The sequence below is a fragment of the Punica granatum genome, chromosome 2 (assembly GCF_007655135.1).
Source record: "Punica granatum isolate Tunisia-2019 chromosome 2, ASM765513v2, whole genome shotgun sequence".
Taxonomy (NCBI): domain Eukaryota; kingdom Viridiplantae; phylum Streptophyta; class Magnoliopsida; order Myrtales; family Lythraceae; genus Punica; species Punica granatum.
Genome location: NC_045128.1, coordinates 31,057,851 through 31,200,095, shown reverse-complemented (window position 1 = coordinate 31,200,095; position 142,245 = coordinate 31,057,851). Strand labels below are relative to the sequence as shown.

The 142,245-nt window shown below is 37.4% G+C and overlaps 13 protein-coding genes, 1 long non-coding RNA gene and 1 other non-coding gene across 20 annotated transcripts; 9 read left to right on the top strand and 6 right to left on the bottom strand.

Annotated features, from left to right (window-relative positions):
* The first annotated feature begins 2,974 nt into the window (after positions 1-2,974).
* LOC116194758 lies at positions 2,975-4,495 on the top strand. Its single transcript, XR_004154521.1, has 2 exons — positions 2,975-3,271; positions 3,794-4,495. It is a non-coding gene; the product is annotated as an uncharacterized LOC116194758 (long non-coding RNA).
* Positions 4,496-22,697: 18,202 nt separating this feature from the next.
* LOC116196025 (regulator of nonsense transcripts UPF2) lies at positions 22,698-31,230 on the top strand. Its single transcript, XM_031525532.1, has 18 exons — positions 22,698-22,862; positions 23,499-23,554; positions 23,744-23,831; positions 24,579-24,781; positions 24,897-25,241; positions 25,717-25,821; positions 26,000-26,127; positions 26,502-26,678; positions 26,937-27,018; positions 27,099-27,425; positions 27,519-27,716; positions 27,795-27,896; positions 28,173-28,424; positions 28,530-28,748; positions 28,861-29,031; positions 29,120-29,305; positions 29,540-30,004; positions 30,370-31,230. The coding sequence occupies exons 2-18, from the start codon at positions 23,510-23,512 to the stop codon at positions 30,877-30,879; spliced, it is 3,603 nt and encodes a 1,200-aa protein (XP_031381392.1). The 5' UTR covers positions 22,698-22,862; positions 23,499-23,509; the 3' UTR covers positions 30,880-31,230.
* Positions 31,231-52,779: 21,549 nt separating this feature from the next.
* Positions 52,780-56,136, top strand: LOC116194522 (ethylene-responsive transcription factor RAP2-7-like). The gene is made up of 9 exons (XM_031523339.1): positions 52,780-53,683; positions 53,949-53,974; positions 54,078-54,108; positions 54,212-54,299; positions 54,397-54,542; positions 54,649-54,752; positions 54,900-55,033; positions 55,115-55,201; positions 55,620-56,136. The coding sequence occupies exons 1-9, from the start codon at positions 53,094-53,096 to the stop codon at positions 55,920-55,922; spliced, it is 1,509 nt and encodes a 502-aa protein (XP_031379199.1). The 5' UTR covers positions 52,780-53,093; the 3' UTR covers positions 55,923-56,136.
* Positions 56,137-62,983: 6,847 nt separating this feature from the next.
* LOC116195259 lies at positions 62,984-65,677 on the bottom strand. Its single transcript, XM_031524312.1, has 2 exons — positions 64,332-65,677; positions 62,984-63,492 (listed from the first exon to the last, which is right to left on the bottom strand). The coding sequence occupies exons 1-2, from the start codon at positions 65,516-65,518 to the stop codon at positions 63,186-63,188; spliced, it is 1,494 nt and encodes a 497-aa protein (XP_031380172.1). The 5' UTR covers positions 65,519-65,677; the 3' UTR covers positions 62,984-63,185.
* A 4,550-nt stretch (positions 65,678-70,227) lies between these two features.
* On the top strand, positions 70,228-73,741 carry LOC116194509. 3 transcript variants are annotated; one of them, XM_031523322.1, is made up of 7 exons: positions 70,228-70,506; positions 71,574-71,919; positions 72,379-72,496; positions 72,626-72,738; positions 72,959-73,228; positions 73,371-73,382; positions 73,468-73,741. In XM_031523322.1, exons 2-5 carry the CDS (start codon positions 71,576-71,578, stop codon positions 73,083-73,085), a joined length of 702 nt encoding a protein of 233 aa, XP_031379182.1. In that variant the 5' UTR covers positions 70,228-70,506; positions 71,574-71,575; the 3' UTR covers positions 73,086-73,228; positions 73,371-73,382; positions 73,468-73,741. The 3 variants fall into 3 exon arrangements, 2 of the variants coding, with proteins under 2 accessions (XP_031379182.1, XP_031379183.1); XM_031523323.1 differs by lacking the exon at positions 73,371-73,382; XR_004154447.1 differs by lacking the exons at positions 71,574-71,919; positions 72,379-72,496; positions 72,626-72,738; ... (1 more) ...; positions 73,371-73,382; positions 73,468-73,741 and adding an exon at positions 70,937-71,199 and having other exon boundaries at positions 70,232-70,506.
* A 191-nt stretch (positions 73,742-73,932) lies between these two features.
* Positions 73,933-74,128, bottom strand: LOC116198274. Its single transcript, XR_004155217.1, has one exon. It is a non-coding gene; the product is annotated as a U2 spliceosomal RNA (small nuclear RNA).
* An 11,975-nt stretch (positions 74,129-86,103) lies between these two features.
* LOC116196627 (probable RNA-binding protein ARP1) lies at positions 86,104-89,584 on the top strand. Of its 2 annotated transcripts, none has more exons than XM_031526461.1 (6): positions 86,104-86,485; positions 86,912-87,050; positions 87,278-87,413; positions 87,525-87,567; positions 87,757-88,006; positions 89,053-89,584. In XM_031526461.1, the coding sequence occupies exons 1-6, from the start codon at positions 86,252-86,254 to the stop codon at positions 89,100-89,102; spliced, it is 852 nt and encodes a 283-aa protein (XP_031382321.1). In that variant the 5' UTR covers positions 86,104-86,251; the 3' UTR covers positions 89,103-89,584. The 2 variants fall into 2 exon arrangements, with proteins under 2 accessions (XP_031382321.1, XP_031382322.1); XM_031526462.1 differs by having other exon boundaries at positions 86,106-86,485; positions 89,033-89,575.
* A 281-nt stretch (positions 89,585-89,865) lies between these two features.
* LOC116196629 (salt stress-induced hydrophobic peptide ESI3) lies at positions 89,866-90,696 on the bottom strand. The gene is made up of 2 exons (XM_031526465.1): positions 90,246-90,696; positions 89,866-90,143 (listed from the first exon to the last, which is right to left on the bottom strand). The coding sequence occupies exons 1-2, from the start codon at positions 90,324-90,326 to the stop codon at positions 90,060-90,062; spliced, it is 165 nt and encodes a 54-aa protein (XP_031382325.1). The 5' UTR covers positions 90,327-90,696; the 3' UTR covers positions 89,866-90,059.
* Positions 90,697-91,050: 354 nt separating this feature from the next.
* Positions 91,051-93,569, bottom strand: LOC116196628. Of its 2 annotated transcripts, none has more exons than XM_031526463.1 (3): positions 93,420-93,569; positions 92,515-92,810; positions 91,051-91,644 (listed from the first exon to the last, which is right to left on the bottom strand). In XM_031526463.1, the coding sequence occupies exons 2-3, from the start codon at positions 92,731-92,733 to the stop codon at positions 91,531-91,533; spliced, it is 333 nt and encodes a 110-aa protein (XP_031382323.1). In that variant the 5' UTR covers positions 92,734-92,810; positions 93,420-93,569; the 3' UTR covers positions 91,051-91,530. The 2 variants fall into 2 exon arrangements, with proteins under 2 accessions (XP_031382323.1, XP_031382324.1); XM_031526464.1 differs by having other exon boundaries at positions 92,515-92,788; positions 93,420-93,546.
* Positions 93,570-94,439: 870 nt separating this feature from the next.
* On the top strand, positions 94,440-98,641 carry LOC116193477 (Golgi to ER traffic protein 4 homolog). Its single transcript, XM_031522191.1, has 12 exons — positions 94,440-94,636; positions 94,846-94,925; positions 95,207-95,285; positions 95,479-95,560; positions 96,099-96,258; positions 96,552-96,642; positions 96,989-97,072; positions 97,228-97,274; positions 97,384-97,512; positions 97,682-97,766; positions 97,889-97,969; positions 98,332-98,641. Exons 1-12 carry the CDS (start codon positions 94,589-94,591, stop codon positions 98,347-98,349), a joined length of 984 nt encoding a protein of 327 aa, XP_031378051.1. The 5' UTR covers positions 94,440-94,588; the 3' UTR covers positions 98,350-98,641.
* Positions 98,642-98,947: 306 nt separating this feature from the next.
* LOC116196980 (pentatricopeptide repeat-containing protein At2g16880) lies at positions 98,948-103,998 on the top strand. 2 transcript variants are annotated; one of them, XM_031526955.1, is made up of 4 exons: positions 98,948-101,654; positions 102,417-102,514; positions 102,918-103,106; positions 103,748-103,998. In XM_031526955.1, exon 1 carries the CDS (start codon positions 99,219-99,221, stop codon positions 101,544-101,546), a length of 2,328 nt encoding a protein of 775 aa, XP_031382815.1. In that variant the 5' UTR covers positions 98,948-99,218; the 3' UTR covers positions 101,547-101,654; positions 102,417-102,514; positions 102,918-103,106; positions 103,748-103,998. The 2 variants fall into 2 exon arrangements, with proteins under 2 accessions (XP_031382815.1, XP_031382817.1); XM_031526957.1 differs by lacking the exon at positions 102,417-102,514.
* A 5,036-nt stretch (positions 103,999-109,034) lies between these two features.
* On the top strand, positions 109,035-110,223 carry LOC116194996 (LOB domain-containing protein 1-like). Its single transcript, XM_031523939.1, has 2 exons — positions 109,035-109,397; positions 109,623-110,223. The coding sequence occupies exons 1-2, from the start codon at positions 109,098-109,100 to the stop codon at positions 109,995-109,997; spliced, it is 675 nt and encodes a 224-aa protein (XP_031379799.1). The 5' UTR covers positions 109,035-109,097; the 3' UTR covers positions 109,998-110,223.
* A 12,211-nt stretch (positions 110,224-122,434) lies between these two features.
* LOC116195210 (ATP synthase subunit d, mitochondrial) lies at positions 122,435-124,708 on the top strand. The gene is made up of 5 exons (XM_031524205.1): positions 122,435-122,746; positions 123,158-123,239; positions 124,042-124,106; positions 124,196-124,282; positions 124,392-124,708. The coding sequence occupies exons 1-5, from the start codon at positions 122,576-122,578 to the stop codon at positions 124,491-124,493; spliced, it is 507 nt and encodes a 168-aa protein (XP_031380065.1). The 5' UTR covers positions 122,435-122,575; the 3' UTR covers positions 124,494-124,708.
* Positions 124,709-126,545: 1,837 nt separating this feature from the next.
* LOC116195209 (mitochondrial substrate carrier family protein C) lies at positions 126,546-132,055 on the bottom strand. The gene is made up of 7 exons (XM_031524204.1): positions 130,415-132,055; positions 129,392-129,809; positions 128,890-129,034; positions 128,447-128,562; positions 128,269-128,347; positions 127,748-127,981; positions 126,546-127,236 (listed from the first exon to the last, which is right to left on the bottom strand). Exons 1-7 carry the CDS (start codon positions 131,568-131,570, stop codon positions 126,901-126,903), a joined length of 2,484 nt encoding a protein of 827 aa, XP_031380064.1. The 5' UTR covers positions 131,571-132,055; the 3' UTR covers positions 126,546-126,900.
* Positions 132,056-134,075: 2,020 nt separating this feature from the next.
* Positions 134,076-137,078, bottom strand: LOC116197941 (mitochondrial import inner membrane translocase subunit TIM14-1). The gene is made up of 3 exons (XM_031528224.1): positions 136,863-137,078; positions 135,423-135,595; positions 134,076-134,563 (listed from the first exon to the last, which is right to left on the bottom strand). Exons 1-3 carry the CDS (start codon positions 136,863-136,865, stop codon positions 134,407-134,409), a joined length of 333 nt encoding a protein of 110 aa, XP_031384084.1. The 5' UTR covers positions 136,866-137,078; the 3' UTR covers positions 134,076-134,406.
* Between the last annotated feature and the right edge of the window lie 5,167 nt (positions 137,079-142,245).

The window sequence follows — 142,245 nt, the reverse complement described above, 5'->3', positions numbered from 1 at the left end:
CATCTTTCTATGAATATTTTCTTTCTTTTAGTCCTCTGTGGACATTTGGCAGTGCCCATGCTTCTAATATCTTCCGGTTATGGAAAATCAGAAAACATATAAACAGAGGGGACCTCCAATGTTTTTTTTCTTCTTCTTCTTTTTTCCCTTCAAAGAGCATAATTTCTGACGGCGACTGTGCAGACAAATACTAAAAGAAAGACAGAGAACAAAAACACAAATCCCTAAAACAACAAAACAGTACATTCCCAAAAAGTCACATTAACTGAAATGTCTGAATTTGAAAGATCCCCCCTCCCTCTGTTTTCTCACACATGCTTCTCTGCAAACTCCCCTGCTGCCGACCCAGTTGATCATATGGAAATTCCCATCCCGCCCGCCAAAAACCTTCAGTTTATTTCGTTTCTCTGTCAACGACTTGACAATCTTGAATCCGCTTCTACTTCGACATGAAGAAAGACATCTCTCTTTTTTTCTTCTTTTTTTTTAGCAAAAAAACTCTACTAGCAAACTTTACAGCAAATGAAGCAACTAAAAAATGGTTCGAGACTGGCCCGGATTTTCAAAGTGGGTCCAACGATCGTTATCCGTTCGGGAGCGTGGACACAGAGCCCACTTTGGAGCTGGGCCTGCGACTGGGAGGTGAGGTCTCCCTCAGAGCCGGAGCCGCCACCGGAGACGAACAGAGAAAGAGGCGTCGGAGCTCCTTTGAGAAGAGCTTAAAGATCCTGACTTTGATCTGGCCTCTTCTTGGGGGAAGCCTTGATTTCGGCTTCCGATTTGGCTTTGTCACGTATGCTCCATTCCCCATTACTTTTCTGGTTGATCTCCCTGAATCGAATCAGAGCAAAAGCAATGAGCTCGAGAGGGGGGGGGGGGGGGGGGGGGGGGGGGTTGGGGTGGTGCGTTGATTGAAGAAAATGCGGAGAGGTGTGGGAGGATTATATCATATAATTTATATGCGTAAGAACCACGCACTCGGAAAGAAACTCATAATAATTCCAGAAGAGGTGGGGACCGCTCACGTCATCATCCACCCAAGCTGAGACGTCATCGTGCACATAATTAAGATCTCATATTAGGATTAATCATGACATTTACATTTTTTAAAAATATAGTACAGCCTCTAAAAATTAATACATAAAGACACCATTTTTATATTTTTTTCTTAAATATAATACGACCTTTTAGAGTGTAACACAAGAATGCACGAATTTTACATTTTTTTATAAATATAGCGCTACATTTAGATTATAATATAGAAATGCACGATCTTCTTTTATAACATGCTAGAATCGCAATTAAACTTTAAAATCATATTTTTCTGAAGGTCGTATTATATTTAAAAAAAAAAGTATGAAGGTCGTGTTTTTTTTATGTGATTAACCCTCTCATATTAAGTCAAATAAGATATGGTTAGATGTTCCGAGAAAGAGACAACTTTTCTGAGAAGTTTTATATAAAAAAAAAAAAGAAGGGAACCCTTTTGTTTTGAAATTAACTTATTATTATTATTATTAATTTCAGGAAAATAAAACGTAATATGGGAATGTTCTTTATTATACGGTTGACGACCGAATGTTTCAGGCTTCCCTTGAAAATTACGAAAACCGTCTTTGTGGCGGACGAAGGGAACGGAACTGGTCGGGGACACGGCTCATTGACTTATTAGGACATAAAATGACCGGCATTTTGGTGCGGGACGGGAGTTTCTTGCCGCAATTAATCCAGCTTATACGCGATTCATAATTATACCCCGAATCATCTAAAGCTTCGATCCCAAAAATTCCTGAGCAGACTAAAGCTCGAGCAGTTGGGCATATGATGGCTTGAGTTTTGTCAATTTGGATGAATTTTGAAATTTTTGGGGATCTATTAGTCCAAGAGCAAGGACCTGACAAGAGGGGGTTATGGTAGAGGGATGATGTGTAGAACTTCTTTTAGGTTCATTTTAGGATGCTCGATGGTTCAAGATTTACCATATATGAGCAATATGGCATTGACAGTTGAATTCTATCTCAAGCAAGCACGTATACACTGGGTACCCAAGTCCACATCTAACTCGTACATTTGGCACGGCAACCCTCTGGTGTGTATATATATGCATCGAGTAACGGGAATTATATTTGTATTGATCATCCACATCGCGAGATCAGAATATTACTAATAGAAAAATCATTCGCGTGCTTAGTTTCCTTAATATCTCCTATATATCTAATATATATATATAATAAGGGAGTAATGACGTTCTTTAAGATTCGGGAAATAGTCACTGTAGTTTCGAGAAGCAGTTACAACGTCGGGTAAAAACAATAATTTTTTTACCAACAAAATATCATTAATTTTAGCCTCTGCTGTATGGATGCGGACCTCCAGCCCATGACCAGGCCCAAAAAGGCCCACCGCCCATCAATTCATGAGCATCTATTACTATTACTATGCATGTAACTGTGTATATATATATATAACGACAATTTACTTGGCCGCATAACAAATGATATTGAGTACATAATAAATACTTAAAAAAAATTTACATATGAAAAAAATTAAAAACAAAGATAATAATTAAAAAAATTAATAAATATAATTAATGTATGAAAATTCAAAACTCACTATATAATAATCAAAAGAAAATTAAAAGAATATAGGAAAAATTAAAAAATAAAAAATAATTAAAATTTATTTTGGTGCATAATAAATGAAACAGAATGTATAAGAAATGCTTAGAAGAAATTTCAAAAAATATGAAAAAAGAAAATTTAAAAATAAAGATAATAATTAAAAAAATTAATAAATACAATAATGTATCTAAATATCCTTCTCAGTATATAATAATTAAAAGAATATGAAAAAATTCAAAAAAAAATAAAGAATAATAATAATAAATATTTAATAAAAAGAAAATTAAAAACAAAAGATAATAAACAATAAAATAATATTAAAATAAAATTAAAAAGTAAAAGCTATTCCTCCATCCCCTCTGCTCTCTCTCTCTCTCTCTCTCTCTCTCTCTCTCTCTCTTCACTCCGCTCGCCGGCTCGAGTCATCATAACCAGAGGATTGAATTCGATCGAAATTGGAGAAATTTCGCTCGACTCCAATTGAAGAAATGCGGCCTCCGCCGCGGCACGGCAACGACTCCTCATCCTCCGGAAACACCTTCTACAAAGAGGAAGCCGACAAGCGACAATGATTCCCCAGCAATGACCCTTCCCTTGCTTCTTCCTCTTCTTCGTCTTCGTCTGCTCCTTCCACTACTCTTCGCTTCCCGGTAAGATCCGCTACTCCCAGAGAGCATAAACCCCAAAAAGCAGGTGGAGGGGCGGTGGTTGAGGTAGGTTTAGTGTTTGGGTTAGAAATGAAGAGAGGGTGTCGTGATCGGTGGCAAAATTGGAGGTGTATTTCCTCATGTGCACCTTGCGGTCACCCCAAGAAGGTTCGATTCGAGTGGTCAGTAGGGTGCCATAAGAGATCGCCAGCGGAGATTAGATCCGTTGGGTCCGGACCTATTCGTCGCTGAAGATCACTCGCACACACACACACTCTCTCTCTCTCTCTCTCTCTAATGTGAAGAAAAATTACGAATTTTTCAGTAAGAAAAACCATAAGACACCTCCTGGAGAAAAATCGCACAATTGAGTAAACAAACTAATAGAAGGAAAAAAAAAAAAAGAGTTTCTAAAGAAGATATTATAGTCTCTGTTGAAATTGATTGTCATCGATTTTAAATGAAATTTCTTCAATTACAGCTCCTCCAATGGAGACTGAGACTGTTTAATATTTCATTTAACAGTTTTTGACGTAGCATGGTCGGCTTCATTTTAGAGTACATGGGTCAGAATCAGCAACGCAACCTTTCCGAGAATGACCTCATGAAGTCATTCTTGAATATGCCAACTTTAGAGAGCTTAATGCGCTTCCCGCTGAATGCAAAGTGTTGCCTGCACCAGGATTGAATCGCTAAATGTCATCGGGAAGACAAACTGGAAATCAGAGAAAACAGGAAGAGCAAGTAAGCTGTAAGATATCCTAACAGCAGACAGCCGTAGATAATGCAGGACTCTTCGGGCACAATAACAGGTATGCCAGTGCTACGTGCTTCGGTCCTTCGTACTTGGGGAAGGACAGGTCCTCTTGATGCTATGATGGCATATGGACCGAACTGTTTGACGAGGTTCCAATCCCAGCTCACGTGTGTTCATTCGTAATCGGAAACTGATACTCTAAAGATGATGGCTTTATTATAGTATTGATACTTGGGATCGGATCATTAAGAAAACAAATTTAACAGGAGAACTTGATCAAAATCGATCTTCTTCATGGAAAGCATGACATATTCTACTCGAGAGAAGATAGTTGCGGATTTGTGATTTTGACAATGATTTGTATGATCCGTTTCTTTGAGCACCCGATTAATGTGCTTGTATATGGAGAACGCGATAAACATATGATATGACTAATTCGATTGTGCTTCCCACACAGACAAATTCGACCAGTTGGGTTGGGTTGGTCCTGATACGATAGTCATCCCGATTACGAGTAGATTAGTGATCATACAATGGACTGATAGTCGTGAATGCAGAGTAAAGAGACGGTTCCAATGGTTCCTTAAGGGACTCAAGTAAAGGCTTGGTCTGCCTCTGAGCCCATCGAAGAAATAGTGTCGGGCCACTCCTCTGAGCCTGGTGAGTCCAGGAAGGAACAATGCGACGTTTTTCGTGATTTCGATCTTGAACAGCTCCAGGCTCTAGGGACCTGCTAAAAAGGGAACCCGCCTTTTGTTCCCGATCCCTCTTTTTGATTCTTAAATGAGTAAAATGTGAAGCATGAAGACGAGATATGCAACCCTTATATGGCCTTCGTGCCCAGAGCCTAGAACATCAAAACTGCGTGGAACTAGATGTTGAACATTCATTCCGAATCTGCAAATACATTGGCTAGGCTTATGAGAAAAATTAAATAAGTAATATAATAGAGATATCATCTTTTAATTTGCACATAAAGATATTATGTTCGATCCCTCATCATCTGACTTGTACAAGACCCATAGATCTAGCTGTTAATATGAATTTAGGACAATAACACCCTCTCCCTATTTTAAAAACGCGAATGATATTTATTTATAAGTGTGCTTTTATCTATTCAATTATCATTTTACATAAATTATATTGTATGTCGCTTAACAAATGCTACTGGCAACACGCAAAGCACGTGTAAATGACATGTTACGTACAAAGTTATTATGAATGCCCATTCCATTCTTAAGTTGGATGCTGGAATTAGATATGGTCTTTAGATGCTTAGCTTTATGTGGTGCATTAGCCATTAGGGTGGGGTTGCTTGAATACGATATAAAACGCAAACTCAATGTGGCCTTTTGCATCCTAATTGCCAGGGAAACCAGATCTCATGAAGCTCAACATCTTTTCGAGTTTCAGCGAAATCGTTCTTCAGGATTTGGATCGATAATTAACCTATTTGGAAATCTCCAAATCGACCCTCTTACAAATATCTCTTAATTAGAAGTTGATTTTTTCGTCCCGCCCAAAAATGCTTTGTAATTTTGTCAATATATGAAACGACTTAGTTGCTGAACCCCCACACAAAGACGGCCTCTATTATTTTGCAGGGAAAGTGCGGAAAGCCTGAAAAAATTCGGCCATTAATATTACGTTCTTTTTTTCAGAAATTGATAACGGTTATTATTTGTTAACATCAAGTTATAATCATAAAAAAAGGTCCCTTTTAGCTTCACCTGATGAAATAAATCGTAACAAAAGACCTGCATTCCGATTTTTCCAATCAACCACACTATTAATAAATTAAAGAACTCATTTGGGCTATTGTCCAGCAGAATACTTTGAAAGAGAGGACATATTTTGTGCTGAAAATTCCGGTACAAGTTATTGTAGGCAAAACTGACAGCATATCGTTACATTAGCAGATTGAACAAGTCCGCTGGGCCACATTCATTTTTCTCCTCGAAGCACAAACACAATAGCAAGCCCAATGGCCTTTACACATAATGGCAGGCTAATGAGGTTCGATAAATAACAAAGTGGGCGTAAGCCTAAATATGCCGTATTGATAATTGAGAAAGATGAATATGGACACATGCACATGCCTACACCCGATTCGATTCAGATGGCTTAAATTGAATTATGATGGCTCTTCCCTGTGCACGCAACCAGGACAGGGCGGGGTGCCGAGGTGGTTATACAAGATTGTCATGGTCAATGGGCAGAGCGTTACCGCTAAGTTGTGGGCTCTACCTAATCCGAGATGGGCTTTCCTTGTTCTCTCTATGTTTTCTTAATTGAAATCGATTTGCCAAAGTTGTTTATGGTTTGGCCAGGGGATGATGCGCGCCTTGGAGAAACCCGGTCGTAGGATGCTTGGGCGGGGGAGATGAGGGAGGTCCGAGCTAAACCTTACTTCAGGAAAGCGAATGGCGTAGTGGATAGCCTTCCTAGACATGGTGCTATTTATACATCCTCTTCGGCCTAACATTACTTGTTGGTTTTATTTAATGAAGTTTAATTTATATTACCAAAAAAAGGAAAAAAAAAAAAGTACACGGGCCTCTATGGTTGATATCATTAATAACAATAATTTGGGAAGTGATATTTATTTTTCGGTGCGTATCTTAGTATTCAGAAGTCCAACGGATCTTAATTAATTCAATTTGATTTGAGTCGGCTCATTAAGGTGTAAAACTCTCTCAATTAAGGATTTTCTCCATTTACAAGATTCGAACCCGAAACATTATTTAAAAGGGAACAAGTACGAACCGGGGACCTTACTTAAGAAAAACAAGCGACCGAACATTTAAACTAATTCTTATTGGTTGGGAGGTTATATTTTGATTGTGATAATGAAAGCAAATGGTGCCTCGGAAGTTAGTATATATTATTAATTGGTTCATATTTAAAGTCAGTAAGGAAATAAAATTACAAAAGAGGGAGCGGTCAACTTTTGGGAATCAAAATGACTTAACTGTTACCAACAACACTTGGTTCAAGTGGTTCGGTACTTATTCTTATTAAGTAAGGTTTCAGATTCAAGTACTATGAATGAAAAAAAAAATCTTGATTGGAAGAGTTTTATCATTTAATGGTCCGACCCAACTTGAATTGCATTAGTCAAGTCAAATTCGACTTTTACAACCACACTATTTTACCTTCTAAATGTCCTTTTTTTTTCCTCACCATATGTAAAACGGACGGACAAACAAACGGATGGACAACATATGCTAAAATAAGAGTTAATAGCGCCATATAGGGAATTTTTAGTTCTAGCCCAAACTTAATTTTTTATCTGAGATATTCCAACGTTGACATGTTGGTTTCAAATCTATCCCGACGCTAATTTTCCGTCCAAAATTGACAGAATTACACACATGACACGTTAATTTTACATCTATCCAGACACTTGTTACAAAATTAACGTGCCACGTGTGCAATTCCGTCAATTTTGGATGAAAAGTTAGCGTTGGGATAGATTTGAAACCAATACGTCAATATTGGGATATTTCAGGTAAAAAATCAAGTTTAGGTTAGAAATAAGAATTCTTTCAAACGTTAGGCTATATGGTGTTATTATTCCGCTAAATTAATGATTTAGAGCCCTGCTTCCCCTCACGCGCTTTGGAGGGTTCAGTTGTTAGTGGACGGAATCGATCAACTTTATCTTCCCACACTGTTAACTTTCTTGAAAAGAAAGATCATCGATTCCGCCCTCGCCTGACTCACCTTTCAATCACTTTTAATTCATATCTTCCGTCCCATGTCATTTTATTATGGCAATTCTAACCTTCCTTCCATAATTATCGGAGGTTAGAATTGTCATTTTATTTTAATGTCCTTTTATAATTATGGCAGGAAGTTGAGTCCACAATTTCCTTTCGATAATTATAAATACCGAAAAAATCAACTTCTAATTAAGAGATATTTGTAGGAGCATCGATTTGGAGATTTCCAAATAGGTTAATTACCGATCCAAATCCTGAAGAACGATTTCGCTGAAACTCGAACAGATGTTGAGCTTGATGAGATCTGGTTTCCCTGGCAATTAGGATGCAAAAGGCCACATTGAGTTAGCGTTTTATATCGTATTCAAGCAACCCCACCCTAATGGCTAATGCACCGCATAAAGCTAATTATTTAAAGACCATATCTAATTCCAGCATCCAACTTAAGAATTGAAAGGACATTCATATTAACTTTGTACATAACATGTCATATACACGTGCTTCGCACGTTGCCAGTAGCATTTGTTAAGCGACATACAATATAATTTATGTAAAATGATAATTGAATAGCTAAAAGCACACTTATAAATAAAAATCATTTGCATTGTTAATGTTGGGAGAGGGTTTATGGGTCTTTTCCAAGCCGGATGATGAGGGATTGAACATAATATTTTTATATCCGAATTAAAAGATGATGCCTATATTATATTAATTATTTAATTTTTCTGATAGGCTAGCCAAATGCATTTGCAATTTCGGAATGAAAGTTCAACGTCAGTCCCCTTTTTCTCCCAAAGATAATGTCCCCTTCAACATCAGTCCCCTTTTCTCCCAAAGTAATCATTCTCGTACCGGCTTCTCCCAAAGTATTCAAATTATCGTGACTGGCTCCTCCTCACTATAAATAACCGAGGCGATCTCTCCCCACTTTCTCCAATCCACAACTCTCTCTCCCCCTCTGCCCCTCCCTCTCTTTCTCTCTCTGGTTTTATTCCTTTTTAAGTTTTCACTCTGCTCTGTTCTTTGTCTAAGCAGAAGAAATGGGAAATGGCCGGACAACCCAGAAGAACCCGACGGCGAGGCTTCCCCCGAAGAGAGGTCAGATCAAAGTTAAGATCTTCAACCTCATCGTGGAGACTCTTGTCTCTTTCTGTTCCTCCTCAATGGCTGCCCTCAGAGAGGCTGCCGCTGGGCTCTGCATCCCCATTCCCGAAAAAGTAGCTCCTGCCAATTCCCCGAAAACATGCAGAGCATAGTGTAGAGTATATAAATGGAGCTTAATTTCTTCTTCGTCAATTCGCCCAGTTTGTTTGTCCGTCCGTTTTACATATTGTTCGAAGAAATTAGTTAAGTTGAAGTTCTGGGGTACTGGTCAAGTGAGAGGTACTTCAATGGAGACTGGATATATAGGAAGAGAGAGAGAGAGAGAGAGAGAGAGAGAGAGAGAGAGAGAGAGAGAGGAATATTAATTGGATACAAACAACAGTGCCGATAGAGAAGGATGAAGAAGAGGCAGAGGAGAGTGGGACGACTTGACTAGAGATCGAGGGAGAAGAATTTGTCAGTTGTGTGTTTTTTATTTTTGTTCAGCAGGTTGTCTTTTGTCTCACGAGTAAAATATGGGTTTTTTTGCTAGCATGATACTGTGATGACGGGCAAATGATTCTGGGCATTTCCGTAACTCTTTTCCTTAAAGCCAGATTTTGATTTCAGGCTCGATTATTATAAATAAAGAAAATTCATTTATTAGTGGCTGAATTACCAAATAAATATGCAATTCAAAGAATTTCATAATCGTTTCACCGAAAATTATAAAGAAAAAAAAATTATAATCTCACAATTGTTAAATAGTCCATTTTACGTCCTAAAGGTAAGGCAAGCTTATTGGCATGATGATAATTAACATAACGAAATTTCACCTGCTCATGTTAATATAGTACAATCAGCCGCACACATTGCGAAACATCCCGAAAAAAAGTCCTCAATAAATTTTAGTGCATTTGAAGCCGGGTATCTTTACGTACGTTTATAAGACAGTTGTAGAATGATAAAAGGTACCCAAGTCCACCTAAGTCGGGCACTTGGCATTTGGAGTTCCTAGATTTTCAACAAAGCGCGTGAGGGGGGGAGCAGAAGCCCCTTTATTCCCAAAGGGAAACAGTCCCAAAGACAATGCCCCCATCGGGAGAAATCTCGACCGTCAGATTAATCAATGCTGAGACAATAACAAACAAATCTCGACCGTCAGATTAATCAATGCTAAGACAATAACAAACAAATCTCGACCGTCAGATTAATCAATGCTAACACAAATAACACACAAATATCGACCGTCAGATTAATCAATGCTAACACAAATAACACAAATCTCGACCATACAAAGTTCATAGTTATTTCATCAGGTGAAGCTAAAGGGGCATTTTTTTTTTATTCTAACTTGATGTTAACAAATAATAACCGTTATTAATTTCTGGAAGAAAAGAAAGTAATATTAATGGCCGAATTTTTTCAGGCTTTTCGCACTTTCCCTGAAAATTCCGAAGGCCGTCTTTGTGTGGGGGTTCAGCCACTCCGTCGTTTCATATATTGACAAAACTACAAATCATTTTTGGGCGGGACAAAAAAATCAACTTCTAATTAAGAGATATTTGTAGGAACATCCATTTGGAGATTTCCAAATAGGTTAATTATCGATCCAAATCCTGAAGAACGATTTCGCTGAAACTCAAACAGATGTTGAGCTTGATCAGATCTGGTTTCCATGGCAATTAGGATGCGAAAGACCACATTGAGTTTGCGTTTTATATCGTATTTGAGCAACCCCACCCTAATGGCGAATGCACCACATAAAGCTAAGTACCTAAAGACCATATCTAATTCCAGCATCCAACTTAAGAATGGAACGGACATTCATATTAACTTTGTACGTAACATATCATATTCACGTGCTTTGCGAGTTGCCAATAGCATTTATTAAGCGACATACAACATAATTTATGTAAAATGATAATTGAATAGCTAAAAGCACACTCATAAATAAAAATCATTCGCGTTTTTAAAATAGGGAGAGGGTTTATGGGTCTTTTACATGTCGGATGATGAGGGATTTAACATAATATCTTTATGTCCAAATTAAAAGATAATACATGTATTATATTAATTATTTAATTTTTCTCATAAGCCTAGCCAATGCATTGGCTGTTTCGGAATGAAAGTTCAACATCTAGTTCCACACAGTTTTGATGTTCCAGGCTCTGTGCACGAAGGCCATATAAGGGTTGCATATCTCATCTTCATGCTTCGCATTTTACTCATTTAAGCATCAAAAAGAGGGATCGGAAACAAAAGGCAGATTCCCTTTTTAGCAGGTCACTAGAGCCTGGAGCTGTTCAAGATCGAAATCACGAAAAATGTCACATTGTTCCTTCCTGGACTCACCAGGCTCAGAGGAGTGGCCCGACACTATTTCTTCGATGGGCTCAGAGGCAGACCCGACACTATTTGTTTGATGGGCTCAGAGGCGGACCAAAGTATAAGGTAAGTCGAGCCTTTACTCGAGGCCCTTCCCCCAGCGATTTTAAAGAGTATAAACTCTCTCAACGGTGAATTATCTTTATTTATTATAGTCGAACTCGAAATCAAAATCTGGCTTAAGAAAAAGAGTTACCGAATCACCTGAATCATTTGCAGGTCATGAGAGTATCATGCTAGAAAAAAATCCATATTTTACTTGTGACACAAAAGACAACTACTGAACAAAAATAAAACAACATGTATAACAACAAAAATAGTACAACAAATGAATATGTCTTGGTGGTTTAAAAAAAAAATTTCGGCAGAAATTTCCCATAAAATATTAAAATCTCATTATCACATTTCAACATGTTCACACATTATCTAACATTTATTCAGAAATATCCAAAATCACAACGCACACATAGGTTCAACAGATTCAACATGCATAAGTTTTAACATGATAGACATTAAAGTTGAGAAAAACATAAATCTGATGTCACAAATATCTTAAAACAAACATAAATATCACAAACTAATCATCACTATCCAGCAGAACACACCACACCCATAAAAGCGACTATCGATCAATGCCCCCATCAGCTCAGAACCATCAGAAAAAAGAAAAGAGCAAAAATTGGAAAATCGAGAGACGGAAGAACAAAAGCAACCGGGACAGAGAGAAAAAGAGGAAACAGATGGGATGCACTATCGAATTAGTCATATGTTTATCGCGTTCTCCATATACAAGCACATTAATCGGGTACTCAAAGATACGGATCATACAAATCATTGTCAAAATCACAAATCCGCAACTATCTTCTCTCGAGTAGAACATGTCCTGCTTTCAATGAAGAAGATCGATTTTGATCAAGTTCTCTTCTGTTAAATTTGTTTTCTTAATGATCCTATCCCAAGTATCAGTACTATAATTAAGCCATCATCTTTAGAGTATCAGTTTCCGATTACGAATGAACACACGTGAGCTGGGATTGGAACCTCGTCAAACAGTTCGGTCCATATGCCATCATAGCATCGAGAGGACCTGTCCTTCCCCGAGTACAAAGGACCGAAGCACGTAGCTGTGGTATACCTGTCCTTGTGCCCAAAGAGTTCTGCATTATCTACGGCTGTCTGCTGTTAGGATATCTTACTTGCTCTTCCTGTTTTCTCTGATTTCCTGTTTGTCTTCCCGATGACATTTAGCGATTCGATCATGGTGCAGGCAACACTTTCATTCAGCGGGAATACGCATTAAGCTCTCTAAAGTTGGCATATTCAAGAATGACTTCATGAGGTCATTCTCGGAAAGGTTGCAAACAATACCAAATAACATCAGACACAACTGTATATGAAAGAAAGTTGCCTTGCTGAATGTGACCCATGTACTCTAAAATGAATACCATGCTACGTCAAAAACTGATAATGAAAAATTAAACAGTCTCAGTCTCCATAGGAGGAGCTCTAATTGAAGAAATTTCATTTTAATTATTCTTTATTTTTTAATTTTTTCATATTCTTTTAATTTTCTTTTAATTATTATATTGTGAACTTGGAATTTAGATACATTAATTGCATTTATTAAAAAATATAATTTTATCTTTGTTTTTAATATTTTTAATATTTTAAATTTTCTTTTATGTATTTATTATTAACTGATATCATTTATTATGCACTCAAGTAAATTATAGTTATATACAAATGCGTGTATATATAAATATATAGATATACAGTTACATGCATAGTAACAGTAATAGATGTCCATGAATTGATCGGCGATGGGCCTTTTTGGGCCTGGTCATGGGCTGTAGGTCCTCATCCATATACCATAAGCTAAAAATTAATGGGAAAATGACGTTCTAATTATTTGACCTTTTTTTACTTTGAGTCCTAAAAGTATTAAAAGGAGTAATCAAGTCCTATAAGTTTTGGAAAAGTGTCAGTATTGGTCCTAAATCTAATTGACCGTTACCGTCAGTCTACGTGAACCTAACGCCGTCAAAGTGGCCGTCACTGTGATGACGTGGCACGTTCCTATTGGTCCGACTCAACTATAAACTTTTTAAAATTGAATATTAATCCCTCATTTTTTTCATTTTCGAAAAATGCCCCAGGTTGGCACTGTTCGTCGTCTTCTTCGGGAACCAGGTGGAGCACTGGTTGAACAGAAGGTTGTTGGGTCCATCACAGCTTCTCACTCTTTCAAAACTGGTACGTAACTATAAACTTCATTGATTGTTGGATTTATAGATCTCATGGATTTCGGCTAAAGTATACAACCGACGGAGGGGAGGCCGATAACTTCCGACCGTCCATTCCGAACGAAATGCCGTGCGGTTCGGTTCCCTTTTCCCTTCAGTCAACGAGACGGACGAAAGCAGCCGATTCCCCACCTAACATTACCAAAAGCTGACGCCGGTGACGCAGCCCCACTCCATCGGCACCGTTCATCTTACCCCTCCAGCTTCCCGGTTGCCACCGTTCATCGACACTATTTTCCGTTACTTACATCTGAAATCATTTTCTGATATTTTCTCTTTCCTCCTCTCTGGCTATATAAATCACGTTTGTAGGGGGATCTTTGAATGCAAAGACGTATAACATCCAAGTTCAGGATGCACAGATGAGGAAAATAGATTTTGTGAATTATCCCCAGAAAAAGAAGGAAAATAGATTTTCTGATCCTCCATCAAATTCTCTTTCCTTTGTTATGCATATGAGGGATCACCTAGATAACGTTTGCTACTGTCTTGTCTATATCCAGTTAAAATCTTGATGATAACCTTACCTGGTGACTGCCAACTGATTTTGGCGCACACAGTAACTCACGAACTGAAACGGAAATCACAGTTCTTTGTAAATGACACGGTGATTCCATTCTAGCAACCTTCTGTTCAACTAGTGCTCCACCTGGTTCCCGAAGAAGACGATGAACAGTGTCGACCAGGGGCATTTTTCGAAAATGAAAAAAATGAGGGATTAATATTCAATTTAAAAAAAATTATGGTTGAGTCGGACCAATAGGAACGTGCCATGTCATTACAGTAATGGTCACTTTGACGGCGTTAGGTCCACGTAGGCTGACGGTAACGGTCAGTTAGATTTAGGACCAAAATGACACTTTTCCCAAACTTATAGGACTTGATTAGCCCTTTTAAAACTTTTAGGACTCAAAGTCAAAAAAAGCCAAACAATTAGGACTAACAGTGTCATTTTCCCAAAAATTAATTATATTTTTTTGGTAAGAAAATTAATTGTTTTTAACCGATGTTATAATTGCTTCTCGAAACTACAGTGACTATTTCTCGAATCTAAAAGAACGTCGTTACTCCCTTCTTATTATTATTATTATTATTATTATTATTATATATTAGATATAATAGGAGATATCAAGGAAACTAAGCACGCGGATGATCTTTCTATTAGCAATATTATGATCTTGCGATGTGGATGATCAATACAACTATAATTCCCGTTACTCGATGCATATATACACACACACCAAAGGGTTGCCTGTGCAATGCACGGAAAAACTAATAAATAAAAATATGCACAATATATATATTATTAGAGGCCAGAAAATCAACCCTATTTACTGGATAAAGTCCACATCGATATTCTCCGTTTTGGTAATATTTTTCCACTCAAGAAATCCATATATCGATATATCTTATATCATTTACCAATATTATATTGATATCTCTGTGGGATATTTATTATCTCTAATGATATATTTGGTATATAAATCTGTATGTTATTGGTAATCAAATACATTGTGTAGGTTGCAATATCCCGATATCGATATATCGGAACTCCTGTAAATACCGTTTCAGTATGCCTAAAGTCCAAGTTCAATTCTCTATTCTTTCTGGCATACACTCTCATTTAAGTATCGAAGAAAGAAATCGAAAGTCCCTCTCGATTCTCCTCGTTTGCAGGTTGTTCGTGCAGTATTCGTGGAAGTTCGAGACTCGTGGCTTGTACGTGTTCAAGACCCAATTTTTCACGATCCTAACATATATGATGGAAAGAGTAAATTACACTGATGATCCAAAAAGTTTTATAAATATTTCAATATGGTACAAATTTTTTTTTTGCTACTTGATGGTACAAAATGTTTCAAAGTTGTTTCAGTATAGTACAAACCGTTATCTCAGTCATTGACGCCGTCAAGCCGACGCTGGTGATACAAAATCGATTTTTATGGGATGTTATATGATGGTACAAAATGTTTTGAAGATGTAACTTAATAGTACAAAATGTTTTATGTATGTTATATGATCGTGCAAAATTTACAGATCTAGTAAAGGACGACTTGACGGTGTCAATGGCGAGATGACGATTTGTACTATATTGAAACAATTTTGAAACATTTTGTACCATCAAGTAGTAAAAAAAACTTTTTATATCATATTGAAATATTTGTAAAACTTTTTGGGCCACCAGTGCAATTTATCCATGATGGAAAACATATATTACTTGCTTCATAGTTAAATTTTACTTCAATTTAATACAATCATTATAAAGCATCTGAAAAATTGGACAATTTAAAATCCTTATTAAAAATAGATGATTTATTTTTCGACCGATCCTTATTACGTCATTATATTGATGCATCTTATCCATAATATTGTTGGCTTACTTAAATTCCATAAATAACTATCCCTATTTATATACTTTATAAGTCGGCCTATAAGATTGAATTAAAAGCAATTATATTATATTATATTATTATTTTATATTATGATCATCATCATCACTTATTTCATGGTTAAGTAATATCTATATTTATATTAATTTATTGGCATTTTTTTAAAAATAAAAGATAAACTCGAGAGTATGAAAAACAAACGTACTCTCCCAAAGAACTTTCGAAATGCTTCCGGTTTATAGTATACATATTAATATTTTATGATATTATTTTTTTCTTATTTACTTCATGGTTAAGTAATGCATATATTTACATTAATTTATTCGCATTTAAAAAAAATAAAAGAGAAACTCGAGAGTATAAAAATGAACGTATTCTCCGCGAAAACTTTCGAAATGATTCTGGTTTATCTATATATAATTATATTATTATTTTATGATATCATTATTATTACTACTTATTTCAGGTTAAATAATGTCTATATTTATATTAATTTATTCGCATTTTTTTAAATAATAAAAGAGAAATTCGAGAGTATGAAAAACGACCGTACTCTCAGAGAGAACTTCCGAAATGCTAATAATTTTATGATACTACTACTCACTTACTTACTTCATGGTTAAGTAATGTCTATATTTATATTAATTTATTCGCATTTTTTAAAACAAAAGAGAAACTCGAGAGTATGAAAAACGAATGTACTCTCCATGAGAATTTCCGAAATGCTTCCGATTTATATATATATACACCCTCTAACATTGGCAACTTCAATTATTTATACATACAAAATTATTAAAATTTCAAATTATGGCCCCTAAAAAGTATAAATACCCCCCCTAAAATTCTTATTAATTGCCTTTGCCCCCAATAATCTCTTAGAAATCCTAACAAAGTTTTTTTTTTTATACTTGTCTCGTTAATTGAGATGGAAAGAATAAATTGAGGTTTAAAAAAATCATGGACTGATATTAAATTATCAAAAAGAAAATTATCCCCTTCAATAAATTATTAGCAATTTAAGACTTAAATCTAATAAAATAGAAGATATACATGCAATTTATATATAACGACTTCTTTTTATTGGTGAGACTATGCTTATTCTCGATCAATCACTGGAACTATTCTTGTTCGGGTGTCGGCTTGACTCTGTCCACGAAGTGTGTTATTGGTACCTCAGGCTCCGCCCTTGAGTCTATGTATATATATATATTAGCATACAGAGAGTTGCATGTTTCATCTTTAGACTCATGTACAACTCCTCAAATACTCGTTGATGCATCGAAGAGGGACATTGGGAAGAAGCTGTGATAATTCCGCTTTTGCAGGTCATCAGAGCTTGGAGTTGGCAAGGATCGGAATTGAAGAAAATGTCAAAAGTTCCCGACCTCATCAGGTTCATAGGAGTCGGCCGAAATTGTCAGTTTGACAAGTTTTTCCGGTTGTAGCAGTCGTTTGAAGATAAAGTTTATTCAACGGCTCTCAGAGGTCTCAGACCGGAGGTGATCGCATCGTTTCCTTGTTGTTCGATAGCTACATATATATCCATTCAAGTGCGCGCTTGAATGTATATTTATAGATCTAATTGTGTTCTCACATGTTAGTTTTATCATTTCCTGCCCCTATTAAAGTCCAATATCAATTTAGTCTGATCCGAGACCCATCGGCCATCACTCTAAGCCGATCCTACCGGCAAACATAAAGTAATAAAAATAGACTTCAGATGGGCGCTTTGGGATCGTCTTTGGCCCTTATAGGTACAGGATGATAAATCGGCCATTGCATCTGATTGATATTATTCTGGTAGTTTGAGATATTGGTGTTGTTCTAGGCCGCCATTGCAGCTCAAATTGCAGTTATAAGTTGGATTTTAAAGAAGAAACTGGCAGATCTACCTATCTATTCATATAATGGCCACTCTTAATTAATCTCGTATATTTCATACAAAAGTTTGAAGGAGGAGAAGAAATGCTAAAGTATTTTAACCCAGAAGCACTGCAATTACAAACATTTTTAATCAACTTATCAATTGTGTTGAATTTAATGAGCACTTATTCTATTCGGTACAGATTACAATGACAATGAACCGGTGAAGTTTTACACAGTTTTCCGGACGACAGATGATCAGACATTATTGTTGTTGACATAGAGTTCCTGGACCTTAGAGCCTGGGATCAAAACTTTGGGGGCCTTCCTGGTCCGATAGAGGGGCAACCCCACCTGGAACGTCTCGAGGCTCTGCACGGCGATCTTTGGGCCGCTCGAAGACGATGCAGCTGCAGGCTTCTGGTTTTGGGCCTCGCCTTCCGCTGCACATGCGCACAGAATCTGAGCTATCACTAGCAGACCCAGAATCCCGGTTGAGGTTCTCTTCGTTGGAGACGACATCTTAGGCTAGTAATTAAGAAAAATCGCCAGCCAAAAAAAATAAAGGGGATCAAAGTGGGTTGCAATGTTCATCTTATCGTGGTCTTTTATTATTATTTTTTTTTTGCGTTGTCGATAAAAGGTCTTTTTTTTTTAATGGATATCAAAGGTCATTGTTGTTTTTGGCATCCCAGTGTTTCTATTTTGGATTTGATGGTGTTGAAGGGTATTCCTAATTTAGCATTTTTTGGTTAATTTCGGTTAATCGTGCTATCTCTTTATGTGGTTGGAAGCTGAGGGTTGACAGATCCAGAAATTATGGACTGCTAATACTAATAGAGCTGTTGGCATACGGGGAAGGCATTTTCTAACATGATACAATGCACGTTACATGATAATTCCTTGCCATTGGATGTAGTGCGCCGCAAGGCTCACGCGCATCCAACCCGAAAGATGGGGTGTCAGCGCAACACAGTGTCATGCTAGTAGAACCGTTGTAAGAAAATATATCCAAACTTCAATTAAAACACATTTGAACAGCATGACATAAATATGTAAAAAAATTATATTTTCCATAATATATATATATATGTGCATTTTAAGAGCTCAAATCGCCTTTTTTTTTTTTTTTTTATAAATACTTCCGATGGTCACTAGGCTTACACTTCTAGAAACAACGGATTTTCTGATGGAAGGATCCCGTCGGAAAACTATTTTCCGATAGAATTGCCGACAAAAGAAGGCCGTCGGGAAAAGGGGGTAGGAAAAGCCCCCGACGGCCTTTTTGACACCCTTGCCCGTCGACGGCCATTTCCGTCGGACTTCCTACGGAATCTTCGAAGGTAGTTCCCGTCAGAAACTGTCGCCCAACAAATCTGGCATAAAACCTTCATTTTTCCTTTAGCATAATAATGCACTTTGTACCTCTCATTGCCACGGAATTTGCACCTAACAGAAGCAACATCGTCCTTATAGTACAACATGCAACCTTTTGGACTACAATCAAAAGTTACTTGCTCGATCTAAGACTTGATACTAACTTTTTGCCTCGTAAAAGTTCTTAGAAGTGTCATCGTTCATCGGAAAATGATTATGTATCATGGCCAGAAACTCATTTATCGCACATTGAGTCACATTCTAATCACTCTTGACATTTAGTAAACTAAGTAGCAAAATTCAATGTGGAGTTATGTTCCTCCGAATTTGGCTCCTCATCAACAACAAACATCGGAGATCCTAAATGCATTTCATGCCCATAATTCATGTCCCCATACCTATCGAATGAACTCTTGTCAATCCCAATTGCATTCGAATCCTCTACAACTTCCCCATTAGTCCAATACCAATAGTTAGGCTTGAAACCGCATTGATACAAATGTTCTTAAGCCTTAAGAAGTGGTACATGACACTCTATTTTTCAGCACTTTGAGCATTGACATTGTATTTTCCTGCTTATGCAATTCTGTAAACTAGAAGCGTGCTTCAAGAATATCTTCACTCCATCAATAAACCCTTGCCTAATTCCTCAACGATTGAAATTATTCCTATTGTACATTCATTCCCGATGTGGAGGGATATTTATCTAAATACATTGATTAAAAAATACAAACAGTTATACATCATCTCAATTAATCAATCAATTGCATAAGCATAAACGATAACTAATATTCATATCTCATTATTATTCCGCATCAAACAAGATAAACATAACCAAATCCCTAATGAGAAGGCCCAATCACTTTCACAAATCCTGTCCTCCTTCTCCACAATCCTAAAATGACGACTAACCTAGGGTCATATATAATCAATCTAAACACCAAAGTTTTAACTATGGATTAACATTAATTATATATATAAACATAATTATTCGACTCTACCTTCAATGTGGCTTAGCAACAAGTGTAAGGGGTCGGACTCCTTTAGACAATCCACGAACCTATACAACAAACAACATATAATTAGGCAATTTCACGTATGTAGATATATATATTCATATTAATTAAATTCTAATTTTCATCAAAGAAACTTTTTTTTTCAAATTAAATAGATTCGCAATAAAATTAATTATTTATAATTTTTATCATATATTATAATTATATTTTTTTTATGAAATTAATTCATCATTGAACTTTTAATAACATATCCTAAATTTCACGAACATAATTAATAATTCCATAATTTTTATTAAATAATTTATAATTACATTTTCTGTGTACGAATTTAATTTTAATCAAATAATATTATATTACATTGATCTAATTACATTTGTTATGTAAGAATGTAATTTTCCATCAAATAAACAAATATAATATTCCAATTTTTAAACTCATTATACACATTCTAGTTAATTACAACATTTGCTATATGTAATTAATTCAAGAATTACATTTTACAAAATTATAAATTCAGAAAAATATTTTAAAAAATCGAAATTAACTATTATAAATTTTTTAAAAAATATATGTAATTTCAAAATAATTACAAATCCGGGACGACCAACTCAATGTCGAGGAGAGAAGGGGTTGATCTTGGCATGGCGACGGGCAGCGGTGGCGCACGAGTCGGAGGTGGAGCTCGGTGCACCTCTGGGCCTTGCTCAGACGTGTGGTCCTTCACCTTGGGAGCTAGAGCTACGCGGCGAGAACTGGAGCTGGGGGGGGGGGGGGGGGGGGTGTGGTGTAGCTGGAGCTGCAGGAGGTGGGATGCGCACAAGATCCGTGTAAGAGCTGGAGCTAGCTAGCTTCCTGTGTAGACTAAGCAAGGCCTGGGGATGTCTGTGGGGGTCGGATCGAGCTGGACAGGGGGGGTGCGGGCTAGTTGGAGCTAGAGGCGCGACTTGGAGGCTTGTAGGCACTGTGCATGTGCTATGGGTCGGAAACAGAGAGCTGACCAGATCGAAGATGGGCTGTCGCACTGGGAGATGCCAAGTCGATCGGAGTACAATGCAAGTCGGGACGGAGGGAGATGCGAGCTGAGGGAGAGAGCTGAGAGATGATGAGATGCGAGCTAAGAGAGAGCTGCAGATAGAGAGAGGGAGCGCGGATAAAGAAGAAACTTAAATGGAGAAGAAAGGTTGTTGCTAGTCAAACGGTCAGTTTTCCGATTGAATATTCCGTCGAAAGTGCTAACGCATTTATTATGTTGGAAAAAATTTTCGACGGAATTCCGACAGCTTTCTAAAGGAAATTTTTCGACGGGGTAAATCTGTCGGAAAATTCCATTAGAAAATTCGACAATTCTAGTAGTGTAAGGGTCTAGCATAATGTCTCTACCAATTACGCAGTAATAAAAAATACCTCGCACAATTTTTTAACAAAATTTGAAGAAGCAAAACTCTTTTTGTTGAGCTTAAAGCCTTAAACCTTATATGCTTTGGACTGACCCTTATTCCATTGGATCACAATAAGGCTCGCAAGGTTAGCTGGTCGTGCTGGCCAAATGCACTTGCGTCGATGTAAAAGATAACCCGCAATTGAGTTATACATGGTGCTGATCCAACATGATAGCATGACATGACACAATATGATTACCATCTCTACATACTATATAGCCAGTTGATAATTAATTTTAATACATGATAAATTGAGCAAGAAAAGTATTATTTTATTCTTTTTTATTATATGCACTATATATTATATAAAGTCAGAAATGAAGATTCCATTTCACTTTTATTTTCCAAAATCACCCATCTTATTTATTAAATTAATTAGGAGCATTAGATAAGGAGCAAAAAAGTAAAAGTAGAAGAAAAAAAATTATAAATCATCTCTTCTCCACTCATCCGAGTTTCTTGCACTTCCACTTTTTACTCCTTCTCCTCACCCTCCTCTTTTTGGCCGGCCCCCATTTCCGCGAACAAATTTTATTTTTTACTCCCGTGCGTAGTGCGGGACGATTCTCTAATTATTATTTAAGAAAAACTTCATTCTATAACCGTCACCATTTTAAATAATATAAATTTTACTATATACATCAACTTATAAAATCTCACCAATTTTCAAGAGTATTATTGAAAAAAAAAATCCACTACCTATATTTTTGTTTCAAAATTCTCCTCCCTTGTCTCCTTCATTATGCAAATTTTTTTTTAAAAATAAATTCTAAAATATTCCAAAAAGTCGAATAGAAAACAACCACAAAGATGTGAGAACAGTCTCGGGATTCATAATATGGTATAAAAAAACGACCTCACTACTACTAATTTGTTTTGGGGGTTGAAAACGAGAATTCTCATACTTTGTAATAATTCTCAAAACTTTTTATGCTAGAAAAAGTGAGTTCGCAGAAATAATTTTCAAGAACAAACACTCCTTTGGTTCCAATTTCCATCATTGTTTTTCATCTTTGGGGGAGGGGGGAAATTTGTAAAAACGTTAAAAGTACGGGTTCTCTTGCAATTTCCGCTCAAACTACGATCCCTTCCCCCCCCCCGGCGGACCCCTCCCAATTCGACAGCCCGTTTGCCTTCCTCAGCTTCTTCACGACTCCATCGAACATAGCAAGTTCAATCCCCGCTTCCTCCTCCTTCTTCTGCTTCTGCAACTTTCGACTGTGTGCAAATTCTTCGTCTCCATCTCCGATCAGGTGAGCCCGTTTCTCTCCTCCATGTTGAGCTCCGTTTTCGTCTCTTTCTCGTTGTTCTCTCGATTCTGCGCTCACACGTCGGCTCGTTGTCTCCGAGGGATCTCCAATTTGAGCATCCGTCTACCTCTCGATTTTTGGGGAGTTCTCTTAGGGTTTCGTTTGACAGCTTATTGTACGACTGTCGACCGCTTTAATCAGTCCTAACATGTGCAAAATGATTGCTTCAGATTCCTTTTGCACTACGGGGGAATTAAGTTGATTTTTCCTGGGAATTTTGTGTTCGATGCAATTGCAGTGAACGCTGCAGGTTCTTGGCCTCCTTTGTCTACTAGAAATTGCTTCGGCAGCATGATATGATATTCAAGTCTTCCGATCGATTATGGATATAAGTAGCGTCTCTGCAAAATTTTCCATGCTGGGAATTTCTTGTCATACGAGCAACAGTGAAATCTAGGACTCTTTCCTCTAATTGTTGATCGTTGATGTTGTAAACCGCAGTAGTTCTGTAGCTTGATATAGCCTGAATTTACTGCTCATGTGGTTCAGCTTGGGTTCGTATTTTATTATCTTGAAGGAATTTTGATTTTCAGTGTATAGATATTATTTCTGATGCTTTAGTAACTTACCTTTAAATAGATAACAGCAAGATGGAACACCAGGATGGCGAACAGCACAGCAAGCAGGATGATGAGGTGGGGATCCTTGTATCCGATATTGATATCTTTTTGTCCTCCTTGTGGGCTTCTGATAGTTAATTGCGATCCTCATATGCATTCTGATTTCTGTTTTAGAGAGGGTGGAGAAAATTACATCGTAATTTGAGGGGTTTACAGTAGTCAGAGTTATCTAATTCATTTGAGTACCCCGTTGATATGGTACAGGAAGCTGCCGCTCGTCTTGAAGAATTTAAGAAGTCAATTGAGGCAAAAATGGCTCTTCGTCAAAGCAATTTGAATCCAGAAAGGCCTGGTGAGTGAAATGCAGATTAAACTTAATGGTGAAATTCTCTATCAAATTTAGTCTTTTAGATGTTACTTAGAAGGATGAGCATTATTAAGTGGCTATGCACCCTGTAGACTGATAGCATTACAAGTATCATTGAATTTTATAGTAGTTCTCCACATGAGGGGTACAATTTAGCAGTTCTCGAAGCTTGGCTCTTCATAGTTGCATCCTATCCCTAGCGTTCCATGTTGAATTGAGGCTTAGGTGTCGCAGTAATCAAGCACTTTGACATTCATGTAGTTACATGTGCATAGAGTGTTGGGCAATGGTTATAGGATCCCATGTTTTAAGATCTAATTATGGATTAGGCAGTTGAGTTCTAGATTATCTCTAGGGTTAAAAATTGATGTTTAAGCATCAAAGCAATCACTGTCATGGCCAACCCCAAGGGGTTTGGCCTAGTGGTTAATGTGCACCCAAGTTTGCACCGAGACCCGGGTTCGAATCCCCTTGGGGCCACCGGAGCACTTTTGGCGTAATTACCCGTTCCGTGTGCCGCCAAGAGTTCACGGAGCCCTAGGGATTAGTCGGGCGAAGTCCGGACACCCTGGGTTAGAAAAAAAAAAAAATCACTGTCATGGCCTTTGAGATAGTGCCTAAAGTACAGCGAGAGATAATGCATATATATATATATATATATATTATTTTCAAGGAACAATTACTGTATGTGGGATTATTGCACATAATTTGATATAATTTGCCTGCTTTCAGACTCGGGTTTCCTCAGATCGCTGGATTCAAGCATTAAGCGAAATACAGCTGTAATTAAGAAACTAAAGCAGATAAATGAAGAGCAGCGAGAAGGATTGATGGATGAGCTGCGAAGTGTAAACCTGAGCAAATTCGTTAGTGAGGCAGTTACAGCAATATGTGATGCCAAACTAAGAAGCTCTGACATACAAGCAGCAGTTCAGGTGATTTTTGTATTTTGAGATAGCATTTGCATTTCTATAGAAACTTATTGGACTTACGGTTATCAAATTATGATTTTTTTTTTCTGCAATTAAACTACCGTTCTTTTCTTTGTAGATATGCTCGCTGCTTCATCGGAGATACAAAGACTTCTCACCAAGTTTGGTTCAAGGACTCCTAAAAATATTTTTTCCTGGAAAATCTGCAGATGATGCAGATGCAGATAGGAACTTGAAGGCCATGAAAAAGCGCAGCACTCTCAAGTTGCTTTTGGAGCTTTACTTTGTCGGGGTTATTGAAGACAGCAGCATTTTTGTCAATATCATTAAGGATCTGACTAGTTTAGAACACTTGAAGGATCGGGATACTACTCAATCTAATTTGGCTCTCCTTGCTAGTTTCGCTCGTCAAGGGAGAGTGTTTTTAGGTCTTCCACTATCTGGGCAAGAAGTTTATGAGGAGGTATGCTTTGGCTTTTGACAGGAAGAGTGTTTGGTGCCGTGATTTTGAAACTCACCCTTTTTTACATTTAAATTATACTTTGTGTTGCGTCAAGCAAGATAAGATGAAACAAATAAATGGGCTCGTGTATGCTAGAAATAAGAAGTTTTGGCACTAGGAAACTGGAGATTGCAGTTGGTCTATAAATTTATGATGTATATGATCATGTTGAAACGATGTCCTGGAGTAGCTTCCCACTACCTTGGTATATTAACATCTCGTAGTCTTAAATATCATGAGGTAAAAGCTGAATGTCTTAATAGACAGAGAATTGTTTGTTCTTTTGTCAGTAGCAACTGATCACAGATTTGCCAGCTTGAGCGGACGTTCATATATGATCAGAAACTTTAAACACTTGTCTTAGCAATCACGTTGCAATTCAATGCTAAGTTTCTAGCATGGTGCTATTCTAATGCGTACTCTGCTTTTGCTGCAGTTTTTTAAGGGACTCAATATTACTGCAGAGCACAAGAAAATTTTCAGAAAAGCATTTCACGCATATTACGAAGCCGCCGTGGAACTACTTCATTCTGAGCATGCTGTAAGAGATATACTACCTTCGTTTTGGTTATTGTCTGTACTTGCATAATAGTTTACGTAATCCATGCCATATGTTACTTAGTTTTATGTGCATATTCTAATTAGAATTTGTCTTGATCTTATTAGTCCGAGATTATTGTCTTAATTCTTTTTCTTTTTGATGTTTTTAATGTTTCTAGTCACTACGCCAAATGGAGCATGAAAATGCAAAAATTCTGAATGCTAGAGGGGAGCTCAGTGATGAAAATGTCACTTCTTATGAACGGCTGCGAAAATCTTACGATCATTTATATCGTAATATATCATCGTAAGTCACTTTCTGTTCAACAGAATTATTCAACTCTCTGTTGTAAACATATTTACAGGAATTGTACTTACTATTTATTGTATTACGACAGTATTATATCGCTGTTAATTGCAAGTTCACATTGTGATAATATCATTTTTTATACATACTGATTGTAATGAAACCCTAATTGAGAAATACTTCGGCTTGGTGAGATTTCATTTCTTTTATTCATGACTATGATTACCATAGCTATGGCCTGAACATGTTGTGTTGAGATGCACATGACTAAGAATAGGCAACATTTGGATTTTATTTCTTGTGTCATGCCTAACTTTTCCTCTGTTATCTGCTTATGACCTTTAATTGTCCCTGATGAATTCTCAAAACGACAGATTAGCAGAAGCACTCGATATGCAGCCTCCAGTAATACCCGAGGATGGTCATACAACAAGGGTTTCCAGTGGAGAGGATGCTTCTTCTCCTGTTGCTGGGAAAGATTCATCAGCAGTGGAAGCATTGTGGGATGACGAAGACACTCGAGCTTTCTACGAGAACTTACCTGATCTCAGGTGTGTCTTTGGTGTGAAAGATAACTGCAGTAGAAGCATTATCTTTTTTAGAGGCTTGTTCATCTTTAGTTTTCAGCCGATGCACATATGGGAAATTGTTAATTCATACTTCCATGTTTCTTATGAATTAAAAGATTATTCACCATTTACTTAATCATAGAGGTATGAAATTGTTATCAAGGTTAATATCTTGTTGGTACTTTTTAGTGAGAAATCTTAAGTGAAATGCTGATTTGCTTTTGTTTTCATTGTTTGTAGAGCTTTTGTTCCAGCAGTGCTGTTGGGGGAAGCAGAGCCCAAGGTCAATGAGCCATCGTCAAAGACTCAAGAGCAGCCAAATGTACGCATTTGTGTGATGTTCTTATCTATGAAGTTCTGTAAGAGTTTCTATGTGTTGCTGATGACATTTACTTTACAAAGGAACTGGCTTCTGAATCAGAGCAAGGTCAAACAAGTGGCCAAGATACTTCAGAGGTTTCTGGAGATGTTGGAGCTTCACATGAGAGTAAAAGCTCTGAGAAGGGAAAAGACAAAGAAGACAAGGATAAAGAAAAGCCCAAGGATAAAGAAGAGAAGGATAAGGAGAAGACAAAGGATTTGGACAAAGAGAAAGGGAAAGAAAAAGATACTGAAAGAAAGGGGGAACATGAGAAGGAGAAGGTTAAAGGCTCCGAAGGGACAACTCTGGATGCCCTGCTGCAGAGGCTACCAGGCTGTGTGAGCAGGGATCTTATTGATCAGCTAACTGTAAGCAAAAATTCTTCAAAATTTAAGCTTTTGTTTTACTGTAGTTTTTGTGCATCTATGCTGAAACATGCTATAATGTTCTGCATTGTTCAGGTGGATTTCTGTTATATAAATTCAAAATCTAACAGAAAGAGGCTTGTGAGGGCATTATTCAATGTTCCAAGGACGTCGCTGGAACTGCTTCCCTACTACTCACGAATGGTTGCCACACTATCGACTTGCATGAAGGATGTGTCTACTATGCTTCTACAGATGTTGGAAGAGGAGTTCAATTTCCTTATAAATAAGAAGGCATGTTAACATAATTATGTACTATATATTAGTATTTGTTTTGCCAATATAAATGACAAAAAATGTATCTTATTGCAGGACCAAATGAACATTGAAACCAAGATCAGAAACATCAGATTCATTGGAGAACTCTGCAAGTTTAGGATAGCTCCTGCAGGCCTTGTTTTTAGTTGTCTAAAGGTGAGTAGCTGGTGGTACTCTATTTTTTTTTTTTTACACGGAAGATTCATCAGGGGTTATGCTTGCAAGGGGGTTCAAACCCTCGACCTTGTGTATCCACTTAGACCCTAGGGGGTTGGTGGTATATTAATGTTGCTCCTGCTGGCTTTATATCTCTACCTGATCCGGGTTAATTATCTTGCTATATGGGACATTCAATTAGTTTGGAAACTAAATTTGGAACCATGCATATTGCTAGATGTGTCTGCTCACTGATTCTTGATCTCTTGTTATCAGGCGTGTCTAGATGATTTCACTCATCACAACATTGACGTTGCATGCAATCTTTTGGAGACTTGTGGTCGGTTTCTATATCGATCTCCTGAAACCACTGTTCGCATGGCTAATATGTTGGAGATACTGATGCGCCTGAAAAATGTTAAAAATTTGGATCCTCGCCATAGCACTCTTGTAGAAAATGCTTACTATCTATGCAAACCACCTGAAAGACCTGCTCGGGTCTCAAAGGTCCGCCCACCTTTGTATCAGGTATCAGCTGCATTTGCAATAATGATTTATGTTGCTCCATAAGTCCATTATGGTGAATATAAGCAATTTCATCAGAGTTATCTGATGTTGTTATTTCCTTTGCAGTATATTAGGAAATTGCTCTTCTCAGACCTTGACAAATCTACAATCGAGCATGTACTACGTCAACTTCGGAAATTGCCCTGGCGTGAATGTGAAGCATATCTTTTGAAATGTTTTATGAAGGTCCACCGAGGAAAATATGGTCAGATTCACTTGATTGCTTCTCTAACTGCCGGTTTAAGCCGCTATCATGATGAATTTGCTGTTGCGGTTGTTGATGAGGTTGGTGCTTTTCTCTGCATATTTCTGCTTGTTGCTTGGCATTGTCATAGGTTTTACGTGCAGATTTATGCCTTAAAACTTCTTAAGATTATCTTTGCTCCTCCACTCCCAGGTCTTGGAGGAAATACGCTTAGGCCTTGAAGTGAACGACTATGGGATGCAACAGAAGCGAGTTGCTCATATGCGCTTCTTAGGAGAACTGTATAATTATGAACACGTGGATTCATCTGTCATATTTGATACTTTGTACTTGATTCTCGTTTTCGGCCATGACACAGCCGAGGTATGGTGTTTAACCATAGATTCTTTCTTTTATTCTGCCGTTCAGAAGATGATATCTTTTACTTAGAAATATTACTTTTCATTGTCAGCAAGATGCCCTGGATCCTCCAGAAGACTGCTTCCGCATTAGGTTGGTTATCACGCTTCTTCAGACTTGTGGCCATTACTTCGACCGTGGCTCATCTAAAAGGAAACTCGATCGGTTTTTAATACATTTCCAGCGGTATATTCTTGGCAAAGGTGCTTTGCCGTTGGATGTCGAATTTGACTTGCAGGTCAGTCTTTTGCTCCTCCCCCCAACCAAACCCCCCTTAAAAGAAGTTTTGAATGTAGTTATTGCTTCATCTTTCTTAGGCATGACTTGGCATGGATATACTTGTATAAATCCTCCACAGGAACATAGAGGGGCATGAGTCATCATGAATATTTCATCTTTTTTTGGGTTGATCAATACAAATTTTTATTTTTATTTAATGAAGTCCTTGACATTTTCCAAACGGATCCAACAGGACTTGTTTGCTGAGCTGAGACCCAATATGACTAGATATGCCTCCATTGAAGAAGTCAATGCGGCACTTATTGAACTTGAGGAACATGAGCGCACTGCTTCTGCTGAGAAGGCCAGCAGCGCTTCTCACTCGGATGCTGAAAAGCGTTCTTCCATCAGAACTGCTTCCAACACTAGTGCCTCAACAAACGGGCGAAGCAATGAGAATGGAGCTGAGGAAAATGGAGAGTTGCATGAGGAGGTCATGGAAAGTGATAGTGATTTAGCTAGTGGCTCTACTGATGAGGAGGATCTAGATGATGAGAATCATGATGATAGTGAGGAGGATGATGATGAGGATGATGATAGAGGTGGAGGTGGACCTGCTTCAGCTGAGGAGGATGAAGTCCATGTAAGGCAGAAGGTGCCTGAGGTAGATCCTGTGGAAGAGGCCAATTTTGAGGAGGAACTCAGGGCTGTGATGCAGGCAAGCCTCATCTTTCTTATTTATCAACTGCATAGTCTGCTAGACTTCCTTCAAGCAGTATGAGGCTGAGCTGGCATCTTTGATGCCATTCTTTCACCCGCCGGACTGGGTGTTGGGCCATTGGCCACCTTGAGGCTGGCCAGTCCTCGTTGATTTACCATGCTCATGGTTGAGGTGGACAGTCAGGCAACAGCATTATGTGGAAGCATGCAAAAATCAGCAATGTTATGTGTGATATTATTACTGGTCATATATATCGACACCCCATAATTTTATAGCCAGTTTGGTAATTGTCCAAAAACTGCCAGGATACATTTGCAATGGGCTTGATTTTATTTGCTCTGGTCTGTTGTTTATGGGTGTAGGAGAGCATGGAGCAGCGGAGGCAAGAGCTTCGGGGCCGGCCGAGTCTGAACATGATGATTCCCATGAACGTGTTCGAGGGTTCTGCCAAGGACCATGGAAGAGGAGCTATGGGAGGTGAGAGTGGTGACGAAGGACAGGACGAGGAAGGTGGAGTGAGCAAGGAAGTGCCTGTTAAGGTCCTCGTCAAGAGAGGGAACAAGCAGCAGACCAAGCAGATGTTCATCCCATGGGACTGCTCACTCGTGCAGAGCACAAAGCAGAAGGAAGCTGCCGAACTTGAGGAGAAGCAGGACATAAAGAGGCTTGTGTTGGAGTACAATGACAGGGAGGAGGAGGAGCTTAACGGGCTAGGGTCCCAGACGATGAACTGGGGCCAGCAGGGTGGGTCGGGAAGGGTCTCAGGCCGGGGGAGCAACTGGGACGGTGCTGGACCCAGGAGTGGAGGGACCCGGTACCGGCATCAGAACTACTTCGGGGGCGGTGGAGGGTACTATGGCCGTAGGAGATGAGTGGTGTTACATGATTTGAAATTTCGTAGAACTCACAGAAGGAGCTCAAGAGGGCTCTATCCGTCAGATAATATACTCGTCGGGGGTCGTGGAGATTTGGGGCTTTGAAGGGGGAAAGATGAAACAGACTGGTCCGGAAGAAAGATATCGCTCTGTAAGTAGAGGTTTTTGCTGGTACCGAACAAGCAGTACCGATGTAAACTAGTATGCCGATTGACAAGTGATTACTGATTGCCAACAAGATGCGAGAGAATTTATGTAGAAAACTGAAGCCATCAAAATGAAACAGAGATGTTAACTGATTTGGTCTTTTTTGGTAGTATAACTGATTGTTGGGATGACCTTTTGATCCGTTCATGATTTGTTATAATGATGTTCCGGCGGCTGCATGAATTGCCCAGTACGTGGGTCTGGGCTCAGTCGATTGTTTATGGGCTTGGGCCTCAAACGGCCAGATATTCTAAATCCTGTCTAATTATAGAGGACAAATATTATACTACGTGTATATATAGGCAAATATATTGATCTGTTTGGTATGCAGAAATATTTTCGAGTTTTTGTTTGTGAACAAACTGAAAAATATGGTAATATGCTTGCGAATTATTAATTCATTTTCAACCGAAAAAACCGAAATTTGAATAATTTTCTGCAATCAAATTGATCCTTTATTTAATAGGGAGCACTTCAATTAAAGAGGTTGGGATGAGGTTGAGCATATAATAATGAAAAATTAAATAAACTGCAAAGTATCTCTACTTTAAAAATTATCCCAAATAATAATGTTATTCAATAACACATTTAACAAACTAGCAAACAAGAAATCCAAAATCTGGGCAAGCCTGCTGGCTCAGGGTATTGCCTTTCTGCCATATTCTTGTACCCACCAAGAGCTATAAGATATTATTGTTAGTCTTAAGCCCTAACAAAACTTACGTACCTACCACCATGTGAGGTTCGATAAAAAAGGCAATCTAATATTTCTTTCCTTTTTATTTTCCCCAAATTGCATTTTTATTATTCTATCGAATTCCTTTTATAGACTTTAAAAAAGTGGGGCTTGCTGGGCAAAATGACAGAACAGGTAAGATATAAGAGGGGCAAATTGGCCCAAAAATGGAATAGTTTGCCCCAATTAAGGACCGCCAATATGCTTCCTCTTCGTTTCCATATTAAGTAGGGTAAGTACAGAATGTTGCGTCTCATCTCTGCCCTTAAACAGTGCATATCTCCAACTTTTATTTAGCCCAATTGTCATCTGCTTCTAGACAAATTAAAATAAAAAAGGAAAAAAAAAGAATTCTATAAAGGGTTCTTCTAAAAATTAAGGAAAAGGAAATTCTAGGGGGAAAAAAAAGATACTTTGACTATTGGTATTATATGTGTATATATCCTGCATAGTAGCCTTTTTCAATAGGTGCTATTGTGAGTCTATTTAAGGGATATGGACCACAGGGTGCTTTCTTTTGCTCGTTTTCCGGTATTCGTTATCTCTAATTAGGTATGCGCAGCAACAAGTATCAAGTAGGTTGACATAAATTGAAAATATGGTATGCGGGATAATTCAGTCAAATAAGATGTCCTCTGAATGAATTCAACTTTTCGATTATAAAAAAGACTCGTGAATCTAATACAGTGAATGAATAAATTCAACTTTAGTATTGAATAATAGTTTTATTGTGTGAATGGTGAAATTATGAGTTGAGAGATTTTGAACTGTCATTTATATGAAGTAGCCTAAAAAGATTCCCACTTAAATTACATATATAGTTATGAGTAGACTGCTCCCGATACCATAATAACCCTTCATGACGTGACTTGGTAGGCACCATGGCAATTTTATCGCATTTTATTTTTGCATCATTGTTTAATGTGGGCTCACAGTTCGAAAGATTAAATATGCATACCAAACGCGATCCATTGCAGATGCAAGGTCATTTCATTACCAGCTAGTGCTAGTCTATATATTATAAAAAATATAAAAAAATTTGAGAAATTCTTAGGGGCACTCTTAAGCATTCATAATGTGTCTCATTTATTATTCTTAGGGGTTTAGTCAAGTAGTTAATGATGAGTTCAAGTATTCACTCGATCCGGATTCAAAATTCATTTGAGCCACCGGAGCGCTTTTATCATGATTACCCGCTCTGTGCGTCGTCGGTTGTTTACGGAAGCCTGAATATTAGTCGGGCGAAACTTGAATACCTCAGATTAGCCAAAAAAAAAAAGTACCTTATATATAGCTATTGATCTAATTTTAACTGGTCCCTTAGCCAACTCATTTTCGACCCGTCAAGGCCATTGGATCAGTATGTCATTAACTCTTTGGGATGGATTGAGGGGAAGCCGGGGATGACAGTCGTTCCCTATAATTTTCACATCTTAAATTTTTTTTTACATATAGTCCTTCAAATTTAATGAAATTTCTCATATTCGCCTCTCTTAATTTAAAAAAATTATCATGTAATTCGCCCCCTCAAGAATCTCGCCACCCCCTAAACCCAAATCTTGGGTCCGTCCCTGCTAACTCTAGTTGTTCATCTAATGGCTTGAAGGAAATGGACGCTTGAAGAACTGAATATATAATTTTTTCGGAATAAAGGTAACAGAAATACTAATAATTTTCCTATTGGGACAGGCATGACATGATGACCTTTTGTTTCCTTAGTTCATGATTGATGGCCAACCAAATTGGACGTGTCATCACTGAAGTCGACACATTTTCCTTTTCGAAAGGGAAAAAAAAAAAAACAAAGAAATAAAGATAAGAAGAAAAATGGTGGAGATGGAAATTGGAATTTGTCGGGAAGAGGGGAATATGGTTCTCCGAACAAACCCATAAAACTTCACAGTGACCCAAAAGCAAATCTTATGGAAATAAAACAATAAAATAATAGGTATTGGAGGAAGCACATTATGCTTGTTATCTCAACATATATATTTCTTTCTAATGTTACTATATCATCTTATAAAAAATTATTTTAACATAGGAACTTGAGGACAATCCTACTGAAAAGACACGGAAAAATATCCTACCAAAAAAAAATTTGATGATAATAATATGAATTGTAATTTATATAATATTATGAAGATCATTAGACACACTTTCTAATAAGATTTAACATTATTATTATAATTAATTGCATCAATAGTCCAAAAAGTTTCATAAATATTATAGCTTGGTCTAAATTTTTTTTGGTAACTTGTTGGTACAATAAGTTTCAAAACCGTTTTGATATAATGCATTCCGTCATCTGTGTTTGACATCGTTTTTATTCCAAACTTTTTAAAATTACAAAACGACCCAAAGTTTTAAAATATTTTTAAATTACCCCACCTTCTCTCTCTCTTCCTTCTCAACTTTCTTTCTCTTATGCAAATTCTCTCTCTCTCTTTCCCCTCTCACCTGATCTTCCTCTTCCTCCTCCTCGGTCGAATTGCCGCTGACTCCGACTCCGATCTTGAGGTTCAGTAGGAGCTCGGTGAATCCGAGCTTGAGGTACATGGAGAACTTGAGGTTCCTCTCCTCCAATTCATCATCATCGGCGCAGGTCATGAGATTCAGCAGGAGCTCGGCAAATCCGTCGATCTTCGTGAGGAAAATGCAATTATCGTCCGATTCCACAACGAACCTTGCGAGCTTCGAGAGGGAGGAGGGCTTGAGGTCGGAGGAGGTGGAGATCAGGGACTTGGCGAGGGCAAGGGTGTCATCGGAGGAGAGAGGGGAGGAGGTAGGGGGAGGCGAGGGAAGAGGTGAGGCGGGAGGAGTCGGACAAGATGCGAATGAGGCGCTGGAGGGTGAGGTTGGGGACGAGGTCGGTGGAGGAAAGGACCTGCATGGTGGCGGGGCAGGTGTTGTTACTGGTGTTGAGCCAGTGCTGGATGCTAGAGCGGTCGTAGATGATGCCGGTGGAGGTCATGACGTCGAGGGAGATGGGGCAACGGAAGAAGCCGGGCACAATGATGTAGAGGTTGTCCCTCCCCATTCCCTTCCTTTGTGGATGGATTGCCCTCAGTAGAGAGAGAAAGTGTAGAGAGAGAGAGTACGGAGGGAGAAAGAGGAAGAGGAGTCGGAATCGGAGTTGGCGTTGGCGGCGGTGCAACCGAGGAGGAGGAAGAGGAAGATTAGGAGCTCATCCAATGGCACTGAGATCGAAGTCTGAGTCGGCGGTGGTGCGACCGAGGAGGAGGAAGAGGAAGATCAAGTGAGAGAGGGAGAGAGAGAGAGAACTCGTAGAAGAGAGAGAAAGTCGAGAAGGTGTGATACATTTTAAAAAGAATTAAAATTTTGGATCGTTTTGTAATTTTAAAAAGTTTGAAGTAGAAACGACATCAAACACAGATAACGGAATGTGTTACATCGAAACGGTTTTGAAACTTAATCTACCAACAAGTTACTAAAAAAATTTTTTGGACAAACCTATAATATTTATAAAATTTTTTGGACCACCAATACAATTAATTCATATTATTATTATATTAATTTACAGCTCAGGCTTATGTGCCATAAATGGCACATGTGGGCTCAACATTCCCAATTTGGGATGGAATATGTGGCTTCCCCTGTGGGAAGAAAAAGGCTTCACTAGCCTACTTTTGGAAGCTTTTAATTATCATGGAATCTGTCACACACAACACAGATGTTGTTTGATCATACAAATGTTTTTTTTTTCTTTATGAATGTTAATTGGGTTGTGTCTCTTCTTCTTTCTAACCAAATGATAATGTTTTTTTTTTGTTTCTAATAAGAGAATGATAAAATTTTCATGTGAACATACAAGAACTTGATTTACTTGATGGGGTAATAGTTTTGTTGTGTCCTTAGCGGACGAGCAACTTCTTGTGTTTTTGTCTTTCTTATTCTTCATTTTCACGTGAAATCACAAAGAATGAAAGTGTAAAAAGTTCATTTTCATTATCTGAAAAGAACTGAAATGCAGATCAAGCAAAAGATTTTAGATGATTTTCGTCTTCTAATTTCTAAATTACTAAAACACGGTAACGTCTACGTAGGGGTGTATCAGCCTCATCTCATTTATTTTAAGATAATCCATGTGATCCGCATGATTTAATTTTTTAAGCTTTGCTTGACATGATATTCTTGTTATCTAGCTTCTTTTGTTACGTCCTTCAGCAAAAGAGAGAGCAAAATGGGATAAAATAATATAATTATTATTTATATCTGTGAAGCAAAGTACCTGAATAATTTGTTGCTTGATAGTGCCAAATAAGAAATCTACCACCTTCTATGACTTTCATTCATTTTCAAAATAATATATATATATATATATATATACACACACACAATTAAACAAATTAATGGTGGGGTCTCGGAAATCTTCAATATTATTTGAAATTTATGTGATACATATGCTACAATATAATTATAATAGATTTTATATATATCAGCAAGTCTTCAAACATATAATTCCTTTTTGGGTGGAAACTCCAAATTTACAAATCTGCAATATACGTATATGTGTTTCCTAGTTGATCTTCTAGAGTTAGAGACATCAGGGCCAAAGCTTTAATGATTCCCGATTATGTAAAAATGTGATACCATCTAAATATCATTTGATTATAGATTTCCTATCTTGGATCATGAAAAACGAATAAGCAAGATGAATTACAAGAAAATAAAAAGCATGATGTGAGCGTGACTATCTATGCACATATATGAATGAAGAACAAGAGTTTTTTTTTTTTCCACAGAAACTCTGCTCTTTATTCTTTTCATCCAACTTCAGATGCACCACTTACATCTGTACACAGCATATTGTACAAGAGAAATGAGAGGGTTCTTCAACCCAATCCAAAAGACACATTTATCTCCTCAATTGGGCAGCCACCTAATCGGCGCAATTGTTGCCTTTTCTACTCGCAAAAACTTACTCTCACATTCCACTGCTTGCTCTTCATTTCCTTCTCTGTCTTCCACTAGAGACCTGATCTGCCAAGGGACATGTGAACTACCCCCTTTCTAAGCAATTTTGCTCAAACACCGCTCTTAAATATAGGCTCAAAATAAAAAAAAAATATTTCTGATATTCTTTTAAATTCTATTTCGACTGAAAAATATCTATATATTTTTACAGCTTTTTCTTTGGAAGTCTTCAATGAGCACCCGTATGAATAAATAGGTATTGGATGGATCACTATTAACTCTCTAAGGTGAGAAAGATACATAACACAGTGACGTGTGCTTTTACCTGTTAATCAAAAAGTTATAAGTTCAATTTTTATTATGAAACTATTCGTGTCATTGTAATCAGTTATTGAAATTTACATTTCATTGTACTATCCATTGATCTCCTTTTGTAAAAAATTAAAATAAAAAAATACTGAGGGCATGATCTCACGCCTCAAGCCAGTAAAATTATATAGGGAGTGATATCGGGAGGGAAGGATACAATTGTAAATAAGATGAAAAAGGTGGCTAATATGAGAAGAAGAATAGAGAAAGAAGTACCATGAAAGGAGAGGAAGTGACCACGTCAACTATGGATCCCAAAAACCTCGTACCCCTACCGACAAGTACACCCCAATCACACTGATTTTTATATGAAAATAATATCTTCATATAAAATTATATTCCTCTCGCACCCAGCAAGAATTATTAAATCTACCCAATACATTTATACAATATTTTAGTATCCCACTTGTTTGTGCTCAATCAAGGCCAAAAACAAACCCCATCCCCTTCTCTCTCTTTCGTATACCTCACCCAATTACTTGTCGAATGTATAAATATAAATATAAATATTTATATATATATCTCACACATTTTCACATTATTGATCTAAATAATTTGTATATTATATCTCTCATTCATAAACTATGAATCAACTTGGCTATATTATCTTAGTATTACGGGAGGGCGATAAGCTTAAAAACAAGGGAGATAACATAAGATGAAGATGGCACTAAATATTTTTTTCTCCGCCTAATTTTAAATCTCGGTGCCACTCTCTTTCTTTTTCTATTTATTATTATTGCTTTTTCTTGTCATTCAACTTGTGATTGTTTATGGATCATTCCTCTTCATTCAGCCTCCCTAGCACAAAAGAAAAGATTGATGCTGACCCTAGTAAACACCCCCTTCCCATATATATATATATATATATATTATGAGAGAGAGAGAGAGAGAGAGAGGTAATTTCCTTTCATTTTGTATTTTGCGTTTGTTCTTGTTCTTCACTCATTAACATGGATCGTGAGTGAGAAAGATTAATTACATGGTACTTTGATTTATTTTTAAAGGTCAAATATATGAAGATAATTGTCCTTTAAGGGGGGAAAAAAAAGAAAAAAATTGCCCCGTTGGCAATTTAATGGTAATAAATATTAAAGGAAAACCCTAGATTTTAATTTTTAATTGTTTGATTCCTTAAGAGAGCAAGAGAAAGGTTTCCCATCTGGGAAACTAATGAAATCAGACCTCTAGATCGATCAATGTGTTTACTTTAGATTTCATATTTCTGTATAGGCAATTATTTCCATTTTTAATTTCTTTCCCATGTTTGGTTCTTCAACGTAACATATCTCTGCAACCACACATTTGTATATGAAAGTTGTTACGATTATTGAGTATGATAATCTTCAACTATTTTCATTTAATTTTAACCAAAAAAAAGAAAAAGAAAAATTATTTTCAATTAGGTCAAATAGTTCCACTATATTTATATTATACATTTATAGAGAAATATATATAAAGTCAAATTAATAGCCCAACCCTATCTAGATCAAAGAAGTCAGCTACTCACACATTCAAAACTACCAAAAATTGATTATTTCTGTGGGCAATTGCTCTACATCATTTACTTTTGTTTCATACAATTACCATCTTGCGCCGTACTTATCACTCTTTTAATGACTACAATTGGTGTGTTTGGTTTTAGAGCTAAATTAAGTTGAGTTTTGATTTTAATTGAGTTTTAATGATTGTGTTGTTGAATTATGAGAAAAAGTGTGAAAAAGTAATGAATAGTTGAGAAAAAGTAATGACTGTGTTGTTGAATTGTGGAAAAAGTAATGAATAGTTGAGAAAATTTAATATTAAAAATTGAATCGAATGGTTAAAAAATTGAAGAAAAAGAAAAAAATAATAATTGTGTTGTTGATTTTTGTTGTGTAATGAGTATAGTTAGAGTTAAAATTTTAAAAATATGATTGTAAAACCAAACGGAGCGTAAGAATTTTATATAATTTTACCTTTTTATTAGAATGAGATGACATAGGGATAGGGTATTTATTATGAGAATTAGGAGTCGCTAACTCCATTTTCAGAATTTTGAAAATAAGCATATTATTATATTGTACAACAACTTATCAAGTTAATCAAGCCTCCTATTTTCACAAAGAAATTGTAAGAGTATCATATCATTGAATGTTTTGAGGCATCCGTTGAAGCTGGCTTCGGCGAAGATTTGATGTGAAACCTAACGTGTCCGACTTAATTACAATATATATTATAATTTCTTGTTGATAATTGCAAGATGATATCGGAATCAAATTGCTTTGGATTCATGTCAAAATTGATTTCCGTTTTTTTCTTTTAATGATTAACTTCATGGTTAATTTTAGAAAAGTATTTTTTATTTTATTACATTAAATATAGAAAAGTGTTTCTTGTTGCCTTCCCATGTTAATCTTTTGCAGATGCTCAGCTCACAGCAGCACTTCTTTCGTAGGTTTCTTATATAATATTCACACATGAAAACATCTGACAAATATTATAAAATGGTAAGAAATTTAAAAAAAAAATAACTGCCTTTTGTTTATATAAGTAATTTTAGTTTTAGTTTTTCAAATATTTTCTTAATTGTCAGCGTAAGGAGTTGTGTCATGCCAACTGTATATATTTTATAATATATATACATATAAACTATACATTAAATATGTAATTTGGAGATATTAATACAATGTTAATTGATAAGTTAATAAAATATTATAATAGTTTGGTGTGACTTAAGCAATGACGTTTTTTGGCACAGGTGAGTGGAGCTCGTGTTGCCTGCACTTAATCGTACGGTCACATCGCTCAACTCATCGACAGGAATGGCGTGAACTCCACGCGCTTGACAGAGCGTGGGAGGTCCTCAGTGCTCTTACCTACGGCCCCACGACCCCACCTCGACCTTATCTCTTCCGCTGGAGGTGCTGTTGCTCACGTGGCGCTCAATTATTGGGCTATCTCGGATTGGTTTAGATTACCAAATATATAATATAATATCAAGAAATTAGTATTCATTTATAGAATTTTTTTTAAAAAAATTAAGTTTGTTACATTACTATTCAGTTTGGTGCATAAAACACAAGACATTTCATAATTTTACCCCTAAGAAAAAAATTTAAAAACTCACATATTCTGTCTATCCATAGATTGAATATTCACAGCTTCATTCTCCGCAGTTACAAGGTAAATGGCATGAATTTTCTAATTTTTCAAGGGACCTCCCTTGACCTTAAATAATGATCTCAGTCTCATCATGCATAATTGCATATTTCTTCTCACCTTTCATGCTATGAAGGTTGTTATTATAACTATTTTTGGTGTATATTCCAGGGCATGCTTGTGAGTAAGATGGAGTAGCAATGCGCATTTCTATCTAGATAAATACTTGTTTGGTTTTATAGTTTAATTTTTTTTCACTCCACTCCACTCCACTCAACTCTACTTTACTTTATTTTCAATTCGATGGAAAATTATACATTTGATCATTTAAGTTTGAATACTTTTCTATTTTCGTCATTTTTCTAATTTTTTTTATCGTTTATATCATATACTTTTGATTACTTTTCTGTTTCAGCCTTTTTTTTCATTTTTCTTGATTCATTTTCATCCAATACCTTTAATTACTTCCATATTTTCATCATTTTATCATTTTTTTATTACAGAATATTTTAATTTTAGTCCTTAACCTTTTAAAGTTAATTTTTTTTATCCTAAATCTTTTATTTTGTTCAATTTTCCTTAATATTAAAATTTTTTCTTCTTATACTTCTACCTCTAGAATTCCCATAAAATGCCCACATGGCATTTTTAAATTTTAAAAAATTATTATTTTAATTTCAAAAATAATAAAATATATATATCAAAATAATAAAACAAAAATCGCGAACCTACTCGAAAGAATGAATAGGGATGAGAGTTTAGGTCGTAGTCAATCTTGATAGAGATAATGCCGGTTTGTGTTAAGAGAATCAGTACTCAAATTTGCGAGTAAAGAAATGAAAAAATATAGAAAATAAAGGCGATTGTGGTTTGATAGCCATGAACCACACTTATGAGCTTGGTAGTAACACACTATGAAAGGACATGGTAAACCTTGATGCAGAGAATGATGTTGCAAGTGTAATCGTGGATGGAGATATAGGCTTAAGGTGACCTCCCCTATGGTGGTAGTGCTACTTCGCCCTCTACCAGCTCTCGCTGCCTCTTCCCCTCTCATTTTACCATCTTCCCTCACAAAATATATTTTGATAGATTTTATTTTATTTTTAGATATCAAATAATAATTTTTTTATAAATTTTAAAATATCGTGTGGGCATTTTTATGGGAATTTGAGGAGTAGAAGTATAAGGAAAAAAAAGTCTAATATTAAGAAAAACTGAACCAAAAAAAGAATTATGATAAACGAATAAATTTCAAAAGTTAAGGATCAAAGTTAAAATCTTCTCTAATAAAAAATCTGATAAAAACATAAAAATAGAAAAGTAAGCAAAGGTATTGGAAGAAAACGAATAAAAAAAAGGAAAATGACTAAAACAAAAAAGTATTCTAAGGTATAATAAATGATAAAAAAATTAGAAAAATGACTAAAATATAAAAGCATTCAAATCTAGAGGACCAAATATATAGTTTTTCCTCAATTTAACAATACAATCATTACTTTTTCCATTTTTCTTCAATTTTTTTTATCTTAACTACTATTTAATTTAATTTTTAATACTAAATTTTCTCAACTATTTATTACTTTTTTCACAATTCAATAACATAATCATTATTTTCTCTAAACTATTTATTACTTTTTTCAACTTTTTTCTCATAATTCAACAATATCATCATTAATTTTTTTATTTTCTTTCTCAATCCCATTATTACAACCTCAATTATATATATATATATATACATAGTTGGAGTGGAGTGGGGTTTTCCAAACTCTATGAAAGCTAGTATCTTATGTAGGAGTTGATTTACTTTTACATGCCATTATAATAACTATGTGAAAAATTATCCGATTGCTTTAAGAAACTATTTGTTATTTCTATGTATGTCATTAGATCAATTGGTTGTGATGTAAATCCCATAATAAAAAGTTAATTCAATGGTAGAAAGAGGTTTGAGAGAGTTCCTGCAAGAAACTCCCATTTATACGTAGGTCGATCTAGATAGTCTTTTAAAAAAAATAATAAAACTTAACTTGTGGGTGAATGCTAGCTATGATTAGCATTAATAATGAAGCCATGCAACTCAAATATTTTTTCGGTTACAACAACGATTCATAGGTCTGATATAATAAAATAGAAATACTAATATCTTGGCCTTGCACCTCGATCTATAAAGCTAGAAAAAGTCCCTATTTGTTGAGTTGCACCTTCCTTTTTCTATATTAAATGATAAGTCAACTGTTAATTTGGCATATTAAAATGGCAACCATACGCCTGAATAACCAAAGCCAGTGGACGACCCAAGAAAAATAAAAAGGAAATCATGGAATGTTAACGGCCAAGGTTTATAAGTCTTAGAACTGCTTTGACAAAAAACTGTCAACCTTTCTGAAACGGGCCAAAAACCCAATATCCATTATTCATTTTGTAACAGATTAATATAACGTTCTTCTATTCAAATAGGCAATTCAATAATTGTGGTACTTGCAATAACCAAAAAATAACACCCTTTGTTTATGTATTATTGGATGACATACATATTACCTATTAATTAATTTACTCTTTAAATAAAATTGCAACCACATGCAAAACAGTATCAATGTCCTAAGGTAAGACAACCACATCTAAGATTTACCAAAAGAAGGATAGGAGAAATACGATAATGGAGAGTCAAAATTATTTGGTGGTGGTTAGAGAGGGACTGTTTACCCGAAAAAGCAAAGGAATCCAAATAAAAGTGATGTCCAAAGTGGAGTAGATTACCTTAAGAAGGAAGGTTCCAAGTTGGGATAGGATAGGAGGAGGAAGATTCTTTGTACTCTGTTTTGTCTGTCCTTTCATGGTGTGTAGTCCAATTAAGGAAATTGGACGGCTCAGATTGTTTAACAGTCTCAATCCCATTTTGGGTTTTTTCTTTTTTCTTTTTCCTATCATTTTGCCATTTTATTCCTATTCCAAAATTATAGTATTCCCATTTTTAGTTGGGCTGACAATTGATTGGGTGTGTTTGGTTTTCAACTATTATTAGTAGGGACAACTGACAAGACACCCTTGTCTCCATTAAGGTTTCTCTCTCTCCTTTTTCCCGGGCTCCTCATTTCCGATCTTCTCCCTCGTCCACTCACTTGGTTGTTGGCTTTTTAGGATTCTCATTACTAATGTGACCTTACATGGAACTTATCATTATTCATCAGAAAAAAATATTATTATCACATAAATATTAATATCACTTCATATAATAAAGAAAAGAATAATAATTTACAAGTATATTAAATTCGACTTTTAAAGACGGAGGGCATCTCTTAGCAGATCCGCGTTGCATTTATTAAGCAGAAATATGTATAATCTGGCTAGTTAAGTTAAGATAATACTATGATGGGTCATCAAACAAGTTTGTAATACTTGGAAGAGCGGCTTTAATTTTGGAACAATAACTTAAAATTGTTTCAATTTTTTTTTAATTGATGCATTCTATTATTACATACAGCGGGATTTGTCGTATTCAAGAAATCCCTCATTTCAGTGCGCTTAGTCTACCATCCTCACAACAAACAAGTTATCTGGTATGAAGCTGAGACTCATACAGAGGCACTTCTAGTATGTACATGAAATGAGGATGCCCACATTAGTTCAAATATGTAAAGAACAAACACACAACTTGTAGCAACCCATCGATGGGCTTAATGGGGGTCTAAAATTAGCATATTTGTACCGATTGAAACATTTGATACAATACATCAGCCCATAAAATACAATTTCATTCCTCAATAATTTTTCATTTATCGATGTTAATATATCGATTCCGGAACTATCATACCCAAGAGATATTTTTTCAATGTGTGACTCATCAAATGACCGCCTAATTTCCATAAACTAAGTGGACCATGATATTTAAGAACTTTTCGCTTAGTAACCCCCATTTAATTTATCAAAAATGCAATAGCTTTTTCTTCGCTTATTGAAAGTTCTCTCATTTTTTTTTTTCGGTAGGAGAAATTTCTCATTTAAGCTCTCATAGAGTTGACAAAATATTAACCCTTATCATCTTCAGCTATTAAATGGGGGAAATTTTTGTTAAGGAATTCTGTTATCTCTATAAAATATATATATATATATATATATATATCATACGCCGTATATAAGATGTCGCAGTAAACACTTTTCATCTCTATCAATATAAACACGGACATAATAATTTAAAATCCTAGTGAAACTAGTTATGTATGCAGTAATCAACAAATTAAAAGTTACACGCACTAGGGAGATATTTTGTCATCGGACATCTTATACGAGGATTTCCGAATATTTTCTCAGATATATGTAGCTTTCATTTTCGTTATTGCATTCTCACAGTCAATTTATATTTTCTTTTCCCTTTTCAATTTTCAAAAAACATGTTTTAATTAGTTACGGGAACGCATACACATATTCAGCAAAAAAAAAAAAAAAGTGGTCCATCACCCAACATAATTTTTGCCTTTTGAGGCCGCAGAAGAGGCAAAGTTCCGTAAATGTGGACATGCTTTTGTTTGTTTGGAGGCGAAAAAGGCTATACCAGAAGGTCACATTTAAACACGCGACTCTCCTCCTATCTCTATCTGCCCACTTAGTAAGGAAAACCTTAATTAAATAGCTGTCCACCAGTCGATATCTAGATCGTTACATTTCACACAGAATAACTCCACGTAACAAAACGTAACGTTGTTGTCCTCTACTATAATGACATTATTTTACGCACAACTCTCTTATTATCTCGATCTTTCTTATATTTGTCAATTTTTACTGTCCTTTCAACGAAATTCTTGAAGTCCATTATCATTCACAACAATCTTCCAGCAGATTTCCTATAAGCTTTTCACCACCCAAACCCGTAACAAGTAAAAGCCCGCTGCTGGCCATTGAAGGAGTAGAAGATGTTGCTCTAAAAACATTTTACCTTAGTGAACAATTTTTCACCCTTACTATGCAGTGAAACCGGTTAAAAGTGATGCGCCAAAAAGCCTATGAAGATGTTACAAAGTGCCACTTTAACCTATGAGATGCATATGGCGATACATGTACGTGATATCGCATTGAGACCGTCTAAGGATACAATATGTAATGTGAAGTTTCTCATTTGAATTCCTGAAGACGACCATTCATGATCATATCTATTGGTTTAGTTGGGCAAAAAAACAAAAAAGTACAAAGAGACAAAGGACCACTAATGAAATGGTTCTTATACGGACTTGTCCTTTCTTTGTAAGTTATAAGTATGTGCCGACTATCGATAACGGTTCTCATGGGAGGAGACTCTCTTCTCCCTTTATATCTTTCCCACATCTCTCTTGATCATATTAGGCTATCTTTCATCCCAGTTGGGAAAACATTTTATCGGTATTTTCTTCGTGCAAAAATGCTCGCCATGATACCACTCCACTGTTTGCTCATACGATGCTTCGCCCCATTTTATATTTTCTTTTAATTGGTAAAAGGATAATAATTTCCTTCAAAAAGCTTGGAGAAGATACAAACATATATACAAAATAAGGTTAAACAACCAAATGTACAAAAACAAAAGCAAGATAGAAAATAGCTGAATGATCGTTTACATCAATAAATAAATAGATTAGCATTCCCTAATCTTTTCCCTTTCGCCCAAAAACTAAACATCTTACACCATCTATTTAACAAAATATCTATGAATTCTCCGAGTCGTCAAAAACTCAGTTATTCCTTTCCCTTTATATTAGTCGAAAAAGAGATAGAGGGACCATTTTGATGACTTTCTTTCTCTCTTTACGGCCTCCAATTGCTTGCCAAGCCCATAACTCTTCACGAACTAAAAATGCAAATGCCCCTTGGATCTCGAGATCCCTTTTTGCCCTCTTCCTTCCCCCTCCTACAATGTTGTGTTATGATGAGAGAAACGTCTAGAATGGCACATGCAAAGCGTGGGTTATCACAAATTTAAGGGACGCAACAATATATTCATTGATATATTAATTTACATGTTTGTTGTGAATGTAGGCGAGAAGATTAATGTGTGAAGGGATCTGCAGTTGAGGCCAACGTGATTGATATGGAGGATCTGACCATGTTGATTTTGTTGAATTTCCAGTGGGGACAAGCTCGGTTCCGCTATAAATTTTAGGTTACAAAATTGGCAACTCGAGCGGTCCTCTGTTCACAGAGAGCGAAAAGACCACTCCACATTGATTGAATCCCATGGCACGGTCAACGTCGTTGGAACCAGACTTGTAGACCAGTGGCCGGCAGGCGTACGTGTGATATCTTCCTCCAATCGATTATCAGCAAGAGTGAAGAGAGTTCGGTATAGTTACATTCGCCATCTCTATTTAGAATCAAGAAATCTTGTTTGATGATCGTTCGTCTGGGGTGGTGGTGGTGGTGCAATAACACCTTTCTTCAATGGGAATTAAGAATTTAATAGATAAAAAAATCCCTATTAATGGAACGTTTTTATATGCTAGGCTCGCAGTCTTGGTCGTACTCGTAACCAGGAAAAGAAAAATCTACGCGTGTTATAGGGACGACTTCGGCATGTGCTGGCTGCGGGTGATATTTTTCTCGATAAATGTGAATATCTTAAATTTGTATGAGAAGCAAATATATATCTCAAAGAACCACACACACACACATATATATATCTGGCGTATCAAACTGCTGATGTATAGATCAATTATTTTTCCGTTTAGTGCCACTTTTGTAACAGATGTTTTTTTGATAGTTTGAGTATGATCTGATTTTGATTCATTAAACTTCATAGTTCTCGATCAACAATTAGCTTATTACTTCTATACGAATTTTTCATGGGCCTTCATTCCATAGCTAGATTTTGTGGGATGGGATGTTGAGGCATGCGTTTAGGCTTTAATGAACATCCTTTGCTTTACAAAAATAAAATAAAATAAAAAGAGCATTTTGTTAAAGCAAATATTGCTATTAAAAAAAAGAAAACCTTTATCATCATCAAATTTCAGAATATATCAAAAAATCACCGAGAAAAAATCTCAAAAAAAAATGATGATATTATTGAGCTGTGAACATCAACGTTGGAACATCTTCTCATCGTTTGTATTCTTCGGATCTCCAATGGAGCTTTGATCTTATTCTAAAATGTTATATATGTCGTGAGAATATTTTACTATGCACATCCAATATTTCAATTAAAAAAGGGAAATTTATTCCTCATATGTGTATGTGCTTTTGTCCGCCTTATTCTTCTAGCATCTTCAATAGGTGAGTTGTTTCGGGAGATTAGACCCCTCTATGTCCCTTCTCATACAAGTTCAAGGGCTTGGGTAGACCAGAGAATCAAAACTTTAAACTCAACATAGAACCAATTCCAAGCATGCACTGTCTGGAATCGTACCTATGTGTTTTACCTCGTAAGCTGTCTGCATCTATCGCTGTATTTCGGCAACATCATGGCACTTCCTAGCTAGTTTCAAGGAATCCGCCACCCGACTATATATATACTCTGTTCAATTAATCATGTCACGTAGTGTCAAATCTCTTTCAATCATTGTTGTGGCTGAATACTAACCTTCTCTCTTTAGCTTAAACATATGCCAAAAAGCCGGATTAATTGACTGATGACCTGATAAAAAGCATATGGCAGTTCTGTACCGGTTTATTCGCTACATACCGCTATGGCAGCATGCGTATACATGCAAGATGACTTGTTGCATTGACCTACTTCGGTCATAGCACACACCTTAATGGACGAAATTTCCCAAACTAGACACCCCATCCATGGATACACTAGCTAGATATATGCCGGAATCAGCTGGGGCGGCTCCGATCGTGAAGTACTTGTTTCCTCCATCTCTCACTCCACGCTAAGCGCAAACCATATGCTCAAGTAATCGTTCAAGTCGCTCTGAGAAAGAGTAATCTGTTGAGAAGATACCAAAAGCTAAGTGAAGATATATATGCATATGCATGAAAAAAAATATAATTTCCCAACTATTCATTAAATTAGTACATGTATATGTTGAGAGTAAAAATTGTCATATATAACAGGGCATGATGGCCCCGCTCTGTTGTGTCAAAAAATTACATTGAGAAATTTGCAATAAGATTATGAAGATATTATTACATTTATATTTTTTTAACCAAAATATCTCATTATTTTATCATCTTATTGTGAAAGATATCAAAAAAAAAATTACTATCATTTTTCTGATTATATAAATTGAAGTATTTAACTAAATCGCATTTATATTGTCAAATTATATATAGTTGAAATATTGAACCAATTAAACGTTAAATTAAAATGATGCGCATGCATTGTATTTTAAAATTGTGTTGAATTCTCCAACTTAACTTAGTCATTTTTTATTGGAGAAAATTGCACCATATATCCCAACGTTTATATGTTGTTTTAGTTTTATTCCAACGTCGACTTTTTTCTTAAAATATCATAACATTAATTATTTGGTTTCAAATCTATTGCGCCGTAAAAGTTTAGCCCATTTTTTACGGAAATGCTAACTTGACACGTTAATTGCTTGACGATGTTGACGTGGAAAGTTTGTAGGTCTCGATATAAGGGAAAAATTATACTATGCATCCCAATCTTTTTGTTATTTCTCAATTTTATCCTAACATTTTGATACTTTCTCAATTTTATCCCAATCTTTTACTATTTTCTCAATATTATCCCAACCTGGTGGGATAAATTTGAGAAATTATGAAAAGATTGGGATAAAATTGAGAAAATATTAAAATATTAGAATACATAGTATTATTTTTCCCTTGTATCGGGATCGATACACTCTCCATGTCAGCGTCGTTATGCAATGAACTCGGCACGTCAGCATTTCCATAAAAAAATGGACGAAACGTTTCTAGAGGAATAGATTTGACACCAAACTATTAACGTTAGAATACCTCAAGAAATAAATCGACGTTGGGATAAAATTTAGATAACCTTTAAAGGTTGGGATACATGATATTATTTTCTCCTTTTGTTGCAATGTTCTAGGCTGGTTGAATTTTTAATTGAACTTTTTTTTCGTAATTATTTAACTCGTCTGTATAATATTTCTTTTTCTAATGATATTGTGTTTTTTTAGTATGATATTAGAAATTTTATACATAGATTACGGTAGTAAAATAATTGGTTAATCCAAAACTTTAGTCTTCCATTATTAAAGTATGTTTTGATCTATTTATATTATAACTGATATTAATGTTATTACATAATGACAATAAAGTGAACTTTTCTTGTATCCCCAGAATTTCTGTGTACATTTTCATATAACATGTCCTTCTGACCAAAAAAATATTTATAGAGAGGATAACAATTTGAATGTCATTTTGAGAATAAAATACGTGTGAGTATCAAAATGGTACTCGTTTCTCTTTTATAGGATATTACATGTTTTAATTAATTGTGTAGATAGTTAAAACATGTAATATTCAAATTATTTTGGAGAATATTAGAAACAGTTAAAAGGAGAGAGACAAAAGAGAAAGGGGACATGAAACAATACACTTCATTGTTTAGAACCAAGAGTTATGGATTCGATTTTCGCTAATAGGATCTTTTGTTTCTTTTTGTTTAACTTTTTATTTCCCAACACTAAGCCTACGGTTTTCTTTATAATAATTAAAAAAAATCAAAGTTTGTGGACAAATCATAAAAATTAGGAAAAAGAGGCTAAAATGAAAAAAGAAAGGAGGGCACGTTGCCATGGACCTTATATAAGATTTTTAGTTTATTTAGATGATGGTGGATTTGGCCGCAAGGTAAGGATTCGAAACATTTTAAAAGTTCCAATGGCCAAAACAAGCCACCACTCGAGCAAGAATTAATAATTCAAGTTAACAGGATTATGAAACCTCATATTCTGACGAAAATTAATTTCTCTTGAGATGAAATTGTAAAGTAAAATCTAGACACGATAGAGATGGACGGTGTCCTCTATTTTATTCGTTATATATAGGTTCACTAAAATAGTGTATAATATACCATAAAGTGAGTTTCACACTCTTATATTTAAAAATAAGAAATTTCATGTTCAATCCTTATATTGAAGACTTCATGTACCTTTTTATTTCTTATTCACGTACTTCCAACTCGATTTATTCCCCATTTCTGTTTTCTCTACTCTAAGGCCCTGTTTGGATTCGAAGTTAAAATCACCATGATTTTAACTTTAACTTTAACTCTACACTACACAACAAAACACACATTTGAAAAGTCAAACTGGTGGGTCCCATATCTTATTCAAACACACAATCTCATTATACACAATTATCTACTACATCCATTTATTTTATTTAAAGTCAAACTGGTGGGCCCACAAACCCTTGTCTTCTTCCTCGGTTAAAGTTAAAGTTAAAGTTTCGTTGACTTTAACTCCGAATCCAAACGGCCCGTAAGAACAGACTTGTCTAAGATAATAGAAAAGGAAAAATGATATCGGAAATAATTTCTAGCACCTGCGACTAAACCTCTAGTCGCCCTACTTTTCGAACTTGAAAAATAACGTTTTGTACAACTACGAAAAATTTTCGCATAAAGTATTCATGCTAGAAGAATAATGTTTTGTACAACATAATTAGTATGACTTGTTATTCTTAATAACAACATTTCATACAAGTGAAAATGCTATGTGCGATTACTAATGAGGCGTAACTCAATTAATAACGCGCTAGTGCTCCAAGTATTAGGTCAGGGGTTCGAGTCTCCTTGGAGACTTGGGAGTTGGGAGCAAATAAGGGGAGAATGTCCCCCTATTTATTGTCGAACCTCTTTGAGGTAGTAGTACCCTAACTGTAAACTTGCGGATGGGTGGTATTCCTCCGATATCGCATTTTGGATTGCAGTGACAAGCTTAGGCCTTCGAATCCTGATGTAGTTATGGCTCAAATCGGACATTTCGTGACGGGATTTGGATGGTTAGGCCCTGTGAGGGCTGTTACGCCGGTCACCTCCTCACCCCTCCCTCCCCCCTCTCAACTCCTTCTATTCATAAAAGAAAAGGAAAAAGAAAATGCTATATATGAAATGTTAGTCTTCTTGTGCGAAAAGTTTTCACACAAAAATAATAATGTTTCATACTGAATTGAATTTTTTCATACAAAACCTTTCACCTAAAGTGTAAAAATTTTTCCACGCGACTACTCTTTCATTTCAATTTTTCTTGTATAAAATATTATTCTTCTTGTGCAAAACATTTTCGCATAAACATTTATACAAGGTTTCTGCACTAGTACAAAATATTGTTCTTTAAGTGCGAAAAATTATCGGACTTTGTGTGGAGAGGTTTAGCCTCGGGATGTTAGAAATTCCATTTATATATATAGGTAAATATATATATATATAAAGTTGTATCTCACACATTAAATAGAGTTAGAAAGGTAATTTTTTAAATACTACAAGGTTATAAAAGTAAATGCATAAATAATATTGGGGATTAAAAGATGCTATTTCAAAGAAAATGAATACTATACTAATGATATATTTACATAAATTAAATACAAATAAAGAGTGACATAATTGTAAATATATATACAATTAAGTCACATATATACTAAAAAAATAAATTTTAAAATTAATCAATAATATAAATATTAGAAATAATAGTAGCCAATATGAAAATGAAGAATACATTAATTCAAATAGTTATTGTTATTTCAATAGTAAATAAATATTCATCCTCGTAGGAAAATAAATAATAATAATTATATGAATTTAAACTTAATTGAATAATGTTTTAAACTATTGCAAATCTTATTAAGTCTCAATTAAGTAAATCTCTCATGAAAATAATTGATTCATTTATGCTAAAATCAATCAAATTCACGAAATTTAATATACGAGATTTGAGTAAAAATAGCACAACAAATAGTGAAATTTGACTTTTGAAAATTAGAAAATTACCATTAAAACTTTTTTTTGATAACTCATCAGAAATCTCAATTAAGAGAATATCATAGAGTACAATAAAAAGATCATTAAGGAGTTATCCACGACAACAAAAGATACAGATAAACAAGTGCAATAAAAAAAAGTTATAGTTACCAATTTTATTGGAATGGAAAAATGATAATTTTGAAAACGTTACAGTACTATTTTTCTTTTGCTTCTCCAATATATTTGTAATATATGAATTGATCAAAATTCTTAAAGATATTTGGATATAATAATAGATATTATATACTATAGAAAACGAAATATTTTCTTATGAGATTTTTAAAATTTAACTAAAACAAATAAATGTGAATTATGTAAATAAAAATATATTTATCATGAAAGTCTCGTGTAATGTACCGGCAAGAAAATCTAGGACATATATATAGTAGACATTAGAGGAATAACATAGGATATATAGGTGTAAGGTTTTACCCGAGGGAAGGGGCAAGTGTTAGGAATACCCCCTTCCTCATTTAACACGTCCTCTCTCTCCCTCTCTCTCTCTCTCTCTCTCTCTCTCTCTAATCTATTTACCGATCGACTAAATAAGTACTCTCTTCCCTGACCCAAACTCACTCTTCCTTATTACTCACTCATCTGCCTCTCCTCCCCTCCTCCCCTGTCTGATCTCCCTCTCTGTCCTTCTCTTCTCTCTCTCTCTCTCTCTCTCTCTCCCCCCTCCCTCTCCCACTCCCTCTGAACTCAGAGCCATTTCTTCTGCTGCACGCGCCAGCCTTCGGTGCCACTCCCTTCCATTAATCCATCATTACTATGCAGCTGGGCAGCTGCTCCTCATAGCAAAGGCTCGAGCTTTTTGCTTCTCTCTACCCACTTGGGCATTGAAGAAGGCCATCACTCGATCGTCACCTATCAACTCTCGGAGCAGAGCCAGAGATGTTGGATCTCAATGTCGAGATCATCTCGAGGGACTCGTCGTCCTGCTGCGATAACCAGGTCCTCGTAATGGCCGTCAAGGAGGAGGAGGAGGAGCTCATAGGAGGCAAAGGAGGAGATCAGGAGGACGAAGAAGAGGAGGAGCATTCCGCCGGGACCTCGGAGTCCTCCTCCGTGGTCAACGCCGATGAGTCCCCGGCCAATGCTGGGGATGAGAACTCCTCCAGCGGTGCAGTTGGGCGCTTCATCTTCGATGTCTTCAAGAAGGAGGAGGACGAGAGCTATCCGTCGGAGCTCTTAACCCGGCAGCTCTTCCCTGCGCCAGGTGGAGGGCCGGAGGAACCCGGGTTTGGACCGCTCCCGGCTGCTGCCGACACCCCCCCAAGGCCGCAGTGGCTGAACCTGTCGTTTGGAAGTGGCGGCAGCGGTGGACAGCCGGGCGGGCCTCTGCTGGCTGGGGAGCTGAGGAATTTCCAGCCCCAGAGGCAACAGCAGGTCAGGAAGAGCCGCCGGGGGCCGCGGTCCCGGAGCTCACAGTATCGCGGAGTCACCTTCTACCGGCGGACCGGCCGGTGGGAATCACATATATGGTATGTATGTGTATTCCGTGTCTACGAATTCTTAATCTGCAATTGGATGATTGAACGTACCATTTCATGATCAACCTGAAATCAAGCAGTTCTATTATTGAATCACGATCCGACCTGAAATCACGTGGATTAGTGCCTTAGCTTATATAGCACTTACTTTTATCTAATTATGGAAATGAAATCTCAATTAATTTTTCTCTCCAAATTTTTTGGAGTCAATTGGATAATCTCATGACTCAATTACTTTTTCTTTTATTAATCGCAGGGACTGTGGAAAACAAGTTTACTTAGGTAAAATAATCCTAATTTTCCACGAAGAATGTGATATCAATTTCTGTAATTTTTTCTTTTTAAATTCTTTTGGGACTCTTATCGATTGGATTGTTTTTCATAGGTGGGTTTGATACTGCATATGCAGCAGCAAGGTATTGTCTTTCTGTTCTGATTGGGAATTTCTGCAAATGATTTGTTTTGCCATGTAGTTTTTATCCTAAACTACCTGGTCGCTTTCGTCCTTGTGATTTCCAGAGCGTATGATCGGGCGGCCATAAAGTTCCGAGGAGTTGATGCGGATATAAATTTCAGTATAAGCGATTACGAGCAAGACATGAAACAGGTAAAACCGACGAGAGGAATAATTACTTTTCTGTTCCCCTATTTTGCTGGTCGATTTCGGTGATCACTGACACTGTGCTTTGATCTATCTGAGGCAGATGGGGAACTTGACAAAGGAGGAATTTGTGCACATCCTCCGTCGACAGAGCACTGGTGTCTCGAGAGGGAGCTCGAAGTATCGAGGCATGGCGCTGCAAAAGTGCGGGCGGTGGGACAGTAGAGTGGGCCAATTCTTGGGGAAAAAGTGATTAGCATCTGATCAACAACTCCGTATTCTCCGCTTGATATATATATATATATATATATTTGGTTTTGGTTGGTTATTTCTGAAAGAATGATCTGATCAACAGGCCTCATGACAAGGTGATTATACAGTACAATGGTGGAGAAGGCGTGAACAACCTCGATCATGGTGGTGACGAGCGCGAGATCATTATGGATGCCACCGGTGAAGGTACTACTAAGATCTTTTATCGGCTTCTAGCTCTCTGCAATTGTTTCTATGTAAATTACATGAACCGTAATCTACCGAAAAAATACATGATTCTTAGTGGAACACACGAAAAGCAGTCTAAAATGACCATTTCGTATGTCTTGTTAGGCAGTGGAGGCCACAATCTTGATCTCAACCTGGGAATGGCCCTGCCTTCGAGTGATTCAAAGAAGGTTAAAGTCGGGGGGAACTACCGCGTCAACTATATCGACTGTGAGGCGCCCAGTCTAGAAATACCTACAGTATGGACCTCACATCGAGCCTCTCGTGCCTAAGCTATATGGACCGTCAAAGTCGAAATAATTGCGTTACAATTTTTTCAGGTTGACTGCTCCAACACTGTTTCTGCACCTAACAAGCATCTTCCCAGTTGGCCTGCTATGTACCCTTTTCTCTTACCAAGCTCGGAGGTAATTAATAACTCTCTCTTCTTTCCACATGTGACCCTCAAATTAACATCAGAACATCCATCTACATCGGCTATTGTTCATTGATTCGGCATAGCCAAGCCCTGCCCAAAATCAAGACCGAACGGAGTCTTGTGATTGGCATTGGCTCTAGAGCCAAGTGATAGTTTAACTAAGCCTAGTAAAAAGTAAAAACGCAATTGAGTTTATGAGTGAACTATCACGTAGACATGTATGAAAATGGCTTTCTTGATATATACTTCGGTTCTTCTGAATCAGTGCTATGAGTCAGTAGTTAGCAGTTGAAAGCCTCGTTTTCGTGACCTGAATATCGTAATTCTAAATTCATGTATTGGTATCTTGCAATTTTGCAAAGGTACGTAAATAGATTGATTGGATTCATGCTCAACTATTTTGGCAGGGGAAGGCAATGGAGAAGAGGAGGGCAGAGGCTCCAGCAAGCCCGAACATTGGGTGGCAAATACCGATTAATGGAAACTTCGGGGGCACATCTGCAGGCCCATTAATGCCACTCATGTTCACATCAAGCAATGCAGCATCATCAGGATTCTCTTCTCCTTCCTCCTCCAATTCCTCATCCACTCATCACCATCTTCACAAGCTCCCTGCAGCCCCACAAAACCCTAATCCACAGCTCCTCATAAAGCCTGGCTCCAATATTAATAATAACAACCCTTTCCCTTTCTTCACTTTCAGGAGCTGAAATTACTCAACCATATGATAAAAAACCATTCTATATATTGAATTGCCTTGGGGTGAAATATATATATTGTATGGTGCATCAATTGATGCCATACTCTTTGCCATACTCTTTGGCAATTTGTATTGTATATGTAGATAAATGTGATACACATACACATAATTTGCTCAAGAAAACCCAACTAATCAATAAGTGTTTGTTATATTTTCTCATCCCACATTTTATTCTTGGAGCAAGTATCATACATACAAATTTCTCTCTTCGATTTAGTTTGAGCAGGGTCCGAGAGGCTGCTGAGACAAATAATCCAATGAGCTGACTCCATTCGGGTGTATATAATTGATTAGTTGAATTGTCAAGTTAGCCAAGCATGCATATAAACGTGAGATCTCATGTGAATATATATCAAATGACTCCTCAAAGCTCCCAAAACGTTTGGTGACATACTATGAAAGGGGGGGAAAATGTCGGAGGAGCAATGCTCTAAGTCCCTATATATATATATATATATATATAATTTATAAACATTATATACCTTTCGTTATTATTTTATATTCTTAATGAAATCACAAGATACTTCCAGTCTATTTGACTAAGACTAACTTTCGCTCTAACATCTAGTTGTCACAGCCAAAAATGCTTTGATTGGTATCACTTGTCACAGTCTATTTGACTAAGCCTATAATAGCGTAACTATCTCGTGGTTTTTATATTATTTGGTAACTAATCCTCCTTTTTTCGATTACAAAGAGACCCAAAGCCTAAAACAATGAAAGAAAAATCCTAAGTAACTGATAAAGGGCCACAATAATCCTACTAGATATTGAATCTGTGACTGCTAGGTCAACGGGGGATGGCGTGCGTCATCCTCATCTTCAATTTATATAAGGGTTTTTACCCCAAATGACCCATGATTTACGCATTTCGTCAAATCTATCATATGTTTTTTTATCAGATATATTTCATGGTTTACATTTTGCTCGAAATCTATCCCGTCGTTTTTGTTGTCCATTAATAAAACGGTAGTAGGCTCCAAATTTATGCCATGGTTTCAATTTTTGGAAAAATCTATCATATGATTTTAATTATTTCCTAAAAACTGTCACATGTTTTAAATTTTTTCTCAGATCTATCCCGAATAAAAGGTGTTACTGTAGCAAAACCGTTAGATGTTGACAGAAATATAACGGCGGAATAGATTTGAAACAAAATGTAAACCATGGGATATAGCTGATAAAAAAAATGTATATGATAGATTTGACAAAACGAGTAAACCATGAGCCATTGGAGTAAAAATCTCATTTAAATATGAATGACAAAATTGTCTTTAGAGCAATATAATACTCTTAACTAACACAACTAAAATATCTCATATTAATTACTTGAAAGGAAAAAAAAAAAGTCATTGAAAGACTAAATTGAATTTGGTGAATAAGCCGTGAATAAGCCGAGAACCAAAAAAAAAAAAACATAAACTAGACGAAGGCTGGCGCTTATGCATGGGGCTAGAACTATTGGGATGACAAAATAATCGATTATCACCGTTGGAATGGTCATATATTTAACATAAATTAGAATAATTGATTTGAGAACTGTGTCTATTAAATAATCTAACATATAAAATTTATATGTTTATTTAGTACATAACTGAAATTGCACAATTAATTGACCGTCATATATAAATTTTAAATTATGTGGTCGCTTGTAAGTAATAGTGCAATAGAACATGAATAGCATCAACGAACAACCCAACATATTCCATAATATTTCTTTGGTCATACAACTACTATTTATGCATGGTAAACAATCACTTAATTAGACCCAGTGAAAACATCAATAAACCACTTTACCTTTATCAAAATACCACAAACTTGCAAAATAAAAATAAGAACATTGGAGATATCTGTTGCCTCCAACTAACGAAATCAAAAGTGGTTAAAAAAATTTAGGAGGCCAAATTCTAACATCATCATCTTACAATTATCTGGATTTCGCTGCCACTGCAAAGGTGATCTGACAATAATATGTCCGAATTATGATTATTTAGAGAAAAACTAATCTCGTCTAGTAGCAAAAGAGATATACGTCCGTTTTTTCAAACTTCCTTGTATTACAGACTTTTGGACTTCTGTAAGTTATGAATAATTTGGACTTAAGGGCTTTTGAAATTTCATCTATCACTAACTTCTCAACTTTCTTAATTTAGGGGACTCGTGGGATTCATAGGTTGAGAATAGTAAAGTCACTCAACCATAATCTAGTTCACCCTATGTGATATTTTTCTATGCGTTGTCTTGGTTGTTATTATCATATATAGAAATATATATATGCCGAGCACATAAAAATGGGATTTAACTTCCCTATGGAGGCTTCTTAAAAGGGAGTATTTATGGAGGCCAATGACAGCGTGTCATGTCGCAGATTGTCGGGTAATTATTAGTGACAAAATAATAAGAAACTTATTAAATAATAAAAAAATTATTATTTAATAAGAAACTTATTATTTTGAAAAGATGCTCACTAATAATAAAAAAATTATTCTCTTGTGAGAAACTTATTATTTTGAATAAAATAAGACTTTTGTTAAAAAAAACGAGTTATTTTACTAAATAATAAGAAACTTAGGCCTTGTTTGGAAATAATTCAACTCCATTCCAACTGTATATATATATATATATATATAATCGAGTTATAATAGTAAGGTGGTGGAAGAAAATAAAAAAGGTATTGATTGTATTGTTGAATTATGAGAAAAAATACTGAATAGTTGAGATAATTTAGTATTAAAAAGTAGTTATGATAAAAAAATTGAAAAAAAAAAGTAATAATTGTATTGTTGAATTAAAGATAAGTGAAGTTAAAGAGAGTAGAGTAAAAAAAATTACTCTAAAATCAGACAAGACCTTATTTTTCTAGGTGCATCCGTAGAACCCACCTTTTAAGGAGCCTCATACTTTAACACTCATAAAATTTAAACCCGTTTCAAACACTGATGTCGGCCCAGCTAAAAGAGCAAAGGTGATATATATACAGTTGTTTTCATCCTTTTCCCCTATAGAGAGGGCAACATGATTATATCGGCCCAAAATCATTGGAAATTTGGGAAGAGTTATGCCTGAGGCCCAGCCCATGCACAAAAACAACTGCTCCTCATAGTAAAGTAAATATTAAAATTCATAAGAACGGGTGATTATAGCGTGAAATGTTGGGGTTCGACCAAAGGAAAATGGAGAAAAGGGTTATTATATCGTACTTTCAATGGTAGTGTTGATTTTTCACAGGCGGCTCTCATAAAAAATATGTCGAGTATTGGTTAATCTGGAAAGAGTTTTTGCCCAAAGGATATTTTGATTGAAAAAAGATCCATATGATATTCTGATCACGTTTCCTGACGAGAAAGTAATCGGCATTGCTGAATGAAAGCGAAGAATGCAACCGGCGTCGATTTTGGCAATTTGGAGTACTTGCTGTGTAAGTTTCTGAACAAAGCACGAAATGATGAATTATGACTATGAAGATGAAGAGGTTTTTCTTTTTTCCCCCCTCCTTTTGGGTTACAAGATGCAGAGGTTATTTGAGTAAATTCTGAACTCCTAATAATTGGTCAATCATAATTAATTGCAAACAGATTCATATTTCTTTGTTGAAAATTAAATAGTAATATGTCATCCAGTGCTCATTTTATGCGAGCAAGATTAAATCATCTCGTGAGTCCATTAAAGAGAGGATGTTGTATGATTGCCTCGATTTTAACAGTGTTACGAGTTTCTAGTTTATAAGGAGGGACGACATATAATTGACACATTTAATTATATGAGTCACCTGTGACAAATAGAGATCCAGAATGTATAGGTATTAACGACCTTAAATACACACACACACACACACACATACATATATACATATATATATATATATATATTGCGTGCAGATTGCAATTACATTGAAAATATTCATTGATGAAAAGAATAGTTCCCGTAAATCTTACAAGATTTAGCAATTATTCCCTGATTAACTTTAGCATTTTGAAAAATAATAAAATTTTAGAGTAAATATTGAACACAATAGAGTTGAAATTGACTTGCCAATGGTTAAAAATTTTAAATGAGTGACCATGATCAATTACTCTTAATTGGAGTTAGAAAGAAGAGTTATCAAATCACACAAATTAGAAAGAAGTTATCAAATCACAAAGATATAGCACGAGGAAGCAATTTTAGATCTAAATTAATATCGAGGGCTTGTGTCTTAAGAAAAACTAATAAAAAAATCATGACTTACATAAGATTAACCTCCATAGGATGAATTGCGGATCCAACACCACAAACAATGGAAGCATTTGATTTGATTTTTTTTTATTTTGACTAGCGAATTAATTTAGGTAATAAAACCTATTATATATTTGCCTTAAGCATTATAAATTTTAAAATTTAATGATAAATTTAGATATGCCTATAATTTTACTTGGGCTAAATTTGAAATATTTTAAGTATAGCAATCTACACTCAAGACTCAGTGTGGCTTGGTCCTTGTTAATACCTACCTACATGTTACAGCAAGACGTCATACTACGTTTTTCTTTCCTTTTTTTTTAAGGGTAAATTACAAAAAAAAAAACTTAAATGAAAAAGTATTGTTGAATTATGAGAAAAAATATGAAAAATAATGAATAGTTGAGAGAATTTAGTATTAAAAATTGAATTGAATAATTAAAAAAAGTGAAGAAAAATGAAAAAGTAATAATTGTATTATTAACTTTTGTTGTATAATAAGTAGAGTTAAATTGGAGTTAAAATTTTAAAAACCGATCCTAAAATTAAACTTATAATAAACATTTGAACTAAAAATATTAAATATATTACGATGGCTCGATACGATGGAAAAAAGACTCGTGAGTCAATTGACTCAATTCTTTTTCCTCTCTTTCCCTTTCACATAAAAGAGCACTCGATCTTTTTGTATTTTACCCTCTCTCTCTCTCTCTCTCTCTCTCTCTCTCTCTCTCTCTCTCTCTCTCCTCAACTCTTCTACAAACTTTTTGCACAAAAAAAAAACTTCCGTCTTCTTTCTTACACCTCATTTCTCTTGTTCCTACAATTTTTAGGTGACTTCTCTGTTCTCTCTTTAATCTGCAACATAACTCTATCTACCATGCTATAATAATTAGTTTTGAGCTCTACAATTTGAAGCCAATATATGATTAATTTTTTAGGATTTCACAGTTTTATAGATTTCTCACCCGATTTGTTAATGAATAAGCCTTAATTAATATACGATATTAATGCAATTTTTTACTATTTCAAAGTTCTTACACGAACTATTTTATATTAAATTCCTCAAAACATGAAATTTAAAGTCTTCGCTTATCTTCTTATTTGCGGTATCTTGGTATATTTGCTATGAATTCGGAATTATCTAAATAATATTTCTTCATATCGGGTGGAACAAATGCAACTATTGCCTTTCGGGTCCTAGATTGCCACTGAGTTAACGTTAAGGAAAACATTGGCCTGATGCCGGAAGCATAGCACTACAAGAAATCTAAAGTTATTGGGACAGACAAATTGAGACGGAATTTGTTCCATCTCAAATATAGACGGAATTATAGATAGATTTGGAACATAAGCATTTGAGACAGAGATTGAGACAAAATTTTCATCTCAATTCGTTTGCAATGCTAAATTTACCAATGGTCCCCGTCTCTATGGGTGGTATAGAGACATAATAGAGACAGATTTTGACATCCCTATTGCTTAGATTTCTTGTAATGTAGGCTGGGTAACGCTATGCAATCAGAACTAACGAAAATGTCCTTGGGCCAACACGAAGAACAGCATCATCCTGGGAAATGTCTTGGCCAATGCAAATTGGCATTCAACCATACCCATCTTGCCTGACTGATCTGGGGACATTTTGGCCGCTGTAGGTCTGGGCCACTAGCACACCGAGCGTGGGTCTATAACCCACTCTGGGAAAATGGTACATTAGCGCAGCACAACCGAGCGAAACTGGTTAGCGTATCGGCCTAGCTCAATCTCATGTCAAAATAACCTTGCCTTGCCCCAACACAAGGTCATTCGATACTATGTTACGTAGTAAAACATGCTAGCTTGCTACCCCATGCATTTTGGGGTGATATGAACTTAATACCGTGATAGTGCCTGCTAGGCATTGGCCTAGCTAATTGAAGTTGGAATTCGTGGTAATCCATATCTGAGCTAAGCTATAGACAAAATGCAGCATAGGCACCAGCAAATGTCCGTCCCTTTCGCTAGTCATCAAAGTATCGTTACAGGTGCAAACCGTGAACATATGAGAGAATCAAGCAGATTCTATGGCAAAACTTTTATTGCAATGGACTGGACCGTTGTTGCTTATTGATCTTTTTCTTGCTCAACTCATTACTGACAGCAGAAAAGCGTGTGAATACGAGAGCTTTCAACAACAGCTAGCTAGCATCCTCAATCAATTATGGTGTCATGATTCGACTCAAAAAAGAAAAAGTTACAAATTTTTTTTTTTTTGGAAAAAAAGAGTTTCAGATTTTATCCTAACTGAATGCATGCTCAATCGGATGAGTCTCGCCGGTCCTCCGGTCTATATATATATTCACACACACAAATATATATATATATATATATATTTACATACATACATATATATATCAATCTCCATACTCTTATGTGATTATGCATGCTATGTGAACTACAAGAGGGCATGAAATTTTGATAATATCATTCTCTAATTAGTCATCTCTTATCTTATATTATATATATATAATGTGAACATAGATGCGAACTCAACCTTTTAGGTTTTCAGAGACTCTATATAATTATTTTGGACATTAAAAATGCGTACGCGCTGCCATTTTAATTACCTACTTACCCCTGCTGCCATGCCCTCAAATGGGTTCAGAGACAAAACTTACTATGTAGATTTGGATAGTAACGTTATATCTTTCTAATCATACTCATTTTTAAGTTACAAACTCAAAAGATGCATATTGATTATCATCATCATCATCATCATAATCATAAATAAAAGTAAAACTATAGATAAAGAGAGAGAGCAACTGAATTTATATATTAGAAACCTCATATACCTTAGCAGCAGAAACTATATGTTTTTACCAGCAACAGACATAAACTATATTTCTTCATGCATGTCATATGGTAGATATAATCCTTGTACGATTAAAAGCACACCCAAGAGAAGTACAAGGCATCCTTAACTTAAATTTTGCTCCCAAAATAGTTCTAAGAGGGATCAGATGTTTCCAAATTGAATTGGCACATATGGATTACGAGATGGTGCTCTGATCATATGAGATGGCGATACCGGCGACTGAGATAGAGGCGGGGATGGGGATGGACCTGGGGGTGACTTCGAGACCTTCCGTACATATTTTCGGGCCCACACATGCTTCCCATTGATAGAAAACTTTGCCTTGCTCCTCCCATTGAGCACGACATCAATGCTGGAGGCCGATCGCACCACAAGACGAGCATACAGAGCCTGCTCCGAAGGACTCACTTCTTGCATATGAATCGCTTCGAAGCAGTTGCCATATCTCCTGTAAAAGAACTGAAATACTATCAATATATCTATAATTATTATACGGTATACGTTTTTCTCAAATATGTACATTATACTTTTTGCTCGTGCTTTTGTACAGATATTTAGCATGCCATAGTTTTACTTAGATTAATATTTTTAGGATATTTCTAAATCTTTAACTTTATAATTGAACTATTTTCTTGCCGTAAATATGTACGTACAGATACCTAGATATGTATTCACATATTTATTAAGGTAAAAAAATGAAAAATAATCCATATAGAAAATTATCAATATTAAATATTTTTAATCATGAAAAGATTTCATAACATTTGTATGAATAACTCATAAATTACAGTTTCAAAATAGATAATTGTATTTTACAAATATTAATATAGAATAAATTTTTCGATAGAAATTTAAGAATATATTAAAGAAAAATATTTAGTGCATAATAATTATGCAAATTCTACTTTACTATATGTATATTGTAAATGTTTGTGTATATGTCATGGTATTAATGTGACAATTAAGATCACTATGTGCATGAAAAGATTAGAAAAGGCAAGAGAGACACCATCACAAATAGTTTTATAAAGTAAGTTATTAGATTTGAAATTTTTCATATAATATCCTATATAAATTTGAAATTATATTCCTTCCCAAAAAACTGAAACTATATATTATTATTAGATTATAATCTACCTGACATCATCTAGCAACAGTCGCATATATAAATATAAATATATATATATATATATTGTATTCAACCTATATATATATATATATTACGTAGCATTAAACTCTTTTTGGTATGCCATTAAACTCTAATATGAATGAGATAGACAGGGAGACCTCGTGAAGAAATCGCGGACTTCATTTTCTGAAAGTGGGTAACCTTTTGAGAATGTCAAGAATATAGTCCTCTCATCTTGAGGGACTTCTTCACAGAGCGCCCTCTCTTGATCACCACCACTTGCATCAAAAACCTCGAGGTGCAAGCGATTCAGCACCTCCGTGATCTCATCATCCAAGAATTCTCTGTGATCCTCAAGCTCGTACTCATGGGATGGCTTTGTGAGGAGATCTAAGAACCCTCCTTCCTTAACAAATGGCGGGGCACCAACTTGAGCAACATTACTTGAAGAGGATGTCGCGCCACCACTCGAAGTGGGAGGCATGGTCGGATTGGTGAAGCATGGAAATGGCAAGGGAAGATTCACCTGACGATTGTTGTAAGATGGACTAGGAGCGGCACGCGGAGGGGTATCCCGAGGGTTGCTGGTAAAGAAGCCGCTTCGAGGGCTAGGATTTGGGACATGGAAATTGGTACTAGGGCTAGGGTTTGGGACATTGAAGTTAGGACCAAGGTTAGGGTTTGGAAAATGGAAGTTGGAATGGGGGTTAAGGCTTGAGAATTGGAAGTGAGTATTGGGGTTCGGGTTTGGGACATGGAAATTGGTGTTGGGTTTATTGTTTGCAAAGTAGTTATTGTGATTGCTAGGGCGATTAGAAGTCTGAAGCCGCATCGCTTCTTGCATTATATCTGGGAAAGCCTTGAGGCACACGTCGTTCACTATCTTCAGGATGGCAGGTCCGATCTCAGCACGATTCTCATAGAAGAATCGGACGGAGAGAGGGGCGCCTGTGAGGCTTTGGGTCATGGGTATCTGCTGCTGATCGTTCTCAGGTGGGAAATCCTCGCACTCGATGCACATGAGGCACATCACAGCCTCATCTGCCAGGACATTGATCATGCTATCAGGGAACCCGAGCAGCAGGTTCACCAAGTTTCCCTTGTGGCAGCCCAGCCGCTCGAACCAGATCCACAGGGCCATCACGTGCATCGACCCCACAGGGTTCCGGTGGAGGTGGATGACGAGGCGGTTGTAGAGGGTGCGATCTATGTTGTGGAAGGCGTTGATCTCCTTCTGGGTTATCACAAACGGGGCCCAAGAAGCGGAAGCAGAGGGGGAAGGAGTACTGATGGGGAAGGCGGAGGATGCGGAAGAGGAGGAAGGGACGGGGTAAGTGATGGCCATTTCTTGCTATTGCTCTTGTAATTGAAACCAAAACCGAGAGACCGAGGTCGGGATTGAAGATGGCTGTGTGAAAGTGAAGAGGGATGAGTAGGATTTTATAGGACTGGTTGAGACCATCACCTTAGTGCTGTTTGGAAGGTGACTGTTGGTGTGGACTGTTCAAAATTGGATAGAAATGGGTAAATCTATGACGCAATTTTTCTCAATTAGTTTTTTTTTTCAATTTAATCTTCGTATTTATTGCTCGAAATTGTTCAAAAAGTGGCCAATTATGGTATGGGAGTTTCCCTCCTCCGTTTGTTCTTTTTCCTTCTTCCCCAGTAGATGCCATAAGGGTTTCGGGTGACGGTTGGCAAAAGGTCATTTGAGCGGTTTCACATATTCCCGCCATGCAAGAGAAAGTCACACCCCATGCAACCCTATCGGTGATGTATTTTTGTCAGTATATTTTTAATTTTTTTAATTTATTTTCAATTAAAATAAAGGGAAAAATCTTGAATGGAAATTCCAGTTTAATTTATTGCCTTATAAAGGATTGTGTCTTCTAGTGCATTTCGAGTTTGACTAGTGATGACAGTGCCGTTTGACACTCCTCTTCCTTCTTTATTATCTCTTAGTAAGTAGATTTGAGCGCCATAATTGAGATTTCAAAAAAACATTGCCCTCAGTGTGGTACAATTGGCAAACTACACAATTTATGAGGACAAACTTTACTTGCCCCATTATCTATTGTACGCATCTCATGATCTAATTCAAAAAATTATATTTTACAAAGTAGTATATAATTTTTTTTACATTAAACATTTACTGGAAAAGTAATAATTCATATCGCTATCAATTGTCGTTTTGTTCGTTGTAGAATCTACTCCTGCTTACGTAATGAATCAATGGTTAGATGACGTTATCATTCGTTACAAATACAGGCAATAAAAATCCCAGCTAACTGACTAACAGTCATACCGGTCTTTAGATAGACTAATTAACGAACATTCAAGCACCGATAATATTGTAACCGTTGATTAAATGAAATGTTGCTTAATTAAGTTGATCCATCTAAGAATGCAAGATGTCATTAGTGATCGATGAAAACTGCGTAGATGGATCCATGCCTTTTACTAATAACGGATAGTTTGTTATTATAGTTAGAGTTATCGGTGTCTGACAATATATTTGATTTGAGCCCATGTAGGCAGTTAAGGGCATTGACAATATATTTGATTTAGATATAGTCGGATTAATGTTATGCTCACTTGCATATTTCTTAGTTATCTGTGGTCCACTCAATTAAATCGATCTTCAAGATAAAACCAAACTTAGGGTGTCTCAATGTTTGTTTCAAGTTAATCAAAATTAGTGCTTAAAAGTTAGTTACAATTTAGTTATAAACGAAAATAAATGGAAGAAAGAGAGAAAGTTGAAAAATGAGGTTTGCTACTTAATCATTAAATAAAAAGCCACTTAATGAGTTAAGTAAAAATATTTGACTTAATGGAATAAGTCACTTTTCACTTGTTGGTACTATTTCTCATTCACAAAACATATCATCATCCTTATCATTTATCCACTCTTCATATTCATTTCTTTTCTTAACTAATTAAGCGCTTAATTTTTAAATGTTTAATTTATTAGTCAAGAAAAAGAATAATGCTTGTAGAAGCTCTTCGATTAAGCATTTTGGTTTTTCTTTCCCATGACAGAAATCCCAAACCGTAGATAGACTTAATATTTAATATTTATATTTAATTTTAAACAACAGAGAAGGTAGTTTCATGAAAGTTGCAAAATTCAAATTTACTTTTGAGCATAACAAAAGGTAGTTTCATGAATGTTCAATATCTCCTCGAATGGAAATAAAATGATTAATGAACATCTCCAAAAGCAATTATTACGCGGTTTAGGATAATTATGGCACAATAACCATTTTTGGGATGTCACATCATTCAACATTACATTGGTAGACCAAAACCCATTGATTGGATGTGAAACATTAACGCAAGCCTTCACATGAAACCAATGTTAGTTATGTAACATAGAGCCCATATATATGTCAGGGCAAATTATAAAAAAAAATCCAAATTTTATAAAATGTCTCAGTTTTGTCCTAAATTTTGTTTTGTAACAGAAAAAATCACAAATTTTCTAAAATATCTCAAAAATGACATCCGTTATAAATTCCGTCAATTTTTGCCTACGTGTGACCTACGTGGACTGTTAAGGGATCCACAAAGTTTAGGCAAAAATTGACGAAATTTATAACGGATGTCATTTTTGAGACAATTTAGAAAATTTATGATTTTTTCCGTTACAAAACAAAATTTAGGACAAAAATGAGACTTTTTACAAAATTTTGATTTTTTTTGAAAATTTTCCCTATATGTAATTAGATAATTTCTATTTATGATACTAATATTATTCTATTATTCATAAATTATTTGTGTCTATTAAAATAAGTCGATTAAGACACTTAGTAAATTATTCATTCTCAAGGAGTTGAAAATATGAGTGACGAAGTAATCGATATGTGTTTCTTATAACTGTTCAACACTATCATTTCAGATAAACTATCACTTATGTTTGTATCCATGATTAATATAGAGATATTAATGAAGATGGAGTAGTGAGTCTCATACTACTCGATACTAGTTATCGAAACAGACATGTGGACACTTATAAAGATAACTAACTCGAACGTCACACACAAATAAATCACATGGTATTTTACTATTATCAATAAATATTATTCGGATCGTATTAATGCATATAACTCTTACACCTGAGATGTCACAATCATCTCATGCATGGATAGCTAGGATTTGCTCATGTTTATATACTTCTATTAAGCATGGGTATTGGGCAAACAATGTTCCTAGTTAGTTATGTATGGATGTACATGACCAGTCGAGACGAAATTAATTGACTTGAGTAAACGGATAAAGATCCTACTGGTATGAGGTTCCAATCATTTGATTTTTCGATTTTCTCTAATGAAATTTTCTATGTGCTTTTATATTATTCCTACCTTTTTTTCGATGTTATTAAAACCAGATCGGATGCTAAACCGGTAGAGGTATGGGTTCACGGATTTATGAGTCCAACCGGAAATTCGATGGGTCGGATCGCACGTTTAATGAAATAATAAATAAGGCATACAAAATTAAGAAAGACTATGATATATTAAATATATACACAATAATTCAAATAATTGAAATAATGAATGAAAGAAAGTTTTATTAGTGAAGTTATTTCTTCCTTTGTTATGCTTAAAAGTTAAAAAGATAAAGAATGATCAAAATGAAACAAATATAATTATTGCCTAAATGGTTAAAAGGCTAGGCATGTGACTCTCAGGGAGGTTAAGGTCCTTAATTCAAATCTTCATGCATGCAATTTAATTTTTCAATAAAAGAAAACTTATAGAACCGGCCGGTTTGTATGGGTTCAGTCAAAAACCGCTCCATTCACTATGGATAAGTAATAAAAAATTGTTTATAAGTGAGAAACAATTAGACTGTTATGTGCCTAATTTATCACTTACATGCATTTTTATTAAGTATTATTCATTCAAATAGCTTAGCAGCACCCATCTAATATTTGCTGGGCCCTCATGGTAAAAGGAGGGGAGAAGAAAAAACCTCCTAGTTAGTTACAGCAAATGTAATCTCTTGGATGTTTTTAATGTTTTTTTTTGGGAAAATTACAGTAAATGGCTCGTGGTTTACGCGTTTTGTCAAATCTATTATATGATTTTTTGGTCAAATATATCTCATGATTTATATTTTGCTTGAAATCTATCACGTCGTTTTTGTTGTTCATACGTTAGTAGGCTCCAAATCTATCCCATGATTTCAATTTTGTCTCAAATCTATCGAATGATTTTAATTATTTCCTCAAAATTATCCCATGATTTTAATTTTTTTCTCAAATTTATCTCGGATAAAAGGAGTTACTGTAGCAAAACCGTTAGACGTTGACGGAGATACAACGGCGGGATAGATTTGAAGTAAAATGTAAAGCATGGATATAGCTGACAAAAAAAAGTATGAGATAGATTTGACAAAACGCGTAAATTATTGGTAATTTGGGGTAAAAAAAAAATTGGGTCATGTTGGTAATAACAGCCGATGGCCCACCCATGCCGGATTCGTGCACTTATGCTAGAATTGGACTTGACCAAGACTTCGGTTCGGTCTTAGGCCAAAATATTGGCCCTACCCAGCCTGTCCCAGGGGTATGGAGTTTTCCATTTCCAGGAGTTGCACGGGCAAACAGTTTTCCATTTCCTGGAGTTGCCGATCTGATCTCAATTTTTAGAGATATTGAATTAATATCGACAATAGTCGAACTGGACTGGTATCAAACAGGACTGCCACGTGATGATGATCCATTGCAAATTAAGAGAAGCATAACACACCGATATCGAACTGGACTAACACGTAATGATAAAGCGTCCTAGTCCCAAAAAATATAGCGGGAATTATGCATTTTTTAAAAGATTTTCAAACACTTTCTTCATTTTTATTAATTTTTTTAAATAGATGGGTTTAGATATGGATCTGAGGCACGAAATAGGCCCATGACTCCAAGGGGAATGTCCGGTAGGTCTCCAAGTTGATAAAAATGCAACAAGTTGGAGGACTTTATCAAACTAAATCAAAGTATAAGGACTTCATTGCACAAATATAAAGACAATATGTACTTTTTATAAGATATAGACAACCCTGCCCATGTCCATCTTCCTCCGACAGCCACTTGCCGCCTGCCGTTGTCGTCTTCTTCTCCAGTCCACCTCTCACGGTCCTCGCAACATAACAATGGATTTCTTCAGTTCACAGGGTGAAGTCCATCCCCTCCCCCGAGCTCCATGATCGCTTCTTCCCCAGTAGCTTCGCGGTCCTCAGCGTAGAATCTGAAGACAGAATCTGAGCCTGCCGGAGGTTCACATTGGAATCGATCAGTCTCAATCTCATATGCGTCCTGGATTATAGAAGGTTGCTTTCCTTCTCTATTCTGTATTGTACGCCTGATTTCCTCCATCTTTGCCCTCCATGGTGATTGCTGGTCCGAAAATTCACTGAGTTTGATTTCATGATTTGCTCATTGACTTGCTGTGTTGATAAAGTGCTGAGAATGATCTACTTACAAAGTTGTGACTTTTACAAGGGTAACTGACTGTTCATGTAATATGATTTTCAATCCATTATAAACTTACCGGTGTTATGATTTTGAGTCCATGTTTCCATTACGCGGACAAGGGTAACTGACTGTTCATGTAATATGATTTTCAATGCATTATAAACTTTCTGGTGTTAAAGTTGATTCGATGTTTCCATTATGTGGACCATTCCATCATCCAGTTTTACTTGGAAACTCAGACTTTGGCTACCCTGCTTTACTTAGTCTTCTGTCTTTGATTTTCAGTGTAGAAGAACACTAATGAACAGTACGGGATTTCTTTTCAGCAATGGCATTGTTTCGCCGACCCCCGAAGTCCCTCCTGTTTCTTCCTTCCCCGAATCCCATCCTGTTTCTTTGGCATCACAGATACTTGTTGGGTTTAAGCAAAAAATCCATGTAAAATAATTAAGTGGGTTGTTTTGACTGTCTGCTGCATGCCCCAGCATTGGTGAATTCCTTGCAAGCGGAGTAATTGGTTATGAGCTTTGACCAATTACTCAAATGGGTATAGAAAATGCACATCTGTGTTTTGTGAATGTGCATCCATATCGAGGATATGTTAGGGTGGTGATCATGGTTGTTCGTGATGGTCTCTATGAGTTCAGCTCCATGGGTTATGCCAAGTTTATAATTATATCAAATGAAACGCGATACTAATGTCCGCATAAAAGGATGCTTTGACTAATATGAGAAATGAGTAGAATTGTTGAACAATGAATGAAATAATGAAATTGAATAGTATTTCAATAATATCGTTGTTAAAATTGCATTATCGCTTGATTCCGGCGTTTATCAGTTGGGCCTAGATCACATGCAACAAGAATATGTGTTGTATTAGTCTTACTTGTATTAAATTCTAACTCAACTAAAATTGGATTAGGTATGTATACTACCACTCGAACTCACAACAATGCCTCGTGTGTATCACCCCAGTTTGACCCGATTATTCGGTGCTTGGTCAATGAATCCATGAGCAAAGTGACCCCTGTCGTGACCAAGGACACAAATATTGCGCATGATTGGGCCATCACAATTCTTATTTGTGGGAATACTGACAAGTTGACTGGAACCGTGACTTTAGATGAAGAGAAGCTTTCCAAGGCACTTGATGTTTATATTCATGTTGGCTCGTATATTCCAATGATATTCGGTACCAATGGAGCCCAATTGGCTTTGGTTGGGCGAGGAAGGATTATTGCAGCTGCAAAGCATTCAGACTGGTTAAGGTCAGTAATAATCCCACTTAATTATATTAATGGGCCCATGACTATCAGTCAATTTTTGAGAAGATTAGAGGAGACTTTCTGTTAGAGTACGACACTCTTTTCTTGGCCAAAGTAAGAAGACATTCATTGAGTCTCTGTTTAATTAGCAAAAGTACGAGGAAGCAAAATTTTTTAGTTTATATCGGGTACTAACCTTCGTTGCCACTGGAAATGAGCCTAGACTTCATTGTCTGTTATTTCAAAACTTCAGCAACGTAAAGTATCATCACATAAAAAACTACCATAAAAAGGATTTCACCAGTAAGGTGTTTCATTTAAATATTATCCAGATTGTAAACACTTTTCAGGGAACAAAATCATGCTTGTCTTGTAAAGAGGGGTTTTTTCTTCGAATACCTTATACCGTTTCTGTTACCTCAGAATCATCATGCTGAGATTTTTTTTTAATATTCGAGGCAGGGGAAGGAAGTATGTGGAGCAGTTGAGGCCTCCTTCAGTGAATGAGTTACTGCTGTCAAATGATGGTGATCATATACTCGAAGGATCAGTGACCGACTTCTTTGTTGTGACCCAGAGGGTAGGCATTTAGTAAATTTGCTAACTGCTTTGTCATAGATTTCATCTCCATGAACGCAAGCTTTTGAACTGTAAGAATGGACTCTTCTTCTGTGGATCTTTTTCCCTTACTTCTCCCCTCTTTTGGCAGGGCGAAAAATCTGCCGATGTAAAGGAAAGCACCTACTCTTCTTTTGAAGTACAGACTGCTCCCCTTGGTGATGGAGTTCTATCCTGCTGTTATATAAGGCAACTAGTCATTGAGTAGGGACTCTTAAGCTAAAATTGCACGATACCTTTTTTGTTTTTCCTGTACTTTTCGTTACTATTTTAGTCTTGAAGTTACTAAATTAACTACATAAAAGAGCGTTCATGACAAGCAAAATAAAATGGGTCAAGATACGTGTGAAGGTAATCAAAACCATCATAAACTTTTAATGGTGCTCATACAACTAATCGAAGTTGTAATTCCCTGTATTTGTAGAGTATGCTTGGAAAAGGGAATACCGGTCAGAGAAGTTGCACCTTCGTGGTCGATGCGCGAATGGCGGGAAGAGGCCTTTGTCACAAGTCAACTTCATTGTTTAAGGAGAGATCACTCATGGCATTGACTATTTTAATTTTGATGATCATGGTTGCGGTAGCTGCGGGCAGCTTGCGCCTTCTGCAGCATGTGGAAAGCGCTCCGAACAATTGGGACCCATCAGAATCAAGAAGCTGGAATGAGATAGAATGGGAGGAGAAGCTCTTGAAGGTGCGTCCCATCATTCACCAGTTTTTAGGCTCTTCAGATTCTTGACTCGATCGAATTGTTCCGGTCTTAACAGTTTTTTTTTTTTGTTCCATTTTCCGATTAAATCACGGTGGCCCCGGGATGATCACTACAATAATTCCAGTAAAATTTATCAGTATGATCATCTTTCCTTCTTTTTTACCATTTGTTAGCAAGCCTGACGACGCAATGAACCACCTCTTTTTTTCTTTTATGAGCAGGAGGAGGTCATGGTGAAGGCATTTTCCGACGGTTACTCGATGACCCGTAAACTCTGGTGTGTAACTACATCGAGACAGTGGGAATCCACCTGCATGTATCCTACAGAAGATTAAAAACAGGATCAAAACATGTCAGTAACCAAGGAATTTTACGGCGTGGTTGTATTCAATGACATGATTGAACAAGAAAACTAACTGAGTTTCGATTATATGAAAGATTTGCTTAGTAAAATCCAGTTCATGACTTGAAGTGACAAGGTATGTTATTATGGTACCGACTCTGTCATCTCTGATCACGAATAATTTGACCTTTTCTCGTCATTCAATTCCAATACATTCATTTGTTACGTGTAAATAATATTCCAATCCACTCATCCAAGACAAATAAACATATGAAACCGAACTTAATGGTCAAGAACCCATGGCCGCAAAATGGGCCAACCTGAGAAGCTTGGACTAGATTTGGAGGGGTGCGCCAGGCCCGAGCAGTAGTGCAACGCCTGGGCGACGCTCGAGAGCCCCAGCAGCAAGCTACTGTGATGGGCCCTCCCCCTAAAAAAATTAATTTAATATCATGTGGGCCATTGGCCCACGTATCAGATATTAAACTGATAAGAACAGATACTACACTTGATCTTAGCCAAAAGGCCGAGAAAGGTATGCTTGACTTCATGCCCAGGCCCATCCCTTTATAGCTCTGCTACTACCGCCCCGAGGCTTGAGCCTCCGGTGTGGGATTGGTGCAAGTGCTGCTCAGACAGGGAAACGCCGACGTTTTTTTGTTTCTCTTGCTCAAGGTTAAGGCGGCAGAGGACGTTGTCGTTTTTGTGCACTTGCGTGGATCTTCATCGCCAATTGACAGCATAGTTTTTAATCACTAATTAAATAAAAACAAATTGAGAGTCGTATATAGTATATACCATCACAGCTAACATATTCATCTTTAGTAAATGATCCAAACACGTATGTGACAGTGGTCAAAATTAGTGGTTTGTGTCCTCGACTTTAGATCCAACCATGGGCAGCCAGGCCTCCAAACTACGATCTCTATAGAGAATTGATGATGGCTTAAACGCGTTTACAGCAAGTCTTGAAACCCGCGTTTTGCGCGAGCTCTAATAGTTGTTCGAATTTTCAACGATTCACAAAAACACAATTTTTATGAGTTACAAGCTTATTAAAACAACGTTCAAATTATACAAAACGTGAACTAAAAAATGGTTAAGGGTGATTTACCGTCTATGTGATCATGAACTAAAAGTAACATAAAATTACCTTTTATAGTTACTTTTCATCTCAAATTTATAACAATTCGGAACACAATTCTGATAAGAATATCTTTACCGACTTATTAGAGCATGTTCGGATCATATGAAATGTGAATTAAGAATTGGTTATGGGTAATTTTTACTGTTTATGTGATCATGAACTAAAAAAAAATGTAAATTTATTTATTATTATTATTTTTTAACAGATTTTCATAGGAAAATGCAAAATTAATTAGTAATTGTGAAAATTCATGTTCATATTAGATAACGGAGAATCGAAGAGTGTCAAACAATGAGAATGCGGGTAAAGCCTGGGTGGAAGGCTCTCGTAAATTAAATGAAGGACTCACGTTTGCAAAATCTTACTTTAATTATATACAGAAAAATAAAAAATAAAAAAGTCCTGATAGTATCGCGTGGTTTTCTCATAAAATCACTTAAGACCAACTTTGTTATATCGAAACTTTCCCATAAAAAATGATTAAGAAAATTGTATATAGAGTCACTTATTGATTTAGGCATACAAAATTCAAGTAACCCTTAATAGGAAAAAGTTATGTTAATAGTTAAATTAAAAACTATATTAAAAAGAATATAAAATATGTTAAATTTAATAAGAAAATAGACATTTATCTAATTTTATATAACTCTATATATCCCTAGTATGAAAGTTGTCTAAAGTTCAGTGAATTATCTAATGATAATATTCAATTTGGTTGTTTTATTCATAATAAGGACATGTATGAAAATGAAAACCAAAGAAAGAGAGAAGATATTGATATCAGAAAGTAGAACGAACGAAAAAAAGATGAGTCTAACATGCAACAAATAAAAAAAAAGGAAAAAAAACCAAAAAATGTATAAAAACGAAAAAATGTAAAAATGAGAAATGTTGAATGGAGAGTTTTAAACATGAGACAATGGGCACAAATAGCTATATCTATACCACTACAACACTAACAAACTTATACCCACTTCTCACATTCATTTAATTTTTTTAATTACTTTTAGAGCCTAAAAGTTAAATATAAGAATATGAAGAGTCTATTCTTGTGAGACTTTCAAACTTATCAAATTACTGAGGTGACACAATTTTATCACCCAAATAGAGGTTTCATGCCACATAATATGAGGAGTCTGAATTACGTACTTATAATAAATAGCAATGTTGTGCTTTAAGGCTGATGTCGAATGCGGTCGGGTTTCCAACAACTTTATTATCTGGTCGAGACTCTCATCCCGAAGACATTCTTCATTTACTATTTGGGAAAGTCCTCGTGAACTATTATTCATAAGTATGTTGTTAACTCGATGCAGAACGGTATTGCTTTTCCTCGAAGACTATCTGGAAAGAAACCGCATGAAGATTAGGCGGGGCCTAGTCAAAGCATCGAGTCCAGCTGCCCATGAATGAGTAATCAGCCCAACAAGAGAGTAGTCTTGGGCCAGGGCGAAGATCACTTGAGAAAAGACCGTTTTTGTGTATCTTTATTCCAAAGAAGATCACTCAAGAAAATAGGGTTAAGATCGCTTGAATGTTGGGTCGAAGTGGCTTCGCTTGAGCCAACCGAAGAAGCTCCTAATCCAAAGATAATCTTACACGTAAATCCTCTTCATAGAAAAGAAAGGAGGGAAAAATGAACACATCTTTGGTTGAGAAAGAGATAGTGGCGCATGTTCTCGTTTGACAACTAACAAGATTCAAGTTCAATTCTCATGAAAACTATCTATATCCCTTTATTAGCTATCAATTTTTTTTTTTCATTTCATTGTATTAATTCAATCATCCTTCGTGATAACCAGAAAACATGTATTTTTTGTCAATATAAATAAATAAATATAATATTAAAAAAGTTGGGGATTGGATGATGGGGGGACGGGCACGATGTGAGCATCATCTTACTGGGGGCTGCAAAGCACTTGCCGGCCAGCTCAGCCCCCACACACCCCTCATTCCCTTCAATCCCCCCGCCAACACCACCCGCCTCCCACTTGCACTATGCACTTGCAAATATGCCCCCATCTTTCCCGCAGGCCCCTGTGTAGCTCCTCTATATTATGTCATGACAGCCTGAAATATACTATGTGCCACGTACAGATCACGAGGCATAATATACTTGACAAATTACGTTGTCAGTTTATGAATTTTTATTTGTAACATAGGAGTTCGAACCTCACTAAAAACACTTATAATTCTGACAAGTTGAATCCCAGTTGGAAATGACTCTCAACTAGTACATTATGGACATCCTCATGTTGTGACATAGAAGAGGTTGTCTATGTGCGTTGCATGTATGTGTGTATATCAATGTGTGCGTGGTTCATTAGTGTTTGGATTTCTCTCCAACTCTCTTTGTTCATAATGTGAGTAATGTAGTTCTTTATGACCTCACTATACATATAGTTTGTATACAAATTAGTTAGATAGTTAAAACATTCACATCCGGTATGCAAAAGAAAGAACCAAAAAAAAGAAAAAAGAAAGATTCTGTTCAATCAATGTGCATATTTCTGCCATTTTTAATTACAAAGAAACTGTATCCGTATCTCTAAAGTAAATTATGAAGAAACGCATTGAGGGAATAAGCAAATGTCTGTATACATACGAAACTCAAATGCTCCAACTAGGTCGAGTATTTGAATAAGCATCATAGGCATTGAATTCAATTCTCATTTTCTTTTTTTGAGTGGCAAATAAAAATGGGGTAAGAATATGGAACGGGTCGATCCTAAGCTTGGTGGGCTAAGAAAATGGAATTAAATGATACCGTATATAATTCGAGAAGAACATTCATACATATATGTATATTGTATATGGTGTGGATTAGCCAACTCATATATGGAGAGGATCCAGCTCTCATCCCATTTGGACCCCTTGTTGACCCCTCTGGTTCCGACTTTATATCCCCCAATATAATCTCTCCCATGCATGTTCCCTTCTGGCAGGTCAGGTCGAGTGATGCTCAGCTCATCAAGCTGTCTACTGTCTTCCCCCATGACAGAATATCGATCAATTGCACTTGCCCAGAAAGTTTTACTTCGAGATAAATTAATCGGGATGCTGATTTCATCTGAACGTTCATGTTTCTGAATTATTCCGAAAGACACATGCAAATAAGGGTAATATAGACTTTCCGTATGGTCACATGAAAATTGTATAATACTATTTACACTTTTACCAAAAAAAAAAAGAATTATAATTTCATGTACGGGGCTTTGTACTGAGGCTTAATTATTTATATACATTATGTAATATTATCTGGTTATTGCCAAAAATGCCCTTTTTATTTTTTTTGCAGTACAGCCAGCTGGCCACATTATCAATCCAGGGAGGGCAGAAGGAGAGAGAAGGGTGAGAAAAGAGTTGAGTACGTCTGGACGGACTCACGTGGCCTATGTTTTGTTCCTCTCCTCAGTCATCCCAAAAGTGTGCCTAGTCGCCTCCTTATCTCTCTGTTTCCCCCACGCGCCCCTCGTCACACGCTCCTTCACATATATTTTATATCCTTTTCTTTTTCATAATATAGCATATAATTATAATTATTAGTTGTTTTATTTTATAAAAGTAAAACCAACTTTTTTCTTTTAAAAAAAAAATAACACGTATGAAGCCAATATGCGAAGAACAACTTATGTTTTTACCAAAATAAAAGGGAGAGGTTTTGAACGTACTAATTAATCATGATCTCTTTTGGTCTCTTAATTGCTGAAAATTCATTGCGAATACGAACTCTCGTATCGCTCAAGGACTCATTACTAATCAGGAATCTTGCGCTCCCTCTTACGACCTTTGGTGGACTACATTAAGTCTGTACTAACAAAGGGTTGAAAGGCCATTGTTCGACATGTCTATAGAGATGGCAATTTTTGTGCTGATTGGTTAGCTAAACAAAGTGATATCTCACGTCCTTTAAGCGTCCACTTCGTGACTTCTATTCCTAACAGCTTAGGCCATTTTATATTAGGAGATTTAGATGAAACTGTTATACATCGTTTTTGTTCTCTTTAATTTTCTTGGGTTTTAGCCCCGTTTCTCTTCCAAAAAAAGAAAAGTTATGTTGTTCTAGGACCATGCATCCCAACTTTATTAACAAATACAGGTACACATTATTGGCCGTAGAAAAAGAATCCAAAATTTAATAACATATTGAAAATCGAATGCACCTCGAATCAATGTCGTGTTCTAATATAACATATAAATCTACAATTACGAAAGGAAAGACAACAAGGATGTATGGACACTCGGGTTGAGTTTCGCCCGGAAAAAGACATTTAAACATTTATATAAGATATGAGAAACAACTTAAAATTTGAAAATTCAAAATTTGAGAGATATTTAATCGAATTCACGCTGGGATAGTTTAACCGCTTAGTGGGTTGACTCGGCTAGACTGAATTAGTCGGAGTCTAATTGAACTTTCGAATATCATGATTCACATCGAAAAAAGAAATGTTGGGGTAGTGGAAATTAAATTGGGAAAAGGAGTGGAGGTAAAGTGCACGCGCATGGCGGGAGGGGGTGGGCCTGAAGGTTGAATGAGATGTGAGCCGTCGGGGGGATCTAAGAAGCATGGGTGGGGTAGTTCCTTTATCTCGTTAACGAACATGTCGGGGGTGCGATGGCATCTCTGTAAATACTAAATAAATAATAATACAGAACACTGAAGCCGAACAGCACAGCGAGGGACACGGTCAAATGTGAAGCCTTTGACCGCCACCTCCTTCACAGCTGTTGCTCACTCTCTCTCTCTCTCCCCCCGCTGTTATACCATTCCATTACATGCAACGCGACCACCATAACTACTCCCAGATTCATGCCCACAGAAAAATCTCTTCCATTAGCCTCACTTTGAAATGGAAATGCGATTTTTTTTTTATGTATATCACGGTATTCGGAAATATAATGGATTCTAATTAATCTAGTTCGAGTCTGGTCGGTTCATTAAGGGGATAAAACTCTCCAGATATGAATTTTTTTCATTCATAATACTAGAACTCAAAATATTATTTAAGGAGAGTAAATAGCGAACCGCTTGTATCAATTCATGTTAGTAATAGAAATGCAATTTCAAACAATAGACCGGACCAACTTACAAAAGTAAAACGGTCCCTATATAACCAATCATCCATAATATTAAATAAATCATTTTCATCTTTGGTAAATTTACCAAGTGCTATAGTCACAGTGATCCTCCTATTCAACTACTTCAACCATTTCCGAACATCTCATGACATTTTCAGAGCGTTTGAGGATTCGATCATTTATGTATAATTCGATTTCTCGTACACGACCCCTTTAATTTTAATGGGTTTCGAAGATTTAAAAAAAAAACCTTTCTTGCTCCATAACCTGAACTAGGTATATTCATGAACTTGATTCGTTTATTCCTTCCGAGAATTTAGAAATCCGGTCCTTTGATAGAGTAAAGGATCTAGAATGGAATGATTTTGAATATCGATTCATTAGTAAAAAACCTTCTCCCACTTTTAAATTGCCAAAGCAAGAACTTTATGTAAGAGTTGAAGCCCCAAAGGGAGAATTGAGAATTTTTTTAATAGGAGATCAGAGCGGTTTTCCTTGGAGATGGAAAATCCGTCCGCCCGGTTTTATCAATTTGCAAATTCTTCCTCAGTTAGTTAAAAGAATGAAATTGACTGATATTATGACAATACTAAGTGGCATAGAAAGGATTTTTAACTCCGAAACTAAATAATAAAATAAACATTAGTTCTAATAATAGACGTTCTCCTACTAAACAAGTACCGCCAATAAAAAATATTTCGCAGAAATTAAAAAGAGAAAATGCTAGATTCATCCGTAAATTATATTTTTTATAATATTTTTAATTTAAAGGATATATATAGATATTGTTCTATCTATCATTTCAATTTCAAAAATCAATACGCGACTTTGTTTTCGAATTATCAAAAAGTTATTGTCCTTTTACTGTGAGAAAAGAGGCCGAAGCCTTACGAGTACAACAAAAACAAGAAAAACCAAGCAAGGCAAAGTCGGAGTATTGTCAAGCAGAAGCACTCAAATGCCAGAATGCGAGATCTTTCGAATCGTTATCCTTAGATATAATAACTTTCAATTAATGCCCTGCCAAAGTTTGTGCTTTGAAATATTTATGTACAGTGATTTTATGTAAAGCTTGTTAATTTATAAATAGCGTTTTCCCACGTACTCTGATATTTATTTTGATGTATGTCGAATCTCAAATCAGGCAACCTTTAGTTGTTTTGGTCATAAAGAGTGTGTATCTATCCAACGTGGATTGGTTCAAGTAGTTCGACGCTTATTCCGTTTAAGTAAGGTCTCGGATCTGAATCCTTGTGAATGCAAAAAATCAACGATGGGAGAACTTTACCCCTTAATAGACTGAATCAGCTCGACTATATTAATCGAAATCCAATTAAACTTCCGGATACTTTCTAGATACCAGGGTTCTGACAAAAAAAAAAAAAGCGTAACTCTACCATCCTACATACACCTTGGAGTTAGCAAGTGGTCGGCTTGCAGACGTAGAGAAACTTCAATGTCTCAAAATAAACGGTTCGATCATGGAGAAGCGAATTTCACTTCAATTTGAACTCATTGTTGACAATAATTAATTCTATTAACGAAAAAATGCCAGTTCTATGAGATGGCTTATTCATTGATTATTACGTCGAGGAAAAAAGAGAGATGGATTGAACATCCATCAAAGTTTAAGACTGAACATCCCTCAAGTTTAAGATTTGATACCATTTATTTCTTGAGGTTTACATCTCAACCGACCTTCTCATAGGGTTCTATCTGACACAGATGAATTCACTTTTTATACTAATTAATATTACGTTTGATAATGGAGTAGAGTTTGATTTAATTTGATTTCATGGATGAAGACAAAAGTCTGAAAATTTTATTATTAAAAATTGAAGAAGAAAATAAGTAACAATTGCATTGTTGAATTGAAAAAAAAAAAGTGAATAATTAAGCGAATTTAGTATTAAAAAATTAATTGTAATAATAGATTAGAAAAATATGTGAGAAAATTTATTATTAAATTGAAGAAAAGAAATAAAAAAATAATTATTGTGTTGTTGAATTAAAATAAAATAAAATAAAGTTAAGTTAAATTCAATTTCCTTTTCAAACGGATGCGTGGCACTTCTCAACCTTCGTATTGCTTATTTTCAGCAAAGATTGTGAAATATTGAGATACTGGTCAGATACATCATTGTTTATTTACATATTATTATTAACATCCCATTCATGTATATGACTAAATAAATATTGAATGAGTATTTCTCATTTAAAGTGAATGAATAATAACTAATCATAATGCATGTAAGTAGGTAATATATAGACTACTATGGGTCCAATTTACCATTTAAATGTATTCTGATTAAATATTACACAGTTAAGTAGCTGAGAAATACTTACTGAATATTTACTCCACGTATACACTTGTAGTTGAATAGCTTTAAAAGGCACGCCTTAATTAATTGAATAGAAGGTGGAACATATATGAGCTTTTAAATTTGCACTTTATTATCATACGAGACATACATAGTCCGTTCTATGAGGTTAACTTTGTTAACTGTTAGATGTATCGTGATTCATTTGTTTATTCAATATAACAAGCATTATACTCAGTAGTATGTCTCTCAATATAGCTAACTACGACTTAGTAATGCTTGCCCTTTTCAGAGAAACAAGAAAATCTTTCCTCGATATATACTAGTCGAACATTTTATGCCTGTAAATCAGAAATTAATGAAAAAGTTTTAATAAGCGATGATCAAATTCAAAGTGTCATCGACCGGCCATAAAATAGAATGTTTAATAATAAATTAATGGAAATAATCACGCCGGCATCATAGGCCGTTTAATTAGTTTATGCCCTAAGCTCCCCATCTCTGATAACAACATTATCCTAATATATATATATATATATGCAGATGGTTCGTACGTAATATATATTTTTTTAAAAAATTAAATTGACTTTGTATTACACCTAAGTTGACGTGCTTCCAATCAAGACCGCCTTCTGCTCATTCTGCCGAAAATCAAATCAGAATATATATATATATATATATATGTATGTATGTATGTATATGTGTATATAATCATGGGAAACAACCAGTGGGATAATATCTTTTATTGATTGTTTTGGGTGCTTTGATCTATAATTTCCTCATTTTATTTCTTTACATTCTCCTTTTCCTTTTTTCTTTAATGGCACCTTAGGAATAGAAATTTTAATTGAAAAATGAGAAATTAAAATAATTACTTATGTATATTCTGAAAAGTTAATCTTGTTAAATCAAGGCGTGATATGATACAATATATGAAAAGTGTACTTTTCAATACATTTATTCTTGATGAATTCTTCATTAATTATATTTTTCTTGGCCAATTCTTCATTACTTGATGCACAATAATTTAATTTAATTTTTTTTGTTAGAAGAGAGGCACATGAGCCTTAATATAGTTAAACAAATATTTTAAATAACTATTAAAGAGATACGAATAGTCCCACAATGAGAATCGAACTTGCAACTTCTTGATTGACAGGTGAGGGAGATTGTCACTGCATTACACCCATTTTTCGCAATAATCCAACCTTAGAAAGGATACACGGAAGATGACTAAGCATAAAAGACTGGTCCCTTTCTTATCCTTAATCGGGTGTCCATATATCGAGTATATTGAAAGAGAGTAGGGACATGAATGAGGTTGTTCGGGATCAGAAGTTTCTATTAGTGTGTGTAATACAAAAATTATTTGGTAGAGATCACGAGATGAGTTGGATTAAGCTTGGGTACAAAAGATGGGGCCTGAGATTTCGTAATTAATAAATTTGCGAAATCAATTAAGCCAACTGTCCACTATGAACCTAAAATGGATCAATCAAACCAGAACAAATCTACATGGGAACTGTAACAGTATTAATTAGCCCCCACATCGGACTCTGCCAGGGTGGGTCAACTTGATTATCAGGCTAGAATTTAATTGATGTATTTCAATTAATCGCACGTAGCACCAAATTGACACTGTTTCCCTCACTATTTAATAATTAATTAATTGATTAAACTTAAATTGCTAATTTGATTTCACCTTGCAAAATTGCAAATTTTTATAAATATATAATATAACCGTGAAGCCTGATTCAGAGTCAAGCGAATGACATACTTATCGAAAAAAGATTTTCGAGATCTAATGGTTCTAAGTTGGCAACTCGTGCCGCTGTACTAAACATTTTTCCTCGTATACATTTGACGTTTGATTAGATTTAAAAATGAAAACCTTTAAAGTTTAAAATTAATCGACCCATCTCATTGTCATTTTGTATTATATATGAGTAAAATACAAAATGTAAAGTCGGCGATATGTGTCACTGCACCAAATCTCCTTCCTCGTATACGTATGAACTTGGATTGGAAAAAAAGAAAACTTCGAAGTTTAACAGTTAACTAACATGTGTCTCATAGTCATTTTATACATGTTATATACGAGTAAGGTACAAAAAAATAAAAATGTGATCTTTTTTAGTGTGAGCTCTAGTATTCGAAAATTTAATTGGACCTCGACTAATTCAATCGACCTGGGTCGACCCACTAAAGGATAAAAGCTTTCTCAGCATGAATTTTCTGCATTCATAAGGACTCGAATTCGAGACTTTGTTTAAGCGGAACAGACATCGAAACTCGTGAACCAACTCACGTTTGTAAATAAAAATGTGATTACCAAATATGTCTCCCTGTAAAAGAGGAGACAATCTTAAGAAATTTTATAAACGGTGAAGCACATAGATAATATGCATTTTTTTCAAACGGGGGATGTACATGAAACTATAGTAAAATGATAAGAAGATAAAATAAAATAACAAAAAATTATATTGGTGAAAATCGTCATACAGAACTTTTTGGATTTAGTTTTAGATGAGTCTGTGTGTCGCATTACTGCACCCATTACTCTCTACTTGTACTTAAACTTTCGTGCTTGCCCATCAAAACTCCATTTTCTTAATCCAACTTTTGTTGATTTGGTCGAAAAAAAAAAAGATGAGAAGCATAAAATATGTATTTATCCCAACAAAAAGAAAATGAGATTAGATTAAAATGATTGGATAGCGGTTTTATAGTAAAACGAGCTTTTACAGTAGATTACGAATATTATATTAAATTATTCTTTAAGTTTCTGGGAGATGTTTAAATTAGAATTAGAACTAATATATATTTTTAGAATTTTTATATCGGAACAAGTGATTGTCCAATTCTTTCAGTAAAAAAAAAAATTGATTTTCCAAATTTGAAGCGACCGGCCGTCAACTTTTTCGCCGACTGCCAGTCTTAGGACTCCACGCGTCGGTTACGTTAAATTCGTTAATTGTATGGGACCACGTCATCCCCGTACGGCTTTTAGCTGTCCTCCTCCATAAGCTCGGTGTTCCCTCCTCACGCCCCTTTTTATACGGTGACTTCCACGCGATCCGTAGAAATTCCTTCATTTGCTTCACAAGAGTCACGACTTCTACGTATGGAAGACAAACTACACTCTAATCGATCACACTTCGTGCTTAGAATTAGAGAGTAGTTAGTCGATTTCTTCTAATAATCGGAAGCCAACCGCTGTGCTGGGTGGGGAGATTCTTTACTTAGAATGATATTTTAACATTCATTTGATAGGCTGAAAACACCTCATGATCTCATCAGAAACATCTCGTGATCTCATCGAAAATAAAAACTATTTGCCATAATGAAAAATTTATCTTTTTGGTACAACCGTGGCATGTATAAAGGAATGCCTCTTAATTCAGTTTTCCTTAACCAATAAGAATTGATGAGGAGATCTAGTTGGTATCCAAAATCAAAACCAAAATTGACTATAGGCAAAATTGGCATCTAATTTACTGCCAAATGCCAAACCACTGCAACACGATTGATGACCATGCATCAAGGCCATCTTCGCCGTCCGCTCAATAGAACAAGCCAACTCATCTGACATTGTAGAATACCCGAGAAAAAAGGTGACAATACGTCTACAACATGGGAATAATAGAAGTGCCTCTAATCAATTAGAATCTACGCGGAAACGAGAGAAATGAATAAAATTCGCGAAGGTACTTGCAAGTTTTTCGTGTTGTGGGGTGACGTTGTTGATGATGGGGATGATGAAGATTAACGAGGACGACCATAATGGTATATGGAGAGGAGAGGAGCAAGGACCAGCCTGTTTGCCTCCCTGTCTTTCTGTTTTTTTTCCTACCTTTGGTTAATTAATAATTTGTTTATCAAAGGTAATATATATTTATTTATTTTTGGTAAGAATTATTAATCTATTTATTTATGTTATATTTCCACATCCTTCCCACTATAAACCTTCCTCCTCTTCCCCCAATATACTCTCCTTGAATATCTCTCTCCTCTCTCCCTCTCTCTCTCTCTCTCTACATATTTCTTCTCCAACATTATTCCATTTTATAGCTTCTACATACATAAACTGAAGAGTGTAGCGTAAGTAGAACATGACAATGAGCAACGGCAGCATCGTCAGCGTTGGTGTTAACAATAACAGCAGCAACAACAACAATCCACTGTTGGCCGGGATCGACACGACGCTCACGAAGGTGTTCGTTGGTGGTCTCGCGTGGGAGACGCCGAAGGAGGCCATGAGAGAGCACTTCGAGAAGTATGGCGAGATCTTGGAGGCCGTCATCATCTCCGACAAGCTCACCGGCCGCTCCAAGGGCTACGGCTTCGTAATTTTTCTTGCCCTTGTTTCTCCTTTTCATTTGTCCTTCGTTAGAGCAGCCGGCTAACTCTCAGTATTAGAATGAAGATAATTTTATGGGCAAGGGCTAAAAGGATATACATATATATATATATGATAATGCTCTCTCTTTTTTCGTAAACCGAAGTTTTAAAGAAATTATCATAATACATCTTGTTGAATTTCGATGCTCGTCTTTCATTTGGATCATATATTCTTATCAAGGAAATCATGTTTTTCGCCACTTGATGTATGTCAAATGAACCGATGTTAAAAAAGACTGTATAGATCTCGAGAACATGTAAAACAGAAGAGGCATTGGTGCATCCTTACGAAATAATAAGAAGAAATGCGAGTTTTCTTAATTAGAGTTGGTTGACAATATCTAAATATGTTTGGTTTGGTGTATATACAGGTGACTTTTAAGGATCCGGAAGCGGCGAAGAAGGCTTGCGAGGACGCCACACCTATCATCAATGGCCGCCGCGCCAACTGCAACCTGGCCTCTCTTGGGGCCCGTCGCCCCAAGTCATCTTCCACCTCTCCTCAGCCTGGTACATACAATTGCAGTGACAGATTCACCTTGAGATAGATCTTATTCCTGTGGCTACATACATTACAGGGCAAAGATAATTTCACAATTTCTTACCCAAAAAAGAAAAAAGATATTTCTTTTTTTTTCTGTAGACAGAAAAAATATAATTTTACAAATTTAGAAATAATTTTGGATTTAGTCAAGAGGTTGATTTTGTCTTTAATTTTTCCTTTTTTCTTTGAGAAGGATCTACCGTCGGACCTAGGTTAATGGCATCAACACCAGCAGCAGCAGCAAACAATCAGGTGCGGTGGTACTACTCGGCCGGGACCCCGCCGATGCCTTACCACCATCAGCACCATCAGGCCGTCCCTTTCTATGGGTACTGATCGTGACCCTCGATCTTCATCTCTCAATCTTCACTTAGATGTGAATCGAACAGTCGATATATGTCGCGTGATCTCAATATATACTAACGCTTCTGTTTGTTCAGGTACTCGCCCACCTACATTACTCCTGATATGGGCTACAACCATGTAAGCGGTCACAACTACATAATAATCTTTGCAATATTTATTCATCGGATTGTCCATCCGATAGCGATGGGTCCCCAAACTGGAAAATTTCCCTTATCTGTCCGACGTACAGATGGCTCATTGATTTCACTGCATATTCAATTTTCGGATGAATTAAATTTGTGTCTGGGTGTGTTGATGGTGCAACAGAAGCTGAGCTACACCGGCGAGGCGTACATGAACGGCCACTACTCGCACCATCACCAGGTCTACCCGGGGCAGGCTATGGTGACGGGGGCGAATGCGCTGATGCCTATGTACCCGCTCTATCACTACCATCAGTCCCACCACACCGTGGGCCTCCCCGCTGCACATGTCTTCCAGCCGACCACCTCCGGCCCCATTGCCACTGTGCCCGCTGCCCTCATGTCCAAGCCTGCTTCTCTCGCTCCTAACTCAGGTACACGCGGTTGCACCTAATTAATTTCCCTCCTGCACCTGGGCTGTACAATGTTCATACGACAAACTAGCATATAAGGAAAATTCATTGCATGTCGTGGGACACGGCGTTCAGTACGATAATGACAGCCTCGTGGTAAAAAATTGGAAGATATTCTTACTTTAGATGCAAAGTATTAAAAAGATCCTTCTATATCTATACTGAGTCAACCACATCAGACGATTTTAGCCAGTACAAGTTAATTCTACCCCAGTTAATACGAGCCCAAACCAGAATTGATTGATCGAGTTCACTTCCCTACAAAAGCTTCCGATTAGCTCGGTTCCAGATCATTAGATTTCATTTAGATCTGATGGTCGATATTCACATGATATGGACCTCTTAGGGAGAGAATCATCATCACTTTCATGTTCGCCCACAGTTACACATTGGGATTGGTAACATGGGGGGCTAACCTCGGTCAAATGTCTGGAACAAGCTAAGCTGAGGGAGACGGAAGAAACAGTGAATCATTCCGTCACGTGAGCTCGTGACTGTAAAATGTGTCATCGGGCCCCACGAGTCCAACTTGTCTGTTTTGACCGGTCCAGCTTAGGCTTGACCATCCCACCTCACACGTCGATGCAGCGCAGTCATCGATACTTCGTTACAGGGTCCGTTTGGCATTGTTCGATGATTAGTTCTTATCGATTTCTGTCCCTCAATAGGTTTTACAAGTGGTCTTGGAAAAAGAACCCGAAATCGATACCCAAAGAGAGATATCAAGTAGCTAGAGTATGCAATTTATCGGTAACAAAAATGAAATATATCGTAATGTGCAGATCATGTTGCATGACAAATGTGCTTGCACTCATCATCCTCTAACATGTTAATTACACCAAAGTTCGACCCGGCTGGACCGAGATTCCGTGCTAGTCTTTACGTGCATTTGTTTACTCTAATGATTCCAATTTCCATTATATATATATATATATATGTATGTGTGTGTGTGTATAGTAAAGCTGTGAACTGATGTTAAAGAGACAGTTTGCTTGGCTGTGGAATAGGTACAGTTGGGGCAGTTCATCATCATCAGGGCTTTAACAAGGCTAGCTGAATGCACTTAAAAAAAAAAAAAGAAGCTATCATGGAAAAAAATAAAAATAAAAATGAGGATCTTCTTCTTCTTCTTCTCAGCAAAGTTGGGCCCCAAATAACAAGACAGAGGTAGGGTGGTGGCTGCTCAGAACAACCTTATTTTTAATTCTGATCAGTGGTGGCACTGCTTCTTCCTCCCCATATTCTTTTTCTTTATTTAATTTTCGATTTTTTTTTTGTTAATTCTCAATTTATTTGTTGTTAGGGACTGATTCTTGATCTGATCATGAGATTCTTTAATTCTCTTTCATCCTGCTGTCATCATCATCATCCCTCTAACATGGCACACCTCAACCTATGAGCTGTGACCCCTTTCTTTATTTATTAGAAACAGAAGAAGCTGTAAGGATTATGTTGTATTATCTTAATGTTAATGGAAGGGCATGTCCGGTAGTATATGCCCATATCTAATGGGCATGGCTTCTTCATATCCTTCTTGCATGACAACTCTTATTGCTATTTCTCTCTTTTTCTGTATGTCATGAGCTTTATGGTCTGATTTGCTGTCAAAGGGATTCAGATCCCTCTGCAGTTCGTTATGCGTCAGAATGGTAATATGCCTGCATCAAGTTGATGTTTCGAATCCGTGTATCAAGTTGATGCCCCCAATCCGCTTCTCGCACGTAGATGAAATACTAAATCTATATCGACCTGTTACTGGGCATTTCGAGATCAAAGTTGGAGAACGAGAACGATCGAACATGCGAGAAGAAGACCTCGAGTCGACAAGGATGCGATTCCTTTTCAATTAATCCAATACCGAGTAATTGCTAAATGCAGTTCACATTATTGATATCATATCAGACCACAGAAGAAAAGGTTGATCTTAATAACACAAGTAAAGAAGAGTCCCCATCTACTACACGACATAGATATACGTCCATGCGTGTAAATATGTATATATGTACATGCGATGCTATCCGACTAAGACATACAGTGCGTATATTATGCCCGGAATGTACCCCAGAATGGTCAGCAGCAAATCTATCCAAAACTCCACCTGCAACTCATCAACAAACAAACCCATTGGACAGAGCAAACGAAAGGAGTTCCCGATGAATTGAGAAGCCATTAGAGAGAGAGAGAGAGAGAGAGGGATTACTCCACAGCCATAGCGAAGGAAGACTCCAACTGGGGGCAAGAGGATTGCAAGCAGAACTTCCAAGAAAGTCTCTGAACCCATTGGGTATATGACTGTTCTTCAAGTTCAGCTTCTTGCAGGAGAGCTAAGAATTGGAAGAAAGAAAGCAATGGAGCAAACGAGGGAAGAACAGAGAGAGAGAACACGGAGAGGTGTTATACTGTCTTCAATGGAGGCACCATACAATACAGGTGTTGGAGGAAGAGGGGATTGAGGTGCCAACTGGGGTTGAGCATTCCAACACGTGGCTTGCTGAGGAGGTGAGTAGTGTGCATGCTCGTACCAGATGATGAAGCAGAGAAGGAAGTCGACAAGAAAGATTTCAACTTTATCCCACAAAGACTGCACGTTAATGGGAAGTTTGTGTTTGTGTATGTTACTGTTTTCAGATGCTGTCTCAATTCCATGTTCAAGTCCTGATAATGAGACATCTTGTGATTCTACATTGCTAAGAAATGAATCGCAGCTTTGAGATAACACAGCAACTGCAACGGCAGGGTTGGACTATAAAAGAATAAACCCGCTTTTTTACATTCGATTACAACGGGGTGGGCAAAGAGTGAACAAATTGGATCATGCCCACTTGGCCACTCCTTACGGAGAAAGGCCATAAAAACCAGAACTGCATAGATAAATAGGACTGAGCAAAGAAAACATTGAAGAGCCGGTTCTTTTAGGTTTGGTCTGTCAGACATGATTGGGGTCAGCAGCACCTTGAAAGCAAAACTGCAATTGACACCGTTTCGATCTTGATGAACAGCCAAAGTAAACTGAATAATGCCCATCCCATTGCAAATAGCTTCTCCAATTTCGGAATACAAATGTCAAATGCAAACCAGACACCTATCAAGAATTGGGTATAATGTCTCAACGGTTACTAAAGAAGACTGGCGTTACAATCTTCATTATGAATAGAAGATCCACATTTATCCTTCTCCTTCTGTCACACTGTTCGTAATCAAAATCAGAGTTGCTCGGTGGAGAAAGAGCAGTCGCTATACACTTGGTATTATCTCAAAGTGGAGAGATGGACATCTGATGCAGGGGAATATGGTGAAGGAATGGGATGAATTCGAACATCCAATAAATCCATGAAACATAGCTTATATTTTATCAATGATCTGTGTTTTCCACTCATTTGAATTCAAGGAAAAGTTTGCTCAAACAAAATTCTTGGCAAATGAAACAGAAGAGGACAACAAATTTGCAAGAATTTGAAGAATATCATGCAAAGACCTACCAACTATCAGGGTTGATAAACGTCAGGAAGTCTAAGACCCACACTTGCAGCAGATTTCCCAAGTATTCTTTTCACTTCATCCGATCTGTCCACAGCAATGTTGTAGGAGAAGAGCAGGTTCTGCAAAAATATAAAAAACCAAAAGATTAGACCAGAATGTCGGGTAAAGAAGTCCATCCCATGACGATCTATAACTGTTCTATAAGAAAGTGTCTCAGGATATAGCTGATATGGTCCGCAAATTATTCTAAATACAAAAGCCCAGGAAGACTCTTTAAAGACTATATACTGGGAAAGAGGTGATTTCATAGGTCCAAATTTCAGTAATGAATAGTTATAGAGTTGGAACAATTTTCACTAACTAATCTATCCATTCCAAGCGAGTGATGATGAACAGTAAGTTATACATTGAACACAACCCCCCCAACTCCTGACAGCAGACTGTAAGCAGCTAATCGCGTATATCACTTTCTCCATTTTAATTAATCACATCCAAATAGTTTAAGCTACATGAGTTGTCAAAGTGTTGATCTTTATTTAGCACAAGATAAAATTAGAGATAATCCTCCATAAAGATGATCATCAAACACATTGTCTCCTCAAAAAAGAAATGAAAATTATCATACACAAGTTCCCATGATCGGGAATACAATAATGAAAATATTATCATCATTTCAAAGATTCTTTAAAGTTAACTTCCTTCACATCCGTCTAGGGTTGTCAAGATGCAATTCACCCTCCACGTTCCAATTCCAAATGAGTTATGTTTCTCTTTTCTTCTTCTTCTTTTTTCCCCTTATAGTAATCCACAGTTTCTCTTATCATTTCAGCAATTTGTGCACAATTTTTACCCCCGAATTACAACTTTACTCTCTCTCTCTCTCTCTCTCAATCCCATCTAAGTTGATGGACAGTAGTCAACGAATTGATCACTTTAGCACACTCCCAAACACATTATCCATAAATTAGCTGTAGTAAGGATTTTAGTACCTTGTGATGATGCACGCTACTGAGCAGAAAAGTATAGTCTCTAGCAAGCTTAATTTTTTCTTGAGCCAACGCAGGGTCCAACAAGCTGCAGTTCTTTCGAAACTCTTCTGCAGTGTAGTCCTTAAAGTGCTTCTTTGAGTCTTCCTTACCGATGTGCTTCTTGATGGCTTTAAGCAGGAGGCGGTAGGTCGTAGCAGCTCGCGATGCTTCAGAACCCATTTTCAGTATAATCCTAGTTTCGTTAATCAAATTGACTGCTTCAGACTTGTAATATCTGCAACAGAACCACCCTTTACCTATGAACCAGCTATGATTAGTTATAATGATCATAGTTTCCGAGATTATATTACATCGGTATAGCAAAAACCAGACACTTGAGAGACAGATTAAGGTGGAAATATGTTCCGAAGTAGCCTTCTCATGACCCAGTTCTTCAGATTATTGCCTTCTCAAGGTTTCCAACAGAAACATACTAAAAAATTATGAAGATTACATACCAAATAATTTTCGATAAATTCGGGAATCAAGACACAAAACGATTCTCAGAAGATCATCTACCTTCAATCACAAAAGGAACTTCAACAATATATAAATCATAGTTTCGAGATTATACTTTTTGTTAGTAAATGAAAGGGTCTCAACACCTACCGCAAAAGAGAGAGAGAGAGAGAGAGAGAGAGAGAGAGAGTCACAAGCTTGTAGCATATTAACAACCTAATTTTTCCTTCTACCAATTGAGAAGGAAGGACAGTACGGGAAACATCAGAATCATAGTAATTTAGGCTCAAATTCGAGTTGTCGGTCACAAATTTATGCTGTACAAACTTCGATTTTCACTATCTGTGCTTCGTACTCTACTGCCAGAGATCAACGCAGCTTGCGGGGGGTTTGAGTCAGAAGATTACCTCGGAAGTTGCAAAAGGATCCGCCTTTAGCTTTTCCGGGGCAGCAGAAGTTCGAAGCTTTAAGGTTGGAATGGCAAGTTGCACCGGAGCAGAAGAAGAAGAAGAAGAGCTTGAAGCCATGTCAGATTATTCACCATAATTTTAACTTCACTACAAACTTTTTAAATTTTTAAAACGATCCAGAATTTTTAAAAGTTTTTAAATTGTGCCCCCGTTCTCTCTCCTTTACTCTAGACCGGAACCACATGTCGATGTGGAGGCTGTGGCCGCACTTCTCGCCCTCCTCGAACTCGGACAGGCAGACGGCGCAGGGTTAGGCTGAGGGGAGAAGGTGGACGAAGGTGCAGGGCTGAGGTGAGAAGAGAAGAAGGAAGCCGGCGATGAGGGGAGGAGGAAGACGATGAACAGGGAATGAGAAAGAAGGAGTGGGGCACATTTTTAAAAATCTAAAAAGTAGGGGTCAGTTTGTAATTTTAAAAAGTTTGTAGTGAAAGCAAAACTAAGTTTAACTCCGTAACCAAACGAGCCAAGGTTTATATATGTCTGGTCCCTCAACTTTTATTCCCGAACAATTTCGTCCCAACCAGGACCAGTTTGGAGTCTCTAGGCCTGCCCAGTTACATTTTTGGCACGACATTTGGAGCTTGCCTTGCACAGAACTGAATTTGAGATTTTGGAACCAGGAACTCTACCATTATCAGAAACTTGTATTATATCATTTAGGTACACATTTGGAATAACTTGTGTCCCTCTCTTCAACCGCATATACAATGGCTATGATAATTTATACTCATACTTTGAGGCAATCATAGGATGGTCAGGTTGCTTGATAGTATATCGACTTTATAGGAGTCGGAATGGACTGCATGCAAATAAGATGCACTGAAAGCTGTTGTATTAGGGAGGTTGTCTGAGAAATCCGACATAGTGGGATTAATTGGATAGAAAAAAATTTATAGGGACTGGATTAATAAATGACAAGAGTAAGGTACTAATCTGGCAATTCCTCCCCCCAAAATAGAAAGCCGGATGCCCAGTCGCCGGTTTGATTCCTGTTCTCTTCTTCCGTTTCGCGATCGAAACAGAGGAGCCTGAATCGGATCTCCCAAGTTCGCCGGAGAAAAGGGAGTTGAAGCTTCTTCCCAGATACTCGATTGCTCTGCGAGACCATGTCGAGGGAGAGACCTAGAAGAGCCGCTCTGCCACCCGCGCAAGAGGTCAATTCGTCTCCCCCAATATATCAACCCAATGAAATTTTTTGTTAATAAACATGAAACTTTCTTCTTCTCGGTTCTGTGAATATCCCAATTTGTTGGATTTGTTCTTGCGATTGAATTGTCGGAAATATTGGTGAATATTGATTGCATTACCAGCTTTGAGCTTGTTTTCTGAGGACCCTTTTATGTGACTTTGTGGGTTAGTGCAGAACATAGAGAAATTCGAGAAGGTTGTCAATGAGGGAAATTTCTATGGAGCTCAGCAGATGTACAAGTCCATCAGTGCAAGGTACTTGCCGTCGTCAATGCCTTACAATTCATTCAATCTAGTATTTCGTTTCTGTTTCGATTAACAGCTGATAGGGGAGCAATGCGTAATGTGGCTTCTTTAGTGTAAAGTTCAGACCTTTGCAAGCTTTGCTAGTGCAAGATACAATTTTGTGATGGAAGACTCTTGTTTGATGCCAATGAAGCAACTTAGCCGCTTCTCCTTATAAGAGTTATGCTTTGATTGGTAATGCACTGAATCCTTTACTACATTTATGATGAATATTCTTGACTGTGTTACAGATATATATCCGCAGAACGGTATGCGGAAGCTCTGGATATTCTTCAGTCAGGTGCATGCATCCAGCTGACGCATGAACAGGTTGGCAATTAGTTTATAATATCGGATTAGGGGTCTTCTTCTAATTTGTCTGCTTTAGATAGAGCCAAAATTTATGGTTTCTTCGGATGTGAACTGAGTAGTGTTTCTCCATTGGGTTTAAGAGCTTTTAAAGAAAAACTAAGCTGATCAGGATAGATATTGGTTATTCGTTATAATTATCTCTCTCTTGCAGGTCACCTGTGGAGCAGAGCTTGCAGTATTGTTTGTGGAAGCACTTGTCAAAGGAAAATATCCTTGTGATGATGAAACCATAGGTCAGTTCTTTTTACAAAATGAATTTACTTATGGATCTCCCCCTTTGCTCGCTCTCTCTTGTGCTTACAATCCATACAAGACTAGTATCTGCGATGGTGAACTTCTTAATTCCATGCTTACAATGTTCTACAAATTGCGTTCTCTATGAGCTCTCAAAGTGAGGGGTTGTGTGATGTTGGGCTGATGACTTTTAATGGCAACAATATGTTAGACATTCATATGGACTCCATTTCGTTCTAATCTGATGGGGAAACCTACTGGCTACTGCTTTTCAGACAGTCCTGTCTTGCTTCGACCAGTGCTTTTTATACTTAGTTTACGTTTCTTGCGCTTCATTGCTGAAGAGGCTCCAAATCCCTGAAGCTAGCTCAGCATATAACTACTAAGTCTTATCACCTGTTACTTCAAATCAAATAATAGATCCATCCAATCACCAGGGCTTTCCTTTGTATCCACTTGTGGTGGTTTTGCTTAGATTTGTCACTTGGTAGTGTTAAAATCTCTGCTTTATGGATTATAACAAAATTGTTATGCTAGATCGTGTCAGGAAAATCTACAAGAAGTTTCCTCAAATTTCAGTACCCCACCAGTTGGGAGATGAAGAAGTGGATGATGATATGCAGAAACTTTCAGAAGCCATTAGTGCAGCAAAAACACGCTTTGAGTGCTGTTCGTCATTCTTGAAAGCTGCTTTAAAGTGAGATTTTAGGCTCTTCTTGTTATATGATTTGAATAGCAGAAGAAATATCTACTTGCCAATATATTTGTACAACAGCAGTGCCTATCTCTGAGATCTATACTGGGACTCTTGACTCGTCTTTTATGCATTTCTTCCTGTTTACATCTACTTTATTTGAAAGTCATTATCGTTTGTGCTCTCATATTATGTTTCAGTTATTTAGTTTAAATATTCAACAAACAGGAATATAGTTATAGGATGCTCAGGATCTCTTAAAGTAAAAATTGGTTACTGGCTTGTTTCTTGAGCAGGTGGTCCGCACAGTTTGGATCTCATAAGAGTGGAGCACCAGAAATACATTCCATGCTAGCAGAGTACATATTCTCTGAATCTCCTGAAGTGGTAGGTTTGGTCACAAACATGTCTTGAATCATAAATCTGGAAAATCTTTTTCATACATATGCCTTAAAAGGCGTACTTCATGCGATAACAGCACTTTCATCGGGGATTCTTGAGTTATGCAATTTTAGTTTGTCAGAGTATTTTTATGGAAATTGGATCTTTTATGTTGCTAGCTTATTTTGCCTGTTTGCTTCCAAAAGATAGGATGGCTTTAACCCTGACTTTCCATCATGTTAGATGTTAAAAGAGTGAAAGAGTTTGGGCGAAATTTTTTCAGTCAAGGCTGTTTCAGACAGCCAATTGTCATGTTCTAACTTCAGCTCATTTTGGTTCTGCTTTCTTTCAGGATATGGCTAAAGTTTCTTTTCACTTTGTTAGAGGAAACAATCCCAAGAAGTTTGCTTCAACTTTAGTAAATTTTATGGGAAAGGTTAGCTTACTTTTCGTCTATGTACTTTCAATATTTTCTTTCAGTGACAATGACAAAAGTAAGAATAATAGTTGAAATCGTATTTTTTTTCCCTCCCAAACTGAGTGAAAAACGGTTACAAGACTTGTATTGACCTTAATCTAATTGGCTGTCAGTGTTATCCTGGTGAAGATGATTTGGCCATTGCACGGGCAGTACTAATGTAAGCGCCAGCTGAAAGTTGCTGCAGTTACTGGTTGTTTTCCTTTCCATTGTTTGATCATATTTGGTTCATGCACTTCTCTAACTTCAAGATTTAATTGCCTGTGCAGGTATTTAGCATTAGGGAATTTACGAGATGCCAATGATCTCCTTGACGAGATAAAGAAGCAAGTGGAGTCCAAGAATCTCGAACTTCCCAGCTCAGAATTGATGCAGTTCATACAATATCTGTTACAAGTGTAAATTGCAGCTCCTTCCTATTTTTGTGATTATGATATCCTTGCCATCTTAGCCATAGATGAATATGGACCTTTTATTAGGAATTTTGTAACTGCCCCTTGTGTTTTGGATGATGGTCTGGGAACAAGCAAAGTAAGTGAATTGACCTCAAGAAATTCATTTTTGTAGATTGCAAAGGGATGCATTGCCCCTTTTCAACATGTTGAGAGCAAACTACAAGTCGAGCATTGACAGGGATCCATCATTCAACGAGGTACGAATTATCTATTGCTGCTGTATCATCTTTTCAGCTTCTACTAGTTCCGCTTGGCTCTTTTAAACCGAATCGATCATTTCACGCACTAGACCCTATAACATAAACTTTCTGTGGTTTAGTTTATGGATCTAATTGCGGAGAAGTTTTACGGGGTACAGCGTAGGAATCCTCTGCAAGGAATCTTTGGAGACATCTTCAAGGTGAGACAATTTTCATGGCCCTCTGTTCCCATATCTCCGTCCACCTTGTTGAACAGTTGGGGGAGTTCGAACTCATAATTGATGAAGCCCTTCAGTAACACGTGACAAGTCCCAAACTAAAAATTGCTCATGGGAGCCATTCCTGTTACATCAGGGGGAGGATCGGGATACTATGCTGTCAGTATCTGTGTAGTTCAGTACAATTTAATGTTAACAAAAATTGTCATGTCGACAGCAATTCTGGAGAAAGAACTGCAGCCAGTGGCCGGGATCCAACTGCCAACCAATCCTTTTCCTTGGGATGCAATCAATTTGTTTAAAGCGGAGGTCTCATTTTTAAATTTTGTTTCCTCGCTATGCAGATGATGGGAGCTGAATAGCGGATATCATCGAAAAGGCTGAAATTATGTTCTTCCTCTAACGCTAGCTCGTAGCTGAAGGATCCACCCAACCAAGATTCCAGAAGCATCATATTATCAGTTAGCATCCGAGGGGAGATTCAGAGCGGCATATACATTGATACCGATTATAGCATATGTTACATGATTTTGAGTTATTTTTTGTTATCTGTTGTATTCCTTCCATCCGAACAAACTTTCTTTTTCCACATCAATGATCACGTTTGAACTCGTGACTCTGGTCTGCATTGTTTATTTTAGTTGATTATCATCAGTGTATCTTTAACAACCCTAACATTTGCATCGGTTTGGCTCTCGTCATGTAGTGCTTTTAGTGAAGTTCAAAACTTACATTGTTGAGAAAATCCATTACATGGAGTGTAATTTGCCAAATGCATCACCCAATCATAGTTTAAATCACACTGGAAATAAGAAATTGACCATTAAGAATTTCCAATGAAGGAAGAAAACATTGCTTAGCAACACAAGGAACAAAAGAAACAACATCGAAGACAGACAATGGTGTTGCGATCAAACTGGATTGGTTTAAATGGGTCGGTGTTTATTTTCGGAAATTAAGTTTTCATTTCGAGCCTTTTTGAATGGAGGAATCAATAACCGAGAGAGTTTAGTGACCTGATCAAATTCAAACTGAATGAGAGGAAGCCTTTGGGCGTCGAATACTGAGGATGCATGCCGGGAGACGAAGAAAGAGAGAAACGGCTCGGCAAGCCTAGCCGGGTGGAGTCAAGCTGTCTGACTTTCTTCTCCGCCCGATGCCGGCTTCCCGGCAAAACCTCACTCTGTCTATGCTAAAGCCCTAACCCAAACCGCTCTCCACCTCCAACAAAATGGCCACCGCGCCGCCGCCAAACCCGGCCCTCACCGCCCTAATCACCGCCACGCTCACTTCCACGAAGCCCAATTTCCAGGCCTTGACTCCCCATCTCTCCCAGCTGACCCCCACCGTCATCCTTCCTGTCCTCCAATCCCTGACCTCAACGGTAGCCCCTCCCGCCCTCGTTTCGTTCCTCAACTGGGCCCAGTCCCACTCGCCTTCCCGCTCCATATCCCCGCCATGCCTCCTCCTTTCCATCCTTCCCAACCTCCTCGCCCACAACAAGTTCTCCGCTGCCAAGTCCATCCTCGTCTCATTCATCTCCTCCGACAGCCAACACGAGCTCCACGGCCTCCTCCTCCATGGCCCCAGCCGCTCCGTCCCGAGACCCTCCAAGGCCCTTCTTGACACTGCCATTGGGGCCTACGTCCAATGCCGCCACCCCCACCTCGCTGTCCAAATCTTCCACAAAATGCGCCGCCACCACCTCCGGCCCAACCTCCTCACTTGCAACACTTTGCTCACCGCCTTGATAAGGTACGAGTCGTCCCACTCCATTTCGCTTGCTAGAGAGGTCTTCAATGATGTTCTGAGGCTCGGGGTCGTTCCTAGTGTTGCTACCTTTAATATCATGATTGACGGGTATTGCTTGGAGAACAAGTTTCGGGATGCCTTGGAGTTGATTCATAGGATGGTCCATGAATTCGGTTGCTCGCCTGATCACATCACCTATAACACAATTCTAGATGCCTTCTTTAAAAAGGGAATGCTGGAGGAGGCACGGGATTTGCTGCTTGATATGAAGAACAAGGGCCTCGTTCCGAATAGACGCACTTACAATATCTCGGTGTATGGGTACTGCAAGTTGGGTTGGTTGAAGGAGGCAGCAAAGCTGATCGATTCGATGTCTCAAAATGGAATATTGCCTGATATTTGGACATATAACATGATGCTTGGTGGGCTCTGTTCGCATGGTAAAATTGATGAGGCTGTTAAACTCAAGGGTGAGATGGAGAACTTGAAATTATCAGCTGATGTGGTCACTTATAACACCCTTATTGATGGGTGTTTCAAGTGGAAGGCTAGCTCAGAGGCATTTGAGTTGGTTGAGGAAATGAAGGAGAGAGGACTAAAGTTGAATGCCATTACTCATAACATTATGATAAAATGGTTTTGCAAGGAGAAGAAGATGGACAAGGCAATGAATGCTATAAAGGAAATGGAGGAAAATGGGTTCTCCCCTGATTGTGTTACCTACAATACTCTGATTAATGGATACTGCAAAGCGGGAAACTTAGGGGAAGCGTTTAGGGTGATGAATGAGATGCAGAAGAAAGGATTGAAGATGGATGTTGTTACACTAAATACCATCCTCCACACTCTTTGTGGTGAGAGGAAGCTCAACGAGGCTTATGAGTTGCTTAGTAGTGCCAGAAGGAGAGGTTATCTGCTCGATGAAGTGAGCTATGGCACTTTAATTGCTGGTTACTTCAAGGATGAGAAGGCGGATAGAGCTTTGGAGTTATGGGATGAAATGAAGGAGAAGGGCATCGTTCCTAGTAGTATCACGTATAATACTGTGATTAAAGGGCTCTGCGAGTCCCGAATGACCGACAAAGCAGTGGAAAAGTTAAATGAACTTCTGGAGAATAAGTTGTTCCCTGATGAAACTACTTGCAACACGATACTACATGGTTACTGCATGGAGGGCGAAGTTGAGAAAGCATTTCAATTTCACAACAAAATGGTCGAGCACTCATTTAAGCCCAATGTGTTCACATGTAACATTCTCCTTCATGGTCTCTGCAAGGAAGGAATGCTAGAAAAGGCTCTGAAGCTCTTTGGCACATGGAAGTCCAAAGGAAAAGCTGTTGATGTGGTTACTTACAACACATTGATATCAAGTTTGTGCAAAGAAGGGAGATTTGAGGAGGCGTTTGATCTTCTCGCAGAGATGAATGATAGGAAATTGGCACCTGACTTTTACACATATAATGCGATCCTGAGCGCCATGAGTGCTCTAACTGATCCTGCTAGGATACAGGAAGTAGAGGGGCTTATGTTAAGAATTGCTGAGTTTGGAAATATTCCAGATTTATCAATGGAAAAGGATCAGAGACACAATATGGAATCTGATGAATCCATGCAAGAGTCTGATTCGAGTTCTGTTGCATACTCAGAACAGATCAACGAGCTATGTTCTCAGAGTAAATTCAAAGATGCAATGCACATCTTTGAAGAGTTAAACCAGAAGGGCATTGGTGTGAGTAAGTCTTCCTATATGAATTTGATGAATGGGCTAATTAGGAGAAGAAAAAGCATCTCACGGGTTGAAAGATAGGGTATTCTCTTGTGGTGCCCTTGATGAGGCTTCTTTCAGCTAGGCCTTACGGCAGGGCCTTCTTGACATTTTGCTATTGATGGAACTGCCCTGCCCCTAAGAGTTCAGGTATTGCATTCCTTTTCTCCTTCTGGATATGAATACTTTGAGCATGAAGCTTGACCTTCTACATGATTTGTGATATTCTTTTCACCTGAAAGCAGTAGAGGTCTATTTCTTGTTTCCCTTTTATTTTCAAGATTATGTTATGGACTTTGAGATCAAATGTTTTGATGAACAAAAGGAATGATTTATTTTTTGTACAGGATCTTAGTTCCTTGCTTATCATGATTGCAGTGTTTCCTTTCCATCGGGAAAAGTATCCGATCAGCACATAAAGATTTATCAAGGGCTGAATACAAAACTATCAATAACTGCATACAGATTTTTAGAAGTCGCCTAGGTCATTACCAGTAAATTGCCTGACAAAGTCTAGCACTTTGAAGGACCATATTAGTTGTAACTGAAAATATGCCCAGTGCAATTCTCTAAAAATGGAAAATTTTGAGTTGGTAATCTGTCAAAGATGGTGAAATTTACTGAGTTGAAGGGTAACAGATCCACACTTTTCTGCATTGCGTTTGGAGCGCAAGTACCTGGATTTCGGTGAAGTTGCTGCCAAGATTGCAGTCAATGATCTGCTATATTGGCTTTTTTCTTCTGTCGGGCATCAAAACTAACTTTATGTGTTATTCATTCTCCCTCTGTCTCTCTCTCTTTATTTTCTGGATGCACAGGTTTTCATTTTAGTACTTTGGTGTTTTACGAATTTCAAAGTAGAAAATTGACAGGATGTCTGCCAAGATTCACCTTGTTTTCTTTTTGTTTCAGGAAAATCATTTCTCAGCTTGATTGGTACTCCCAAAAGTAATCGGCAAATTAGAATATATCCAAGTGTGGTACTGCTTATTGTAGCATGTCTACACTAGGTACTCTTTTTTTTTTTCTTTGGGGAGGGGGGGGGGTGTTTGAGTGTCGATTTTTATCGTTCCACTCGAACAAATATTTACAATAGGCATGTTCAACACTCATCCAGAGGCCTAACAAAACAAGCACGAAACAAAGTCACTCCTTGACCGCGCAATTCCAAAAGGAAGCCAAAACAGACTTGGCAATTTTACATTGAATATTCCAAGTCACTAATTAACTGAATCTAACACCATCTTCACCAGTTCCTATGATTATTGCCTGCTTATGATTTTATAGGGTTGTGCATTGGAAGTTGGGCGGTGCAGCCACATGCTTCCCTGAAGCTTAAGTCAATATCAGTCCCTATGAATGCTGTTAATTACTTTCGGGACCATGACTCTTTTATTCGAATTGTACTCACAGATTCAGTGACGCATACAATTTACGCTTCTGGTAATAGAGGGTGAAACTGCATTTGTTCATCTCCACTGGAGTTTTAAATGAGGTTTCGTTAGTAGGAAATAACGATGAACGAGAAGCCATTTTTATACACCCTGGTGACTGGTGAGATCTGAAGAAGAATGCAGCGTGGATACAACATCAAACTTCGCAGTATGTACCATCGTGGTGTTATTTACTAATAATAGTTTAATTCAGTCTTGATTTTTACTCTAATTTCTCATTGCACTTCAGGGTGTGGAATGATAAGGAAATGTACTGTTTTGGTCTATCACCTATGGCCTAACATTACTTAATTAATAGAAATAAAGGGGGTATTCTAGAAATTTTGATAAATAAAGCAGCTGTCGCTGTGTTGAAAGAAAGACGTATTTATGCCATGAGAGGATATGGTGGAGCCATTTTAAACTCAAACAAATTTGACAGGACTGAATTATCTTAATCAATTTGCTGTTGAAAACTCTTTTCTGTAGCAGACAGAATATTTTCCTTTTGTGTTTAGACATTATGGTTCCTTTGAAAGTCTCAAAAAAATGCTTCATCTGATATCAAGTGGGCAGCATATATTCAAGCCCCCACCCCCCCCAAAAAAAAAACACAGAGAGAGAGAGTGGGCAGTATGTAAGGATTGTTCTCAAGACATAAGACCATGGACATCTAATCTGAAACATTTGCTCGAGTTACTTCTCCCCTGAAACACTTTCCTTGTCTATGTTTGTTAATTGTTTATTACTTATCCTTTGCACTGTTCACTGCGGGATCTAATCTCATATGCTTGAATTCTCCTTTTGCAGACAGGACCAAAATTCAAAGAGGAGAGTTGAAAAACAGAGCAGATGGAAATTGCAGAATAGGTTCCCTTCTGTCCTTTCAAACTTTCTTTGTTAGTTTAACTTGTGATGTGCTGTAGTTGATGCGACTCTAATCTTATTAATTACATCATTACATGATTGAATTGTAAATACATAACAATGCTGTCGGGTCATGTTCGACATGCTGTGATTAACGTGGAATGGAGTGAGCATCCGAGGTGGTGTTAGTATAATGCTTGGAGTTGGACTCAATTCGAGGATGATCAAATCATCAAATTGCATTCTTTGACTAACTTTAGGATGGTAGAATTGGGATAAGCTATTGGTGGGTAGATTCTAGTGTCAATAGGGATGTCACATTCTTAAGTTTGGTCTTTCCATTGATCCTTGTGCTTTGGGTAGGAGAAGTGGTATCCACCTTTGACCTCCAATTGACATTTTTATGCCAATAGCATAGAATAAATTCCAATCACTTTGCTAGAAAATTTGCAAATAATAAAAATAATAATTATTATGATGAATATTAGGACTCTTCAGTCAATGCTATACAATGGAATGAAATGATGCTCTAATCTTCAATTTTTACCCTTTAAAATTGGATTCAAGCCACTCCCATATCATCATCCTTGGGTCATTCTAGCTGTTACTAATCTTCTCTTGATCTCTCGAAGTTTAAGATGAAAGGAGGAAAAGTACGATCCATTTGTTCATATGGATGAATCATCCAGCTAGGTACGAGATTCACTTTAAGTTGTCTGATTATACAAGGGTGAATCAGCAACTTAGAGTCAAATTTAAAGTTCTTAGGGAGTGTGAAAGCTCCCAAAGCAATGGTTTTATCTGAACTTTGCATTGCAGTGGTAGACTTGATTTTCTCAAGCTGATTATTTGTCAGTGATGACGAGACCTGTGTACGGAATGGTTGCCCTCATTTGTTCCAATTTGGTGTGCAATCTGGCTAATAATCCCAATTGATTCACTAAGCATGTTTGAATCATCAATTAGAGGTCTGCCTTCTGATTATCTGTTAACCTTTAATTAATCACAAAGTCGTTGGCATGGGACACATGACTTTGAAAATGAACCCAGTTTGGGAATTTCCTCGACACCTTTCATTGTTTATTTAGTAAAAGAAAATGTGTAGTCAAACTTTTTTTGATGATGGGCTTGTGTTATTTTTTATTCTTAATTTGGAAAATTCGAATTAAAATAGTAAAAAATAAAAAATTGATTTTCTAATCCATGGAGGAAAAAAGTGCAAGCCCTCCTCACCAGTAACGATAGCAGCCTTTTGCTAACAATTGACCTTGATGGCCCCGTTTTCTGGTTATAAATCCGAATAATTGATAAGGAACACAGGTAATTTCATTGAGTATCGAACATGAAATCTCTTGGTTATCAGGCGACACTGTGCATTATTATGTTACATTTTCTTTGATGACCCTTTGAGAAAGTATGTTAGCACAGGAAAATTTTAAAAAATAAAAATGATCACACGAGTAGTTCTTGGAAATATTCAATTAATTTTTTTTGGGTAGAAATATTCAATTAATTTAGGGTGTGGAAATATCCTATTTATTATATAATCTCTCTAATATTCTTAACTTGCATTATATGTAGGAAAAATTAGGTAAGAGATGGCTTGTCCATTTAGTCCTAGCAGAATTCTTTCCATGAACAGGATAGTCCCCGGTTAGAAAATCTCAGGTACGAAACTACTGAAATGTGATTCTATATATCGTTTTCCACCATCAAAGGTGATAGTATAGCGATTTCAAACTCACTCTCATATGATTTAGAGACTCATAAGTCTCAAATTCGAATCCCTCTAGGGACATATGCTAAGGTGAGCTCTTTGGCTTGGGCTTGGAGTTATCTCCGGCTTTCGTGAATTATACGAGATTCCTGGTGATGTTACGCTGACAGGGTCAGTACTTGCGCTGGTTGTTAGTTCGTCTGATATGTTTGCGGTTGAACACGAGAGTCCGACCATTGACGTAGTGGGAACGACAATATTGCCATCAATGTTGCCCATCATTTTACTTGTCAAAAAGAAATATATCGTATCCCATCATGGAGTCATTCGGGCTCTCAATATCCGTTGGATTTTTGTTTTTGTGGTTCTTTTATCATTTATTATTGCAATTAATAATTAATGCGCGGTCCATTCCATTCAGTTAAGGGTTTTTTTCTTTTCTTCTGTTGTGGGGGGGGGGGGGGGGGGGGGGGGGGGGGTTCATTAATTAATTGATTTTCATTAATGCTAGAAAGTTAAGGGATGTTTCTCGGGAGACTTCATTTCGAGAGAGACTGCAATGCCCCATTATAGTGCGCTATAAGATGAAAGACCATTGTGCATTAGAATTATTGGACATATTAGAAAAACCATACGTTTATTTTTTTTCCAATTACAAAGCAGGGATAAGATTTAATATAATGAAAAAAAAATAATAACTAATAAATAGACACGTTAGTTCTACTAAGTATCAAACTAGTAACTTTTAAATCAACAGGTTAAGGTGTGCATCACTGCGTTATATCAATTTTTGATAGATTGAGCGTCTATTATTGAAACATGCATATTGATAATACAAAACTTCATCCGTGATTAAGCATTGTTCATGAATAAGTGAATGCCCTTTTCTTTTTTTTCTTTTCTTTTTTCCATTTTCCACTGCATATTGAGTTAGAGTTATCATATTTTAGTAAAGCGTCTTTTCCTTATCTTGTGAGGCTGAGGGTGTTCCTCGATTCATTGAGTAAATTAGGTTTTGTTTTATATTCTACGAATGAAGAACTTTTGGAATTCCATGAATGATATGGTAAGAAAGTAATAAGTCATTTGTCGCATTATGATTGGTTATAACGTACAGAATCACTTGACCGTAAAGTACTCGGATAGTTGTTTCGACTTTTATAATTGCGTATATAGATTATCCGCCCGGCCTATTTGGTATAACGGAATAGAAAGGAAATAGAACTGAATTGCCATACAAATTAAATAATCGAATTTCGTACTCATTCTATTAATTCCACCTCTCGTCCCGTACCAAATAAGGTATTAAGGGAGATATTGCATATAACCAAGTGGACGTATGACTCTTTCGCAGGAACCGAAATCGCCAAAACTGCTCGATGTTAAAGTCATGAATTCCCGGTTTTCCATCTGAAAAATGAACTCCAAGTAGTTGATCAATTGCATGCCAGGTGACATTATTCGTTTTAAGTCCGTAGTAGATCGTAGTGCTTCAGTGCCCGATGTCTAGGCAACCATGGCGAAGTGTGAAATGGTCTAAAATGTCTAACCTACCGCATGTATAAGAGACAATTTTTGGAGTGGCTTGTGGCGCACGAGGTCCAACTGACAATACATATATATATATATATATATATTCATTTATTTATTTATTTATTTATTTATATATCCTCGGGCAGATAAATAACAAACCGTGTCGTCCTGCCAGTGCAGTGGCGATCGATCGAGGAAGATAAAGTCAGACGACTGACTGGATGGAGAGGAAGTCACCGTCGGATGATCGCCACGTCAGTCCCGGTCGGTTGCGGCAATATGCTTGCTGTCTTTGAAAGTGGCTGCATCGGCAGCCGCAGGCAGTCGCATTAATGCCTTACTTCCCAGTCCGATTTACTCTCCGCCCCCTTTTGAACCGAAAGTCGGCACCCTCCGAACTAAGCTACTAATACTTGTCAGCCTCCCGGTTTGGCCACGTCGTACAATTCCTCGACCAATAAGAAAATAATATAATGAGATAAAAATCCAGTTGTGAAGAGTTTAACCATAGATAATCTCTTGAGAACCCGTCACTGTCTCGGCTGTGCTACCAGAGGTTTCCATGAATGATAAATCATAGATCGAACTGCCAAATCGGAAAAATTTTAAAATAGTAATTTTAATAGAATATTAGATCTTTTTATTTTGTTGATAAGGTTTTTTGAAAAAGATTTGTGATTCGTTAATTTGAAATATTCAAAAGAGAATATTCCTAATTATGTCAAATGACAATTATTTTTTTTCCCATTTAATTGGAGCGTTCAAAGCACAAAAAAGTGGTCATGATCGTGTGGGTCTCGCAATCTCACTTCCTTCGTTCCCAAGAATAGTGACTTTTGTAATTTATGGAGACCGTTGTCCGATGATCGAAAGTTCCGCCAAACATCGTTGATCTAGATGAAGACATGTTTACGATGGCTAATATCGTCCCGAAAATTTATGTATTCGTACGTCAGAAGTTTTGAAATTAGGAGGGATAGAGTTTCTAGAATATCTTAATTTATATTAAAAGATTATATGTAACTGAAAAAAAAAGATTAATTATATAAATATATAAGGATCAAGAATTATTTTTATTAAAATTATAATTATTCATTATATTTAAATTTTCTATCCAAATAAAGGATGAGTTATCTTATCACGCCTCCCTTCACTCATCTTTTATTTTTCTTATTCAAACATGCATGGGTTTCACTATCCTTCCCATACCCTTGCTTATTCTTCCCCTTCCCTACTCGCCCCCGTAATATCACTGTAACAAATCTAATATGTTGTATTTTTTAAGTTTTTTCGGGTGAATATCCTTTTTAGGTTTTACTTTGTTGGGCTACTATTGAGGAACAAATTAATGTCCCAAAAGGGTCATTGTACACTAGCTAAATAAATTCTTAGGTATTCTAAATCTAGTCTTCAAATCTACGTGTTGCTTGACTGACTTGGTTTTTTAAATAGGTATTTTCTTGTAACTTAGCAAATTTTAAGAATACGTGATGATATTTGTAGTTTATATACTACATTACAGATTTATGAATTTATTATCGACAGAGAGCATTTTAGCCTTTTTATGTTTCAGTTAACATCTTTTATATTAATGCATAATAATGGAGAGCCAGTCAACCAAAAGCTCATCACAAAATCGCCCCACAACTTACTTGGATCGCCAAGAAAGACAACGGGCGATCCAATTGTATGCGAGAAAATACCAGATAAAATTAATACATTCATTCAGCTCGACATTATACTTTTTATTATATTTACTTATATTTGACTAGATGATATATAAAATATCATCTAATATTTTCGATGAGTAAATCTCATTTAATATTTTCTCCATACAAGAGATGGCAAGTGTTACTAATGCGGGGTTACCATATATAGAAGTGCCCTTACTTATACTAGCAAGTGACGTAATTAATTAATAAGACGATCATTCTCCCCCTTATATAAATCCATTCACCTGCTTTTAGATTTTCCGCAGCACTGCACACAACATTACCTCATAAAACTCTCTCTCTCTCTCTCTCTCTCTCTCTCTCAGAAAAGATGGTGATTGTGAATGCTGAAAATATCCCATCAGCGCCAATTCACCCGCCGCCACCTCCGGCATCTTCTCCGCCACCCACATCCGCTCCAACGGCGTTACCTCTGTCCACTAGTCCGCCAGCCAGTAATAACAGCAGTGCGGTTCCCGTGGTCATCAGCCCCTGCGCTGCATGCAAGATCCTCCGGCGTCGGTGCATCGATAAGTGCGTGCTAGCCCCGTACTTCCCACCGACTGACCCGTACAAGTTCACCATCGCCCACCGAGTCTTTGGGGCTGCTAACATCATCAAGCTCTTGCAGGTAACTTCTACAAACCCTTGTTCATTCAAATAATGAACATCATCCGAGCAAAAGATGAGTGAGAACAACATTCAAATCACTACCGATAGATTTGTTCCTTAGCTTTCGGTTTGATCGGCAGTTCGATAATTAGATATGTTGTCCCTTCTTGGCATTTCATCATGTGTGATCTCTATACCTAATTAATCATGACTATGTCTGGAAATATATATATCCACACTTTAGGAACTGCCGGAGTCGCAAAGAGCGGACGCAGTCATCAGCATGGTGTACGAAGCGAATGCGAGGCTGAGGGACCCGGTCTATGGGTGCTCGGGTACGATTAGCCGGCTCCAGAAACAGATAAGCGAGCTACAGGCGGAGCTGGCCAAGATGCAGGCGGAGTCTGTCAACATCCAGTGCCAAAATTCCCACTTACTAGCTCTGCTTTGCATGGAAATGGCAGGGACCCAGCAGGCCGGGGACCCCACAAGTAATTGTAACAATGTTACCATGCATCAGCAGCAGCAGCCGCAGCAACAGCAATATATGATCGATACGAGTGGTTTCTTGGATGACAGCAGCCTCAGCTCCGGCTGGGAAACACTTTGGGGCGCTTAAGTAGAGCATAAGCCCTCTGCCCCTACTGAAAGGGATTGGGAGAGACAATTTATGCGTAGATATATACATACATATATTATACAGGATAAATTAGGAAGTTATTGAAGAAATGTCAATAAAGAGATCGTCACATATTTGATGTACCATTTGTGTTTAGTTTTAGGAGAAATTCAAATTAGAGTCAAACCCGAAGAAAAGAAGGAAAAGTGAGCTAGGGGTTGTCTCAGATATTGAGTCATTTTAAGTTTACTAGCACGTTGCCATTGAATAAATGTAGCTTTCTGGATAATCTGATATTGCGCTAAGGAAGGAGGTTTGGTACAGTAGCACAAGTCACCGACTCAAAATCATGAGGATCGAGATTCAATGCCCATTTATTTAGCTTTTACTATTTTTGTATTAGATCATAAGCCTCCCTTTATAATAAAAAATTATTGAATCGTGATATGTAGCTCATCTGCAATTTAATATAATTTGGCTCCTCTGCAATTGATCTGATATAGTTAGTACCATTTGTGAGTTTAACGAGATATCTGATATAGTTAGTACGGCTTGTGAGTTTGCTATCGATAACAGTAGTCTGTTGTGCGCGATATACAACTATCACTCACGGCGCATTGGATTTTCAATTGTGGAATAAGAACCTTCTTCCGCAAGGTTATTACGTTCGTTTGTCAAACTACTGAAAGGCATGCAGTGGAGTCGGAGTGGTCCACATATGGCTCTCTCAATTCTACTCATGACCTTTTTTCCCTTCTTAATCGTTTTATTTTTCCCCTTTCATGATCTAGAAAGCTGTTACGATTAAATTTTAAGCGACAATTTCTTGAATTTCCATTTATAGGGCTGATAAAAGGTGACTAGACAGTGTTGTCCTTTGGATATCGATATAGTCGTACTCGTATATATGTTTGGCATAAAAAGGACATCTCATGTACATCATCGATCATCATCTGTAGTTACAAGAACACGCAACACAAATCTTACTACTAGAAACAAACTGCAACCATCATGTCTGAAAAATATAGTGATAATAAAACAAATTGAATATTAAATTCTCAACTCAAACGCTTCAAACCATATTTTCTCCACCTGTAATTGAAATTCTCTTTTTTTTAATTAACATGATTCAGTGCAATAACATTCATCTTCATCTAAAATTATTGAAAGATTCTCAATTCAATTACCTGTCCCTTTATATTGATTCCATTCATCAATACTTATCACTATAGGCATATTTGAAGAATAGAAAACTCTCAATTTCCATGCAAATGGCTACAGTTATATATACTATCCATTATTGACTTTTACTTATATAATATTATCCACAGACCTTTTTTTTTATGCGCCTTAATATCCGGAAAACCAATGAGTTCCGATTAATTCAGTTGAGTCGGGTCGACCCATTAAGGGATAAAACTCTCTCAGTGTGAATTTTTTTCATTTACAAAACTCGAATTCAAGACCTTACTTAAGAAAAACAAATATCGAATTACTTGAACCAAGTCATTTTAATTGTTATCCATTGAATTTTTACTATTCCATGCAAACTCTCCTTATTATTTTTACTTTCTCAAAATGTCTGAATTCGATTAGATTAATGAAGAGTTAGGATATGATGGTAAAATTGATGACAAAATATGAAAAAAGCATATATATAGATTGGAGAATTCACACTTCGAGAGATCAAATATAATTAGGCAAATTTTTTAATCTAGCACAAATCAGCATAATCAAACGGTCCCACTAATTAACTAAATTCATGCATAGCCGGCCATGGATATACATCAGTATATATATAGGTCGATGCGTGTTCTATCAGAATAATGAGAAATGGAATTCAATGCAGTAATTTAATTAACGTGCTTTATCCAAGAGGATCATTACACATTTTGTGTTTGATTTTGTTAATCTTCTTATTTCCCCTCTCGAGCTCTCTAGACCTTCCTCTTATGAAAAAGAAGCAGGACCAGCTAATCAAGGTCGACCACGAATTGACAACTGTCTCCGAGGGGCATCTACAGTGCCATAAGACCGCCGTCACTAACATTGCTGTCGATCGGATTAATTTCCACACAAAGCTCGTCCCATCAAGTGGAAGTCTCTTCAAAACATCCGTTGAACTGTTGAAGCAATTGTGAACTTACGTATCAGTTGCCCTCTGATCGCGCGTTCAGAAAATAATATTTAATATATGTATATATACACATATATATAAGTTTATGTGAATATATATATATGTTGAAACTGTACAATAAGATGTTTTTTAATTGGGAATCATCAACAAAAAGCATCTGCAATCGAACACGACTGAGCATGTGTAAAGACACATGAATTTGGAAGCTAGTGCTGGCTAAATGCGACTTTATATCAGAATGTTCCTCAACATTTCAAATTAATGGTTTTCCATGATATATAGCTAAACGTGTTTTTGCACCGAAAAAAAAGAGACTAAACGTGTTTAACATGAATATATTTCGGGTGATACACTGATACACACACCATCTCAATTAAATGTGCCTAAACGATATTAAATGTGGGCTAGATAGTGTTCAAGTATGGCTAACAATGATACGTATCCAAAGAGGTTCGAGACAACTAGCAATCTACGAAACATATTTAGCTAGAATATGACCAAGACCTAAGCGTGAACAACCTGTATGTTATTTTGGTGAACAAAAAGGAATTAATTCATGAAGGAATTAATTTTGTCTATGGATGGCACGTTAAATCAATGGAAGCTTCTGTTTCTATTGTAGTCCATGAGAATAATCTACGGGACATATATATATATATATGTATAGTCCCTTGGTCTCTGGTCTCTGGTCTCTGGGCACTTACAAATAATGAAACAACCAGAGCGGTGGCTGAACATATACACATCTATATATGGTTAATGTCAGAGACAGACACCGGATACTGATGATCATTTGATTTTCGAAGTTTCTCTTTGGTTTCGTCTTCGTTTCCTTCTTTTTTTTTTCTTTTTTCTTTTTTCCTTTTGGTCAAGTAATCATCTAGAAACTAAATCATTAAATTAAAACACCTTGTATTAAATTCTCGAGATTATTTTTACATAAACTTTAGTTAAAAATTCGACTTGACGCAGAAGGGTGAATAATTGCTAATGACAAACTAAGATCGATTGATTGATCAGCTGAAATGCCAAAAGCTTTTCATTAAGGCTCAGTTGTAATTGATATTCGCAAATAAATATATCGACCCATATATGTCTAATCCTAGATTAGTCGGTCCATTAGACTTATGAATACTACGTGGTGCAAGCTGGGAAAAAAAAATTACTACAGGTAGTTGATTAATTTAAGACTTCTGTCTAGTCTTTCTCGAGTAGTTGCTTTCCATTTATTTGGATACAACACTTCACATCAAGAATTTATGCACACTTCACACTTAAAAATTCTGAAGGCCGAGCCCACTGCCCTTATGGAATATATATATATATATAAGATACTTGACTCTTTATGCTTGTGTTTCTTTCTTTTTTCAAAATTAAACTTTTTTTGGGTGAATTCTTTTTAATGATTAAACTTGACTGGTACTATAAATGAGCCGATTGTGAAATGTAAAACCCTTAATAACATAACCGCATTATCGTTAAAAAAACGATAACCAAAAAATTGGAAAATTCGGTACAATTTATGAATATATATATATATATATATATAGACATTTTTTTGGGGGTGAAATATATCAAGATCTCATGATTGCCCTTTTGAAGTTTTTTTTTTAAATGCAGAGAGAGATTTGACAGATATCATCTATACTTGACTTTAATTATAATTTATATTCCTTCATATATGTGAAGGAATGAACAAAAAAAAAGTGGGTTCAAGTAACGTTCTATACAATAAATTATTTTGTAATTTATCAAAACGTCGAAACTAAAAGAAAAATAAAACCACTCATTCTTGTTTTGACATATTTTACCAAATTCAAGCGGGGTCAATTGACCCCACTTCCTGCGTGGAAGGGCTAGACTGCATTAATTAGGGATTAACTCAATTCATTTGGAAGTCCGTTTCATACGATCGATACCCCATGTAATAGCAGAAATGAGTTTACAGGCATGCTGATTTTTCTTCAAGATTAAGAAACAACAAATCAATACAAGAGAGAAACGGATATGACTATGAATCCATTGAATTATATGTTTCTAGAAATTACACATCTGTTCTATTATATAAGTAGAAATCCGTCTTTGGTCTCGCTTTCCTTTTCCCAAATTATCCTTATTATAAAATATACTCTGATTGATAAGAGTAATTGATTTAAGTTAGAATAGTAAAATTAATTACTTGTAAACGGAAAAAAAAAAGAACAGTAAAATTACTTACAAGATACCGAACTATAGTAACTTCCTTTTTTACACTCAAACTAGGCATTTCGTGTATTTTCCTCTCCTCTCTCTTTTGGTTTTGAACGGTTCTTTTCTATGAAGTTGAGTAGTATTTACAGTTTACTTGCTCTTTTCCGGTGGATTAAAATTGTGAAGACATTGCTCTCATAATTCCGGGAGATCGAGCACTAATTAAAAATTATTCTCTTCTCAAAAAGTGCGTTTCTTGGGACTTGAACTTGCGTCATCCTCACGGGGTTAGAATTGTTTACCGCTTAACCAGCACTTAATTAATTTATTGCTAATTTTCTTTCTTTATATCATTTTAATTGTTGGTAATTGAAGCTGTTAATTTGTGAGACTGAATATAGGATATTTACTTTTTTATGGAATATTTCATGTATTATATAAATAAATTAGTAAAAATAACTTCTTTTAATAATTCACACGTAGTGCACACCTCTAATTTCAAGGATAGCATTACTTCTAGACTCATCCATAAGTAACAAATCATACATAATCGATCAAACACATATAGCAATAATACAACCAAATATCAAACCCTTGTCATGAAATCCTATCGAATCAGATAATACCCATGAAGCATTCATGTTTAATATGACGGCATCCTTGTTAATCATAATATATGGATATATATAAGATTCAAATCTTTTTTCCCTTTATTGTTCTTATGCATTTTTCAATGCAAAGCGCATTTACGTATGATACGAGACATCACAGAGTATATGCTTACGTATGGTTTCTTGTATTTAATTTGAAAGATAACTAGCTAATAATATATATATATATATATATATATAAGGGTGCACATGATAATTTTAAGACATGGTGGCATACTAATGTAACTAGCAAATATTTCTATAGATGGACCTTTCACTGATGGAGAAACATACATATGGGTTACGACCAAGAAAAAAATGAGCAAATGGACACTACAAATTGACTTGGAAATTATTTCAGAACACCAAAACCTAATCATATATATATATATTTATCCTTATTAATTTCTTCATGTAGTGACAAATTCTGCATGTGCATATGTCGTAACAGTGAATTAATTGACGTGAAAGCCCGTTGATTCGTCCCTTTGAATCTAACACTTCTCCGCCATTGGCGTAATCAAATACTCTTTGACCCGTAGTTCCCAATGGTACCAGCCTAATTTTCACCAAAAAAAAAATTATTTCGACATATATATGTATGTATGTGTGTGTATGTATGTATGTATTAGCCGAAAGTCAACGGTGGAATCCAATGCAAGAGTTATTTGCTTTTGTGCAACCAATATAGATCATTTCATTCGTAAATATTGGGTAAATATAACCCCTCTTTCAAAGCATAATTATAGTTAATGAAATAAGCAGGAATAGTCATAGATAAAGACATATATTTAGATCGGAACTATTTAAGGTATACATCAAAGCCCAAAATTTTGACATATAGACATATAGACTTATATTTCACTAAGTACACCAGCAACCAAATTCAAATTTAACAGTATGTATCCATTATATATGCGAACGCAGAGGAGAAATTAATATATGCGTGTTTCTAGTACGCACATTCATGCTCTTGATGGCGATACGTACAGGGGGATGTGTATCAATGATTTTGACAATAAGTGAAGCCATGAAAGTAGGTATATACAACTTGATGTAATGTACGAGATGATTGACCCCTTATTTAATCAATAATCTCCTCTTCATCGACATACCATACCTGATAGCTAGACCATGATATATCAATATTATCACCAAAATATTCCCCTGTTTTTAATTCGTTTAGATAACATAATAAACTCATGGCAATTTATTGGTATTACAGTCAAATATCTCGAGATATCTTCTCGAGTATCACTAGGATTGTGTAATTCTGTAAAGTATTTTTTGTTTTAGGCTAGAATTTATTTGTTTCCTAGTTAGACTCCATATTTCCAGAGATTTATCTCAATGTAAACGTCCATATAATCATGGCTTTACTGCTGAATGAATCACTGAAGAATCTGCAGATTTTTCTTCTCTGCAACTCTGATTTCTTCCCAGCTTCATCATCGGTTACATACCGATTTTTTCATGGTATCAGAGCAGGCGGTCTAGGGGCCGTATCAAGTCTCAAACGTATTCTTTGCTTGGCAAATTAATCGGCCAAATTCCTTCCTGATCATGTCAGGAGGCAATACATCTCAGGTTGCTCTTCCCACTGGAGGAGGCGTCCATGGAAACGCTGCCTTGCTGCCAACAGCGAACGCAACAGCACTTGTTTCTCCGCTTACTGTGACATCATCGGATGGTTCAGTGTTGCGGCTAACTGAATGCAAACTGAATGGAGAAAATTATCTCACATGGTCTCGACTAATGCGAATGGCTCTCCGTGCCAAGAATAAGGTTGGCTTCATTGACAGGACTCTAGCCGAGCCTGCAGAAGGTGATCCCAACAAGCCTCTGTGGGTTATGGCAAACTCTTTAGTGGTCACATGGATAGTAAACTCACTGGAGAAGGACCTACAGCCTAGCATAGCATGTATTGAAAATGCTCGGGTCTTATGGGAAGATTTGAGGCAACGATATGCTCAAGGAAATGAAACACGAGTATATCAGCTTAAGAGCGAAATATATATCTCTCGACGGGAAGGGAGGCTTGCTGCAGATTACTATGGGTTGCTCAAGGGGCTTTGGGATGAATTGGACAACCTCTTGGAGTCAGTATCTTGTTCATGTGCGTGCGTCTGTGGAGCTGCTGCCAGTCGACAAGGGCAAAGAGAACGGGAGAAGGCCCACCAGTTTCTCATGGGATTAAATCCTGAATTTGCAACGGTTCGTTCAAATATACTTAGTATGGATCCCTTCCCTAGTCTTAATCGTGTTTATCAGATGATTTTCCAGGATGAAAGGCAAAGAACCATAGCACGGTCTCACGAGTCACAAGGACTAGAAGCTGCTGCTTTTGCGGCAAAGGGGCCAGCTGAAAGTAAGTCTACGGTTTAGCAAGGAGGTAATCGACCTCAATGTGATTTTTGCAACCAGATTGGACATACAAGGAGCACCTACTACAAGCTCCATGGGCGTCCAGCACATTCGGATGGGCAGCGAGGTTCTGGCGGCTGGGATAATCAACCTAAACCAGGGAGTTCAAAGGGATGGAAGGGAACATCTGGGAAGAAGCAGTACAGTGCTTCTGGTAGGCGACCTGCAGGCGCCCTGAACCAGGCCAATGTTGTACAGACAGCACAAAACCCCAATCAGTCTTTCACGACGTTACCTTTCTCTGAGGGACAACTTCAACGTCTCCTTTCATTGGCTGGGCCCGATGAAGAGGGTGAAACACAGACCGGTAATCGTTTCTTTTTTATTCGTTGCAATGAAACGTGGATTATAGATACCGGGGCTTCAAGGCACATGACCGATTGCTCTCATTTGTTATTTGATTCATATTCTTTACAAGGTGATTCACCGGTTTTCATTCCCAACGGAAAATCTGTGCAAGCTACGCACATTGGTAGAGCACGACTTGGGGGGGATTTCATATTATCTGAAGTCTTATTAGTCCCGGATTTTGATTGCAATTTGATATCGGTCACACGGTTATCAGAAGAAATGAATTGTCATATAATATTTTCTTCTGAATTGTGCCTTATTCAGGACCGCGCATCGAAGAGGATGATTGGAGTCGGTGAGCTCCACGGGGGGGTTTATCATCTTCGTTATATTATTCAAGCTCGTGAAATAAATAAGGTGGCAGCGGTCAAGGAGAATAATGTGTGGCATAGAAGACTTGGACATCCATCTTCACGTATTTCTATTCCCGGGATAATGTTTGAGAGTAGCATGAATAAAGATTGTGAGGTTTGCCATAAAGCTAAGCAAACTCGATCTACATTTCCAAATAGTTTGAATAAAGCGAGCTTTAAGTTTCAATTGATACATGTTGATATATGGGGTGCTTACAAAGTTCGGTCTCATTCGGGTGCATATTATTTTTTGACGATAGTTGATGATTTTAGTAGAGGCTTGTGGGTCTACTTACTGCGAGATAAATCGGAGGCAAAGCGACATCTAATGAGTTTTTGTAATCTTGTCCAGAATCAATTTGATACAACCGTGAAAATAATCCGTAGTGACAATGGATTGGAATTCTTATCTCGAGATATGCAGGAATTCTACTCACATAAGGGAATAATCCACCAGACTTCATGTGTCGACACCCCTCAACAGAATGGGCGTGTTGAGCGAAAACATCGACATCTTCTAAATGTCGCACGAGCCTTGCTCATTCAGGCGTCACTTCCAGCTAAATTTTGGGGTGAGTGTATCTTAACAGCGGCATATCTAATCAATATCACACCAACCCCGACATTATTTGGGAAAAGTCCATAAGAAGTGTTGTTTGGTAAGCCACCTACCTATTCACACTTAAGGGTATTTGGTTCCCTTTGCTATGCACAAATAAGGCCACCACCGAAAGATAAGTTCAAAGAACGGGCACGAAGATGCATTTTTGTAGGCTATCCCTATGGCAAGAAGGGATGGCGCGTGTATGATTTAAAGACTCGGGAATTTTTTGTCTCAAGGGATGTCATATTTTATGAACATTCATTCCCATTCCAAGTTTCGGATTTAATCGAGGAGGATGATGGGTCACCTCTGTCCTTGAACTTAGAAGATGGAGCTCTTGGATATAACAGGGAAAAGAAGAATTCGGGCGATCAGCACAGGGAACAGCCCAGCTCATCCGAGATAGAACACGAACTAGCCCAGTACATAGGAGGTCCAAGTGTCGGCCCAGTAGTAGCAAGCAGCCCAGCGAATTTAGCACCAAGCGGATCGGGTCGCGCGTTTCTTTCAGACCCGACGGACATGGATAAAGTGAATTCTGATTTAAGCGAATTCGGCCCAAATTCGTCTGGAAGCTCAGTTCGTTCTCCTTCGCGATTAAGTGGGACTCCGACCCAAACTTCTTCTTTGCTGGGCTCTATGAATCAGCCCAGTTCGTCCAACAACAGTCCAGCTGATTCATTCTCCCTGAATTCTCCAGCATTACGTCGGTCAGAACGAATACGAGGGCCACCTCCTTTTTTGAACGACTTTGTTTGTCATACGGCAATGGCCGAGTCAACCCCCGTTCATTCATCCGATTCTCCACTTTCCTCAGGTACTCCATATCCTTTACAAGCCTATTTATCTTACACAGGTGCCACCAATAAGTATATTTCATTTCTTGTTGCTCTGGATTCTGATGAAGAGCCTCGATCATATAAAGAGGCTGCTCGCAATCATCGATGGCAAAAGGCTATGGCTGAGGAACTACGAGCCCTTGAACTAAATGGCACGTGGACTCTTAGTACTTTACCTTCCGGGAAGAAACCCGTTGATTGTAAATGGGTTTACAAAGTTAAGCGACATGCTGACGGATCTGTTGAGAGATATAAAGCTCATCTTGTGGCTAAAGGCTTCACACAAGTAGAAGGGGTCGACTTTACTAAAACTTTTGCACCTGTTGCAAAACTTGTAACTGTCAGATGCTTTCTTGCTGTTGCTGTTGTCAAGAAATGGGAGATTCATCAGATGGATGTGCATAATGCCTTCCTCCATGGTCATTTACATGAAGAAGTTTATATGTCGCTTCCGCCCGGTCTTCTTGCCACTTCCCCGGGACAAGTATGCCGCCTACACAAATCCATTTATGGACTTCGACAGGCTTCCAGAAATTGGTTCTCTAAACTAGCTGATGCCTTATATGCATACGGCTTCAAGCAATGTGGAGCTGATCATTCCCTTTTCACTTACTCTAAAGGTAGTACATTCATTGCTGTACTTGTCTATGTGGATGACTTGTTGGTCGCCGGCAATTCATCAAGTCATTGCGCTTCATTCAAGAGATACCTTAGCTCATGTTTTCGAATTAAAGACTTGGGTGCCTTGCGGTATTTTCTTGGCATAGAAGTGTCTCGCATGAATTCGGGATTATTCCTCTGCCAACGAAAGTATGCTCTTGATATTTTGTCTGAATGTGGTATGTTGGACTCTCGTCCTTCAGAATTTCCCATGGAACAGAATCATCGACTCTCTTCCGAGTCCAGTACTTTACTTGATGATCCAGGACAATATCGTCGGCTTGTCGGGCGTCTTCTTTACCTCACCATTACAAGACCGGACCTCACTTATTCCGTCCAGATCCTATTGCAGTTCATGCAGGCACCTCATCAAAGTCATTGGGATGCAGCTATTCGTGTGCTTCGTTATGTCAAGCAGTCGCCGGGTCAAGGAATTTTTATTGGTCCGCAATCGTTGGAACTTACTGCATTCTGTGATTCTGATTGGGCTAGTTGCCCGATGACTCGGCGTTCCATCACCGGCTATTTCGTCAGTATTGGAGGTAGTCCAATTTCCTGGAAAACGAAGAAACAAACTACTGTTTCACGTTCTTCAGCTGAAGCAGAATACAGGGCCATGGCTACCACAGTCAGTGAGATCATTTGGTTACGCAGCTTGCTATCATCTCTCGGGGTCTCATCGTCTCGACCTACTCAGTTATTTTGTGATAATCAAGCAGCACTTCATATTACTGCTAATCCAGTCTTTCACGAACGCACAAAACACATTGAAATTGACTGTCATTTCATTCGTGATCATATTAAGAAGAATGTCGTAACTACGGCCCATATTTCCACAAAGCATCAATTGGCGGATCTTTTCACTAAGGCATTGGGACGCGAACGATTCAAATTACTTCTCAGCAAGTTGGGTGTTCGAAATCCTCACGCTCCAACTTGAGGGGGGAGTATTACAGTCAAATATCTCGAGATATCTTCTCGAGTATCACTAGGATTGTGTAATTCTGTAAAGTATTTTTTGTTTTAGGCTAGAATTTATTTGTTTCCTAGTTAGACTCCATATTTCCAGAGATTTATCCCAATGTAAACGTCCATATAATCATGGCTTTACTGCTGAATGAATCACTGAAGAATCTGCAGATTTTTCTTCTCTGCAACTCTGATTTCTTCCCAGCTTCATCATTGGTTACATACCGATTTTTTCAATTGGAGTGGACGACTTTTGTGAGAATGCTCCCTCGCCATTGGAGGATAAACTCATCATTAGTTATTCTGTGATCGAGAGACCAATAATTTTCAAAATCAGTCAACCTAATAGAAAGTCAAAGCGTGCCGTTTCAGCTCAGCCCAAATTTCACGCAAATATATATATATATATATGTATGTATAGTCTACGCAATTATTGGTATTTTACTTAATAAAAGGGGATTTGATTTTCTCCTGACTTTTTATTTATTTATATTCGTTGTATCTAATTCTTGTACGTATATGCATGGTTGAGTCCCGTGTAGAGAAGATGCCTGAGGCCGACAAATATCCAACAGATAATTAAAAATCATATAATAGAGAGGAAAACATTCGGAAAAATGAATAAAAGAAACAAAAGGAACCGGAAGTCCAAGGTTGTTTGATTTCTTCCTTACCATAATACCATCACTTAAAAAGAATTGTCAGATATTCATGGCAAAGCATGCCAAAGGACAGTACCCTAGCTAAGTTCTTTTTTTTTTCCCTTTAAAAAAATGTTTAAATATCGATTATTTCTATACGGTTTTTCTCATTCATGAATCAGGCACGCATGGTTGTAGGCTATTCGAGGATGGAGAAAAATAACATGAAACCTAAAGACTTCTTTGTAATTAGCATATTGTCAGCTTTAATGGGGGTACATGACATTATGCTACATGAGACGGTGCGATCCCGATGATGTGCCATTCATCTTCTAAAAGGAAATTAAGACCTTCCACTCACCCGCATGAAACGTATGTCGACACGATAATGTCTTGCATGGCGTTGGTTGTCAGTGCTACGGTGCTGAATGTAGTAAATATGATCGATGTGGAGGGTCTATTCAGTATCACATCGACAGTGTCTTCTGTTTCGGCCCATGGAAGTCGGCTCGGGCAGCCCACTCTTATTATTGGGCTTTCAGGCTCAAGCCCATGGGTTGGCCCAAGTAACCCGGCCCATTAACCATCTTCGCATACCAAGAAAGCGGGGGAGGAGAAGAGCGGAAGCAGCTGGGGACAGAAAACGCTGCGAGGCAATTGAGGGGACCGAATCAAAATCAACTAGCCGATCAGCCGAAAACTGGTCTGTTACTTTCTCACTCATCGCTGCTTTCGCCAGGGAAACCCTAAGAGAGAGAAAATGAGTGGCCCCGTGAAGAAGGCGGCGGACATCGCGTTCAAGGCCTCCAGGACCATCGACTGGGACGGCATGGCCAAGCTCCTCGTCTCCGATGAGGCCCGCAAGGAGTTCGCCAACCTCCGCCGCGCCTTCGACGATGTCAACTCCCAGCTCCAGACCAAGTTCAGCCAGGTACCTTCCTCTCTCTCTCTCTCTCTCTCTCTCTCTCTCTCTCTCTCTCAGATTCTCTCTTCATTTCTCATCTGATTTCGCGGAGATTGCCAGCGATTTGTGCCAGTCTGCTCAGATCTTTGACTTCTATAACCGGAGCTTTAGTTTTCGAGCTGCTGATTGGGTTTTTGATGGTTCCGCCCGTTCGATGATTTTGTGTATTTGTTGGAATCTGTGAGGAAACTCCTTAATTATAGCATACATTGCGAATCTGCTCATGAAATGTGGACGAGTTTAGAATCTGTGCTTCAACCCGATTCACCGCCTACGTGCCCTTTACGCCCAGGCTGAATGAGGATGGAGCTTTTCTCTAATTGCTTGAGCTTTACCTTGTGCCATTTGTAATCGTTGATTGTTTAACATTCCGTGCAGGAACCGGAACCTATCGACTGGGAATATTATAGAAAAGGAATCGGGTCTCGCTTGGTGGATATGTACAAGGAGGCTTACGAGAGTGAGTTTATGATATGCTCAATCTTGCAATTTCTCAGCTGTATTTTGCAACATCTTTGTTTAGTTGGATCAACTTTGAGTGAGGCAAATCGGTGCATTCTGGCTATTTGGTCAGCTAAGATGTGCTTCACGAAGTCTGCTGCTAAGTGACATTGGCTATTTATGGCTCTGAACTTGTTTGAATTTTAGCCATTTCAAGCATCTGGGAATATCTTTAGGCATTCCAAGTCCCTGTGCAAGATGGAAGAATAAACTGTACTGTTGAGTTGGTATCGGAAAGAGTTGATAGCATCAATCATGTCTACTTACCACCAAAAAAAAAATAATCAAATGTTTCCTCTAAACTCAATGAACCGTTAGAGAAAATTGTGATGTCGTTCTTGAAATGACTGATCAGGAAATGGTGGTCAGCAAATATTCCTTGTTACGTATGAGCTGAAGCTGAACCAATCTGTTATTTGCTCACGCTATAGGTAGTTATTGGTTCTGTTGATATCTAGCTGGAAAGTGGGATAAGCGGGATATTTAGGTCAGAACCATTATCAACAAAGAACATACTCTGGAATGTAGGTATAATCCCTCATTAAAAATGTGCTGCTGTCTCGGTTACTAATACTCTGGTAAGAGTACTTATAAAAAATGGATCAGTGAGGATGGGGAATTGTAAGCATTTATGAGGAGCTTTGGACATCACGTGTTTACAAAATCTGGGTGCAATCTTAATCTGCAACTCAAGTTATGTTACACTTTCTAGGGTCTTCCACTTCATTTTTTCATTTTATTGTCACGTGTTCCATTTGCAGGCATTGAGGTCCCAAAGTTTGTGGACACCGTCACTCCTCAATACAAGCCGAAATTTGATGCTCTGGTGAGTAATAGTCTTCTATATCCTCTTCCTATTTGGTGCGGCAACTCATGCATGAACTGTCTCTGATGCACTGGTTATTTATGTCACAGTTGGTGGAGCTGAAAGAAGCCGAGGAGAAGTCTCACAAGGAGTCTGAGCGGCTAGAAAAGGAGATTGTGGAAGTCCAAGAGTTGAAGGTAATGAACCTTGCTGCCATAATCTTCTCTAGTGCTTGTCACTGGCTTCTTGGCTAGTGTGATTCGAGATGGTGTCCTGATGCTTCAAACTTGTATTGTGTACCAACAGAAAAAGATCAGTACAATGACAGCAGATGAATACTTTGAGAAGCACCCTGAACTGAAGAAGAAGTTTGATGACGAAATCAGGAACGACTACTGGGGCTATTGATAACAATCTTCCCTTCGAGCGCCCGTCTCTTTTTATGTCTCAAGTGCAAACCATCGCATGATTTCTGTCTGCCTGTTTGATTTGCAATAAGAGCGAGCAACCAATTTCTTGTCCATTTTCTTAGCTTTGGGCTCTGAGAAAAGGGATGTACCTCTTTTTCTTTCTATTGATGAACTCAATTTCCTTGTCAAAAGCTTCCCTATCTGTTAGTCACAGCACCTTTGGTAGATAAATAGGATGTGCCGGGGTGGGTGTCCTAGTCATTTGTGAGAATAAGTTTATGAGCGTACTTTGTGCGTAAGCTGGGGTGTCTCTCTCGGTGAGTCGATCGATTCCTCAAGGGCCTTCTTGGAGGTAGACATGGGCTTGGAAATCTTAGGGCTCGTTTGGTTTTAAAATATTTTTATTTTAATTATCTTCAATTTAATAATATAATAATTATTTTTTCTTTTTTTTTTCAATTTTTTTTCACAATTCAATTCAATTTTTAATATTAAATTATCTCAATTATTCATTACTTTTTTCATAATTTAACAATACAATCATTATTTTTTCTCAACTATTCATTACTTTCTTACACTTTTTTTCATAATTCAATAATACAATTATTACAAATCAATTAAAATCATGATTCAATTCTACTTAACTCTAAAATCAGACACAATCTTATTGTTTTTAATCGTGATTCATTAATCGCACGAGATTATACTGGCCCGTTTGTTTTCAGGGTTACAATCACAAAAACTTTAACTTTAACTCAACCCACTACACAACAAAAATACATATTTCTCAAGTCAACTTTAACTTTAACTCAACATATTATACAACATTTGTCCTTTTCCATAATCAAAATCAAAATTACTTTAACTCTGAAACCAAACGACTCATACAATTTTGGAGACACGTGTGGCCTTCGTGACTTATAACAAGGCAAAGTACAGTTGAATTGTCTTGGATATAACAAATTGACCGATTGATGGAGCCTCCATTTGCACTCAAGACAGCATTGTTTACTGGGGGATGCACAACTTCAGGCTGGATGGCATGGACTGAAGACTCTAGACCGAACATAAGGTTGGCCGAGTAAACCTCTATGGTGGTGTTTGGAGGGATGCCGATAATGTGATTATTAGTAATCCGTGTAGTCTCGTGTCTCGAGATAGATTATCATCAATTAACTTATCGGTTATTCACATTATCAAGTTTGGCATTTCAATTAACATTATTAGGAATCTTATCTAATCAATAATTATTTTATTACACCACCAGTGTGGGAATCCCTGTTCCCACTCCCTTGTAATTTACATTGTCATTCAATCGGGAATGTGGATTGTCATGCTTTAACCAAACGAGAAAATAATGTGGTCCTAGACAATTTAAATTAACTTCGTTGAGAATCCATATTGATTACCTTATACCAAAGGCTTTAAGATCAAACTATCCTCGAGGTCCAACATATCCCCCAAGCACATATTGAGCATCTTTCGGCCTCAAATATTAGGCTGGTGAGCGCCTTTACGGGTGCCTTTACAGACCCAACATCCAGACACCTTCGTGGGCATGTAGGTCAAACATCAGGCTCGGTTTGCTGGGCTTCCAACATCTAACGATGCCCTCACTGCGTGAGCTTTTTCAGATTGCATGTGCCCAACCCTAGCTGCTGACTTCGCCGACGTCCCTATCTAGTAATAGGCCCTTCATGAAGATCATTATTCCAATATTAGGTTGTCCGTAGTAGGCCCCTCATGCGGCCGACTTTACCGGCATCCATGTCTAGTGCTTGACGGGCACTCACCTTGACGCCCAGCACAGATCTGTGTTCAATGGGCGAGAAAGCCCAGCTCGTGACTGGGTCTGAGTTGCTAGGCCCAACAGGTTAGGCAAAGTCAAGCTTCTTGGGCTGGGAAGAGGCCCAAGAGTTTCTTCTTCTTTTTTTATTACAGCGAAGTCCCAAGATCTAGTACAAAAAAAAATTGAAAGTTAAATAGTCTCATTGATGAAAATCAAACCTGGAACCTTTAAAATCATTCTATCATCCCATGCCACAACGAGTTGAATCCGTAGGAATTGTAATTGCATTGAGAATTTTCAGAGAGTATACAAAATGCAGTTACAAAGCAGAGAGAACCGAGAGAATGATACAAAAACAAAAACCGAGCCATGTATTCGGACGAAGTAATTGGCAAAATTTTTGTCACGGATAGTCAGGTGGTGTCGACAGATGAAATTTCAATCTGCAATGCTGCTTAAACAAAGTATCGGAAAAAGAAAGCACAAAATCTCACGACAGCATCGGATTGGTTATTAAACTGGCGGAGGCCCGAGCAGCGCACATGCCACTTCACTTCTGGCGAAAGAACCTCACACTATAGTCAGGATTTGAATTCGCCTACTACTTGGGAAGCCGCTACTGATCAGTAGCTGTACCTGTAGCTGCAGCCTCCTCATGCTTGTTCAAGGCCTTCCTAGCGAGCTCATACCCTGCAAAGTTCATGGCACCAAGAGGGGCAATCCAGAAGAAGCGAGGCACTGCACCTTTGAATAGACCAAGAGGTCCCTCTCGCCGCAGTATTGAGAAGGCCACCATTGACATCGAGACGGGTTGGCCCTGTGGGGCTGTCATCATCCTTGTCTTCATGACATCAAAGGGCGTAGTCGTGACAGCAGCTAGGCCCCCAGATAGAGCTCCCACGAGAATGGTTTCCCATGGCTCAAGTTCCCGCCCTAGAAGATGCTGGGCAAGCTGCAGCGGAATGATAAATAGTCAGGAAATCAATTGAGCTGAGGGATCTTGGAATCACCCAATCCAAGAGAAATCATTAGCGAACATTTTGATCAATGACCACATACGCACTACATTTGAGCCCAAAAAATGTTACAAACCAAGAGAGAGAAGAATCTCAAATAGATGAACTGTGATCTCAAGTCCTAAAAGCTGGAACAGCACAGGCTCAAGTTACTAAATGGAAATTCCTTTGAACTGATCCATTTCCCTCATATTTATACAATTCATATTCTTAATGATTCCTTTCATCATATATTAACACTCAAAAGGATACATAGAATGACCGGCTGAACCCATGGCTCAGCAGGTTCACTATTCAGTCCGGTTCCTAAATTTCACGATTCACTCAGTTCAGACAACAAAATCGATTGGATCAACTGGATTTATCGAGCCAACTTGGAGAAACAATATTATGGTAGCATATAAAAAAGGCAACATCATCAAAAATGGTATGCTTGAAATTTCTTGCCTTCTTGGACTCCTCATAGAGTCCCATGCCAGCTACATAGAATGGGACCTCTCGACACAGGGTGGCACCAGTGCCACGGAAGAAGCCCTTAAGACCATCTTGCTGCCAAGTCCCAACAATAGCCTCCCCAACATTGTCAAAGAGGCCAGCCTGTAACCGCTGCTTTAAGACCTCGCAAGGGATCCGCACTGCTGTCCCTAGAACGGTGCTGCAAAATGATGCCACAGATTGAACCTGCGACATTGAGAAAAAGCATGTATAATTACTGTGCCTCCCCTAACTATTGCCATGCTCCACAGCAATATTCATGGAGACAAGATGCATTACCATGCAAAAGAATCAATAACGTTACCAAAACCTTTGAGAGAGAGAGAGAGAGATCAACAAAATAAGGAACATCCCTTGGTAAATCGGCCAGCAAAATTAGTGAAAACCACACGCTTCACCTTTAAAAAGTTACATGAAAGAAAATATGGACAACCACCACATTTTTTTGGGAAGATAAGAATAGTAGGCATTACTTGGAAGTCAGGAATTGTGGGGGCGAAATTTATCAACACGAGCTTAGTAGCTTCAAAAAATCCCGTTCTCAGGCCATGGCTGCAGCAAAAAGAAAAAGAACATGTTCCAGAAAGATAAGGATAAATCACCAGAGAGACAAAAAATTTATTCAGAGAAAGGCGAGAAAACAGTAATTACCTTGAAAATTGTCCGATAATAGCAGGTATTGAACCCCTGTATACTCCACGAACTCCAATTTCTGGGAGTTTTGCAATGATTTCTGGGAATGATAGTGTTGATGCTTGCACCCGAGTCTGTCAATTCAGATGCATTAAGACACGCTGCTTTAACACCAGCAAAGTGAAAAAGTCTAGCTAACTATTGCTAAAGATGCCTTTTTCATGTCAGCTTAGACAAAAAGCATAAAATTTGTTCCTCTATATACTCTATGTCTGGTGTATAAAATTATGACCATTTCATACATTCAAACCTTTTGAGAAACTTACACCTGAAAGGTTCCATTAAACCCCACTATTACCTTCACCTAGAGGGTAGACAAACATGGGGCTCTAGTAATAAGCCTAGTTTGCAAGAAAATTAGCCGTGATAAGATGTTCGTACGAAACGGTAAAATGATATACCTTTATCGTATCGATTGGGTGCATCAAGGAAGTAGAAAGAGCACAGGAAAGACCTCCTGCCAATGCAGATCTCAGGACACTTCCAGCAGGTATTTCCACGGGCGGGGCAACAGCAACCACAGTAGCTGACTCGAACCAGACATTTCTGCATGTTATTAGACAAGAAAGGTCAGAATCAGCAACGAACGCAACAAAAAACGCAGGTTCAAAAAGCAATACGTTAGCCAGATTTTTTCATCCAGTCTAATCAAGGGTTGTAGGCTGGTCAAAACCAAACAGATGTCCAGAAATCTTGCTGAAATAATTTCATTATCCAAATCATTAAACATTGCAGAACAATATGTTAGTATGTACAACAAATTACATAATCATAAATAGATACTATCCGAATGTCCATTCCAAGAAAGAAACTTGAAGCAGCCAGAGTCAAAGGCGATGCTCCGGTATTTTCTGACTCGAACTCTACTTTCAAGATCAATCCAACTACAAATATTTTGCTTACCTAGGATCATCTTGGAGTCGATCAGAAGGAAGTAGAAGCATAAAGCTCCGGAAATGCCCATATGAAATAGATCCTTCCTTGTCGGCATCAAGAAATCGCATCATAGCAACAGCATTATCATCATTTGCTGGTAGGCCAGCATTTTTGAGAGACGTCAAAATTTCACTCTTTTGGAGTGTCCCAGATTTGCTCAAACATAGAGTAGTGTACGCTCGAAGAATGGTTGGTTCTCGCTGCTCCATCAAAGACAAGAACTGCTTCCAACCGAATGATTTCGAAAATAAATGACTTCTGGCGCGCCGCATAAATTCTCGAGCATATCTCTTTGGCAATTTTCTTTTCCTCATAGCAATTTCCAGATCCTCCAGAGTCACTTGGCCATCACCATCTCTATCCAGCTCCTCAAAGAACCTCCGTCCTTCAGGCATAAAATATGCGATTAACTCTTAAATAATAATTTACAGAAAACTCATACTTCCACGACGAACGGATAAACACACAGAACAAATAGTATCTCCAGCATCTCTATTTTCTAAGAAGTTCCAGACATTCCCCTACATAGTTTCAAAGTCAATAAAACAACTTCATTCCTCCGGTTGATGCTACATCAAACCTTACGAACGAAAGGGAGATCCAATCATAAATTCTTCTCTTCCTTGTGAAGAATTTCTGATAGCAACAAAATGCTTTATAGTGAACTCAAAATATCTTATCAGGGGCAAAAGAGCTTCACTTCTTATCATTACATTCACTAATCTCTGGCTCATAAAAAAGAAAACGGCATTCTGTGGAGCAAAGTTATCACTTAGTATTAGCATTTGCAATATAGTGAAATCAAATAAATTATCGGGGTAAAACAGCTTCAGTTCTTATAATATCTCATTGACAAAGAGCACATTGCATTCTCCAGAGAGCCAACTTATCACATAGCATAAGAATCTTCTCTTTGTAACATATTATCTGCCTAAATAACTTGAAACACGTACTTTTAGAAGTAAACCTTTCAAATTTTCGCGAACATACCTTCAGATTCTGTATACTTGAAAAAGTCCTGGACAGAGAAGAGTTTCTTCTTGTCTGGGTAGTCTCTTGAAGGTCGTCCCAACTGCGGTACAAGTTCAATTAGTTCTGTGAACGAAACCGTGGATAAGGTAGATCTCAGGCGCTCCACATTTGACAAAGGAATGCCAAGTATCCCACTTGCCAACTTTTGTGCTGAATTACTAGCTCCCGCTTCTTCACTATTGTCTGACCCAGCACCATCCACTCCCTCTTCATTAACTGAAGAAGAAACATCAACCATACTCGGAGGCACCCCACCAACTCGTGCAAACCTCAAGTTTCCCAAGAACCCATTAACATCAGCCCTTCGGCCTTCCAAAATATTAGTCAACACCTCAAGATGATCAAACTGAGCAACATGATCATCTGGGGCGGCTGAAGAACAATCGTGGCCCTCTTTCTCTTTCTTGTCTTGTATTTTGTGGTCAAGCTTCTGAAGATTTTGTCCAATCTGATCGATAACGAAATGTATGAAACACTCGAGAGGTTCGAGATTTATGGCCATAATATTCTGAACCGCAGCTTTAGCAGCTTGACTTTTTGATTCCTTCTGCCTCGGCTCGCACTCGACCTTAGGTTTCATGTAGACACCATCCTTAGCTTCGTCGTTTGGTCTGTGAATCCGTTTCTTGTAAGCCTTAAACGGAGCTGGAAATGCCTGAACAAAGCTATTCGCCAACAAAGACCAATGAACTGCAAACTGCAAGCAATTACCGCAAGACCCATTGTTGTCTTCATCGGAATTCCTAGCTTTACTACCCTTCTTTTCCTCCTGCACCGATTCAATGGCTCCATCCCCATTACCCAAATTCAGCAGAAACAGGCCCATGATGGTCTTTAAAGGAACTTTAATGGACAATCCCTTCTTTTTCTCTTCTCCCACCACACACGGGGCATTCTTTTTCTTCCAGACACCAACCTGAAACTTGTTCCTCTTATCGCTGGCACTCGATGGAGCGCTCAAATCGATGCTGCCGGCCCTCTTCTTGGGGCCAGGCCAGCAACACTCAATGTCCCTAGCTGCCTTCCTAATGCCCAACTCGAGCGGCAACAAAGCGCCCTTTACCGCCTCAATCGAATTGAAAAAGGATTCAATCGGGTCATTCGCCGACACCATAACTCAAAACCCGATGTCCCGACGTCTTTCCCTATGCCTACATACGAGATTCATGCACAGATTCACGGGAAACCTAATCGGCTCCTCACAGTCAACCTGATGAACTCGAATCTTGAGCTCGGATTCAATGTCAAGAACAAGAAATGAATTCAACCAGCGATTGAACTGCAATCTACAGTCACAGACAGATACTCGGAGAAGCAAACGACCGAAGAAGCCTTAGCTGTAAAGAGTCAGAGAATCTCATAGTGTGTACATTCGTTTCCGGCAGAGGAGGAGGAGGAGGAGGAGTGAAGCGATATGGCCGGAATGTGGAGTGGGAGTGGGGGGAGAAGATGACGAAGCTCCGTGGAGTGGCAGGCTCTGTAAATAGAGCGAAAATGGAGGGCGGAGAGTGGGGAAAACGTTCGACCGGTGGAGAACAAACGCTGCGACAGCACACCGAAAGGAGGAAGATGATGAAGATGAAGAAAGAAGAAGAGGTTTCCGATTCCCTATTGAGAAGATAAATATTGTTAATATTATTAATTATTCTTTTATTTTTATTTTATTTTTTGGCCGTTAAATTAATATAACAAGAAAAAATTAGGTGATTTAGAAGGAGAAAATGGGAATTTGTGAGGAAACAAAGAATGATTTATATTGTTTTGGATAAAGGATGGGATAGAAGTTGACGTCGGATGGAATTTGAGAGGACAAAACTTGTGTGGGGCACTGGTGGCTTTGGCCTTTGATGGGTTGGAGTGGTTAATGTATGTCTTTCCCCAATCCTCCCCATGTTCTTTTTTTTTGGTAGAGTGATGGAGGAAAAAATGCTCAAATCGGATATTACAATAGCATAATAGCACGATTTATCCGCTGGGCAAAAGATAAAAGGACATACATTTATATCTATGTTTTCCTGTATAAATATTGTAACGGTCGAGTATTCGTGAATAATTAGCTTTAAACAGTCAACAGACTCGACTGTAAAATGTAAATTAGCGTGTCCTAAGAATCCATGAGCTCAGGGTCCAAAGTCTCTTTCATGCCCCTAGAGACTACTTTATCCATTGTAGCTTTTAAGTTATGTTGCATAAGTCGGACGGAGAGTTATTTTCAAATATCTTCTCTTATTGACTTTCTACTTTCTTGTTATAGTCGTCGAGGACTCGAGATAAAAGCTAGATAATGCGAACGTATGTCACCATATAACAAGAGTGAGTACGTATGGATTAACATGGGTGGAATCTCAGCGAGATCTCCTATTAAGCAAATTTTTACCTAAGGTACAGATCATATCAGACTTAGTACATCGAAATTTCATTAAAGAACCGTTGAAATCTATTAATAAATAAAATTTGCCAAAATTTTCAAGATGAGTACATACATAAATATTATTATCAAGTTATCAACTATCAAGGTTTGTTTTGTACGTAATATAATTTGACACTATTCAAATGAATCTATGTCTATATCAAAATGTTATCATGTACAAAAATGTAAAGACTGTATCCATGTACGCTCAGCGCGTCGAGAAATGATGTGAGCTCCGCATCCATATTCTCTTCATTTCTATGTCCTAATGACTATCATTCGCCAATTATTAAAAAATAAATAAAAGAGTGGAAAAGAGAGGAGAAGTAGATAATGAAACCATTTTGTATCATGTCCCGACCAAATTGATGATAATTCAGATTTGACATTAATAATATCGAATGGCAATTGAAAATCATTGTCCAATGTGAGGGACCGAATCAATCCCAAATCTGCAGAGCCAAAGGAGACAGGTAATGATTCAATGTTCCCATTTGGACTCATCGACTAAACAATTTTCTGCCTCGGAATAATAATTAATTTAATGTGAAAAGTGTGCGCATATAATTATTTATTTATATTTTTTTAATTGAATGTTTTAAATATTAGAGGTAGGCTCAAAACTTGCCACGTAGCACTCCTAGAGTCGCTCCATTAACACGTGTGACGAGCAGCCGGCAGCCATTTGGGCCCGCAGGATCTGGTGAAGGACATTACTTTCAGCCGAGGCTCGCTTGCCGTGTGAGTTTCGTCCCCTTTAGTTTCATTCATTGTAATTAAACCCTCGTTCTTTGCGAATTTGTTTCAATCTGAACCAAACTGCTTGAGCAGTAGACCTTGTGGCTATCACACTACAGAAAGAACCAGCCAGCTCCAGCTCCAACCCTTCATATGAGAATCCTAGCTGAAAATCCCGGCTTGGGCGAGCACCCAACCGCTCAAGCAGGCATAAAGTCGGATCTAAAGAACGAGTCAGTCAGCAAAGGTCCCAGATGTCATAAACATAAATGCACACACGATGGATGAAGGAGACCGAGACGCAATGCATTGGTCCACAGGAATAGAATTGATTGGATATGAAATGAAACTGTCATACAGAACAGTCCAGTTATATAAAACAACTCATTTCGATTCTTTTTCATAAAAACATAAGATTAAAATTGAGTGCCATACTCTGCAAACTACTGAGGAAATATGAAGAAAAGCTGAAGTCTGAATTTTAAGAAGCATAGGATTAAAGTAATACTTCACTTGGTAATTGAGAACAGAAAATAGAGCTCAATTCCAATGCGACGAAGATGACATTCAATTTTTTTAAGTCTCGAGAGCTGACAGGCGTACCAATACCACCGAAGCTAAAGTATAAACAGTTACCCCTCTCAGAAGAAGTATTGACTACTGCAGGGCTTTTTTGCGCCACAACTTCACCTCGTTAGCTTTATTAAAAGAAGGAACAACTCACTCAGACGGTGGGGTGTAGAATCATCTCAACTTCTGCAGGAAAATGACTGTTTAATTTCTTCTTTTGAATAGCAACAAATCAAAATGCGGAACCACTGCCCTTAGTTTTCCCGAGCATCACATCTTTAGCTTCATTGATCTTAGAGGCAAGGTAATGGCTTCCACCTGCATCGGGATGGTTCGCAACCATTACCTTCCTGTGGGCTTCCTTGACCTTGTCTGGAGTTGCACTCTCTCTGTTAACCAATATTCATTAAACAGTCAATTATGCAAAATATAAAAAGTTTTATGTTTACGCGTGTTTATTTACTAATTGAGGTATCTGAGATTCTAAAGCCATAAACACCAGACTGATCCCCAATCACAATGCAGCACCTCCCTGATTCCACATACAACAGGCAATCACCAGGGAAAAAGCAGGGGGGTTAGTTGGTCATAAGACACTTAGGTCAAGATTTGCATTCAAGGACTTCAACTCGTCCACAGAAGACTCTAATTTTACCCCTTTTCTCTTTTTCAATTTGTGCCTTAATTTTTGTCATTCATTATGATCGACAAGGTTCAGACATTCTCAAAATATAAGACGATTTTCGCTATATACGGCTAGAATTGACCGTCATCCATGATCAAACACAGGCAGGCTCACAAATTTGCACAACAATGTTTTTAAACACCAAATACTTGGTTGAATTAAACCCCAAGTCTCATAGGTTCTCACATCTCATCTTGCGGAAATCTCAAGAATACTTCTACCCCAGTTGACCTAGGCTCCCTATATAAGCATAAGATCTTGAATTATCCTAAGTAATGCATATTCCGCTTTACCATCCTGAGGTTATACGAGAACTTCCATATGAAGCAACCATTCCCCTTTGCCAAATATGACTAATCTAACTCCGCATCATGCATGCCCAAACAGTTGCATCCCTAGACTTATTGCTCCGAATAAAATTGAAGGCTATGTTTGGGATAAAGGATTAGAGATCTAGCTGAATTGGAATGGCCATATCAAACTATCCTGTTCCAGATGGAAGTTCCCCCATCCAGTCCTTATTCATATAGCAAACATGGCCTAATAGAGGAAGGATTTCGTACCTGACACCTAGAATAAGTGCAGCTTCCCTTTTGGTCATTTTCGGTTGGAAGCCGCCTTCATAGAATTTTCGGGGTTTTGGGGGTCGAGTCTTGAACGCATGCCAAGCTTGGATCCCATATCTACCAGCAAGGGCAGCAGCCGCTACTGCAAGTCCAGCCAGAAATGGGGTAGCCTGAAGTTTTCATCAAACATATAGTTCAATGTTTCAGTAAACTTCTACCAGATCAAGTCAGAAAAGTAGATATTCTTCATAGTTTTAACTAATTCTAACCTAAAACAGATCAAGTCCATCCAATCTAACTCCTCAAAGAGATTCACCCAAAACGTAAAACCTTTTCAAAGAGATAATGAGAAGGGGCAATCTTTTTCCATTCCATATTAAAGAGAAAATTTGAGGATACTAAAACATTAGCTGGTCCCTTCAATTACGGTCACTTGTATATTAATGAAGAGAAATTAGGAAATTATTTACCACTTTGAACCTAGCATATCCGTCTCTGGACTATTCAGCAGATAGGTAATATATGTGACTTTACTTATCAAAAGAAAAAATTTATATGTATATAAATATACATCAACATCTTAAATAAAATAAGTTAAATCAGAGTCTGACTAGGGTTGCTGCAAATCGTTGCTACCTAGTCATCAAACAGAGAAGGAAGCATGGACCAAAGGTAGACTTAATTTGACTGAGATCTTTTCATTGCAGGAAGCCCCCATTACTCTCCGGCATCACCTGACCACAATTCTTCCAAAATATCCTTTTAGGAGCATGAACATTAGAGCCAAGATTCCTTTTCCTGGAGTATAGATAATAGATTCTATTTGGTTGCACCACGCCTTCTAGATCCCAATAAAGTTCAGATCCATTCTCATTTTCTTCCCATAACTCGCTCAATTTCAGCAAGCTATTCTCCTTCGTTTCTATGAACACCAAAGACCCATCATTCACACACGAGTGAAAACAAAAGGACTGACTAAACAAAACAATTCCCATCTTTCTCACGAGTCGTGATCTATAATACCATTCCACCAAGCACCAATACCTGAAATCACATATTGCTAGTTCAATCAGCTAAAAATTTCATCAAACACCAGAGAAGCAGAAACTCACTATTAGGACAAAATTGTGCCCACCATCACATGTTACAACTATTTCGTTCGAGCAGTGAAGCAACATTACTAGCCAACATCCCTAACTTTGCAAAGAATAAGATTACTTCCTCGTACATGGAGCTCACTGAGCACCACCCACCGACCAAAGGGTCTCCCTCCTCTAAGAGAATCAGACACGAAGAACATTAAACGAACCAACTTTGCGACAAATTCAGGAGGACCCCATTGATTCATTGATCAATTGACAAGCCGGCAATATCATGCTCTTCCGGGTGATTCAGCAGGTGAAATGGGCAGAAACGGAACAAGGGCTCGGGGCTCACCATTTTGGAGAGAGAACTGGGAGTGTCATTCGAAGCTTCTGAGGGGAGTGATTAGCAGAAGCCGCCGGAGCTGAGCTGCGTCGACATAGCTGGTCGTCCGTCGTGTGATCTCATTTGATCCGTCGTCTTACCTCGTCGTAGGATTGTCCCACCTGATAAAACCCTTCAAAACGTCGAGCTGTTTGGGTCCCCGGCCTGAACCCATTCGGGGCCCAAATAAATATAACCGCTTGCACTCTAGATCCCTTAATTATTTTGTATTTTGTAATCGATTGCGTTTATTTAGGGACCATATAGGACTGCATCGGATAAATTCCTCGGCTTTTATAGGCTGTGTTTCGGTGGACGAGTATTTAATTGATGACGGGCCCGCTGCCCCGATTGATCAAATTGGACTGCAAGGCAAGGCAACCCTCTGGAAGAGTACGGTGGGCTTGGTTTGGAATTGTTATTACTAAAACAAAAGTGCTGAAATATAATTATTGAAAAATAAGTGTTGATTTTAGATTAAATAAAAGTATTTGAGAAGTAATAATTTGAAACTGTTGAAATTAAAATTAATGTTTAAGATAAAGAATAAGCAAAAACACTTTTTATAAAACACTTAGCCTGTTTGGAAAATGAGTTCTTGTTCAACTCAATTTTGTTTAACTCGCATAAAGACAAATTGGCTGCAACATATGAAGGAGCAATGGGTCTCGCATGCTTAGTTTGATTAATCATTACAATTTTTTTTTTCGCCCTTGTCGGTGTTATCGCGGAGAGCCGTTGAGAGAGTAAACACACAACAGAAGCCGCTCATCTCTCCATCTTCTCCTCCTTCTTACATGTTCCCCCTTCTTCCTTGTCTGCTTTGTCTGCATAATATAGGTCGAAATCGGCGGCATTTCTTTGTCATCGAGGTCGGAAATTGCCCGTTTACAGACTCGGAGTTATCAATTTCACCGATTACTAACTTATCAACATGTTATTTGCAGAGGGTTGTTCGTCCGTGAAGGCTTGCGTGTGCAAAGCTGGTGCGAAGAACAATGAAAAACACGAGCTTTTCAGGAGTGCTTCGCGAAGGACGTCCTGTCTGTCACCGGCTACCAGAGATTCCTGACTTTGGTCGCTGTCGGGGGCCTCCTCCAGTTCGCTGTTCTCCACCAGGGTTGGGGTTTAAGAACCGCAGAAAGTTGTTTAGGAGAGGCATTGGCAGTGATGTAACATCTTCTACTTGCTATCTTGATTAATGCTTTTGGATTGCAAAACTTGGTGGAATTTCGAAGCTATTTGCTTAGTGACACCTCCCTAGTTATCTGGTGCCATTGCCCTGTTAGTGTAAGGTGGCGTATCTGTGTCAATTTCATCGATCTATTTTTCATCTCAATGAATAAGCCTTGTATGTTGTCCTTTCCGGAATAGGCCGAAGTTATGAGCCTGTTCTTCCTGATTTGTTAACAAAATGCCCATGTCGCTGTGGATTTCTAGTTCGGCCTGTTTGCGCTTTTCTTCCTTGTCTGCTCAGTTAATTTGACTCCTTCTAATCTGGTTGCAAAACTCTGCGTTGACGCCATGGTCGTGGTTCAAAATTTTTGGCTTATGGCCGTTGCCATCTTACTGTGCATTATGTGGGATAGGCAGATGCATGTTCTTTGCAGTTCAAGAAAAGAATGACTGATTTCGGTGTTTAATGTTGTTGTCTATTGCTGTTGATAGATCATTGTTAGATCATTGTTATTCTGGACCAACTGCATGCATCATAGCTCCTAAAGGCAAAAATATCATCGATTGGAGTGATGAAATGGAGTTCGCTTTCATAAACATAATGCTTGAGAAGCTGAGAAGATCACACACTACAACATGGAAGCAAATTACTTGGAAGGAGATCACAGCTGAGATGATAAATCTATTTCCCGATCAACAACTGTGTTTGCAGAAGGTAAAGGACAAGCATCAGAGAATGAAGACAAATTTCACCCGATTCTCTAAAATAGTCAAGCATACAGGCGTCGAGTGAGATATAGACACAAACACCATCACAACCGACCCAGATGTTTGGGATATGTTTACAAAGGTACATTCTCATAAATTTTTTGTTCGACTTCTATGGTTGTTTTGAATGAATTGTCACTGATCTCCTTTGAGTTATGCTGTACTTCATCGTACAGAAGAACAGGGCATAAAAGGCATTCTGGAACAAGGGCTGCAACCACTACGATTTGCAGAAGCAATTCTTTAGTTCTTCAGTGGCTACCGGTTCTCTTCGCATCTTCTTGACCGATCCACCTCCAACTTTAGAAAAAGAACGCCGATTAAATGAGGAATTCTTATCTAGGGGGAAGGGAAAAGAGAAACAACATGTCGATCTCGAAGAAGGCTCCGATGAGAGTGACGACCTCGTCCATGTTACAGAGCCCATTCTAACCGAGTCTCGACGTCGAGTGCCGAAAAAAGGTCTAAGCAAGAGCTCACAAATGCAGGAATGCATGGACTTGTTTAGGGAGAGTTACACAAAGCAGCCACAGAAAACCCCACCGTCGGCTAAGAGAAGCAAGTCGGTATCGAGCCATGAGAAACCTTAGAAGAATAGCATCGAGGAAGCCCTCGAGGAGTTGGCTAGATTGAAATCGAGAATCCCTCACCCCATATATGTGAAAGCCGTCGGAGCCCTCCTTGATCCGGGAGCGCGGAGGCTTTTCATGTGGTTCAAGGAGGATGACCGACTGGAATGGATACTGCAACTTCCTCATCCTTGAAAAATCCATGAACCCATCTTTATATTATTTTTTTTCAAACTACTAGGGTATTTTTTGTTTGTTATGACTGAACTCTTGTTTGTTTTGTGTGTTTGCTTCTGTTGATGATTTTTTGTTTTATGTTTGTGTTGCATGTTAATGTCCTATGGTTATAATTAATGTGTTTCAATGTTAATGACGTGTTCGTGAACTTATTTCTACAATTATAGGAGATCATTTGTCAAACAATATGTCTCGTAATACGTCGTCTTCGGGCTATGACAATAACTCTATTAACGACGAGCCTGACAATAGGCGGAGGGCGTTCTTCAACTTGATGATGCAATATGATCAGCTCGATGATCCCGTTCTACGGAACATGCCTTGTAGAAATTCAGCACTTCAAGGAAGACCGTACATTGTTGAACTACTAGGGAGTGACGTTCGGTACTTCGAAAGTTTCAGAATGGAACCCTGCGTGTTTAGAAATTTATGCGACACACTTTGGTTGTGATGTGGCATCACAAATACCAGTAGAGGTATTACCGTCGAAGGAGCAAGTCGATATGTTCTTGCAAGTTATTTCACACAGTATGCGATTTTCAATGGTAGCGGAAAGGTTTTAGCATTCGAAGGAGACGGTGTCACGATTTATCAAAAAAATTGCTCGCGAAATACAACAATCATCACAAGATTTTATAACACCGTGGAACATTGCTGTCCAGTCGGAAATTGAAAATGACGAAAGGTGGCGTTTCTTTAGGGTATGTTTTATGCTAATTTCATACTGTATAAAACTGTTTTCGGTATACTATGTTCGGTACATATAATTATGCGTTTGTCATGTAGCATTGTATTGGAGCTATCGATGAAACCCATGTCGCTGCATGCATGCCATAGGCGAATAGAGTACCTTATCGCGATCGGAATGCTGAGATATCTCAAAATGTATTGGCTGCTTGTTCACACGACATGATGTTTACATACGTGATGACGGGTTGGGAGGGTTCCGCACACGATTTAAGAATATTTTCCGAACCTGCGTCAGTCAAAGGTTTTCCAGCACCGTGTGGTCGTGAGTATTTGTTTATACATGCGGCGGTTTTCTATGAAATTGCAACCCTAATTTAATTAACTTTAATTTTGCTTATGTTCTTTGCAGAACAATATTATGTTGCTGATGCAGGGTTTCCAAATATACCTGCAACCCTAATTTAATTAACTTTAATTTTGTTTATGTTCTTTGCAGAACAATATTATGTTGTTGATGCAGGGTTTTCAAATATATTGGGATATTTGGCTCAATACAAGGGGGAACGATACCACCGGAGCGATTTTCCTAGGCAAAATCCGCCAACAACGAAAAAGAGCTATTCAATCAGCCCATGCGTCAGTGTGTAATGTAATCAAGCGTTACTTCGGTATTTTGAAAAAGAGATTCACCATTCTGAGTTTAATGATGAACTTCATACCTTATACACAAGGACAACCTGTCCTTGCATGTTTTGTTTTGTATAATTTTATACGCTGTAATAATTACCATGACAGATTATTTCTGGAGTACGGCGATGCATTGGTGAATTACGATGAATTTCGCAATCCTCCACTACAAGAAGGAATTAGAGTAGATATAGATATGAGTAATGCCGAAATGAACGATGTACGCGATCGTATTGCTAATCGGTTACGGCGTGCAGAGAGATGAAGGCGATGACATGCACTTACGTGTTGTATTAGGAGTTATCAATTTATTATTATGATGTGACAAATGAATTTGTACGCATTACATTAAATGACAAAAATTAATGTATACAATTACTTTTGTACGTGTCTTTAACGTGGTTGCTTTACTTTGTAAAATGTGCGAAAGTTTACCCTACTCCTCTGAAAAGTTGCGACACCTTCATGTGGCAAAAGGTAAAGGAAAGCTGAAAAAGGGAAAAAAAAAATTAAAACCTGAAGAACCCTACCATCCCACAGTTAGTCCCCATGTTTTGGCATTTGCTGAAAAAAGATTCAACCGGATTTGCACACACAAGCCTTCGCGGACAAATAGCCCTTTGCAAATAACGTGTTGATAAGTCAGTAATCGGTGAAATTGATAACTCCAAGTCAGTAAACGGGTAGTTTCCGACCTTGATTACAAAGAAATGCTGCCGATTTCGGCCTATATTATGCGGACAAAGCAGATAAGGAAGAAGGGGGAACATGCAGGAAGGAGGAGGAGATGGAGAGATGAACGGCTTCTGTTGTGTGTTTACTCTCTCAACGGCTCTATGCGATAACACCGACAGGGGCGGAAAAAAAAAATATTTGTAACGACTAGTCAAACTGAGCATGCAGGACCCACTGCTCCTTCAAATGTTGTGGCCAATTTGTCTTTATGCTAGTTAAATAGAATTGAGTTGAATAAGAACACATTTTCCAAACATTCCCTTATCAACCTGTAGGAAAAAATCATGTTTCAACTGCAAAACTTAACAAAATCATGATTTTGAAAGAATTCACCAAATGCTGCTTGTGCTTAGAACCCAATAAAATAAACACTTATCTAACTACCACCGTACTCCCAAATGAAAGTAATCGAAATATTTTTTTATTTATAAAACTATAGGTAATCTCGCTAAATGATTGAGAATAATATGTTTATGTGCCGTTTTGGCTTA

Excerpts from the sequence above, each read along its gene's own strand:
- LOC116196025 (XM_031525532.1), top strand. The coding sequence starts at position 23,510 with ATGGAACACCAGGATGGCGAACAGCACAGCAAGCAGGATGATGAG. Across the intron at positions 23,555-23,743 it reads ACAGCAAGCAGGATGATGAG|GAAGCTGCCGCTCGTCTTGA; the intron begins GTGGGGATCCTT and ends GATATGGTACAG. Across the intron at positions 24,782-24,896 it reads ACATACAAGCAGCAGTTCAG|ATATGCTCGCTGCTTCATCG; the intron begins GTGATTTTTGTA and ends TTTTCTTTGTAG.
- LOC116194522 (XM_031523339.1), top strand. The coding sequence starts at position 53,094 with ATGTTGGATCTCAATGTCGAGATCATCTCGAGGGACTCGTCGTCCTGC. Across the intron at positions 54,109-54,211 it reads ACTGCATATGCAGCAGCAAG|AGCGTATGATCGGGCGGCCA; the intron begins GTATTGTCTTTC and ends TGTGATTTCCAG. Across the intron at positions 54,300-54,396 it reads ACGAGCAAGACATGAAACAG|ATGGGGAACTTGACAAAGGA; the intron begins GTAAAACCGACG and ends TATCTGAGGCAG.
- LOC116195259 (XM_031524312.1), bottom strand. The coding sequence starts at position 65,518 with ATGGCCATCACTTACCCCGTCCCTTCCTCCTCTTCCGCATCCTCCGCC. Across the intron at positions 63,493-64,331 it reads GTCCGCGATTTCTTCACGAG|GAGATATGGCAACTGCTTCG; the intron begins GTCTCCCTGTCT and ends GTTCTTTTACAG.
- LOC116194509 (XM_031523323.1), top strand. The coding sequence starts at position 71,576 with ATGTATACTACCACTCGAACTCACAACAATGCCTCGTGTGTATCACCC. Across the intron at positions 71,920-72,378 it reads AAGCATTCAGACTGGTTAAG|GGGAAGGAAGTATGTGGAGC; the intron begins GTCAGTAATAAT and ends TATTCGAGGCAG. Across the intron at positions 72,739-72,958 it reads ATAAGGCAACTAGTCATTGA|AGTATGCTTGGAAAAGGGAA; the intron begins GTAGGGACTCTT and ends CTGTATTTGTAG.
- LOC116196627 (XM_031526461.1), top strand. The coding sequence starts at position 86,252 with ATGACAATGAGCAACGGCAGCATCGTCAGCGTTGGTGTTAACAATAAC. Across the intron at positions 86,486-86,911 it reads GCTCCAAGGGCTACGGCTTC|GTGACTTTTAAGGATCCGGA; the intron begins GTAATTTTTCTT and ends GTGTATATACAG. Across the intron at positions 87,414-87,524 it reads CAGGCCGTCCCTTTCTATGG|GTACTCGCCCACCTACATTA; the intron begins GTACTGATCGTG and ends CTGTTTGTTCAG.
- LOC116196629 (XM_031526465.1), bottom strand. The coding sequence starts at position 90,326 with ATGGGTTCAGAGACTTTCTTGGAAGTTCTGCTTGCAATCCTCTTGCCC. Across the intron at positions 90,144-90,245 it reads TCCTTCGCTATGGCTGTGGA|GTGGAGTTTTGGATAGATTT; the intron begins GTAATCCCTCTC and ends GATGAGTTGCAG.
- LOC116196628 (XM_031526463.1), bottom strand. The coding sequence starts at position 92,733 with ATGGGTTCTGAAGCATCGCGAGCTGCTACGACCTACCGCCTCCTGCTT. Across the intron at positions 91,645-92,514 it reads GTAGCGTGCATCATCACAAG|AACCTGCTCTTCTCCTACAA; the intron begins GTACTAAAATCC and ends ATATTTTTGCAG.
- LOC116193477 (XM_031522191.1), top strand. The coding sequence starts at position 94,589 with ATGTCGAGGGAGAGACCTAGAAGAGCCGCTCTGCCACCCGCGCAAGAG. Across the intron at positions 95,561-96,098 it reads TTGTGATGATGAAACCATAG|ATCGTGTCAGGAAAATCTAC; the intron begins GTCAGTTCTTTT and ends TTGTTATGCTAG. Across the intron at positions 96,643-96,988 it reads TCTCTGAATCTCCTGAAGTG|GATATGGCTAAAGTTTCTTT; the intron begins GTAGGTTTGGTC and ends GCTTTCTTTCAG.
- LOC116196980 (XM_031526957.1), top strand. The coding sequence starts at position 99,219 with ATGGCCACCGCGCCGCCGCCAAACCCGGCCCTCACCGCCCTAATCACC.
- LOC116194996 (XM_031523939.1), top strand. The coding sequence starts at position 109,098 with ATGGTGATTGTGAATGCTGAAAATATCCCATCAGCGCCAATTCACCCG. Across the intron at positions 109,398-109,622 it reads ACATCATCAAGCTCTTGCAG|GAACTGCCGGAGTCGCAAAG; the intron begins GTAACTTCTACA and ends TCCACACTTTAG.
- LOC116195210 (XM_031524205.1), top strand. The coding sequence starts at position 122,576 with ATGAGTGGCCCCGTGAAGAAGGCGGCGGACATCGCGTTCAAGGCCTCC. Across the intron at positions 122,747-123,157 it reads TCCAGACCAAGTTCAGCCAG|GAACCGGAACCTATCGACTG; the intron begins GTACCTTCCTCT and ends CATTCCGTGCAG. Across the intron at positions 124,283-124,391 it reads TGGAAGTCCAAGAGTTGAAG|AAAAAGATCAGTACAATGAC; the intron begins GTAATGAACCTT and ends GTGTACCAACAG.
- LOC116195209 (XM_031524204.1), bottom strand. The coding sequence starts at position 131,570 with ATGGTGTCGGCGAATGACCCGATTGAATCCTTTTTCAATTCGATTGAG. Across the intron at positions 127,982-128,268 it reads CCACAATTCCTGACTTCCAA|GTTCAATCTGTGGCATCATT; the intron begins GTAATGCCTACT and ends TCAATGTCGCAG. Across the intron at positions 127,237-127,747 it reads TCTATGAGGAGTCCAAGAAG|CTTGCCCAGCATCTTCTAGG; the intron begins GCAAGAAATTTC and ends ATTCCGCTGCAG.
- LOC116197941 (XM_031528224.1), bottom strand. Across the intron at positions 134,564-135,422 it reads GCACTTATTCTAGGTGTCAG|AGAGAGTGCAACTCCAGACA; the intron begins GTACGAAATCCT and ends ATTGGTTAACAG.